At 47.3% G+C, this 139,714-nt stretch overlaps 3 protein-coding genes and 2 long non-coding RNA genes across 21 annotated transcripts; 2 read left to right on the top strand and 3 right to left on the bottom strand.

The window, feature by feature from the left end:
* Positions 1–9,651: 9,651 nt before the first annotated feature.
* Positions 9,652–28,771, top strand: RASSF6 (Ras association domain family member 6). 8 transcript variants are annotated; one of them, XM_039701916.1, is made up of 14 exons: positions 12,439–12,870; positions 13,656–13,848; positions 15,865–15,965; positions 16,095–16,165; positions 17,218–17,307; positions 21,397–21,475; positions 21,693–21,844; positions 23,727–23,818; positions 24,255–24,439; positions 24,543–24,644; positions 25,577–25,628; positions 26,137–26,255; positions 26,342–26,439; positions 27,152–28,771. In XM_039701916.1, exons 5-14 carry the CDS (start codon positions 17,237–17,239, stop codon positions 27,225–27,227), a joined length of 1,026 nt encoding a protein of 341 aa, XP_039557850.1. In that variant the 5' UTR covers positions 12,439–12,870; positions 13,656–13,848; positions 15,865–15,965; positions 16,095–16,165; positions 17,218–17,236; the 3' UTR covers positions 27,228–28,771. The 8 variants fall into 8 exon arrangements, with proteins under 8 accessions (XP_039557856.1, XP_039557853.1, XP_039557851.1 ...); XM_039701918.1 differs by lacking the exon at positions 15,865–15,965; XM_039701915.1 differs by lacking the exon at positions 15,865–15,965 and having other exon boundaries at positions 13,656–14,315.
* Positions 28,772–35,908: 7,137 nt separating this feature from the next.
* Positions 35,909–41,268, bottom strand: LOC120498794. 5 transcript variants are annotated; one of them, XR_005626746.1, is made up of 3 exons: positions 41,126–41,268; positions 39,484–39,661; positions 35,909–38,915 (listed from the first exon to the last, which is right to left on the bottom strand). It is a non-coding gene; the product is annotated as an uncharacterized LOC120498794 (long non-coding RNA). The 5 variants fall into 5 exon arrangements; XR_005626747.1 differs by lacking the exon at positions 41,126–41,268 and having other exon boundaries at positions 35,909–36,410; positions 36,663–38,915; positions 39,484–40,050; XR_005626748.1 differs by lacking the exon at positions 41,126–41,268 and having other exon boundaries at positions 35,909–36,792; positions 36,931–38,915; positions 39,484–40,048.
* A 6,013-nt stretch (positions 41,269–47,281) lies between these two features.
* LOC120498785 lies at positions 47,282–78,949 on the bottom strand. 2 transcript variants are annotated; one of them, XR_005626741.1, is made up of 3 exons: positions 78,708–78,949; positions 72,755–72,979; positions 47,282–49,255 (listed from the first exon to the last, which is right to left on the bottom strand). It is a non-coding gene; the product is annotated as an uncharacterized LOC120498785 (long non-coding RNA). The 2 variants fall into 2 exon arrangements; XR_005626740.1 differs by lacking the exon at positions 78,708–78,949 and adding an exon at positions 77,769–78,562.
* A 4-nt stretch (positions 78,950–78,953) lies between these two features.
* On the top strand, positions 78,954–128,048 carry BMP2K (BMP2 inducible kinase). Of its 3 annotated transcripts, XR_005626739.1 has the most exons (17): positions 78,954–79,342; positions 97,468–97,586; positions 97,902–98,007; positions 99,713–99,855; positions 100,143–100,264; positions 101,261–101,342; positions 101,964–102,096; positions 104,194–104,297; positions 105,697–105,776; positions 106,572–106,732; positions 108,020–108,180; positions 108,792–108,887; positions 109,559–109,740; positions 110,552–110,709; positions 113,537–113,650; positions 122,929–125,278; positions 126,410–128,048. XR_005626739.1 is itself a non-coding variant. In XM_039701903.1 (16 exons), exons 1-16 carry the CDS (start codon positions 79,195–79,197, stop codon positions 124,362–124,364), a joined length of 3,345 nt encoding a protein of 1,114 aa, XP_039557837.1. In that variant the 5' UTR covers positions 78,954–79,194; the 3' UTR covers positions 124,365–128,048. The 3 variants fall into 3 exon arrangements, 2 of the variants coding, with proteins under 2 accessions (XP_039557837.1, XP_039557838.1); XM_039701903.1 differs by having other exon boundaries at positions 122,929–128,048; XM_039701904.1 differs by lacking the exon at positions 113,537–113,650 and having other exon boundaries at positions 122,929–128,048.
* Positions 128,049–128,618: 570 nt separating this feature from the next.
* On the bottom strand, positions 128,619–135,013 carry PAQR3 (progestin and adipoQ receptor family member 3). 3 transcript variants are annotated; one of them, XM_039701968.1, is made up of 7 exons: positions 134,722–135,013; positions 134,453–134,615; positions 133,574–133,729; positions 132,694–132,891; positions 131,263–131,353; positions 130,812–130,960; positions 128,619–130,403 (listed from the first exon to the last, which is right to left on the bottom strand). In XM_039701968.1, exons 1-6 carry the CDS (start codon positions 134,904–134,906, stop codon positions 130,818–130,820), a joined length of 936 nt encoding a protein of 311 aa, XP_039557902.1. In that variant the 5' UTR covers positions 134,907–135,013; the 3' UTR covers positions 128,619–130,403; positions 130,812–130,817. The 3 variants fall into 3 exon arrangements, with proteins under 3 accessions (XP_039557902.1, XP_039557903.1, XP_039557904.1); XM_039701969.1 differs by lacking the exon at positions 130,812–130,960; XM_039701970.1 differs by lacking the exons at positions 134,453–134,615; positions 134,722–135,013 and adding an exon at positions 134,078–134,137.
* Between the last annotated feature and the right edge of the window lie 4,701 nt (positions 135,014–139,714).

The raw sequence follows: 139,714 nt of genomic DNA, 5'->3' as shown, positions 1-139,714 counted from the left end.
AAACCTATTTTCACTGTCAGATGTGATTTACAGCAAAAAAAAAGTGAAAACCAATCTGCTTACATATTAGTATTTTCAAACTTAATACCTCATAAATGTTATTTGTGGCAGATGTAAAATAAACTCTTAGCACAGTCTATAGGATTTTATAGTTGTCACATTGTTTTTTATACAAAAAAAAATCTGAAAGGACACAGCACATGTGAAGCTACAGGAATTATTTCACTTTTGATGTTAGGAATTTGCTCTTGGATGCTCTGAGCAGATGTTCTCCCATGTAGAAATTCCATGTTATTTTTGCTGTTTGGGACATGCTGGTGTCCATGCTGAGGCAGGCACTCACAGAGGGGCAGAGCTGGGCAGGTGCAGGGCACGTGGCCACACAGTAGAGAGCTGTGGGACAGAGGTACAGTGTGCTGCAGCTTCCCTGGAGCAGAAGCTGAGGAATAGCCTGGGCCCTGCAGCTCCTGGGGAAAAACAACACAAGTTCCCCACCTTGGTCATTCATCCTCCGAAGCACTTCTTGTACTGCTTATACAGAGTTGTATTTGGAATATGGCACTTTGTTCTTCTTTCAAAGCCAGCAGCTGGGGTGGGTCACTAAAATGAATGATAACTTCTTGTGACAAAACTGCTGCTCCCAAGGTACCACTCGTTTACAGCAGTATTCTCATGGCAGCCTGCAGAGTCCATGGTTAAAAATAAGGCCAAAGTAAAAAATATCCTCTATCCATCTAAGTAGTAAAGATAGGGATTGGACTCCATCTAATATTTTGTTGTCATTACTGTAAATAGCACTCCAAATACCTGGAATTATGGACATGAGGAATTCCACATAGAAAAAGGTTTCAGAGTACAGACTTTTGAGAGCTGTTTGCTCTGAAGAGGGTTAAACCTTGAGTCAGACCCCAAAGCAAAGGAACCTGAGGCAAGGCCCATGCTTCCCAGCAAGGCACTCACTGTGACACACATGCACTGGCACTCTGCGAACTGCAGGGATGCCTGCAACAGAGCACAGAAGGGGCACAAATGAGCTGTGCTAACTCTCTGTGGATTACTCTCTTTGCTGTCCTCTCTCTGACAAAGAAACAAGGTGCACACAGGGATGCTGTACTTTTCTCCTGCTATCAGCAGGGAAACACTGCAGGATGCCTTCGCTGACAGGCTCACAAAAGCAACTGCTTACAGAAGCCTGGCAGCCATAACGTGCACACGAGAACATCCCAGAAGGGGACAATATCCTTCCAGGGCCAGCCCCAGACCTACTGAACACTTCTGGGATTAGAAAATTGAGCTGTGCTAATGAGGCAAAACTACACTCAAGGTTTGAAAAGGGATGACTGAGGACTTAGCTGACCCACCTTTGTTCGAAGTTGCTGTCTACCTTTTCTTCCTTAAAAAATTTACTCAGAAAAAGGGCCAGAACAACCATACCCCACAAGAAAGGTAAGTTTCCAGTGACAAGCATTTAAAGTAAGAAATGCTGCGCTTTGGAGGAGGTCTCACAATTCTTTTGTCTTGTTTTTCAGAAGAGATTTGAGAATGACATAGCATAGCAATTTACATCCAAGAAAGTCAGAATCCTGAAAGAACTCTTCCTTCTGGAAGAGGAGCAGCCTACCTGCAGGGCACCTGGGATTTCTGTGCCAGTCAGACCAGACCTAACCTTCGGGGTCACATATGTCAGCAACAGAAATCCCACCTAAAAAACGTAAAGGGCAAATGAAACAACACCAGACTCTGTAAAAATTCCCTCATGTGGAACAGCAGAGAAAAGCAGCTGTGCCCAAAGTCAGTGGAAGGTTCTACAGTCTGCACGACACATTTCAATTTACTTTCAATTCCCTGTAGTTTAGACTTCCTGAGCTAATAAGGAGTACAACAAGAAAACTCTTAATGAAAAGAGAAGCCTTTTACTATTTAAAAAATCTTTAGGTGAGGGTCTAAAGAATGTACTAAATCCCACCCTTCTCTTCCCAGGTGACTGTAGAGGAAAACCCCCAGAAGTCTCCCTGAACTGAGAGTTTCCTGACATTACCTTCTCAAGGGCTGTCTCCATCTTTGATAGTTTTTCTTTCAGCTGTTTGTCTTGTGATCTCAGGATCTCCAGGTCCCCAGCAATCCTGATATTTTCTGCTCTAATACAGCTCAATTTCTGACTTAGTTTACTATTTTCTTCTCTGAGGTAATGCTTCTCCTGAATCTAAAATGAGGACATAGTATGAGTCAAAAATTGCTAAATTACAGACATTTATATTCTGTAGGTTTTATTGTCATCTTTGAAATATCTGAATTAACCCTTTGAGAAGCTTAGATATTGCATCTTGCACTGAGATGATGCCCTGTAACAAGAAGAAAGGCCTTACAAGGAAAAGTGCAAAGGGACTGCCCTCAAGGAAACAAAATCTCCAATTTTTGATCCATTTTGAAACTGGAATTTTAAGCTTCAGGATCCACGGGATGCCAAGCCAGTGAAGAAATAGGACAGTTTACAGTGAACAGATATAAATGATCATTCATTGAAATACAGCTCTTGGCAATGGAGCGGTTTCTCACAGAAAGTGGAAAAGGACTCACAATGACAGACCCTGACACACAAAGTTTATATCCAGAATGACCTCGGAATCCAGAGGGGAAGCACTGAGAACCAGGGTCAGAAGGATTCAGAATGCCAAAGTTGACATTTTTAGGAAGAACTGATATGGAAGTGCCTGATTCTCATTGCAACTACTTTCATTCTTCCAAGAACAAATATAAATTGACATCTGCCTCTGTGCAGAAGGCTGATTTCCATGGACACCAAGCAAAACTATTTTTGGTCCTTCACGGGCTGACTGAGCCCTTGCCCATGGATTTCTCCCAAGACAAATCTCTCTAAATGCAGTGAAATACATTTAAAAGGAGTTCTTGTGACCTTAGCTGCATTTGCCATTGCCTCTTCCAAGAATTTAATCTTGCTCTGAAGTGCATCTATCTGTCCTTTCTTGGCTGTGATCTGCTTCTGCATTCTTGCTGCAGCTTCCAGAGCTGGAAAACACAAGATTAATTCCTCAGTGAACAACAAGGATCTTGATGACAATGCTTACAAATATTCTCTGGCTGATAAGACAAATGTGTATGATTTTTGGGAAGTTCAATCCACAGTTACCATTGCCATCAGATCCCTCCATAGTCTTCAGAGCAGTCCTGGCCCGTTTCAGTTCAGCTTGGGCTGACTTCAACTGCATTTTCAGTCTGTTTGTAGTATTTTCCATTTCCTTGACTTCACCCTGATAGCTCCTCTTCAAATCTTCAAATGCCTCTGGTGAGGGCAAATAAAGATTGAAATTTGAATGACCAAAAAAAAAAATTAATTTTTCTAGACTAAGATCACTGATCTGCTGCCAGCTTGTGATAAAGGCAGCACTGCCAAGGGGTATTTCCTGAGGGCACAGGTGTGTGCAGAGAGCAAAGCATCCAGCCAGCTCCTGTGCAGATTAACCTAATAATATCCTTGAACTTTGGTGGTTACTTGGGATCCAGATCCTGCCTTTTCTAAATTTTAAATAATATATTTATAGCTACATATTTCAGAAATATTTTTATTTTTATAATTTTATACATCTGTATATAATTTAGTAATATATCTTGATGGGGTTTCCCACACATTAGTTGTGAAAATGTGGAAATGTTGAATAATAACATGGTAGCGAATTTGCAACAAAACAAAATTTCACTATAATTTGACCATAGATGGTTAATAGTATCCAGTACTGCTGTTACATACCTCTCTTGAAAAAAAGGGTCAGGTTGCTATCCTGTGATTTACTAGATCTGCTTTTTCCATCTCCTGACTCATGCAGTTTTAAATATTTTTGCTCATAGTGAGAGGGGCCATTAAGACTGTGTTGCCCCCCTTCAGTGCCAGAACCCCACATAGCTCCCTGGAACAATCTGACCATCCTGAGCTGGCAGGAACCTCACACTGTACCAGCAGCCATATTTGGATTCAGCCAGCAGGCTGCTCTTTTATTTTTAACATGAGCCCGAATTAGCAGCTGTGGGGGTTAAGCTGAGGCTCCCTACCTGCAAGGCCAGCTAGCTCCCTCTGGCCAGCCTGGAGTTCCTGCAGGAGCTCATCTTTTTCCAGATTTGCACCATTCAGTGCCTGGGGCCTCTCGGTGCACGTGCTAGCCAGCTGAATCTTTTCCAGCTCCAGCTCGCTCAGCCTGGCCTCCCTTTCACATATTCTGGCTTCTTTCTTATCCTTTGCACTCTGCTTACATAAAAAACAAGCATGTGTAATATACATAATGATGTAAAAAAGCCACAAAGATGTGTGGACACCACTACTTAAAATCCCAGTCTGGGGCAAGAAAGAAAACCAGAGTGAAACAGACCAACTGTTTGTGTGAAAATTGCTAACCTAGGCAAAGAGGGTGCAGCAGAATTGGACATGATGGCTTTAAAGAATAATTAACCTTACCGGGTGTAGCTTATGAACATGATTGCCATTCTCTTGCAGCAGCCCCACCATGTACACTCAAATGCCTTCTCACCAAAAAGAATTAAATTCTGTCTGGAGTGATTTTTCTTCTGAAGATGCTGACCTGCATGGAATTACCACATCCTGTATTTCTTGTCTGAGAAATAACTGGTGTCCTCAGCTTGGAATTCTGGGTGCTGCCTGTCTGCTGCTTCTCAGTAACACTTTGTACTTTTGGTTCTGTTCTGGCATGAACCCTCATCTCATCGAGGTCATTCCAGCCTTTTGGCAGCTGCTTTTCACCAGAGATTTAGTCAATGGTAGTGGTAATGTTAGAATATTATCCTCCTCTGCCCACTAACTGTTAGAATTCCAGGTGCATTGCCTGACCTTCTTCAAAACCACAGTATTAGCACATTAAGGCACAGATTTGAACCATAAAACATTTACTGTCATAAAGAGGCATAAACACAGCATTGTTTGCACACCTTATGCTCTTCTGGGCTCTCTCCTTCTCCTGCAGACAGGCCACCAGATCTGAGCCTGTTTGCTCAGCAGCCTCTGAGCAAATCCCTCTGCTTGGCTGCCAGACGCTCCGTGACTTTATGCAGTGCTTCCTTGGTCATCTCCAGCTGCACAGTCAAGGAGGAGATTCTTCCGATGCTTTCATTTTTTTCCTCAATTGCAGCCATCTGAAGAATACCATCATCAGCAACCAAGAGATTCGTTTATTTTTACCTTTTGAATGTCCTGGAACGTTTGTGATTTTCTGTAGTACACTTGAGTTGTACAGAAAAATTAGGTCAGGATGCTCTGGCTCCTCTCTCTCCGTTTTAATAACTGAATAGAAAATTGGTTTTTTAAAGACAGGAAAAGAAAAATGTTAAACTGATGAAAAAAAATTAATCAACTGGCAATGTTAATACAAAATTCAGAGCACTTAAGGCTAAAGAACCTGAAGTGATACAACTTGACTGGTTGCTTTGTGAGGTTGGGGAAAAAACAATTACATGAATAATTTATTATTTATTTAATTTCTGCAACCAGCAATATGCACCATTTGAACCACAAGCAACTGTGATTCAGAAACTGGTAACAGTGCAAAGTACGAACAGAAGACAAAAGTGAATTTCCTGTGAGAGAATTTTCAACAAAAAATAATGGATTGAGAAAATGTATGATGTGTGAGTTAGCTCAAGCCTATGGTTTGGTAGAAAACAAAGGAATCAACTGGATCTTTATTCACAATGCAAAGAAGTTTATCTAATCACAGCTCATTTTTGAGGGGTTGAAGTTTGGAAAAAAAGAGGAATGTAAAGGCAGTGCCTACTTTTTCAGAAGGAATTCTGACACAGCGCTCACTGTGTAATCAAACACAAATTTGATTACATTTACATTTAATACTGCATGAAGCAAAGCATTACAAAGGCCCTGAACACTGTTACAGACATGCTCACAGCTGAAAGTACCACATTCAACAATTTGTTTGATACATCTGGCAGCATTAAACTTGCTGGAAATCTACAAAAACTCATTTTGGAGGATTGGAGTCAAAACCACCAACCTGGCACTCCATTTGACTGCGACACTCCATCCTCATTTCCTTCAGTGCCTTTTCCATGCTCTGCAGCTGCATGTTTCTGTTGTCCAGCTGCCTCCTGACTGCTCCATGGTAATGCTGTTCTCTGTGTTCTGATCCCAAAATCGCTTGTTCTGCTCTTTTTCTAGGCTTAGCTCTGTCTCTTTTTTTGAGGAGTTCAGTCTATGAGAAATTAAAGCAATCTCTCTCCTAAATAAATTCGGAATTTTTTTGTTCTCTTAATGATAATTTTAAATGTAAATCATGTTAAAAACACTAACACACACATTTCAGAGCTACTAATTTCAACAATATGAATTTAAAGTGTGGCCCAAAGAGAATTACCAATGGGCATTTCTGCTAATCATAACTTCTGCTGTTGTTTACTACTTGAATATTGGATAAGCCTTGCAAAACATGTGTTAAGGGACCAAGGTTCCTTAGCAGAGAGATCCAAACTGTGAAGCTAAAGTGGAGGTAGCTCAGCATCTTGATATGATTTGCATAGGTTTCTGTGGCTTTGAATTTATGACAAAGTCTTAATTCAGAATATCCACCACCACTATTGGCAAAGGCCTTGGGCCTTTCACAGCTAATTCAAATTTTTAGTTATAAATAATCCCCAAAGTTAATTAAAAGGGAAAAAAAGCAAGGTGCAAGTTTGAATACCAGAAGCAAGGAGAGGCTTTTAGAAAGCAAGTATTTTCAACACTATCATTTGTTTTTACCAACAGTTGATGAGTCTGGTCATTTGGATTTCCAGGTTCTTGGCCATGTTGTGCCTGGTCTGTGTGAGCTTCTGCTGTCTCAGAATGAGCTAGGTGCAACAGCTTCTCAAGGTCTTGGACTTAGAACATTCTGTTCAAATAGAATGCTTTAAGAGAATTCTTCATGAATATTTGCTCTTTTCTATCTCTTCTGGTTTTCTTCTAGGTCCTACTTGAAACAAGTACAAATTTAATCTTTTGGCCTAGCAGAGTTATTCCCTGGGTGTACTCATAATTGTGCTGTCTTTTGGTGATTAAGCTCAGTTTTGTTTCAGAGTTAACAGAGGTTCAGGAGAGCAATTTGGCTTCCACCCTGATCCAGAGCTCTTAAGAAGTCCCTTATCTACAACATAAATGCTGATTGGAATGGTAAAATAACACTCTGGGGGGGAAAAAAAGTAATTTTTTTTTTCACACAGGACTATTCCTTCACCATGGCTACACTGAGAAATCTTCAGGAACACACATTTTGTACCAAGTAGTGTTCCCTTTCTCTGAAATGAGGCAACTTCTGCCAGTGTATGAGATGATGGACCAGACTACAAGGCTATTAAATATAGATACTCTTGTGTGCCAAATTTAAGATAATGTAATTTATTCTATTATCCAGACAGTTTTTTCTGAAGCAATCCCTCATGAAGAGACTCCCTTCCTGTCTCTGGAACATTTCAGATGTCGACACACCCAGTTTCACTGGCACCACTGCTAACAGGCAAATCCATACATGCCTTATTTCCACAGATCCTCTTCACTTCTCCCCCCTGGGAACAGAGCTGGCAAACTGTGGATTCCAGGTGACAGACTTGATGTGGATGCATCAAATTCAGGGTTCTTGTTTGTTCTCTATGGGAAGTTTGAGGTGGAGACATTAGAAACTGTAAGAACCATCAAAGGAGAAGCAGCCTCAACCTCCTTATTCCCAGCCTGCCTAACACATGGATGTTTTCTCTCCCCTCTATATTGCCTGGTTTTGGGGGGTTTCTGCTTTTATCCCTTTTGTCTTGATTTTGCAGTCCGGGCACCCAGTGTTCCACTTAAACAAAATCCCTGAGAAGCCAAAAGAATAGGGCAGAGAGTAGGGCGTAGGAGCAGATTAAGATTTCTCTCAAATTACTCCTAACATTTCCTACATTATAATCAGACCCCAGACTTAAGGACCTGTCTCCACTAGGGTTTGGATGTTAATTGCGAGCTGCAGGCACTGCCCGCTTTATGAGGCACTGCTGCCACCTCGTGCTCGTTTCTGAGCTGCTCAATCCTCCTCCCAAAATAAAACACTGGTTACAATTTCATCTTGGCAAACACTAACTTCTTTCACTTGTCAGAAACGTAACCATTTCACTGCTCTGTTATTAAGTATCGAGATTGGATAGTTTAACTTTGAAGGGGTTACTGTGTAACTCAAGTGGATGGCGGGGCAAAAATTAGGACATAACAAGCAAAAAAGGACAAAACTCTTAGTGAAACCAGCAGAAAAAGCTGATTTAACCACCAAAATTACTGTCAATCTTTTCTTTTAATGGCGGAACTGGTGTCATCCATTCGGAATTTCAGCAGGCAGCCGGCCACTCCGGGCCACCGGGCCCTGGACACGAACCATGGCCGTTCCCCTGAGAAACAAAACTCACCAGGCCGGGTTCCTGATGTCAGTTTGTAGGAGGCACTTGGCACTGTCAAACCAGCCACAGTTGGTTGTAGTGGAACCTTGCTTCAGGGAGGAATCCTGATCTGTTGGGAATTTCAGCAGGGTGTGAAGAATGCCTGCATCACGCAGGGGCTGTGAGCGCAGGAGCGTGGGCTGCCCAGGCACACTGCCACTGCTGCCATTCCCCAGTGCCCACCAGCCCCTGATCCCCTGCTGCTCAGGCAGAGCTGAAACAAGAGACAGCTGTTTATCACCCTTTTATTGCACTAATTCTTACAAAGGTAAGCATCACTGGCACTTATCTCGGTGTGTTTTGCTGCAGGGACAAACTGTCCTCTTGTCTGTACAGGAGAAGCTTTGATGTGTAAACACCTTTCAAATTGAAAATGCATCTTTATACCTCATCTAAATAGAAGTATCAGAAAAAATGACAGGCTATTTTGTAAGGATGTCCCTGCTGTAGCAGGTGAGTCTGCCCTTCCAGGAACGATGGCAACAATTTCAGTTCAGGATTAAGATCTGAGTCTTCCCCAGAACTCTAGGAAGTGACTGTTCAATTGAGGGGAGCTCTGGACAGACATTTTTTAAAGAAATAGAAAATAGGAGACAGCACACATCATGACTCACCTGCCTTAAGGAAAAACTGAAGAAAAGTCATTGAAAATGGGAAAAGGGAGTCAGGGAATACAGTCACATGGCCTCAACTGGTCATTTCAGAGCAGTGACTGAGCATAAAAGGATCCTCTAATGCATTGGTGGGTGGTTGTTGTGTGGGGATTGGGAGGGTCTTGATAGCAGCTGTGAGAAGTATGGGAGACCAAGGGTTTTGTATCTTGAAGGCAGAATAATCCAGATATGTAGCATGACCTACAGGGGGAAAAAAATTGGACAAATTATGTTTGATGGACTGAAAACCTTGAGTGCGGCCAAGTCACAGTTTTTAAGTGCTGTCCTGGCTGGGTGTGATGAGGCAGTGATTTTACTCCTGGCTCAGCACCAGTGGGAGTGACCAGCTGTATTACTGCAGCTCTTTGGGACAGGACAGTCCCCTCTGGCTCTGCCCTCTCTGATATTTTGTAGCTCCAGGCAGTAAAAATCCCCGTGTACCTCTGTGAAGTCCTGTAATATTAAATGGATGATGCCATGGGTGTGGATAGGCAATGACAGCCACGAGGCATGACTAAAGGTGTTTCAGATGCTTAGGTCAGACCTGCCCATCCAGCAGTGGCTCATGAGGATAATAACAGTGACACCTGCAAGCTGCTTTCCATGCAGGCAAAGGTCAGTGTTTGGTAAGTTCCAGTTCTTGATGTGATATTCAAAACCATAGCCTTTAATACGTGTGCTGCTGCCAACTTCAGCTCTGCTTCTTTTCTATTCCTTAAAAACTCGTGGCTCTCAAATCCACCAAATGGTGTGTGTGAGGGATTATGGCCCATGGCAGTGCATAAGCCTTTGTGTGCTTTTCATTTTTAAGATATACTTAATTATCTGAGCTAGTATCTGTTACCCAGTCTCTGGATTCTGTGCTTATCAGTCGTGGCTCCAGAGCATGTCCTGGCACACGAGTACTGCTGTTGGCACTTGATTGTGATGACACAAAATAATGTTGCCAAGGAGCGGGAGGCCCACTGGAGCCTAAATTCAGGTTTTGATTTCTTGGTTTGTTCCTATGATCATGCCACCCCTCTGGTAGCATTTGTAATGAGAATGGAAGGATTGATCACTTGTTTTTTGAGTTAAATTCAGGTCTTTTCAGATGAGGCTCTCTTTTTGCCTTAGAGTACCTAGCTCAGAAAATCTTGGAAGAATTTTCTGTGCTCGAAGTTAATGAGTCGTCTAGAAATAGGTGTTTGCAAACAGGATTAGGGATTTTCCTTCTCACTGTGAAACAAAGGAACACTTTGTGTTTATCAAAGTCCTTCCACTGAAGTGCAGCGCGCGTGTGTGATGCTGCCATGGCAGCCTGCTTATTGTGATTGTCTGCTACAAAAATAGAACAGGAATCTCTATTTTTCCCGTTACAGGTTCTCTCCTATCTTCAGCACTGTGTTTGTTAATGGTTTGAGGCCAAGTTATGAAGTAGCTCAACTCCAACTTCCAATTACTTATTAACCTAAAATTACTTAGTTATTAATCGTGCAAGGAGCAGAATGTAACAAAGTCTGTAAAGACTCCAGGATCATCACACTCCCTGCCTGTTCTAAAGAAATTATTGTTACCCTTTCACTCAAGAGGTGAAGCAGTTTTACCAAGTTGTGACTTGTTCATGGATTTCCAGGGCACGCAAACTATGCTGATTATGAAAGATGAAAAAAATAATTCTCTCTGTGCATTGATGATTGAATTTCTATGAAAGGGATCAAAGCCTTCTGTTTCTTGGGGTTGACAGTAAAGCAGTTCCTGCTCTGTGGCCCTGAGGACCTTTTTCCCCTCCCCATACCTGCACCCAGCCTGCACTGACCAGTCCTTCCCAACCACTCACCAGGTAATTTTGTGTGACTCAGATGAGGTCAAAACTTGCCCAGTGGCAGGAAGAGTTCAAGGGTTCAAGGGTGAGAGAGAGAACTAGAAATAAACCAGAGCCACGTTGCCCAGGCCAAGGTAAGGACCAACACACCTGGTTTTACTGGGAATGGGAGCTGCAGTTTTTATTACAATTAGAGGTTTCTTTGCTTTATTGTATTAATTTCTTACTGAGATATCTTTGCATGAATCTAAGTACTTAAAGTGCTTGGTTTGCAAGACTTGGTTACAAACTTTGAAAAAAATTAAAAAGATAAAAAGGGAAAAAGCTATCTGCAGAAATCCGAGGTTTTGCTTGCTTTTTAAGTTGCAAAGTTTGGGGTCAGGATGAAGCCTGATTTATCCTTCGGGGGGAGGTTAACATCACATTTTGCTGTTGTAAGCCAATAGTGCGGTCTTCAGTCATAAAAATACTCGGGTACCTCCTGCTGCCCACAGCTTCATGGTGTGAGTGTCCAGCAGGGTGGCAGACCTGTCCAAAACAGGTATTTGACATGATCTTGGCTTAGAGACTGAAAGGAGTCAGGCTGCTGTTGCTCTCTGCTCCAGCTCTCTGATCCCAGAGCACCAGGCAGCGTGCTCAAGTATCTGAAGCTGGGAGAGGAAAAACCAAACCTCTGGTTTTACAGAGCTGGAAAGCTGTGTGGGCTTGTGCCAAACTGTCCCACTTGAGATGGAGCAGCTCCAAGCCCCAGCACGGAGCTTCCATGCTCTTGTGAACTGAGTTAAAAAACCTTGCGTGCTGCTTCCCTGCTGTTTTGAGTGACACTCAGTGTTGTAAATACCAGTTAAGTCCTTGTGTCAATATTTTCAAGGTGCAAAGCCAGAAACTGCAGCACAAAGTTTAATCCCAAACCCCAGGCTTGCTGTGGTGTGTGTCTGGCAGTGTGTCCAACTCTGTTCAGAAGTATACCACAGGAGAGGATGTGATCAGGAATCAAACATTTGAGTATTCGAGTCTGTTCTGCCTCTCCCCAGCATCAAATTATACAAAGCAGAAGGAACTTGATATGAAAAAGTGCAATGAGATGGGCGTGAAGGCAAATTCAGGTTTGGTGTTTTTCATGCTCCTCTCTGTGGCCCAATAACTTCTTGTTTTGGGGTTGATCTGGTGAATGAATTGTTTGCTGGAAACAGCTGGGCAAACAGTGGAAATCGTGAAGGTGTGTCTTGTTCAACTCTTTTTTCTAGCTTAAGCATCTCCTTATGCAGTTTACTGCTGAGCAATTAAAGAGGCCATGCTTTCCTTCTGACAGATGCAGCTCTTGCCCAGTAATATTCATAAGGGTATCACACAGTTCAGTAAAAAAAAAAAAACAACAAAAAACAAACTGTGTGGGGTTAAGGTGACAAGCTGTTCTGTCACAACTTGCCATAACGTTCTAAATCTGTGTATCTACACCGATGGGTTGTACCAGTTGTTCCCCCAAACACTGAGGATGGGCAGGTATCTGAGGGAAAGCATGCTTTATCCGATGGATTAGGAAACAGAAGAGGTTGAAGCCCAACAAGAGCTTTGGGCACGGGATGTTTCACCAGACGATTCCAGGGAGTTGGCAGGTTGCCTCCCTTGGCCAAGGTAGTGATTAAAGCGTTAACCGGAGCCTCCTGGAGGTGGAACCGTGACTAAGGGCGGGCTCCTGTCAGCGCCCGGAGAAAGGAAAGTGGTAGGTAAATATTCCCGACGTGCACCGAGGTGCGGGGAGTGTCCTGGGCTTCCAGCATTCCCAGTTTGTTAAACAAAACAGTAATTAACAGCAGGGACCCGGGCAGCAGCAGCAGCAGAGGCGGCTGTCCGCCCTGGCCATGCTGCCATGCCTCCTTCGGGGCTCAGGGAAAGGCTCGTGAAACTCCTGCTGCGCTTCTTCTGCTCGGAGCGCCCGGCCAGGTGAGTGCCGAGGGCGGCTGGGCTGCTCCTCTCGCCGGGGAAGCGAGCTGGGAGGCTCCCGCACCGCCGGGCACTCCTCGGGGGCATTGGGGTGCCGGGGGAAGGAGGAATGCTCCACAGGAGCTCCTAAAGGCTGTGTGAGAGCCGGCTGAGGTTGGTTCGGGCGGTGCCGCCCCTCGGTGTGCCCGTGCCCTTCCTGGGGTGCCGGAGGATGCGGGAGCGACATCAGCGACCTTGTGCGGGTGGACACGACCCGTGCGGGCAGAAAGGAGCTGCTCCCGCAGCGGGGTGACCCTGCCTGAAAGGGATGTGTGCGAGCCCCGCCGGAGCAGTGCCCCGGGGCAGGGAGCGTGTGCGCGTCTCCTGCGATGTGCCTGGGAAGGTGAAGGGGCCGTACTCGCATGATCCAATTCACCGCTGTTTTTGTCAAATCCCATTCCCAGCCTGCCTGAGCAGAGGGCTTATGCTGTGATTTGTACTCAAGGGGTGCTCTTAATGCTCTGTACTGAACAGCTAAGTATTAAAATAAGGTGTGAAGAAATCTGAAAGCCCGAGGGAAAAAAAAAAAACCACCTTTTTTTTTAATTAGTGGGGAAAACACAGTTGTTCAGAAAGTACTTTGTTTTAATTACCACCTTTTTCTTTGGTGGTAGGGACATTTAACGTAAACAAAAATAACAAACAAGGGGAACGTGAAGTCCCATAACTAGAGTATGTGACTAGTAAAATTATTCTCCTGATACTGAGTTTATCTATCTGAACAAATCTTAAATTCATCTTCATAGCAACCAATCAGGATTGAAGAGTTTGCCAAATACCAGACACCTGTGCGTTTAGAAGATGACTCAGCTGGACATGGTGTTGTGCCTATGTACAGAATATTCTGTGTGCCTGCAGTGGATAGCTGAGCTAACAGACAGCTGAGCCTTATGGTTTCTGTACAAGACATGGAAGAGGTTCACCCTATGCTGACTTCCCGTGCGTTTGGAAGAACTTTGGGGAGCTCTGGGTTAAAATACCTAGGGGTCTTTGCTGAGCTTTGGGGTTTTAGTTTCTCCAGCACGGGCAGAGGCTCTGCGTAGTGCACTGCGCTCTGCGGGCCCTGTCTTCATGTATGGATGCACCAGAAAGCACATCCAGGCTGTTTCACAAACTGAGGTGCTGCCTTGCTGCTCCTCCTTGGCTCACTTCTGGATCCTGGGTGTCCTCTCCTTCCAGTTCTCCTCTGCAGCTGCCTTTTTTAATCCTTGTCTAAAAATCTGTGTAGCCATTTGCTCTTAACTTCTGCTGTCTCATTCCTGCACTCTACCGTCCCTGGTCTGTCCCCTTAAGTAAATGACTTAAATATCACTGTATTGAATAGAAGGGAGCAAGTCCTCTTATCTGCCTCTGCATGGACACTTGGACTTCTTCTTTGGGGGGGAAAAAAACCAAAACCATTTCAGGTAAGTATGAAACTTACAGACAAGTACAGCTCATTACCTTTGTGAGATTTATCTTGTGCCCTGACATGTTGCACAAGACAATGCTCTTGCAGCTTTGAAATGTGCACTGGTCTGCTTTCCCTTTGCTTTTCCTAGATTCCTCCAATAGTTGCAATCCTCCTCGAGAGATGCTCAGTTTGCAGCTCCCCCAGTTTTCATGTCATCCTGACTTTCCCATTGCTTTCCTGTCTTTCCTTCACTACGTATTTCATGTTTCAGTCAGTCTTCCTCCAAGCATTAGGTTTCTACTTAGCTAAGTCTCAGGCCAGCTGTTTAGTCCAGCCAAGGTCCCACTTTCCAGGTGTAACCTATCTGAGGAAATTCTGCCCTTCTAGTCCAGTTTAACATAATGGTAGAGACACCTGTGTGATACCAAGTAAGTCAGGAGATGGCTTTGAATAAGTGGCACAGGCAGATATGGTTGGAGTGGCTGGAAAACTAGCATGGCTAGTTCAAATCAAAGGGAGCAGTGGAAAAGGCATTTCACTTCTGTTTGCTTCTCAAAAGGACTACAGGGAAGTGGCATGGAAAGCAGCAAGGTAGCAGGAGGTGATGGGAAATCTAAGAGCTTTGTGGATTTAGGGAGTGCCAGTGCAAACATCCTGGCATCTGCTGTGTCAGGTCCTGGTGCTGGGGAAGTCACTGCGCAGTGGCAGCCCACAGGTTTAGGTCTTGGCTAAAAATAAGCCACAATGTGCCCATGGGAAGGGTCCAGGGAGCAGAGGTTCACCTCTGGAGTGAGCTGGTGGTATGGAAGTGTTTGGTGCAAGGCTGACAAGCACAGCAGGTCACATAGCTGAGGAGAACATAGTGAGAGTTGTGCTTCTCCCCAGCCACAGGAGAGAAGGCTCTGTCCTGGGTATTGCGGCCGTGAGGGAAAGAAAGAGAAAGGCATCGGTGAAGAATTATCCCCATCACCACCCACTCTTCCAGTTAGCTTTATTTCCAGCATTTTAATGGCACCTGGCTGATTTAAAATCTGTCCAAGGTGTTTAAGGCAAATTTACTGGGAGCCATTTGCTGCGTAGCAAAACACAGTGTTCATCTCTTTTGTGTGTGTGTGAAAAGGTCACTTCTCTCCATGTGCAGAGATCAGCTTTTTCTTTCAGATGAATCATTTTAAGGCCAAATAGTGTAGAAAAGCAATGGAGCTGCTGGAGCTTGCCAGTGTGGCTGCTCTACAGTTAATAGAGGTGACTTGGCTATCCACTGCTCTTAGCATGTTGTTTCCTGACAGGTGCGAGGAAGCTGAGGTCTGTGTTCAGCTACTCAGGTGCCAGAGTGCATAAGCTCCTCTGCATCTTGAAAAAAGGGCTTGAAATAACACTGACACAGACAGCTGCTTCACTCAGAGCTCTTAAGCAAATCACATAAAATCAGATTTCAAGGTGTGGCCAGTGGTTACTGAAGTCATTTCAGAGGGAAAAGCCAAGCAGTGGTATACAGCAGTGTATTCCTCACACACAAACTCATGTCTGTACAGAAGTCCCTGGGCTTGTTTGGCTTGCAGGTATGTTTTTGTCTTGATGGAAGTCACCCAAAGGACAGAGGAAGTGCTGCTCCTTTCAGTGAGCTCCTGATAGAGCACTGCTAGAAACACCAGCTGCTCAGGTAAAGCTCATTTTGGTAGGGCACTCTGGTTTTAGGGGTTAGGAAATACCTTCCTATATATTTTATAGGGTGAAGATCGTGGTTTTTATATGCAAAACTTCTCATTTGTCCTTATATGTTGTTTTTTAGAAGCTATTGATCTATGATTATGGAAAATTGGTGACATCTAAAAAAGCAGCTCAGTGGTGCAGTACACAGAGGTGAGGTGTTTCCTCTTTGCCCAGCCATGACCCGTTCAAGGTTGAATGCTCCCTAAATCAGTTTTTGGAAGGCTGCTTGTCACGGGGACTATAGACAATCAGCTGCTTTGCAGGTATCTTCGACCAGGCCCTGTCCAATGCAGTCTGAAATAAGATTCAGGTCAATCCCCTGGCATTAAGGGACAATGGGCGTCTAGTGCTGTGAGCCAAATTCCTCTGTCATCACGTCCAAGTAAGAGAAATGGCAGTGGAATGATCAACTCCCAGTGCAGTCTTTGGAGATGTTACTGCTTTTCACAGGATTCTCTGAGGTTTTTTTTCCCAGCCATGTGTCATGCTACTTGTTCAGTTAACTCCTCAGTCCTCCTTTTATTCTAGTACCTGGGGGTGAAGGAAAGAGCCTAGACTCCATAATTAAGTTTATTGAGGAATGCATTGTTGAAGTCTTGTGGCTCTGGCTCGTTGCCTGCATAATATGCTTGAATCCCAGTGTGGAAATCTGTAAATTGTATTGCTGCCTCCCTGAAATTACTGTCTTGCTCTCCCTTTGCTATTCCACTTGCTTGGTGTGCAGCAGGACACTGCTTAGCATCACCACTCCTTCCCTTGCCTGGTTTTAGGAATCCGGATGAGGGTGGCTGGCAGAGTCGCAGTGTGTTCTGCTGACCCTGGGTCATGCTCTGTCCATAGTGGACACATGGATCCTGCCCAGTACCTGCGCTGCTGTCTCAGAATGCTGACAATTTGAGCATAATCCTGGACTTGAAGAAGTCCTAAAACTGCTTGAGGAAGTCCTGGTAGATGTAGTGCTTGGGATTTAAGGGACTCTTCTACACTTGATGGGAATAGCTTATGGCTTTTTTTATTAGGACTGGGAAATAGTTAGGTATTAAGGCAAAGTATGAAGTAGTCAAAATATGATGTAGTGAGCCCTCAGCTTGAGTGTCCCAGCCTGTGTCACTTAGCCAGCTAAAGCTTTGTGCTTGATTACTATTCCATCTTCTGTAGTAACAGTAGTGGATGCATTTAGTTTTTTTTCACCTTTTCCTTAGATTCATCTCTTCTGAGTAAATGAAGAAAGTGACTATGAAGGCACAGCATCTGCCTTCTGTTTTCATCAATGAAGAGAAGTTCGTAACCAGGTAAATTATTAAAACACTGGATATTTAATGACTTTGCTGCTTTCTTTCAAGTTATTCCACATGAATTCCTTGACAGGGGATCCCGTAGAGAGCTGAGCCTGTAGCAACAGCAATAGTTAGTTTAACTACTAGTTAGTTAATTGTTAGTTAGTTAACCATTAGTTAGTTTAATACTTAGTTAGTTTAACCTGCCTACAGAACAGAGTTGACCTTTACATGGAATTAAAAGAACAGAGCATTAAATTTTTGGGTCTGTGGTTTTTTGTTCCTCAAGGAGAACAGCCCCTCTAGAGGATTCTGAAATAAAATTACAAGTTAGGGAAGAAGACCTTCCTGTCTTGGAAATCTGTTGGAATTGACCATAAGTTCCAGAGTTGAGCTTAGCTTGTCTGCAGCTTGGGGTTTGGCAGCCCTGGATTGCAGGGTATCTGTGCAGAAAGACTTCTGGACTGCTAGCTCTCTGCTGTGGTCAGAGGAAGAGTCTCTTTCACCTACTTGTGAAAAAAAGCTTGGAATTGCAGTCTAACTGTCATTTGTGGGATGCTTTTCCACAGTTCAGTCTCCCTGGGAGGAATTTTTCCTACTGCTGCCCCAAACTCTGAGCCACCTGGCATTTAGCAACATCCCCTTTCTTATGGGATTGTTTTTCCCCTGTTGACAAGAGTGCAGGAGCTGGAAGGAGAGCCTCTCTTCTCTCTCCATTTCCATTGCTCTTGGTCTTCCCATGGGAAAGAAACCACGTGTGGACTCAGCCAGGGATGGGTCTGCAGTGGAATTCATCGTGCTGCAGGAGAGGTTTGTTCCTGACTCCTGATACTTTCCTGTGTGGCCTGGGCAATGCTGTTCTCTCCCTTTTCAAGGAAGGGTGTCAGGGCTTTGCCCAGAGCACGCAGGCAGCAGATGCATCACTCCCTTTCTCTTCAGGAGTCGTTCCCTTTATACTGCTGCTAATTTGGGCTGCAGTGCTTTTGTGTCAGAGGTAACTCATGTGTGTGAACTTGGCATGGAAAAGCGTTTGGAGGTGTACCAGGTGAACCAGTGTCTCTGGGGCTTTATTGCTCTAAGCACTTGCCTGTTCATGTGGTGAAATGTGCATCCCAATTGAGACCTTTCTGCATGACAGCCATGGTTTAAACTTTCTTCACCTTGCATCAAGGAAATAAGCATTTCAAGAACCACTGACATTCCATATGCACTCAGGCTTGCTTCCAATGCAATTTCCAGACTGTCATCCCTCATCTCTGCCTTGAATCTGCTGTTACACTGCTTCTCTTCCAGTTCTATCCTGCAATCTTGCTGATGGGGCAAGCTTGCTGTTTGGGAATTGCACAACGGCTGGATCAAAAGGCTGACCAAAGGCTGTGGGATGATTTAGCTGGCTGAACTGCTGCGTCTCCAGCAAAACTGCCGTAAATATTCAGGGATTGTGTGCAGGGCTTGGGCAGGAGAGAGCACAGGTGAGCTGTCCTGGGTTAGTGTTTCCAGAGAGCAGCCTGGGCTCTGTTGTGGTTCACCACCTGATCTTGCAGCTCCTTTGTATCCCGCTTTTGCTGCTGAAGAAAGTGGTGAATCTGCAGTGCATGTTACATTTTTGGGCTGAGTTTCTCTGCCAGTTACTTGGCTTTGGTTTCTGTTAATGGCTGTGTTTGGCTGTTGTCCCAACAGCTGCTGATTTTCCAGACACCAAACTAGCAGAGATGGCATCTGCCTCTAGATTAGGGCAGCAGGACGATGTGTTACAGTAAGACTACTCCTGGAACTAGGCTGGTGCACATACTCCCTTCTGGGACAAAAAGAAGGAAAATGTTTTTTTTTCTCTTATGTTTCTACTGCACAAGGACAAACAAGTCAGAGTGAGCTGCTGTTAATCTCTCCCTCAGGGCTTTTCTAATTGCTTGTGTGGTTTGTCACAGTTGGTTGCACTAATGCAAGGCTGAAACCTGAAAGATTTACTTATGCAAACTTCTCAGGAAGGTAATGGCAAGTTTTTCTAGACAAGGCAAGAAACTGTGTGGAAATCTTGAGGGCTTGCTCTGAGAAACAGAATCTGCTTCAGAGATGACCCTTAGCAGACCACTTCCTGCTGTTAGTCTATGATTTTATTTGCCTTTGCAGTCAACATGGACTAAGAGTAATAGATGACCCTCAGAGCGTGCCCCAAGTCCTTAAGTATTTCTAATCCATCTTCAGGGAGCTCACCTTCCCAATGTCCTGCTTGGAACAAACTTGTGAGATAACAGCTGTCAATGAAATGATTGCTAAATGCTGTGAAGTACAGAGACTTGAGTGTGGAGCACCTTTTGAGCAGGATCAGCAGGTCTGTCACAACATCCCATGGACAGAACTGCCTATCTCCTTCTTGCCTGGTAATCACGAGTTGCATCTGGAGCTTGCCTGTGTACGGGGCCAAGGCATGCTTCATCTTGCTTGCCTGTAGCCAGTTCTGTGATCAGAACTGGGCTTGCATCTGATTCATATCCAAACCTATTTGCATTCCCTTTTGGTGGGATGACCTGAATGTGGTCCCCCACAGAGACATAAGGGACTTCCAATGAACTATTTCAATCCAGGGCAAAGAAGGACTTTTGCCACCAGCATTCTGAGGGTTTAAGACCAAAGTTGAAGTAAATATTGAAAGTACTTCTTTAGAATCCAGTTGATAAAACTAGTTAAAAATATTTTTGTGTGTGGGATTGCAGTAATGTAAAGTAAATAATTTACATCCACAGAATTAGCAGGGAATGCAATGAACCTTGAGTTTTGTGCTGCAGCCCTGTCCTCATGTTACCTGCTAGGTAAAAGCCCAGTTGATTTTCTCCCTTCTCACAGTGGGAAAAGGCTCTCTGAAGCAATGGGACACTGTCGTGTTTATTAAGTGGAGAGGGAGGGATAGGTATGACAGGGAAAGCTTTCCATATTCATACTCTGCACGCCCTCTGCCCCAAGCACAGGCTGGACATGTTACCTGCCCTCCTGGCTGTCCCTGGTTCCTCTCTGGTGTATGGACACCTGGGCCCAGGGGAAAGCCACCTTCCTGGGGCCTGTCCCCATGCTGAGCTGTCAGTTCCTCTGGGGCACTTCCTTTATTTAAAATTGCTGGAGGAGCTGTCATAGTGTTTCTGATGGTTCATGGGTTCTGAACAGCTCCAGCAGCTCTCTGAGGAATGTGTGCTGCAGAGTTTGCAGGTGCTGTGTGTTCCATCTGTGGGCCTTGCTGCTCCAGCAGCTCCCACAAACGTGGAAATAAAATAACAAGCAGTCTTTGGAAAAAAACTCAGTGTCCTCACACATCTCTGTGAGGCAGGACATGAAACCATTGTAATCGTTAGTCCACAAGGAAGAATTTGTACACTTCCATGCAGTTGTTCCCCATGGTTAACCACCTCTGCTGGTGGGAATTGCTTGCTTGAATTACAGTCTGAGTTGTCTTTAAATGGTGGGGGGAAGAGCGCTTCATTCTCGATGGCCTTGAAAGGCATTTCAATTAATTCTGTCGTTGTTCAGCCCTCCACAGCCTGACCTGCAGCTGGCTTTGTCTCCGTGGCTCCTTGCTTGTCGGCAGAGGTTCTCTTCATCTCCTTCCTTTCTCCTCTCAGCAAAGACGTGGTGCAAAGCTGTTTTGTTTCAAGCAGAGGGAAATAGAAATGTTAGCCATCCTGTAGGTGTTTGGAGACAGGAAAAGTATCTGAAGCAGTATGAGACCCGAGTGGAAGCCAGCATGCAGGGAAAACCAAGTGTAGCCTAGTTAAAGTAACCTGCAGCATTGGTGCATGGGGAGGTTGTTCTGTTTGCTTCCTGCTCATGACTGCTGCAGAGGTGCAAAGTACGAGCTGTGCTGGGGCAGCGTTATTAAGGTCATGTGAGACTGACTAATTAATTTCCTCTGGGCCTTTAAAGAAGCAACTTATGAACAGCCCAATAACTTGACAAAACTCTTCTCTCAGAAAATGATGTATGGATCATTAATAAACCTGTACAAGGATCCAGTGGGTAGCACAATTACAATTATGGGGTGTTACCCTGCCACATACCACCAGCATTTTACAGAGATGTTAAATTTTTTTTTCCCCATTGTGATCTTTATTCTAGAGAGCAGCTCAGTTCTCTTCTGAAGAATTATAACTCTTACTATTCAGATCAAGAGAATCTACAACTGACATATAATCAGGTAAGGATTTAGGAGTGAGAAACTCCACTAATCTGGACATCACTAATTAGTGCTCTCTTCTCCTCACAGCACTGGACTCCACTTGCTGTGGTGTTGCTATTGCACGACATGTCCCATCTAATGTAATAAATAAATAATGTAAAAATGTAATTGATTATTATTAGTTGATTATTTTTACGCCATTATTATGCAGCACTATTTCCCTGTTTTTCTCCAGCGAGAAGGCAGCACCCCATTCATTGAAGGAATCCTCTCAATATTCTGGGGCGTGCGACATCCTATCCGATTAAAGATCCAGGATGAGAAGCAGATACCCTCTTTTGTAACCCTGAAGTCAGCAGAGAATGTGGGGGTTTTCCCTAGTAAAAGGTAATGTATGCACTTCCCTGGGGAGGCTAGCATTGCAAGATAGCTCGTGTTGTGCCCTCAGTGGCTGTGGCTGGCTGCACTGCATATCCCAGATTCCCCAAAGGCCGTGGTGGTCGCTGGACAGCAGAGCCTTTCAACAGCTCCTGCTGGGCTGGAAGGTGTGTGTTTGTAGCATCTGTGTTTGGCCCTCAGGCTGAGGAGCTGGAGGAGGCTGCTCTTTTTCATGGGAACTGACAATTCCTACACAAGGACTGGGAAATTGATGTGTATAAAATATAGGAAAGGACCCAAACAAACCCCTTGTGTTTCCATGTGCACTGATACTGGTAGCCCCTGAGAGGCCTCGTGTTGGTGTACACACTAGAGCACGAAGCCAGAATCTGGTAGGTAAGTGCTGAGGGATTGTCTGTCCCAGCTTACATTCCCAGGTATGTGAGGTCTGGAACCATTGCTGCTCAGGTGAAGTTCAAGTCAAGGAATGGATAGTGGCTTTGTCTGTGCAAAATTTGGTGTAAAAACCCCTTAAAATGCCCACAGACCAGCTGTTCCAGCTGCTGCCCATGGCATTTTATACCCCAGTGTGTTGTGCTCAGTGATACAGGTACTCAGTGTACTTTTCCTTTGTTTTGAACACTGTTTTCCCAACCTTGGTTGGTGAATTTGATGAGCTGAATCTTGTAGTACAGAGGCAGAGCCAATGTTTGCCCTGAATGACTCCCTGATGAATTGAGTATTGCAGAGTTTATTTTTCTAATGACTTATTGTCTTAGGTTGCATGTGGGACATGTTGGAACTGAACTGGGGATTTAATTCTGCCACCTTTGCAGCTGTGGAGTTCCAGTAAAGTCCCCTTCCCAATCTCTGGCTGCTGAAATTCAGGGATGAATTTGGACAGGAGTGACTAGGAAAGAACCTGAGCTTTAGGCAGATCTGGCTCTCAGTTTACCTTGACCAGGTCTGCTGGTGTGGGGTGCAGGGCAGTTCTTAAAAAACTTGTGGCTGGTGGAAATCTGTATGCTAAAGTAAACATTCACTCATGATCCCAGAAACGTGGGGCTGCCCTGACATGCTTGAAGGTATGCAGAGCAGCTTGGCTGTCTGATCTTAAATTAACTTGGTAAATGTGTGGAATACAACCAAGATCTTGTTTGGCGTGTAAATTGGTGGTAGCTGAATATTGTTGGGAATACACAATATACATATACATATGAAATTCATTTTTAATATTGCACTACAAATTGGTTTATTCTCGGTCAGAGCAGTAACTGGATGAAGATCTTAGGCTGAAGAGTTTAGGCAATGATTTATGGAAATATTGACATGAATGCAGGTTTTCTGAAAGGCTGGATGGAACTTTCTGCTCTCATACACAGCTGGTTTGGACAACCCACGGGGCTGTGTGTAACTTAACCTGTGTAACAGACCTGTGCTCTGTAACTATTAAACAACAGTTTGTGTGTTTTGTGTGCCTGCCTGGTAGTCTGAGTGTGATTAATCCAGGTTGTTGCTGTGAAACAGATCAGGAATTACTGCAAGTTGTTTAAGTTATGTCCTGGTTGATGTTCAACAGGTTTTAAATTGGATGTGTTACATTTGGGATCGCTGGTCATACTGTATTTTAATATTATTTTGTTATGACTTAAACTAAAATTACCATGCTGAAGTCTGTAAGTTGAGCAGGGATAGGGATGACATGATCCCTGGCCACAGGATAAACTGAAATCACCGAGTTAATGAGGAGCATTATCAGTGAATGATAACTACGTGTTTGGTCTTTCAGGGGAATGACTCGCTGGGGAGAGTTTGATGACCTCCACGTTTGGTCTTTCAGGGGAATGACTCGCTGGGGAGAGTTTGATGACCTCCATGTTTGGTCTTTCAGGGGAATGACTCGCTGGGGAGAGTTTGATGACCTCCATCACATCAGCGGGGATACACTGAAATCTCCTGAGGAACAGCCAGACCTCGAGCAAAGTTAGTGTCAGTGCTCTCAGGTTAACCAAAATTTCTGTGTTCTGTGACCGTGCCAAAGGCCTCTCACACGTCAGGCCCCCCCTACCAGCAAAGGGAATAAATCTCTTTGCTCTGCAGCATGTACTGCAAGCTGGGGAAACACCGGCCTAGGGCTGGTTATTGCTGTGCAGGTGACTTGGTGAACAGACAGTGGGAATGAGCTGTGCCTTTATCCAAGAAATCATTCCCAAGGGAGCAAAGCAGCAAACTGCAAACACTGCAATCAGCCTATTCCTCATTTTATTCCTATGCCTTGTTCCTTTCCTGCTCCACCCCCTCAAAAAATAATAAATAGTAAATAGTAAATGAAGCCCTTCACTGAGAGCCTCCTTCCCCTGGGGGTGCTGGCAGGGAGTGGCCAGCAGCTGCACACGATGTGTGGTTCTATTCTGTCCAGGTTATCCATGCTATGAAAGTCACACGCTCAAGTGCAGGAGGGAGCAGGAGCTTGAGTGTGCCACCCTGCCCCGGACCAGCAGCGACGCCACGGCCGTGCGCAGGAGGACCAAGCTCCCCACCATAACCAGGACAGAAGTAGAAACTCACAGGTTCTCTATCAATGGCCACTTCTACAACCACGAGGTAGGAGGTTTTAGGCTTGGCTTTGTCACCTGGGAGACAGGGAGCCCTGTCCAGTGAGTTGTGCCTCACGCTGACGCCGTGGTGTGGCTGTTCCTGTTGCCAGACATCAGTGTTCACTCCGGCTTTTGGGTCCGAAACCAAAATAAGAATCAACAGCCAGATGAGGACCAGACAAGTGATAGAACAGTTGCTTCGGAAGTTTAAGGTAAGTCTGCTGGCAGGAGGAGGCGTGGCTGTGTGCTGGAAACGTTCATTCCGATGTCCAGCAGTGCAGGAAAGATGGGGAATAGCTGGGTGAGGATAGTGCATGGAGCAGAGTGTAAAAAAAACCCAGATGGGCAGTTTTAAATGTCTGTCACGGGCTTTCTCTGAGAGCCAGGTGTATGGGAAGATGGCAAGGTTCGAGCTAAAAGCACTGCTCAAGGGCAGTGCCATGCTGTCTGAAACGATTCATTTTCTTTATTTCCTTGGAACCATCTCCCACCAGCTACGTCGTATGCGGTCAGAAGTCGCTTTGCCCTTACTGCTGCATATTTCTCAAGTATCTTGATTTTGCATGGCTGCTTAGTGTTTAATTTATACTTTAATGGCCTTAAACTTCCCATTTAACTTGTCTAGAGACTTCGCTGTTGCAGAATTACTCTGTGTGGTTAGTAAGACTTGTGAGTGTCTTGGAAGGAAAACTTAGCTTCTATAGGGAAGGGAATTACAGAGCAGGGAGTAGAAGTGCAGGGAATAAATTGCAAAGTAAGTGTTCAAAAGGCTGTCAGGCACGAGGGTAAGTTACAGAGGTTTACCTTGATGGCAGCACAAATAGCAGATCTGCATGCAATCTGAGAGAAGTTAGCTATAGGAAGCAGTGAAGGATGCTGCAAGGGAAGCAGGCAGCAAAGATCTGGGCTTCCAGTGTGTTACTGATTTGGGCAGCATGGGAACACAAGGGTTAGGGCTGGTGAATATGGCAGCACAGCTTTCTGCCTTATCCAAATCCAGTATCTTTAACTCTCTTACAGACACGATCCCTGTCTCAGACTTTGATCTAAATCTCTGAGCTGAGACACACAGGGGAAATGTGCTGAGAGGGAAGTGCTGGGAAGGTCTGTGAGTCTGAGTGCATTTTCTTTTTTTTTTTCACAGATAGAAAACAGCCCCCATGAATTTGCACTTTACGTTATCCATGCATCTGGAGGTAAGCCAGCCACTGCTGCCTGATCACTTCAGCTCCAATCATTCTCTGTGTGTGTGGAATGTGTCCCTTGGGTTAACAGGACTTGTCCCAGGCCTCTGACCTTGTTTGTGCAGTGTGTCTGTGGTGTGGCATTTTGCCTTCTCATGGACCCTCCAGAGGTGTGTCCTCCGGAGAGGAAAAGCTGAATAATTGTATTGTGGGCCCTTTCAGCTGACAGCTTTGGATTGCTGAGTTCAAAGTACTCATTGTTCAGTGGAAAGAGGTTACTTCCATAGCAGCTTACTCTTACTTTTCCAGGAAAAGGGAGATTTGATCTTTAGTAAAGGAAACACCTGGGAGAATGGGAAGGAGCTGGGAGAGAAGGTATTTTAAATGGCACAATATTAGGGACCTGTTAGGTATCTGTCAGTATGGGATCCATGTCAGGAAAAAAGGCTCGTGACTGCAGGTGGTAGATGGAGCCCCTGTGGTACGTTCCACGTTTTATGACACTGCTTATAAATTCCAGAAAAGAAGCAGCTGAGGAGTAGAGATGTTCCCTTGCTGCACAGGCTGCTGCAGGGGCCCTCTGAGAAGGTTGCCAAGTTCTTTCTCATGGATGGGGACGTGGAAGAGATCAGCAGTGATGTATGTATATCCTCACTTCTCACAGTTCATGGAGTTGTTCTCAATGACCACAGTTAGCAGTGCCTTTCTTGTCTTCTCCTTATTAGGTTGCTCAGTACATTTCATTTCATCTTCCCTTTTTGGAATCCATTCTGCACAGAATAAATGAAGAGGAGGAGCAGGAGATTCAACAGACAACTGCAAGGTACACAGACACAAAATGAGGTGTCACAGAGTCCAGGGCAATCTGTACCATTGGGTCATGAGCAGGACATACAGATGTGGCAGAGTGCAGGCAGAACACTGTGATGGGAAGGCTGAAGGGATTGGGAGGGTTCGTAATCCTTTCCCTATCCTGCTGCTCTTAAAGATTCCATCATTAATACTGACTACACACAGAGTGGGGTCTTCAGAAAATTTGGACCCTGAGGGTAACTTCTCTTTATTTTGTTTGCTGTTTGCTTTCTGGGCCTTTGACTGGCTCAGTTTTTACTTGCTGCTGCTCCCTTGGGAAGGGTAAATGCAGTACCACACACGGTACCATTTTGGTTCTGTAGCATTTAGGCCACATCAGTGCCAGCTGTCCCCTCACAACCTGAGCTGAGTGGAATCCCCCTGGCAGTAGCTCAAAATGCCCCACAGGTACAAGCCAGAGGAGCTCCCATATTTGTGAGCCTCTGAGTCCTGAGTCCAAGAACACTTAAGAGGCTGCAGCAGCACAGATCTGTTACTGCGTGGTGGGCTGCTCATCATGTTGAACCAAAGTGTTCAGGAAACGTTTAGAAAATAGTAGACTTGCCTGCGTTGGGAAAGTTGGACACGGACACAAAAGCTGGGAATAGACACACACGTGACCAGCTCGCTGGAATTAGGGCTGGAAGTTTGCAGAGGTTATTTAAATGCCTTCTCCCTGTCAGGTACATAAGAGAGAAGAGGCTGATACTGCAGCACCTTCGCAGTCAAAGTGTGAAGAAAACAGAGACCACGGTGTGATGGGCCAGCCCCGGGAACACTGGGAATGCTGGGGCTGCTGGGGCTGCTGGAGGGCAGTCCTTGCTGCCTTCTGGGGCTGGTGGAGTGCCCAGTGGGAGAAGTCTCTCCTCACCTTTAACTCCTGCAGCGCTGGGGTGCAGGCTGGAAGCAGCCACGGAGATGCACTACATCAGATGCTGGATCTGACTTGGAACATGGGCAAAAAAAACTCCCCTGAAGAGCCCAAGGCTTTAAATCCTGCTGATGTGTGACCTGGCACCAAGAGGCTGGCGTAGAAAAATACTGCAATAACCAATGTGCTGGTAGAAAATATGCAAACTAGGAATGTGGTTATCCCTCTGTTAAAGAAATATTGTATTATATTAGCAGAAAGCTTTTCAGTAGAGCCAAGTGGCAGAAGATATTTATGTATTTAAGACTGCAGGTAGAATTTCCATTTAAGTTATGAAATAATCGATGCAAGATGCCTGAAATCCACTGGCTTCAGGCTGGTGGGTGCTGAAACTGCTTGAGCTTTGAGCTGCTGTTAGGAAAACATAACTGGAAACTCTCCCCCTTAGGAGCTACTCAGCTCTTAGCAATGACAGGGAATTTATTGCTGAAATACCTCGTGAACTGCAAAGTAAGAACTGACTGAACACTGTTGGCTCCTGAAAGGCATCTCGGTGGTTTCTGTAGTTGGAACCAGTGATTGTGTTCCTGCCTGTGTGCTCTGTTTGGCAGGGCATTGAGGGTGCTCAGTGAGAGGCTGTGTTACAGCCACGCAGGGCTGCAGTTTGCCCCCAGCCCCACACAGGGCACGGCTCCCAGGTCCTTCCTGGCCGAGCTGTGCTCAGTGTTAGAGCTCCAGCTGCAGAGATGTAAGTAAAATAAACCTGTGCACAGCTCCTTGTCCTCCTCGGCAGCTGGTTGTTTTGGCCTGGTGTCTGCGCCTTACCTCAGCTGCCTTTGTCTCATGCAGGTGACAGATACCTGCGAGGGAGGAAAGGCATGTGCAGAACGTGGTGCCCAGAGATTGTGTGGAGTAAATCAAATTGGAAAACTTCACACTGCTGGCATGTGAATTCAGAAAGTGAAGGTCAAGGTGCTGATATTGAAGCTGCTCAGGTTGCAGCAAGTGCCTTATTTCAAAGTACAGTTTATTATCCTGCCCAGGAAAATGGTTAGGGACAAGGGAGCACAGAGGGCAGAAATAAAAACAATTCACAGCCAAGAGGTAGGAATTAAACAGGCCGTTTCTGTCACCATCTGATGTTCAAGACTTGAATCCCTTTCAGTTCTCTTGTCTTGGGTTGGGACTGTCACTTCTGTCAGACAGCTGTGGGACAGCACACAGAGCTGGTGCTGCTGGCCAGGATTACAGGGAGTGAAATGAAGCTGTGACTCCTGTGGGCTTGGTTCTTTCTGAGGGCTGTGCTGTCTAAATGAACTGTTCCTGACAAATACAGGCAAGAGCAGGGGAAGAATTTCTTCCAAGGTATTCTGGCTTGGACACAAAGCCATTACCCACAGAAACAGTGATTAAAGTCTGTATCTTACCTGAATTTGTACATTGAGCTCATTTCCACTTACACTTCATAAGCTTAGGATTTAAAATGCCTTTCTTTGTTTTGTTCTGTGACTGTTTGGGACAATACAGTAACATTTCACACCAGAAGATGGTGGCCACAGCCAAACCCTGAATTTCCATCACTTGGCTTATTGTTTCAGTGGAATTCCTCGCAGGGATTCAGCCTCCCTCTGAACCAAATGTGGCTTTTTGTCACTTGGTTTGCTTTAAATGCTCCCCGTGCTGTTTGTGTCACTTGTCCAGCGCGGACCTTCCCATGAACCGTGCAGCTCCTTCTGCCCACAGCATTTTCTCACTCCTTTTGATGAGTTCCAGACCCTGGAAAAAGGAAAACCCCTGGGATCAGTAGTGCCAGGAGGGTGATTGATGTGTTTGTGACCTGTTCAGTGAGCTGGCAGCAGCGGGGCCTGTCCTCTGACCTTGGCACAGCACAACACCGTGTGCAGGGCACAGACACATCTGTCACTGCAAATGAACATTTGGTTTTGCTGTTCAGCTGAGCTGGCCTTAGACTTGGTCAGAAAAATACTGAAATGCAGTTCTGGTAGGAAGAACCAGAATAATCCTTTGGGAATGTGCTGTTCAAACACATCCGGGGTGAAAAAAAATATTAATAAAAGAGAATTCCTTCTGTTGTCACATTTCAAGCCAAGACTTGGGGGGAAAACATAATAAAAGCTTACGGGTCAGGGGTGGTTTGTTAAGGAATAAAGAGAGAAGTAGGGAAGATGGGATTTACTGGAGGGTGGAGGGGAGCCAAGGCCGTTCTGGGGTATGAAGTTCAGCGGGCTGAGACAGCACAGGGAAGGCAAGAGGGAAACAGAGGCAGGGAAATCAACAGGGAAATACTTTGGCCTAAAAGTCCATCACACGCGCTAATTAATGGGCACGAGAGCAGGAGGCTGCGTTCGGCCGAGCTCGGCTCGGTTCGGCTGAACTCGGAGCCGCGGGTGCGTTCGGCCGGGTTCGGCTCTGTTCGGAGCAACTCGGAGCCGCTCGCTGGGTACGGCCGAGCTCGTTCGGTTCGGCTGAACCCGGAACCGCAGGTGCGTTCGGCAGAGTTCGGCTCCGTTCGGGGAACCTCGCAGCCTCTCACTGCGTTCGGCCGGACTCGACTCGGTTCGGCCGGGATCGTAGCTGCTCACTGCGTTCGGCTAAGCTCGGCTCAGTTCGGCCCAAATCGGAGCCGCTCGCCGGAGTCGGACGAGCTCGCGTCGGCTCGGCTGAGCTCGGAGCCGCTGGCTCCGTTCGGCGCGGCTCGGCTCGGCTCGGCTCGGCTCGGCTCGGCTCGGCTCGGCTCGGCTCCCTGAGGCGGCGCGGGCCGGGCCGAGGCGCTGCCGGGCAAGCGGCGCCGCCTCACGCTGAACACGCCCAGCTCTGGGTTCTGCTGCTGCCGCGGCCCGGCCCTCGCACGGACACGGACGGGAGCGCGGGGTCAGGCCGGAGATCATTAGGCTGTGACTGCAGTCGCGCTAATCAATGGGCACGAGAGCATCAGCCAGGGTTCGGCCGAGCTCGGCTCGGTTCGGCCGGACTCGGAGCCGCTCGCTGTATTCGAAGCTCAGCTCGGTTCAGTTCGACCGACCTCGTAAAGTTCACTTTGATTCGGCCGATCTCGCGTTGGTTCGGCTTGTTTAGTTCGGTTCGGCTTGTTTAGTTCGGTTCGGCTGAACGCGGTTCCGTTCGGTTCCGTTCCGTTAACCTCGATTCGGCAAATCTCGGCCAGATTCGGCCCTTCGGGAACGCTCGTGCATTATCGTCTGCACTCGGCTATTGTCGGCCGCACTCGGCCGGACTCGGCTCTTCGGCCGGAGAGGAGCACTGCGGTGCAATGGCGGCCTGTGGCCGGAGCTCGCTGCGTAGCCTGAGCCCCGTGAGGGCGCAGAGGGCCGGAGCAGCCGCCCCGTCCGCCTCACCCGGTCCCTTGCGCACCGCAGCTCGCCCTGCAGCGCCCTGCGGCCGTTGCCCTGCCGTGCCGTGCCGTGCCGCGCCGTGCCGTGCCGGCGGCAGCTGTGCCCTGGCGCGGTGCCTGAGGTGAGGGCCGGAGCGCGGGACGCGTTCGTGCCGGACCTGCGGCTCTGGGATCTGCTCCGTGGGATGAAACCCCTGCCCGCCCCGGCTGCGGTGCCAGCGCTTTGTAGCGTGAGAAACAAAGTTCGCTCTTCGGAATTTTTAAAGGTTTGTTAAGGGATGAAGTGCGGCGCTGGCGTGCTTGGCTGTAAACCATGTTCTCTATAATCTGTTACGTTACAGGGGGTTCGTGCATATTCATGAGAGTTTATACGTATTCAGACAGTCGAGTTTAGATGTTCTTTTGCTTGGTTTTAACCTTTCACTTGTCTTCGTGCCACCTTGTGGATTATGCCAATATATTTTATTTCTTGCTGTGGTGCCATCCCGTTTTGTTTTCACTCCCTCGTTATTTGATAACGAGGGTCAGTAAATTCTTCTTTTTTTCGGTGCTCTGGTTTCTGTTTCAGTTGCCTTGTGTTTTAGATAAGACAGTCCCCGAATGTGGGAAATCGCCTAATTATTTCACACCATTTTCTGAGTTACTTACGTGTGAAAGCATTTTAACATTTTACAGTCTCCATTATGCTACAGTCTAAATAGTATCTATTACACTGCTGTGTATGAAAGGTGCATACATAAACTGGCAGATTATACTTTATCAAGAACAGTAATTACAGACTGTACTCTATCAGGATTTCTGTGGTCAGTAATAACTTGCCAGAGCTGATGCACAAATGCCAAAGGCAATAACTCTGTTTGTTGTTTATAATTCTGGGCTGGGCTGAGCTCTGTTTTCCGGGAGGCAGCGGGATGGGTGTCCCTGTGCCACCCCCATGGTCCCAGGGAGAAGCTGCTCCTGTGGCTGCAGCTGAGGGTCAGTGGGAAAACTGGAACAGTCCTGATGGAAACCAGTAGAAAAACTGGTTTTGCTGGGTTGTGGACTTGATGTTTTCCCCCTGATTCTGTGTGTTTTGCCTCAGGAAACAGGAACTGGGGACCAAGACGTTTTGTTACCTTAGAAGAGATGAGTTTATTTGATGTATTTCCTGACCCACCTGGAACGATTTGGGTCTCAGGAGGCACTTGAGAGCCAAAGTCAGCTTCTCTCAGGAGGAACTGAGAGGTCCTGAGGGATGAGGATACTGCAGCAGCTCCTCTCAGGAGGAGCTGAGAGGCCCTGAGGGATGAGGATACTGCAGCTGGAGTGCTGAGACTGCCGTGGCTGTTGTCTGCTCAGTCTCCTGGGGTCCCATGGCTCCCAGCTCTGGATACCCTCAAGGCAGGGGTGGTTTTTAAATGTTTTTCTGCAGCAGCTCCCTCCCTGCGTGAGAGCTGCCTCAGCCTGGCTGAGTGTGGGGATATCCAGCTCTTCCTTAGGGCTTGGAGCACGGCAGGGTGCAGAGCTCGTGGTCAATCCTGTTTAAACACTTTTAATATCAAAACACTTTAAAACAGAGACTTGGAGGAAACAACATGTGAAAGTCTGTTGCAAGCATGGGTACAAGCTGTCTTTATGAAAGATCCACATTGATGGGTGTCTTGTCAAAGCAGTCTGGGGCCAGAGTGTGTCCAAAAAGCTTCATTAACCCCTTGTGTTCTGCTGGCAGGGCAGTGTCTGACCCCAGCTCTGGGGGCTGTGTGGGGATTCCTCCCTGGAGCAGGGTCACCCCGTGAGGATGAGCCACGGAATCGCTGGAGCAGGTGAGCATCTCTTTCTGCTTGGGGATTGTTGTTGATGGTTTTAATGTCACTGCTTTCATGTCAGTGTTCATTCTGAGCACTGATCCTGCAGCTGGATACCTCGGCTAACAGGGATTAGAGTCAGCTCTTGGGCCCAGAACAGGTGCTGTCCCACAAAGAGCCCCTGAACTTGCTGAGATGGCACACAGGGGATGCACTGGACTTGGGGCTGATAGTTAGTGTTGCCAGGTGGTTACTGTGAGGTGGAACTGGAGCTTTGTTAGAAAAGCCATCGGGTGTAATGGAAATCCATGGAAAACAGGTGGTTGGTACACTAGCTGATGGTAGGCCTTGGGCTTTTCTTCTTCTTTTCTTTAACCTGTTCTTAAGAGATCCCCAAAACTGCAAAATTTAAAGTTGGGGCATGGGGGGAACGTGGGGGTGAAAGTTGCTTTTTGTTTTTTTAAGAATTGCTGTGCATTTTGGTATGTCAAGTGACACTACCAAAACAGAATTGGAATACCTGAACTTCAGGACTCTGCACTTAATTCTTTTAATGTGTTTGTGTGGGTGCAGGAGATGCCAAATCCCAAAGCAATTCTACGTCTGTGACTTCAAGTGCAACATCTTTAAATCTCAGTGTGGGCTTTTCACATGGATGCAAATGGTCTAAAGGCCTTTCTTGTGTCCCAAAAGCAAAAATCCTTTCTCTGTGGGGTTTTGGAGGGGTTTCTCTTTGGGATTTCTTGTGATGCAGCATCCCGGGTGTCCCTTCCTTTGTGCAGAGTCCAGTGGTAAGGGATTGAATGACTGACAGCTGGGGTCTGGGATGAAAATGGTTCTGTTAAAATTAGGCAAAGACTGCAGTAAGAAAAATGAGCATCCTTTTAATGTCTGAAATAGTTAGGAATAAAAATGCTGGGGAGGGGCACTTTTATGTTTGTTTGGTGTCACCTCTCATGGATAAAACCCCGTAGCGAGCAATCAGAGCAGAAATATGAAAGCTGGGATCCTTTGACTTCTGCAGTGGACTTAATTGTCTTTTCCTCCTCTCTTTCAGGACAGGAAAATTCATCAAACTCCTCCCATCTTTGCCAAAAGCTTTGGTGTCTAAGCAGCCAAAGCCAAGAAGCTTCAGCACCAGGGGTCTGCGCTGGAGGGCTCCTGGTCCTGCCCACGCTGTGGGGTAAGTCAGGGGGACACAGCCTTCCTCTTTTCCTCTCTGTGGGAATAACTGCCTAGGGAATGCCCTTTCTGACAGCCCAGCCCTAGCCGTGCCTGCTGGAAGAGGGCAGAGGTGAAGAGGCAAATGCCAGAGCTCCCTGGGATGATGGAGCTGTGGTGTTTGGCTGTGTCCAGAGGGGCAGGCTGGGCATTGTTTGTGCACCTCAGGACTGCTCTGGGCATTCAGGAGCTCTCGGTGTATTCCCAGCTCTGCCAGGGGAGCAGCTCCTGCAGGGCTGGGTTGGGCACAGAGACAGGGGGAGGGCTGGGAGGATTTGGGAGCAGTGGGAGGAAATGAGGGATGGTGCTGGGCAGTGATCAGCCTGTGCTCGTGTCATCACAGCCACGCAGGGCACTGGGATCTGGGAGCAGCTCCGGCTCTCCTGGTGCTCAGGGATGCAGGGTCTGAGGGACTGCGTTTATCTGAGGCTGCCCAGGTCAGCAGGAACAAGGGGGAATGTGGGGCCAGAGCTGTGTCCCATCAGGCTGTGCTGCCCTCTGAGCACAGAGAGTCTCTGGGCTGAGGAGATGAGTTTCCTGCAAGTGCTTAGATGAGCAACCCAGGGAAAACGGAGTTCAGGAATTGCATCCACTGCTGGAAACATTGCCTTAGGTCTGCTTAGTTTGTGTCTGTGAGAAGTGGGATTTGGGCTGGAGAGGTGCTGTTGGGAACAAAAGATGGAGTAAATCCTCTCCAGGGATGTGCAGTGAAGGACTGAGTGGGAGGGAAGGGGAGTATTTATAAATGATATCAATATTTCTCCAAAGATTGGGGTGGAGCAGTGATGGGGTGGTTGGGTTTGGCCTGGGCCTTCTTACTCCTTAAGCAGTAAATTCTTTTAAATTCTGTTGTATGATTTACTGTCAAGTATCTTTCTAACAAAAACTGACAGAAATTTAGGTCAAGGATTAGAACTTAGGTCCATTCAGTGCAAGATCTTGCCAAGGCCTGGGGTGGTTACTGCTCTCACACAGGTTACTTGTTAATCCTGTGTCAGATGTCCCTCAGTGCTGGGCAGGAAGGATGAGGGTTTGGATCAGGAGTTGTGCAAACAAGGCCTGTGTGATGGTCACTTATTGTGCTTTTCAGGGAGCCAGGGCTGGCACAAGGGCTTGTGCAGGTCCTGGTCTGGCACTGGAGCTGCTGCCCTTTGGAGCCTTTGTAAAGGTAGCAGTAAAGAGCATTTTGGGGACTGTTTTCAGAATTTTGAGTTTTAGAATTCCTGTCCCCAGCCTGTTGCTAACCCTGTTGATCTGCTCTGGTTCCAGGCTGTCTGTGCTGGAGCACCCTGGTCCCTGCCGTGTCCAACGCCTGAGACACAGAGAGCCCTGTCCAAAGTGGCCTTTGTCACCTTGTCAGGAATTTGGCAGCAGCCCCAGGAGCAGGCTGGAGGTGAGAACAGGGTGCTGGGAACTGAGGAGTGTTTATCTGGGGTGGGGGGAGGAGTTGGCCCCAGGTGCTGAGTTGAAGCAGGATCAGGGTGACAGAGGCTGTGTTTTGTGCACCCTGAGAGTTTCCATCCCCTCTGGGGATTCCCTGCTGATGGAATGAGGCAGCACAGGGAGCAGAATGAAGTGTGCACCTCCTGTGGGCATTGCTGGCCTTTGTGTCTCTGTTGTGCCATCAGAGTGTGGCAGTTTGCTGCTGTCACTGCCACCCCACCTGGGGGCTGTGTCCTCCTGGCAGCCCTTGCCAGCCCCAACACGAGCTCCAGGGGTGCCTGTGTGCCACGCTGGCAGCGTTTGCTGGGAATGTGCCTCATCCCTGGGAGGGTCCTTTTGTCCCTGGGCTGCTGGCAGAGCTTTGGGCGCGCCAGCCTCCGAGTTTGGTGGCAGCAGTCCCTGAAGGGAAAGGGGCAGGAGGATGTGAGAGTGGGGCTGTCAGAGCCCTGTCTGCACTGTGTGCTGGGGGTGGATTTGCACTGTAGGGAGTCAGGGTCCCCTTCCCAAATCAGCCCAACAGCTCCCGAGGGCTCTCAGAGAAATAATTTATTCTTTACTTCCCTTTGTGGTAATTTAATCTCCACCCTGCTCTTGAGGCAATCCTCCCATATGAGAACACAAGGCTTGACTCCATTTTTCTCAGAAGGCTGATTTATTATGTTATAGAATATATTAAAATACTACATGAAAAATATACTAAAAGACAAGAGAGAGAGGAAGGATCAGAAGGCTACAAAGAACAAGAATAGAATAGAATAGAATGCATAACAAAAACCTGTGACTGCTCACAGCCTTGGCCCAGGTGGCTGTGATTGGTCACTAACTGAAAACAATCCACATGGACCAATGGAAGATGCACCTGTTGCATTCCACACCAGCAGAGAGTTATTGTTCACATTGCTTTCCTGAGGCTCTCAGCTCCTCAGGACAGGAAGAATCCTAGCAGAGGATTTTTCATAAAATATCATGGCTACACCCTGCCATGAGCAATTCCTTGATTCCTCTAGGAGAAAACCTCACAGCAGAGGCAGTTTGCAATGGAGGCCAGAGTTGTGTTTGGAGCAGAGAATGCTGAGAGCTGCATCTGCCTGTGCTGCCACAGCCTGACAACAGCCACATGGAACAGCCTGGGAAAAGGGGACAGGGGGAATTTCTGATTCCCCAGGGAGAAGAACACGAACTCACAGCCATTGGGGCCTGACAGTCCCCTCCAGCAAGAGCTCAGCACACATCCACAGAAGTAAGTCCAGCATCTGAAACAGAAGAAAAGAGAAGAAAAAGGTGATTTATTTTGCTTCAAAGTCATTTCAAGTCCTTAAAGCCCAACCAACATTTGCTCTTGATTTTGGTTGGGTGAATCATGAGCAGTAGATTATGGCATTCATTTAGCTGAAAACCTGGTGTACTTTAGAGGGGACACAAGAACTGTTTGTGTAGGAAAGTGTGAGGGGATGCTAGGGGGGTGAGGTGGCATTTTTGAGGGAATTGCTGAGGTCATTGCTCACTGTGTCCTCCTTCCTTGGCAGCAGGGAAGGGAGAAGAGGATCCCTGTGGGATGAGACTGGAGAGAGCGAGCAGAGGAGCGGCCTCGAGCTGGAGAAAGGCAAAGGGACCACGGTGCTGTCACCAGGGCACCTGTGAGGGACAGAACAGACACTTGGAGGTCACACAGAGGTGAGGAGTGGATGGTTTGGGGCAAAATCTGAGTTTATCTGCAGTGAAACAAGCAGGGGATATTTAGGAGGGAAACGCTGAGGCGATGAGTTCACTCACCCTGGCACAAGTTGTGTTGGCACAGACTGGGGCCAGAGGTGAAGGTCAAGCCAAAGCCAACCCTGCTCAACCTCTAAATCCCATGATCAGTTTTACAGACTGCACACTGAGGGATTGAAAATACATCACAAATATTAGCCAAGAGCATTAATGATTCCTGGGAATCCCATTACTGTGTTGCCATGGAACTCTTAACACAGTTTTGAGCTTTTGATGACATAATGCATTTTTTAATTTGGATTATTCACGGAGTGGGACATGGGGCTTATTTGGATTTCAAAGCTCTCATGGTGGCCCTGACACTGCTTAGGAGCTGGTAGGCAAAGCAGAGTCAGAACTCCTGGCAGGCACAGGGTGTTTTCCCCCATAGTGGATTGCAGAGGAATTGTCTGGGACCTGGATTGTCCCTCTGGGTGACACCGCTTGCTGTGATTTGTATAATTCCATAGCTTTAATTCCCAAAACTTCCCAGCCCAGGGGTTTGAGCTGACAGGGCAGGACAAAGATGGTTCTCTGTGTGGTGCCCAGATTTGGGGTTCTCTTTCAGCTTTGCTAGTTCTGATGAATTACATCCATAGCCCCAAATTCCCTGCTCCATTCCTACTGTAGTAACCGCACAGTGCCTCATGGAGTGTGGATATTCCCATGCAGAGCTGCTGCCTCGAGCACCAGCTGTGTCAGGAAGCAGCAGAGCTTCCCAGGAAGCTGAGCAGCACTGGGACAAGGACAGGTTTACGTTCCATAGAGCTGGCTGTTTATAACCCTGACCCCAGTGATGTCCCTAGGATCACTTGACAGAGCTGATGGAACTGAGCTGATGTTCACTCCCCTGGGCTCAGGCTCCAGCTGATGTTCCAAAGCAGGAGGAGGCAGTGGCTGGATGAGCTGGGGCAGCCCCTGTGCCCAGCCGGGGACAGCTCTCCCTGCAGGAGCTCAGCTCCTTTCACAGCCTCAGCAGTGGCCTCCACAAGTTCTTTTCCCTCAGGAAAGAGATCCACGTCCCTGTCTTCAGTGCACCTCCAGTGGGACCCATCTGTGAAAGCTTTCCACCACTTCTGCACCTGCACTTCAGCTGAAAAACTCCAAACGTCATCCCACTCCATCCTCTGATTTTCAGGTATCTCTGAGGGCTATTGCTTGGAATTTAATATCTGTGGGGGAAGATTGCCTTGGCTTTAATGCTGCTGATAGAGAATGGCCCCAGGCTGGAAAGGAGGAAAGGGATTTGGGGTGGCTGGGACATACCTGGCAGCTGTGTGGGAGCTCTAAACCAGGAACTGCTGTCTGAGCCTCTCTGCACACGGCCTGTGCCTCCATTCCCAGGTAATGCCAGCTGCTCCTTGGGGTCCTTCTGGGCTGCAGCATCTCCGTGTGCCTGGCAGAGCAGCCACGGTGCAGGCAGTGCCCTGCAGATCCCAAGGACAAGAGGTGCTGCTGCCTTTGGGGGCTTCTGGCCTCCCCCTGCCCTGAGGGAACACCAAGGAACACTGCTGGCAGTGAGCAGGAGACGCCCAGGCCTCTGGGCTAGAAAATCAGCCCTGGCCTCAGCAGCCTCCATCGTTTTGGCCTGGCAGCACTCACCTGCAGGAAATGCTCTCTGCCATTCTCCAGAAGAACTTCAGCCATGGAACAGGGTAACCCTCAGGACTTGATTGTTTCTCCCTGCAAAGGGACGTGGCATGAGCACATTTACAGCTGGGTGAATCCTGGAAAGGACAGAAGGATCAGGGTTATGGGGAAGAGTGTGGTGCTGTCATGTCAGGTGCCAGCAGTTCTGCCTGCAGCCATTGCAGGGGCTGGCGTGTAAAGCAGTGTTAGCAGAAGGGAAGGAGCTGCATTTCTTTAGGAGTTCTCTTACTGGCAGCAGTCATTCATCATGATCCTGGGATTGGCTCAGGTGCTTGCAGCAGGCTGCTGAGAAGGCCAAAATTCTGTGTTCCACGTGCAGCTGGGCCAGTCATTTCTCAGTGATGATCCTTATGGCTCTGGAAATAAAGAATAAATAGTTTTCACTGGCTTTTCCACACGAGGGGTTTTTCCATTGGAGACTGCAAGGCACAGGGAAAGAGGGGAGAGGAAGGAGAGCATCAGGTCTGAGCTGGCAAGTGTTGGACGGGCGGGCAGAGCAGGGGCGAGCCCTGGCAGGGCTCCAGTCCCACACCGGGCACAGCTGGAGAGGGAGCAGCCCCAGCAGCCATCCCGAGCGGCTGCTCCAGCGGCGGCCCCGCTCGTTCGGCGGGGACCCCCGGGCCGCGGTGGCCGCAGTGTCGGTGCCGGTGGGGTCCGGGCCCGGCACGGGCGCTCTCCGTGTCCTGCTCGCTTCCAGCCGCGATCCAGCAGATTCCAGTCTGCTCCAGGGAGTCGCTGTGCTGCTGGTGGGCCCGGCACCGGCACAGCCCCAGCCGGAGCACGCAGGAGCCCCAGCGGGACCCCAGCCCCGATCCCAACACCCGCACCCTGCCCGCCGAGGAGGAAGCGGCTCCGCCCGGCCCCCCCCCAGCCGGCACCGGCAGGAGCAGGACCCGAACCCCCGGACCCTGATCCCAGCCCCACCTGAGCGCCTTGGACGCCGCGCAGTGCCGGGAGCAGCCCCGATCCGGATCTCCGAGCGGCGGTCCCTCGGTATCCCGTGCTGAGCATCCCCCGCAGGAACCGGGACGGGCCCGCTCCGCCGGGATTTATGGCCGGGGGGGCGGGGCCGGGGCCGCAGCGCGCCTGCGCGGGGCGGGGCCTTGGGGTATTTAAGGCGCAGTGAGGGCCCGGCGGAGCCATTTGCTCCTCGGCGCTCGGTGGTGGAGGCTGCACCGCCCGGACTCTATATCTCTTTTTCTCTACATTTCTTTTCCTCTACGTTTATTTTCTGTTGTATTTCTTCTTTTCTATACCTCTCATTTCCACCCTCCCTTCCTCCCCTCCCCTACACCCTACCCCCCCCTCCCCCCCTGGGCGGTTCCCCCTACCCGTCCCCCCCATCCCGCTTTTCTATTCCCCTGCTCACCTCAACCCTACCCTATTCCTCGATCATTCTCTCCCCAACCGGGCTTCCTCCCCCCCCCTCCCCAGACTCTCCCCACCTGCCCTCAATCCTGATCATTCATCCACTCTTCCTTCCCCTCTCCACCCCGGCTCCACCTGCCCCCTTTCCATGATACCTTCCCCCCCACACCTCCCACCTCCTTCCCCTCAGCCTGCCGTCAATCCATCCTTTCCTTCCTCCACCCTGCCTTCACCCGGCCCCCTCCCCTGCTGCCCTGCACACCCCGACCTCTTCCCCACCTGCCCTGTACGTGTTGCCCTTCCCTCCGCTACCCCATTCCCATTCTCCATCCTCTGCTCTCGGGGGCGCGGCGGAGAGGGGGTCCCTCCCCCTCCAGGCCTCGCCCTCTCTCCGGATGGGGCCCGCCCGGATCCCGGCCCGGGATCCCCACCTCCGGACGGGGCCCGGGGGAGGGAGGGGGGCGGGTGGGATGGCAGATGGGGTCACGTCACTCTGTCGCGCGAATAAACACTAAAAAAGAATCGATACTAAAAAAAACGCCAAATACACGAACGGCTCCCCATGCCCTGCCCTCCCCACCCCGTCCGGAGGAGGGGTCCGGGGAGAGGGCGAGGCCTGGAGGGGGAGGGACCCCCTCTCCCCCCGGACCCCCTCCTCAGGAGGGGGCCCGCCCTGACCCACCCACACCCCCTGCCCCCCGACCCCCATAGTGTGATGTTGGGGAAGCCGAACCCCGGCAGTGTCGGGCGGTGTGTTGGACCGGAATGGGGGGACCCGCAGAGCGGGTCCGGCCCCGTGTGGGGACCCCAGCGGGGGGCGCCGGGCTCCGGCCCTCTGGGCTTTATTATTGCCCGGCGCCCCGAGCCCCGCGGCTGCGGGGAAAGGAGAGAGGAGAACGGGGAGACAGGAGAGATGTGGGGGGGAAGGACGGGAAAGGAGAGGGGTCGGAGTGAGGAGGGAAGCGGGAGAGTAAGGGAAAGGCTGGGGGGTGAAGAGGGACGGTGGAGAGGGGGGGAATAGAAGGGAGTAGCGGGGAAGGGACAGGACAGGAAGGACCGTGGGGGGGTCGGCTTTGGGGGGAGAGGAACGGAGAGTTTGAGGGTGAGAGGGAAAGGGCGGAAAGAAAGGGAATACGCGGGGAATGAAGGAGGGGTAGAGAGAGCGACAGGAGGGGAGGCAGAAGCCTCCGCGCCTCACCTACGGAGCCCGCACACAGAGCTCCTGCCCGCACCGCGCTCCGAGGGAGCAAATGGCCGACGCGGCGATTACCGGGGCCTAAATCACCTCGGCCCCGCCCCGCGCAGGCGCCCTGGGGCCCCGCGCACCTGAGCCGGGCCCGCCCTGCGCACCTGAGCAGGCCCCGAGCCCCGCCCCCGCACCGCCCGGACACGCCCCTGGTACATGTCGGCCCCGCCCCCTGTGTCACCCCGCCCACCTACAGGCCCCCGCCTCGCGGCCCCGCCCCTCGCAGCGGCGCCGGGGGCTCTGAGGGCTCCGGGGCGGCTCCGGGAACGGCACCGGGGCTCCGGCTCAGGTCCGGCGGTATCTGCTGCGGGCCCCCACCGGGGCCATGGCCCGAGCCTCCCCGGGCCGTGGGGATAGAAGCTGCCGCGGGCCGGGCAGGGAGCTCCGGGGACGGGGGGAAGCGGGGCAGCCCCGTCCCGGTGCTCGGCCGGCGCGGGCCGGGCAGTGCCGGCCTCGGGAGCTCCCGCGGCTCCGGGCGAGTCCCGGAGGCCGCACGGGCTGGGGAGGGCAGCGGCCGCTGCCGCCCGAGGCTTTCCCCGGGGAGAGCTGGGAGCAGGGGCGGATGCCTCTGGCACAGGCTCGGGAACGGGCGGGAGGCTCCTCGTGGAGGAGGTTCTGGGGGTCGGGCATGGCGGCCCTAGAGCAGGGCGGGCTGTGAGGGAGGGATGTTCCCCTGGAAGCGGTGTACCCGGCTGGGCTGTGTTCCCGGCGCGGGGGTGAGGTGTTGCAGCTGAAATAAACGTCAGTGATTCCCCACATCCCCCAGTGCTGCCCCACAGAGACAGCGCACGGGACCCCCGCACACGGAGAGTGCCTCCATCCCAGGTCCCAAGCACTTCCCATAAACTGGATACGGGGTAGGGAGTGGGCAACACCTTCCAGCTGCCCACTGCTACTTCACACACTGGGTCACAAACAGAGGTGCAGTGCTGGCTCTGAACTGCCAAATGGCATGGTTTGGGTGCTTGGAACAGGCTGAGGGGCTTGGAGCTCAGAAAGGGACCAAGTCCTGCATTTTCCACAGTTGAAACCAGAGACTAAATCCAGTGGGTTTAGGTCTAAAGGCAAAAACTAAATCTTACGTTTTCACCTTTTGAGAACAGAGACTAAATGTTGCATTTTTGGGCCTTGAAACCAAACTCTGGGGGTTGAGCTTGGGTCCCAAAAGCACAGCCCAATGTTTGTGAAGCTCAGAAAAAGTGAAGCAAGTCCTGCATTGTCTTTTCTTGAAAATGCAGGTTTAGTCCAGTGTTTCTGGGACTCAGAAAAATGACCAAGTGCCACTTCCCAGAGACCTGGGCACAGCAGCTCAGCGGGCTGTTCCCAGCCCCCAGACAGAGGCTGGGGAGGGCTTCTGGGGGGAGGGCTGGGGATGAGGACCCTCTCTGGAGGAGGGGCTCCGGCCACCTTGGTCCCCAAAGGCAGGGACGCCAGCACGCCCCAGGCTGGTTCAAGGGTCTGAGATAGGAAAGAAAATCACTTTTCAACCCGTTTTCCACGTCCAACCGTTTATTGTGTACAACCACTACATCAGTTATGACTTCTATTTAGACAATAACAGTTAATAGTTACGTGCAATTGATGACAGTGAGTCATTTACAACTTGGCCAAAATCCCAGGTAACTGCAATTAGCTGGAATTTTAAACTGGCTAGTAACAAAAACCAGCAGTTATTAAAACAGAGCTGGAAGGAACTGGAGCAGCCATCAAGTGGAGCATCTCAGTTCCAGAGCTGGACGGAAGAACACAGCACAGCCAGAGCTGGAGGTTCAGCAAGCTGGACTGGGTAACAGCTGCAATGGAACAAGCAGAGGGAACAGACATCACCTGGGTCCTCAAATATCCTGAGCAGTGTCAGCAGGGGTCCTCCAGCAGGAGCTGTTGGCACCAGGAACAGCTCTTGTCCAGCATCCATCAGCTGGAGCTGTAACAGGCACGGGTGTTCCTGAGGGAGAGCTGAGCTCACCTGCAGCTGCAGCACCAACGTCTTGTGGCTGGATCCCAAATTAGGGCAGCCGGGATTCCCGGGCAGGCGCAGGCGTGGATGTCCCTGACCAGGAGCTGTGAGCAGCGGGAAGCCCAGGCTGTTCCCTCGGGAGTGCAGCCAGGCCAGGTGCTGCTCTCTGCAGGGAGGTGGCTCCCAGTTCCATCCCAGAGCAGGAGCGAGCCAGGAGCTCTCCTGGGGACGAGGTGCAGCAGCGTCTCCTCTGTCTCTGCAGGGAGGGGCTCAGTCAGCATCCCCAGGGTGCACAGCACAGCCCCACACAACCCACAGGAGATGCCTGTCCCCCTCCCAGGCAGGGGCAGCCCTTCCCTCCCTGCTGCTCCCTGCTTTGGGCACAGACTGCGCACTGAGGACACGGAGGGAGAAATCTCAATGGGAGAGCTCAGGGCACAGCTCGAATAATGCACATTTCTGCCCAGAAAGCACAGGAAGAGGCACAGGTTGCTGCAAGCCCTCTGCTCAGTGAGGGGCACTGTGGGAACCTCAGCCACCAAACAACAGGGGGCTGAGGGGGGGCTGTGCCCACACAGGGCCTGGCCCATGGCCTTGCCCTGCTCCCCTCAGCCTGCCCTGCTCCCCTCAGCCTGCCCCCTCAGGCTGTGCTGCACATCCTGATAAACACCTCTGAGCCAGGCACAACCCTGCCCCAGCCTGAACACACCACAGGGCACGCTCATCCAGCAATGCTGAGCCAGGCCCAGCACTAAGAAGAAAATGACAGAGGCTACAAAGGGCCCAGAACAACCAGAAGGCCCCGGGAGGGGGAGCAGGGCAGGATTGTCCCCGCTGTCTGTGACCAGAAGCCAAACCAGCAGCAGCACAGGGTGGCTGCTGATGCTGTGGGGAGAAGCCACCCTCGGGCAGCTGTGCTGCAGCCCCTGCTCTCAGCTCCCCTCACAGCCACAGCTCCCACACACGTCAGGCACAGCTGAATCCCACCCCCAGGTCCTGTCCTGGCTCCCTGCAGCCAATGCAGCCCCAAACCACACCACAACAGGACAGAAACCACAAGCACAACCACTTTCTTCCCAAGGAACAGCCAAGCGCCATGCAGAGGCAGGGCACAGCCACAACCCTGGCCCTGCTGCAGCCTGCTGCCAGCCCAAAGTGGCCCAAGCAGGGCCAGCACAACCAGCACAGCACGTTCTCCTCAGCCACAGCCCGGCACAACTTCCTCAGGTCGTGTGCACTGGGGCATTCCATCCTTCCTGCCAGATCCTGCAACCTTCCCCACAGCTGCCCGGGTCAGAGCACTCACCTGGCCTCACCCTCCCGTGCCAGCCTCTCCTGGTGCCACGCTGGGGCCGTGCTCCTCACCGGGGCTCATCCTCCCGTGCCAGCGTGCCCAGGGCAGCTGCTGTTGGGGCCGTGTGCCAGGCTGAGCCCCTCGGCCGGTCCCCTGCGCTGTTCCCTGCACGGAGACAGTCCCTGGTGAGGAAGAGGCTGCAGCTTTGCCTCTGGGAAGACAAAGCTCTTGCCCCAGCAGGAGCTCCCAGTGCACACCACAGGTCCCTGCAGGCAGCAAAACGCAGTGCTGAAAACAAAAGCTGCCTTGAAGGACTGCAGCCCACCCTGTGGCCCTGACCTGTACCTTTTCTCACAGTGCTGCAGGGGCCAGGGCACCCCCCTGAGCCCCCGGCAGCTGCAGCTTTCCAGGCACACAGGAGCCCGCGGTGTCCCTCAGAAGCTTCTCCTGGGCAGGCCGGGCCCAGGGCTGGTGCAGAGGCTTTGCCTCCTCTCCCTCCTGTGCCGTGGCCTCAGGCCCCACCTGCCCCTTCCAGCCTGGGAGCGGGGAGCGAGCCGTGCCGAGCCGGGCTGCCCAGGCAGGGCCTCTGCACAGGGCACAGCTGCCCTGGAGACAGGGACGGTCAGGAAGCCCTTCCCCAGGCGTACCGAATTTCACGGGAATCACGCGGCGGCTGCGACTGCCCCATCCTCTGCGAGACCCCAGCCGGGGGAGGCCCATTCAGGGCAGCAGCGCCGGGCTGCACAGCTTCTCTGCAGCCGGATTCCTGCCGATGTGTTTGGAGAACTCTTGCGTAGGTTGGCAGTTCCACGGCACCTCCTGGCTCCCTTCTCTCCCACGTCACGCTTTCCCGCGGCTGGGAAGCGCAGCCCGGTTCAGCCCCGAGCTGGGAGAGCCCGCACTGCCCCGGGCCGAGCTCCGCAGCGCCCCGTCCTCGCCGCACGCACCCAAAGCTCTCCGCAAGCGCACGCTGCAGCCGGGAACGGCCGGGGGGCCCCGGCAGCTCTGCCGGCAACCAGCACCGAGCACACGGCCGGGCAGCGTCCGGCTCCCCGCTGAGCCCAGTGACCGTGCCCGTCTCTCCCGAGACCCCGCCAGGGCCACGCCGCCCCCCCGGAAAAGGCCGCGGGGCGCTCACGGCGCATGCGCCGGGCGGGGCCCCTCCCCGCGGCGCCCCCTGCAGGACGCACGGCGGTACTGCGGGAGCGCCCCCTGCCGGAGCGCAGCGCCGCTCGCTGCCCCCGGCCCTGTGTCCCTGTAGGGCCCTGCCCGCTCCCGAACCGGACCCGTGTCACCCGGGCTTGGTCCCTGATCATTCCCGCTGAGAAGCGATCCCAGCTCTTCCCCGGTCCCGAACGGCCGCTGCTGCCAGAGGCCCGGCGTGGAGAGGGGGCAGCCGGGTCGCGTTTCACACGAGACCAGTTCGTGGTTCGATGGCTAACAAACCATCCCTGACCCGTAACCTTTGTTTTCAGTCAGATTCGGCTCGGTTCGCCTCAATTCGTCTGGGTTCGGCCCAGCTCGGCTCGGGTCGGCTGAACTCGGAGCCGCTGTCTCCGTTCGGCCCAGCTCGGTTCCATTCGGCTGACCTCGGCTCGGTTCGGCTGAACTCGGAGCCGCTGTCTCCGTTCGGCCCAGCTCGGCTCGATTTGGCGCAGCTCGGCTGAACTCGGAGCCGCTGTCTCCGTTCAGCCCAGCTCGGCTCGGTTCGGCTGAACTCGGAGCCGCTGTCTCCGTTCGGCCCAGCTCGGCTCGATTTGGCGCAGCTCGGCTCCCTGGGGTCGGGCAGGAGCTCATTAGGCTGTGACTGCAGTCACACCAATCAATGGGCACGAGAGCAGCAGCCTCACCGCCACGCCCCGGGTGAGGGAGCTTGACCACAGCACGTCTGGGAACACAAGGATGGACTCCTCCCCTAAACTCCCAGAATGGGGATCACCCAGGGACCTGCACTGCAGAAACTGCAACAGGAATGAAAGCAATCCTCAAGCGAACACTAACAAACCTAGAAATACAAGCAAACAGACAAACCCAACCCAAAATTACAAAACGCTGGAGGGAAACCCAAACGTCCCGGCAGGCACAGACCAAAGTGACAGTCAGAGTTTCCCTCACCACAGCCTGGGCTGTGATAGCTTCCCCAGACTCACAGGGAGGGCGGTGTGCCAGGGCTGCCTGCAAGGAACCTTCTGCAGCGGGCACCAGGAGAGAGGGGCAGGCAGGGCACCTGGCATCGTGCAGATGTGGGAAGCCAGGCCACAGCAGGGAACTGTGCAAACCTTCTTCCTGGAGGATCAAAGGCACTCTGGAAAAAATGGAGGTAATCCAGAGCAATCCATTCCTCCAGGAGATAAGGAGGAGTGGGCACCCACCCGGGAAATGGGGAGCCAGTGGGAAGTCTGTGTGTCAGCTCCTGCCTCGGTCACGGGAGGGAGCGGGGTTTGTCCCGGACGTGGCCATGTCACAGACAGAGGTACAAACTTGGCTGCCAAAGCCCTGCTGTCCACGGCGTACTGCAGCAACTGAGAGTGGAAGCTCAGAGCCAAAGGGAACACGTCTCCTTGAGCTGTGTGGAGGACTGTGTGCCCTGCATATCTCCAGGAAGGGCACAGCCACCCACCAGCTGCCCGAGCACTCGCGGCTCTCTCGGACAGCTTCCCAGCCAGCGCAGCAGAAAGGAACTCGCATGGCTGTGCCAGGGGCTGTATGTGCATCTCCACAGCCTGGAAAGAAATCAGGAACAGGAGAGAACACATCACAATTCCAGCCTCTCAAAAACACAGGAGGACACTCAGTCACGTGATTGAGGGACGGCCACTTAGTCCTGGAGGGTGCAAGTGCTTTAATTCCAGCTGTGCAGATTTAGTATTACATGTAGCAGACACCTGGGTGTTTCTCCCTGGCTCAGCCTCCAAGTCCAGCTGGAAGCAGGGTCCCATCCCTGCCTCGGGTAAGGAGGCCTGTGCCCGGGCATCAGCTGGAACATCAGCCTCCTCACTGCTCACCACAAAGCAAAAATCCACCCCTCTAATGACAGCTGCAGTGGACCAGTTGGGGTTGATGGATGTGGTGCTGAGGGATATTATAAACTTGTTGGCAAGAAACTAGCATTGATGTTAAAAAAACCTCAGTATGAAATTGGACACGATTACCTGAAACTGGGGTGGTTCTACCATCTTGCCACGGTGGTGTGTTGCACCCAGTCACAAGAAATCTGTTTCTCCGACCGTTCTCTGAGGCAGGCAGCCCCTAAAATCTCTGGCAGTCAGAAAGCACAGGCTGGGAAGGAGCTGCCAGGGCCCGGTGGCCCTGTGCAGTGTCTGTTTCCCCCTCTCCCAGAGTGCCGGAGAGATGAGAAGCATCTCCTGGCCGGGCGTGCCGTAAGCCGTCAGCCAGGTCTGCATCAGCTCCCAAGCTCTGAAAACACAAAGGTGCTGTGACCGAGAGCTCCCTGGCTGACTCGGGTCCGAGCTTTCTGTCAGCGCCCGGAGCGCGGCAGGACCGTCCCGCTGCCCACGCGAGCCCTGCGCACGCCGGGCCGGGCAGCCGCCGTGCCGAGCGCTCCCTGTGCCGTGCAGCCCGCTTCGCGTGTCCGCTCCCGACTCCTTTCCTTCCATGCTGGCTCCCTTCCTGCGCTGCCGGCTCCTTTCTTTCGCTGCCTACTCCCGTCCTTCGCTCCCGTTTTTCGTTGCCGGCTCCAGTCCTTCGCTCCCTGCTCCCGTTCTTCGCTGCCGGTTCTCGTCCTTTGCTACCGGCTCCCTTTCCTTCCTCGCCGGCTCCCTTCCTTCGCTGCCGGCTCCCGTTCTGTCCTGCCGGCTCCCTTCCTTGGCTCCCCTCTCCCTCCCTTCCCCGCCGGCTCGCTGTCGCGCCCTGTGCCCGCTGGGAGGGGCCCGCGGCTGCGGCGCGCCCTCCCGCCCCAAGTGCCACCGCTCCGAGACGCCCCGGCTGGGGCGGGCTCTGCTGCTGTTAAACCCGGGGCTCTGCCGCTTCACCTCGGTGATGCCAAGTTTCGGTGATGAGGTCGGGTTGCCACGTACGAGGCGGCAAAAACTTTCCCTGCTCCAAACTCTCTCTGCAAGCTCTGCAGCGTCAGGAGTGTCGGCTTTGTCACCCGTTCAACACCCGGCAAAGCCACAGACCTCGCTCCCCTCTGCAGCGTCCGCCGAGGGACACCCCGAAGGAAACAGCCCTGAGGATGAAATGCCCGTGCCTGCACACGAAGAATCGGTCTCTGCACAGGACACCAGTGCAGCCAAGGGAGGGAAGGCAGTACTGCTGGCTGAGCAGATTTGAGACAGCCAGAGCTGTCAAGCAGCAACGCAAGTCTCACTGTGTGTGCTAGAAATCTTTCAGTGCTACATGCACACTGAACCAGCCTACTTGTCATGTTTCTTCTAGTGAAGCATTAGCATTAGTGTCAAAGCTTGTTAATGCGATACAGACATTATCCAGTGAATACATATATTCCCAGCTCAGTTTGGGTGTGCTGCTATACTGAATAACGTGGGAGGGAACCCTGGCTGTCACTTCTCCTTATGCTGCTGTTAAACATGATCACTGCAGGGCCTGGGCTGGCCTACCTTGCTAGGAGAACTCTGGGGGGAATGACAGAATGTTTAAAGTAATGAAATATTGCCACTGCAATATTATTTCCAAGTATCTATTTCTGACACGTTTGTTGGGGTAATTACTCTGGGTAGTATTTTTTACTTCAGGCAGTAAGTTAGGTGTATCAGCTTCATCCTGAGCAGGTGTCAGCAAGTTCCCAGAAGGAATGTTCGCTTCCATCCAACCCACTATAGAGGCCAGCAGCAGCAGTGCTGGTGCACATCTGAAAGGAAGCACACTTTTACTCAGACTGCTTTGTGAAATTTTTGTTGAGAGGTTTCTGCACACCTTCTTGTGACATGTTGAATTTAGAGATGAGCTGATAACAACAGGAACACTGTTCTGTCATCACTGTCTGAGTTTTTGAAGATTTCAAACACCTGCATATTAAGTCCTAAAATTCTGACCATTACTTATGACCTGGGTAACACCACATCAATTTCTTTAAGGAAGCCCATGGTGCACAGATGCTGCAGACCCCCTTCAGGCACTGATGAAATATCCAGGTCCCCTTCTTCCCTCAACACTTTGGCAGCACTGCATTTATTCCAAGTGCTGTACCCTCACATCAGGATTTATTTGGATATTCTACAAATATATGTACATAAACAGCTTTTATGTTAGCTACATATCCTCCAATGAAACTCTCCATCAGGAATCACATTCTCTTAAGTTGGCTCTGCTAAGATAATGAAGCTAAATTCAGATGGCCTGGGGCAAACCCTTTGGCAGATACGTATTTTCATTCCTGTGGTCCAAATGAGAATCTTTTCAGGGTAATCTAAAATATCCCTGGACCCGACTTCCTTAGAAAATAAATTGCACTTGGTACCATAATGACCTCAGGAAACAAAGCTTCATTTAAACTTAAAAGCATCAGCCACAATTAAAGCACTGCTTAATTTTGCTAGGATCTGTTTAAACCACTGCCAGCCAAACCTTAACAGGGGCCACTGACCTTAAGTTTCTAACAAGCAATTAACTCTAGCATGCTTCCTAAAAATTTAGTCCTTTTGTAAATTAGCAAATAAACCACCAAAACAAAACAAAACTAAACCAACAAAAAATCCCAAACCCTAAACAAACAAAAAATCAAACAAAAAACTAACAGTCAAACAAACAAAACAAAAAACCCCCCACTCTCCAATAGATGAGTCTGAGCAGGTTCATTCTACAGCACCATCTTTCATTATTATGAATTCCACTGAACTAATTACAGTCATCTACCCAGCTTCCCCCAAACCCAAGAACTTTGTCTTTTTTTTAAAGCAAGTATCTCTACCTCCACACATCAATTTTTTGGTCAAAAAAACCCCCAAAAAACGAGGGGTTCCAGGTAAACAGCAGCAAAAACTGATGTTTAGGACCACAGCTGTTGTTGCAGTACCTGACAGAAATGCCCCCCAAGCTTTACTGTCTTATGGTTCCACTTGTTCTCACACTTGTGAGCTCCACATGGCCGCAGTGCAGACAAGCTCTAAGGAGGTACCAGAAGGCAAGCTCTAAATAAACACAAGACTTGCATTACCCCAGTTTACTGTCATTTGCCTTGAAGAGCACTTCAAATGTTTCAGTAAGTGTAAAATTGCAACACTCTTAACTGCTGTCTCATTAAGCATCAGAATAAACAGCTGCTTATTTTAATGGGTTTCTTCAGGCAGTTGCTAACAGGTCTTCTGCCACATGCTGTGGTCTGTGCTTAAATCTTATCAGAGGCTGGTTCTGCCAAATACAGTCTGTGGCTGCCTGCAAGGTAAAAGCATCCTTGAAAGCACTACCAGCCCGACAGCAGCTGCATGGCATTAAAGAAATGTAACACAACTTTGGAGCCACTGATATGGTAAAGCTGCCTCCAATCCCAATTTTCTAGCTGAGTTTTGCCAGCAAACTCTCTAGACCTTGGATTCTTCTCCAATAAATCCACTGATGTCACTGAGTATGACATTTTGCTTCTGCTTCCTTATGAGTTTGCTTCATGCTAGAAAGTGCCAGTTACATTTCACCAGTCCTGGAGACCCAGCTGGACATCTAAAGACAAGTTTCCATATTGCCTGATATCAGAGCAAAAAGAGGCGCCAGAGAGAGATTGTGAAACTGCAGGTAGAAGTCATAACAAACTGGCAAGCAAATGGCAATGCATTGCTCTATCCAACATAAATCAAAGACTGTGGAGATGAAGTAAAACTGCCCACAACACACAGAGCAGGTCCCCAGGACCCAGCTGACGATGAGGGCAGGTTTTTGTTTCTCTCACATGGACCTGTCCTCTCACTGCTGAAGATTCTGCATGGTCACTTCCACTTCAGCTTGGGTGTTTATGCTCACAAAAATTCTCTAGAAATAGCAATAGTTTTTCAGAACTTCTTCGTTGCCTGTTTTTATAGCAAGCTTGAGTGTCTGTTTCTGATTTTATGCCTCACTGTTATTTAAGCTGCTGCTACACTGATTGTCTTCTCTTGTAGTTAAGGATGTAGGCTGTAAAGAAGTCCTTTCCAATAATGTGCTCCAGAAAACCCCTAAATCTACCAGGCTACCACAAAAGGGAAATACCTGCTACTGTGGTGGGAGGACATGAGAGTCATGGGGTTTTTGTTGTTGTAGTTGTTTTGTTTTGTTATGGGGTTTTTGTTTGGGTTTTTGTTGTTTTGTTTGTTTTGAGTTTTTTTGGTTAGTGGGCTTTTCTGTTTGGTTGTTTGGGTTTTTGTTCTGTTTGTTTTTATTTTTTTTTAAATCTATTACAGCTGCAATAAGAAGTCATGAAGTCTTCCACACCTTCCCACTTTCTCCCCATCCCTTGGCATGATTTTGTATCTCTGGGATTAGGAAACAGTTGTCTCCCATTTGGTGGCAACCTCATGACCTTTCCCAAAATACCAGACCAGGTGCAGAGCAGAGAAGTACTTGCTTTCTCATTTCCCAGTTGCCAGATCTGGTCAGGATTTCCTGAAGGCACTCAGCACACCTACATAAACCCATACCCTGCGTGCAGCCTTGCCACCCAGCCATGGGAACACTGCTGAGAGAAACTCCAGTCCTTGATGCCTGAATTTCCCTGTCCCAGCTTCAGTGCAGTACCAGCACAGGCTCTGAGCAGGTGGCTGTATCCAGGGAGAGAAAGAGGCAGCTCTGCAGGCTGGCACCAGGTGGTGTCACCTCCCTAGCAGAAACATGCTGGGAATGGAACAGGAGGCACTGCACTGAACTGGGACAAACAGCTGTCTGCCAAGCTCCACAATACTCCCAGATCCAGGCTTCAGTTTCTCTCCCAGGAGAGCTGCTGCCACCAACATGTGCCCATCCTTGGCCACAGGAAGCCAGTTACAGAGCTCATGCCTACCACACCAGATCAGGAAAGGGATCAGCACCGCTGTGATTCCTAAATCACCATCAAACCAAAGCACTTATCTGAAAACAAGGGCAGGAGAAGCTTGTCTAGCCATTTTCTCCATGAAAGACTGCCTAGGGAACTTCCATCACCTTCCCAGTTCCACCCAGGCAGCACAGTTTTCCTGGTTCTGGTGGTTTTCCAGCAGAGCTGGGGTACTCAGGGTTACCCTGATGTTGTTACTCGGGTTACTCTGATGTGTCCCCAGAGTGCTGCTGGCAGGTCCTGTAAGCTCTTCTTGAACATAAAGAGCAGCAAGGCACCAGCCGTGACATTTTGGACACGTGGAGCCCTTACAAGGGCAGGCCTGCCCGCAGACACCCAGCTCTCACAGCATTCCAGAAAATATTCCCAGCAGGAGCTGGGAAAGACTCGCTGGGACAGGTACCTGTTTGGGCCAGAAAACTGCTGTCACAGGATGACATGTTCGTGGCCACACTGGCAGTGCAGGGCTTCATCCACACCCTCCTGTTTCAGCATGTGCCTTGCCCCATGGGGCGGCCTTTCAATTAAATCATGGCATCCTTCCAGATGCTTTGTATTAAAAGCCATCTCCACTAAGTTCCCTACAGAGCAGGTCTGCAAAACTATTACCTTCCCTTGTACCAAGGGCTCCAACTCTGCACAAGATTTAATAAAACAAAATAAGCCTCTTGAAAAATCAGTGGCTGCTCTGGCTTCCACCTTGACAAAAATCCTTCCATACAGGGAATAGATTAAAAGTAACCACTGGGTAGAAATTGGCTGAAATCTATAGACAACAGGTGGGAAAACAGATTAACACACTGCCTGCATTTTCCTGGGACAACCTGTTGGTTGTAGAGCAACAGAGATACCCTCTCCACAGCCTGAATGTGATTTAGATTTCTCCCTACATGAATTCTCTGTTGGGGCAATAGCTTTGGCTACCAGTATTGTCAATTGACTTCAGCTTGCAGAACTCAAGATAACAGTGCTCATAAAAGAGCCATGAAAGGCAGTGTGCACTGAGCTGCACAGAAATCAAGAGGTCTACAGCAAGTCTCAGACTATTTTAAAAACCTTCCACTCCTGCTGCTTTACTGCCTATCCCCCTAAACGTTTGCCAACATCAGTTTTTAGCAGAGTTCTTCCAGCAACACAGGTCTATATATTCCATATTTTCCATACCAAGCTCCACTTACAACCAGTTGCAATGCAATATCAAAGAAGCAGTTACCTGGATTATCAGGGCACCAGGATGTAGCTCCCAGTTTCACTCCTGAGCATACTTGGTGTTACAGCATTTACAACTGTGTAAACATCAACAGAATGCACTCATGGAATGATCTGGAGCCAAAGCCAAGTGCTGTAGAAAGCTTACAGATGCAGAATCAAGCTAGCTAGCCCGCTTCGGGGTAAAAAGGAGTTTCCTTAACAATTACATATTCTCCAAGCAAATATATTCTCCAATATTCTCCAAGCAAATAAATCCCAAATCTTCCCCCCCTCCTTAAGCACTTGACTTCTGACAGACTGCACGCTCTCTCACAGCAAATCACCCCAATTTGTGTCCTGCTTAGTAAATACGCCAGATTTCAAGAAACTTTGGCCTGTAAGGTAAAATGAATCCAAACTCCCCCTTTCCCACACCATGAATACTTGTCAAAAACAAAGCTTGATGCCATTACTGGGTGCCTGTCAGCAACTTGTATAAGTGAGCCCTTTAATAAGATGCAGAGCTTCCTGCTACTGTTCAGTATAGCATGTTCCATTCTCACAAGGTGAGGGGAATCTAGTGAATTTATCAGACAAAAAAGGGGAATTATTCTGCTTAGTAAATACTTTTGCTCCCTGTAGTCCAACATCTGGATTGTATTATCACTGAAGCCAAACCACTTCACAGATTCGGCCTAGAAAAACATAAGGGAGCTACCAGATGGATGTGTTTTGCAATCCTCTGCTATGGTGTCAGCTTCAGAATTTGTGCAAATCGTGTTTTCTGAATGTCACAGACAACCTTTACATAGATAATATCCATCATTTTCCACAAATTTTCTTGCCATAAGTCATCTGTTGTTTATAGCTCATGCTGTGGGAAATACAGCCTATCAATAAACAGAACAACCCACCAGCTATTGCTCTGATTCTCACCATGTTTCTCAATCACATGACTCATCAAGCTCATGTGTACAGCTTTAAATGAAATAAATCAAGGGACTAAGTGAAAAAAAAATTATTGCACCAAACAGAACTGTGAGCTAAAAAGCTTTCAATATGTAAGCAGCAATAGGACAGCTAAGTCCTCTGGAGTGGTTACAGACTCACGTGGGACGTACCAGTCAACAAAGTGTGATGACAATATACAGAGCAATCGAAACCTCACTGGAGCTGCAGCTAAGCTTGCAGCACATTGTACATAGAGTGGTACCTGGCACTTGGTGCCTGGGACACCCTGGTTCTCAGGGTTTACTGCAGCCCTGTGCTGTGACCCCGTGCAGGGACGGGGGCAGGTCAGCGCTCAGCGTGCCTGCCCAAAGGAGCAGTGGCAGCAGGAGAGCCGGGATGTCCAGCTCCCCATCTCAGGCACAGCATTCCCCACGTCCTAACAGTGTGCTGCACACCTCTGATGTGCCATTCTCTGTTTCCTGGGGGAAGACATCCTCAAAGTACAGCACATATACTGCCCTAGCCCTATAATTTAGCCATGCTTCAGGAAAGAAACAACAGGGCTACTAACAGAGCTGCAGTCCAGAAGAATGGAGTAGTATTTGCCTCTGTGGAGTCTGTGATGTTCTTTAATGCCTGTCAAGTTTCCACTGTGTGGAAGTAGCCCTTGATTTTTCAGTAAAAAGAGATGAAAATGTCTTTATGTATCTTTAGATCATCATTAAGCTGCTACGTTTAGCAAGAGATTTTCCCAAAGCACCTCAGAGGATTGGGAAATTCAGTTTCTCTTGGTTTAATTGAGTAGTCAAATCCCCAGGCACTTTGAAAATTGTGTCTTTAAAGCCCTGATCATGCATAGGTGACTCACCTAAAGAAATGGCAACACTTTCTGAAGTTAGGAAAAGAAATTGCTCTATTCAAACCTCACTGGCAATCCCCTGGGATGAGAAAGGAAGCACAACCTTGCCTAAGTATGAAAAGAGAAAAGGTCTGTGTAAAGAATACCAAAAAGCTGCAAGTGGCAGAGCACAGCAATCATCGATTTCGCTTTAAAATGCACAAGTGTAATGCATTTCCATACAACTCAGACTTCATTCACGAACCTCCTCTTCAGATTCTGTCTCAATAAAAGAACAAAACCATTTCTGGAGCTTTTTTTTTATATTCCTGTCTTAGACATGCAGTGGATGCTCTCGCTTTTTCACCAGGGAAAGGAAGGTTTGCCTAATATCCCAAATAAGAAAGTGAAAATAACATCAACAATTAAACAAAACAGACACACACTGTTCTGTTCCAATAATTACAGAATGAAAAAGAATGAAAAGAATGTGTCCTTTCCTCTTCCGTGTTAGAAGCAAAATGAAAGTGCCCGGGGTGAGATTCCCCTGTGAATGAGACAAGGCACCAGAAAGTTTTCAGCTGAAAGACAAGTAAGGGGAGGCTGGAACCATCTGACTGTTCAGGCTGTGAGATCTCTCCCCTCAGAAGCAGCCAGCGTGGCATGGATGGGTGTCCTTTCAGCTCCTGCATTTACCTGACTAGAAGATGCCATGACCCATATTCTCAGCAGTAGGGAACACGAATATCTCTTTGAGCATGGCAACACCTTTCAGGTGGCTCCAGGAGCTGCCTACAGGACCACCCAAGGGCAAGTGGGGTTCTGTGCACCACACTGGCTGGGGACACCTCAGTTTTGGGCTCAGCAGCTTTGTGTGTTGACATGCAGCAGACATAACCAAGCTCTACCTTTTGCTGGGGAAAGTCATCTCTCTTACACACAAGCTGGGCACACTCAGGTAGCTCTGTTCCTTGGTGAAAGTTAGTGTGTACAGACTTCCTCTAGGCCTTGTTGGCATGCAGACCCTGGACAGAAGCTAAGAACTATCTGAAGTTTATGTGTCCAACATGCTAGTGCTGTGCTCTTGTGTCTCACTGGCTCCCCAGAATCTCCTTCAGATCTGTTCTTACACAGGGGAAGTTTTCTGTGACTCACATCATGTTTTTTCATTTCCTTTTTTCAAAAGGAAATCCCTACTATCAGTATTTAAGCAGTTTGATAGTGCCCCTGCTCCACTCAGGAGGGTTGACAACTTTACAACAAAGCAAAGACAATGTTTCCATTTGGGAACCTGCACTTTCTTTGATCACAAATGAGAGGGTATTAAAAAAGCAGAGCATGGGCAGGATATTTCAGTGCTGATGAAACATGGGGTTTTAGTAGTCTTCAAAGTGCTTTTTACCCCTGCCCTAAGCCAGCTGCTAAAATGCCAGCTGTGCACTGCCTGCTCTGCTCCCTTGGCTGTCTACCCTTGCACAGTGTGAATGTCCTTTCCTCACTATCCCCCAGCCTGCTTGGCTCTGTTTGGCCTGGGTGTCTTCTGGGTGCATTTAGTGCCATTCTGTAGCTGACTTCTGGCAGTGGTTCTCTTCTCCAATACCAAATCACTGCCCCACAGCTCTGGAAATAAATAACTGGATTTAGGGGATGTGAGTTTTCCAGCACTGTCAGATACCTCAGCCTTCCTAAAGGCTCAGAAGTCACCAGCAGTGTAGTACATGGGAAGAACTCTTTTGCAGTGGATCCTGTTCTGCCAGTGCAGAGTCACTTGCCAAGGACAATAGCTCTTGGCTGAGCATTAATATGACAGAGTTGGGCGTGCAGCCAAGGAAAACACTCCTTTGTGGTCTATGCAATGTTTCGCTGGCCTGTCATTTTGAGATCACCACTGACAGAGAACTGAAAACTGCCTTTCACCATTATTAGAAAGAAAAAGAAGACTACTCAGCAAAATGGATAACAGGCTTTGCTGAAGCCCCAGAGCAACAAAAGCAGTTTGGGTAGATGATGTGCGTGTGTACGTGTGTGTCTGGGCATGTGTGAGCCTTGCAGCAGCTGCCCTCTGTGCTGGAGGAGCCCTGCACAGGAGGCAAGAAAGCTTTACCCTCCACAGAACAGAGGCTGGAGGGAGCCTCTTTACACTGGCTTCTGAGAAAACTCTGAGATGATGCTGGCTGCACAACACAAAGAGTCTTTCAGCTTCAGAGATGTTGACTACAGGGCTATCTTTGTACTCGGAAATTCTGCCTGTTTGTTGTGCCATGGATCATGGGATTATCTAAATTGGCTTTAAGAGGCTGACTTGCTTTTGCACAAGAGGCGTCCTGGCATTTAACAAACTAAGTGGGAAGTTACAGCTGAGGTCCATGGGGTTTCAATTACTTCTTGAGCCGTCAGAATTAGGAGGAACAGTGCTCACTGATTCTCATCCTATCATTCATTCATGAGGAGCACCCTTGAATGCTCAGAGAAAGGCTGTCTGAAGGCATAAAGAATGTAATTCACAGAAGGAAGGAGCTGTGGGGCTGCAACCATGCAGGGCATTAGTGGTATCTGTGACTTACCTGCCATCACAACCTGATACACAAGGATTGTTCTTGTCTCTAGACATTTGTCACTTCTGGCCTTTTATTACTGCTCACACTTTCCATCTCCTGCCCTTCAGAAAGGAGTCTGCTTCCTCTCTAGTTACACAGGTGCTAAAATGAGGTAAAGCAGATGAGCAGTACATTACTTCTAATTGGGACTGTTCAGAGAGGTTCATTGTGATCCCATTGATCCATTTTCTCTTAAAACCTATGCATCAGAAGATTTTCTGAGAGTTCTGGGGAAATTAATCTGCTGATGAAGCGAGGTGTCGCTGAGGCTTTTGAGGCTGCTGCTGAACCACATTCCCCTGTGTGGGATCCTGACAACCAAAATCAGACTGGGAATGATGCTGTGTGATGTAGCTGTCTGCTCCCTGGACAAGCTGCTTCTAAAGTAGAAGAGCGTGTGCTACTGAAGGATTATGAGCGTGCCTCACCTACTTCTAGAAAGCACCTGGAAGGACACAAGCAGGCTGCACAGACGAAATGGAAGTGTCTGTGTTCAGGCTGATTCCCAGGAGCCTGGTTCCTCTCTCCAGCTGCTCGCCCAAGGGCAGCACAAGCACAAGCTGCAGCCCCTCTTCAGGGACAGGGACAACAGCCTGTGTGTGGCAGCATGTGACCTTCAGACTGCTGAAACTGCAGAAAGCTGCTTTTCTTTTACCTCTCTACAGCTGCATGGAGTTTCACAGCAAAATATTTTTAAGATAGCATTGAAGCATTTCCTCTTCAGCCGGAACTTCCTGTTTTGCCTACATGGTCTGTCTCCATGCTTCTCACTGCCCCCTCCTTTCTCTTCCTTGTCTGGAATGGATCTTGCTTTTTGCACCTCTGGTGCCCATGTGCTCAGTGCATGAAGGGAAATGCAACTTCCTCTCCGTCACCCCCAAAAAAACCCTCTCTCAAACACTGAATTCTCTGCATGGTTAAATATCAGGGTGGTTTCAAAGGATGAAAATAAAAATTTTCTGTAACTTCTAGCAGATTTTGAGATTTTGTTGTCAAGCCATTTTTTTCAGATATTTGATTAAATATGGGAAATGTATCATTATGAAGAGGACTTACTGAGACAAGCAGGTGTTTGTGTCCTTTGGTGCACGTGTACAGGGAGACTTTGAGTTCAGAAAGCATGAAACATCCTTCACCCACGCTTACCTGGGAGATTTTGCTTTCAGAGAAAGTTAAAACACCTCTGGATGAGACCTAACATGCTAACCTGTGTGACCAGGAGACTGCTAGTGAGGTTGTTCTAGACACTTTGTTTAGCCATGTCCTGTCCAGAAAACATATCAAGACCTTAGAAGGGAAGATTGCATTACAGTCACAAATAAGCTTTGATGCTCTGATTGACTCTATGGCTCAAGAAAGGTGACTCCCTATGGGATGGAGCCCCAGTTGTGGGGAGGAATCACTTAACTTTGGCTATAGCTGCCTGTTCTTTAGCCCAAGCACTCTGCACCCATAACCTGTATACAACAGCACTAGGGACATCCAGCAAACTGTTATGAAGATATGAAAGATAATGATTTTGTACTGAGAGCCAAGAGCTCCAGGAATGAGAGCAGCTGGGACTACCAGTTATGCAGGTGTGTTGCACTAGGGGGGCTCAGTGATGTGATTAAGTTCAGGTCTGTTCTAAATCATTAAAAAGAATGCTATTCTTCAGAGAAGAACTCTGTTGGGGCAGTCCTGCACCACGAGACTAGTGAGGTGACACCCCAGCCATGGGCTGGGTGACTTGTACTTCCCAGCAGGGTGCTGTTCATGCCTAGCAGAGATTATGGCATACTGTTCCCTCCAGGCTCCAGGTAGGGCTTTGCTGTAACTTTTCTCTGGCAGAGGGACAGCCAGACTGCACCTAACACGAGGTAGAGATTTCCCTGAAGGACTTATGTAAGTGGGGAGCAAATGACTCGCACTTCAAAGTAACAACGCTTCAGGGACAAAGCTAAAGGAGCTCAGAGAGGCAATTGGAGAGTTAATCACACCTTTGATGTGTCCTTATCTTATCAGGATATGCAGATATAGGGCCTCTGAGAGGCTGGCCAAGTGGTAAATTTTTGGTTGTGTAAACACTGAATCGATGGGCCTTGGTTCCTTAAGGTGAGCAAGTCCTGGAGGACTTTAATCCTAGAGCAATAAAACATTAAAATGACGTTGCAAACTATGAACTGTAACTCCCTTATAAAGCAGCAGACACAAGCAGAGGGGACCAAGGCTTGGGATACACACGTTGCATACTTGGGGATATTTCAAGCCCTCCCAGCTTCTGAAGTTCAGTGTCACTATTTCCAAACTCAAATGGCCGCCCTTTGTAAACAAGATCCTGATCCACTTGCTTCATTTCCTATGAAGAGCCAGCTCTGGGGCTGCCTGCCTGCATTATACTATGCTGGAATTCAGCAAAGCACCTTTGCAGTACATGGAAGCTTGTCTTGGGAGGCATGAGCCCTTGCATCTATCTGCTTGTTTCAGCCCTCCCAGGAAGAAGTGTTTAATGGGGAGATAACCACTGGAAGACTTGAAGGCTTTACTCTTTTTTTTTTTCATTCCCTCTAAATGATCTGCTTAGCAGCTGAAATGAGGAGGTAGTGTCTACCTCTGTAGCTTGAAGATGCTGCCACTTAACCTGAGCCTGGAGATGGGTATTGTGAGGTTTACTGCCACAGAAGCCATCTGTCAAAAGTATAATTTTGACCAATATTGAGGGTTTGGCAGCCTGATGTGGAAAGTGCTATCACTTGCTCTCAGACTTCCTACTTGAGCAAAAGAAAGGATGACTGAGCAGAGCACATGCGAAAAGAGAATGTCCTGGTTGTCTGCATTCTTTCAGACCAGCTTAATCTTCCAAGTGCCCTGCAAAGATAGCCCGAGTGACTCTCAAAACTGTGTGATCAAGTCCTGAGCATAGAGGGTTTTCTCCAGCTGCCTTGACCCTTGGCAGCTGAACTGGACCAGCAGCTATCAGTTCTCCTGGGCCTTGTGTTCTTGGCAAATCACTAAGCCCGACCAATCATGGTTATAGGGGGAGCTGAGAGCAGAGGGAAAGGCTTGATTCTGGTTGCAGTGCAAGGTACAGAGTTCCTGCCTCACAGCCTCTTATTTCAAGATTTCTATTTCTGTCAGCTCAGGCTACCAATGAGCTTCACTAATTTAATTTCCCCCCTTTAAATGGTTAAGGGAAAAGGCCTTTCCTTCCAGTTTGCTGGAGCGGTACAGGCGAATGGGTGGCATGGCACACAGGTGGTTAACTGTCTTGTTTTCCCATCTGCATGGGAAAACATGTTCCTCTAAAGCTATTGCTGTGTGCAATAGGCTGCTGTCCTTCCTGACTCTGCATCCAGCAGCAACTTCCTCCCTTCAGATAAAGTGAAGTTTATCTACAGAATTCTTAGCAACTGGAGGAACAAGCGAGAGGGGCAATCATGAGATCTGCTGATACGAAGCTGAGCATGCCTTCCCTCACAGGGCCCACAAGAACAATCTCCCCTTCTGAACGGCAAGTGTTCTCACACACAAGGCTGGCATGCAAAGGAGCTTAAAGCAGCCCATTAAATGCAACACAGCAGAAATGTTAACAGTGCACTGAGCCTTGGTTTGTGTACTGATGGTGGGATAAACAAATAAAGAACTTTGGGGCTTATGTTCTGGTTATTACATTTGAATTTTGTGACACATTGTATAGTACTTGAACTGCATTACTTTAACTACATATACAAGCACAAACTATGTACACATGAACTCAGTATCCAGGCCTACTGTTTGGTCAGGAGTCAAAGATCAGGTTCTGGATGATGGGACAAACTTAGCTTTAAATTATGCTCTCACAGACTTTCCTCTGTGTGTGTGTCTATTTAGATGCATTTCAGCACTAGGTAAAGAACACTGGCCTTTTTCCCTTGCCTCAGAAAGGGCAAAACTGAAATGGAAACCAGTTTTGAAATGCTACATAAGTGGGATAAATTGGAAAATGGATTAGACAGTTTCTGAATCCACCTTTCTGACCAGTGAAGCTAGCAAGCACCTGTTCGTATGGAGTTGATATGACACAGACGTCTTTAGGAGTAAGACTTTAGGCCTCACTAAGCCAGGAATTTCAGCTTGGTTCTGTCTTTGCAGATCTTTAACCTATCTTATGTCATTTAGCACCAAACTGATTCTGCCACCCCTTCTCTGTGAAGACTTGAGATGACAGTCCTTGAAACAGCTGTTTCTTCTGCTGTGCTAGAGCCTCAATGTCCTTCTCAATGTCATTCTAAAGCAGTAAGTTGTCTTGAAAAAGGTAACATAATTTACTTGATGGAAAGAGGATGTAAATCCAGCAGTTAGTGGCATCCTGGCCTTACTCTGTCTAACAGAAAATGAGCGGCTTTGTTCTGACAATAGAGTGCTAGGATACTCATTTTCTGAGACTGGATCAAGAGTTGTACATGACATTTGGTGCTGTACAGTGGATGAGCAGTCTCTGCTGCATCAGGTGCTATACAAGGCGAAAAAGTAATTAGGTAGTAAATAGCTCTGAGATTCCTGTGGCTGTGCTCCAACACTACCAAGTGTCCGCTGTTCTCCAGTGCCTGACAAGCTGAGAGCACTTGGTGGGGACTTTGAAAGGGTCACTCTTCACTGCTCCTAAGTGCAACACAAGTGCAGGACCCTAAGGTCTTTGGGACACCTGCAGGTGTGAGTTCACCTTTTGAGCCACGCTTCATAAGGACCTTACCTCTTCTGGAGCAGGGACCCTGATGAGGTCGGTGTCAACTCAAAGTGGGAAGGAATCCAACAAATAGCCTAGCATTTGTTCTTTCTGTCCCTAGGTAAGATGGATTTAAGAGTTCTGGAAGAGGGAGGGGGAGGAGGTAAGATATGCAAGCAGCTGTAACCAGCTGGAACTAGATCTCTCCTCGCTGGACAGTTACAATTTGTCAAACAGAAACAATGCTCAACTGTTCGCCCTGTGAGTAAACAGGCACAGAACAAAGCCTCAGCTGTATGTGTGTGTGCTTGTGAACCTCCTTGCACTTACTTTGCTGGCTGTCCACGTGCTGGTCAGTGTGTGGCTTGTGTCTTTAATCAAAGACAAAAGGAGAGGGATGGGCAGGCAGTGACAGGCAAACATAACCCTTCCACACACCAGGGAACCTGCGGTTTGTCTGTGCCAGGCCTACGGTCTGTCTCTGGTGTATCTGAGATTTCAGATTGTAGTTCCACATGCTCATAAAAGCAGAGTTGGGAAGTAAGTTCACATGAACCAGGACAAGCTACAATTACCTCATGGAGTTCTACAAACAAAACAGCTGTAAGTGAGGCTTATAAGCACAGCTAATTTGGTTTACTAACAGGGTCATTAGGACTGCATGGTGAGAGGGTGAAATGAGCAGCTTGGTGCTCCCCACGCAGCTTTAAGTGCACTGCAACACTGGCCAGCTGCACTGCATCACCTGGCACCCTGGAGAGTCACCCTGCTGCCCGAGTAGTCTGAAATTCCCCTCCCGTTTTTTACAAGGGAACATCTCAACTATTTATCTTCACCTAGTAAGGCATGGAGCTGGGATTGCTGATAGGCAATCCACTCCTGTGCTTTTGGATCACAAGACAGCTCCTCTGTTCAGATTGTGAAAGCTGGAAACAGTGAGGCTGATGCTTTATTTTCCAATGTTCTTTTCAACTGTGGAGTCTCAGAAGAGTAACAAGATGTAACTCATTTGTCACTGCTCCTAGCGATGGGAAGGAAGAATGAGGAGAATGTGTCCCATGGTGCCAGAGTGAATTGGAAATGAACAGTGAAATTCTGGTGAAATGAAATACATTAGTCTAATTAGCCTGTCCACTTAATGAAAATTATTTTGTGTCAGTTTGTCTGTGTTAAATGATATGGAGGGAAAGAACTGATGTGTGTCTGTTTAAGAGCATCTGGAAATCTCTGACATTAGGGAGGGAAAAGAGGTGGGATGGTGAAGTATTGGACAGAGAAAAGGAATGCTGGAATTAGAAAAAGTATTGGAGTGATGGAGATTGGACACTCAGTTTAATTTACTTGCAGATAGTGAGGGATTTGTCATCCAGATATAGACAGGATGATGCTTCACTCTGGATGCAGCACTGAGAATAACAGGCAAAGGAATTGCCCTCCCCACAGGCACAGGGACAGGCTGTGTCATTAAGTCCCTGCTAAGAGCACATTAAAATCCCTGCTCATTTTTTGTCTGCTTTCCAAGGTCCTCGAGGAAGCTGAAGTACTGTGTTCTCCAGTTACACCCTGGCCACACTTTCAGCGCCGAGGTCTCTGTCACAACAGCAGTCTCCTCCTCATCTGCCACCTTTCAGTTTGTTCTGACCACGGAAGATGACGCCAAATGGCAGCAAAAACAGATTCCCGGCTCACAGTATTTGGCAAACCAACTCTGGAACTGATTAACCTTTAACTTATCTGCTTAGCAGCCCAGCTCTCTGAAGCAAGAGACTGCCACTGGCAGCAGCAGACTTGCGAAGGCGATGCTGTATGGGCCTGTATTGAGTCCATACTCAAAAGGTTTCCTTAGGGGTATAAGGGAAGTGCCTCAGGAAGGCTGAAGAATGAATGGCTTCTTTTCTGATACGTATGGGACTAAGCTTGCCAATATCCAAAGGCAAGAGACGTTTCTGAGGCCCTATATGACCAAAACCAGTCAGGGAACATTTAAATAGCCAAGGTCGTGCTTTAATGGACTATATAAAGTTCCCAGCACAAGTGAGACTAAATGTACTTGTGTACCCTAACCAGGCACCCAAACTTAATACCTTGGACTTCAGGAGACGCACCCAAGGTGCTCATGCAGCAAGTGAGTGGTCTTCACCATGTAAATCCCCCTTTAGATCAGCCCTACCCTCTAAGGCAGTTGTGTCACTTTTCCAGCCTGCGTGTCGCAAGCCTGGAGCTGTGCAGACTGGGTATTTTGCTCACTTAATCACTGCAGAGAAACCAAAAAGCTCTTGAAAACTTTCAAATTAAAACAAGTTATTGTGTCAGAACTGAGAAACAGAGCACTGCCAGGCTTCTGTTATTGGAGAGAGCAAGAGCAGGACAGGGGAGGAGGGGGACACAGAGAGACAGCACAATGGCAGCCAGTGGCGAGTCCTCCTGTGGAGCAACACCGTCTCCTGGCAACGTGTGGCAATTGGTGGACGGAGCACAAGGAGCCTGAATGAGGCGCCAGGGTCCATTTCAAGTGTTTTGGAGAAATTTGCTATTCACTTATTGCAGACCTGCCTAGCTTATTAATAACGCCTTCTTCTGCTGTAACCCTGGCTGCCACAGAAGCGCTGACAAGATGGGTATGCAGGGCACAGATCTGCCCGTGGAAGAGCTGGGCAGTGCTTTTTGCTTGGCCCTCTTCTGGACCCATTCCTTGGCCTTTTGTTGCCGAGCATTTGGTTGCCATGCCAACTTTTTAGCATTAAATCATAATCTAAGCACAGCAGGAGGCCAAAAGCCTTCTCAGGTCTAGCTCCTGTCCTCTCCCCTGTGACTGTACAACTGGTTGTGTGAGCAGGATTGGCCAAATGCTTTGATGGCTTGTCAGCAACAGCCCGGATGAAAACTTACTGACAGGGAAATGACAGCTCCCTTTGGAAACGGGTACAGAGGTTAATGGAGTTATGCCTGGAAGATTTCTGCCTTCCCAGCTCTGCCACCTGTCTGAAACCAAGCCCTGTGTGTCACTCAGCTTGCAGTGCTCCGCTGGCACAAGGTGCTGGTGAGCTGGAACAGGCTTTGTGTTTCAGGCTTGCTTTGCACTGCCTCATTCCCCTCACAGCAGGACTGTTTCTGGGCTATTAAAGACATACTTCAGACTGTCAGGATCGAGGTATTAAAACAAGAAATATGCTGTTGATAACAATGAGTATTAGCTCATTAAAATGGCAAAATATGTTGAGTGCACAGACCATGTGTATTATCCTTCCTCAACAGGTCAAAACCAAGGTATATACTGATGCTGAAATGGCTCAAAATAAAGAGTATGTGAAGTAAGGCTGTGTTTTGCAGAGAAGAGGCCTAAGCTCTCCCTCCCAACTGCTTAAACTGTTTTGCAGCAGAAAGCTTTTTGTTTGTCCCTTCAGTGAAGCTGAATATCCACAGCTTGCAAATTATCATTACATAAGAACACAGGTTAGAAAAACGCAAACAGAGTTTTGGACCAGTTTTGTCAGGAGAAGCAATTTGACTGATCCTGCCTAAGCCACAGGATTCCCATCTGGGGCGTCAAACATCACTGGGGAGCACTGCATACAAAGTCTATATTCTTTAAATACTTCAAATCTCACCCTTAATGTTGGTGAAGGTTATTCATAATTTCAAAAATAAATGGAAAACTTCTCTTTGCCTCTCTCTGGCACTGCAACACTGGTGTGAAGAGCATACAAACAATACAATTACATTAGGCTTTAAAATTTGCTGTAGAGGTTCCTGCTAGTCAAATATGGCTTGAGCTGGTTTTTTACCTGCAGCGTGGGGCGAAAGAGCAGCTCTGCTTGCTCTTTTCCTGTTTGCTGCAATGCAGCTCAGTAACAATCAACATGATCCCCCCCCCATGTCACTCTGCTATAGAGTTTACCTGATTTATCACTTCAATTACTTTGCTAAGACTATATTTGGATCCAAAGACACTACTAGGCACTGCCTGGGCAAGAAAGAGCAAGAGTTAGTTTTTCTGGCATTCAAGGAATTTTCTTGTTGGTCGCAAAGGAGATGAGCTCTTGTGTAGTGAAGGAGCCTGCTAATGCTGCTGAACCAAGCAGATCAACTTAAGGCTGTGTCCCCTTCTGTGAATGGCTGAGGGAAAACTGTCTCCTACAGCTCAGGTGTCCTGAGAAAGTTTCTGTGTGCTTACTGGGCTTTTGGCATTCAGAGGGCACACGTACGTGATGCAGCCCAGCTGATGGCATTTGTTTAGGTTATGGAACATGAGCCATACACCTGACCTCCCAACTCATCTCCTGCTGTCCTTGTAGCTGGCTCAAAGAGAGGACACCAAGCTCTCGGGCTGCTCTGTGCTCCTCTTGAGCCACAGTGAAGCCAACTGTCTTTCCCTGGCACGGTGGGAAGCAATAGAAAATCTGGCCCTTGTGCTGCAGAGAATAATGATCTTTTCTTCTGCTCTCTTGTCCGAAATGTCATCTTAGATGTAAATTGAGAACAAGAGAAGGAAAAGGACTGATGAATATGTAGGATAGAAGGGTTAAGTGAGTGCATGTTACCACTCTGATCCGGATAAATCTTCTTGCCTCTGTGCACTGGTATAAATGACTGTACAAAGAATAAGATACACCAGTAGGAGACAAACCTGTCAAACACACATACTTGTGGAAGCCAAATATTTAAAGTCACATGCAAACTGATAACTTTTCGACCTGGTCTGCTGCCCTTGGTCACTGAATTCATGCCATGTTTACAATTAACACTGGACTTGCTCCCACATTCCAATTCTGTTCAAGAATACTCCAGTAACTGCTTCATAAAATCATGGAGCTGTGTTGCAGGTCCCAAAGGAAAGGGAGCCCAGCAATGGGTCTTTTCTAAATGGCACCTTTTATCTAAAGGACTGGTAAATGCAAGGGTTCCATTTGCCCCTAAAAAGGACATAATCCAGAGTTGTGTAAAATGCAGGATCCTCTGAAGGATACAATTCCCACAGCAGTAGATGACAGTGCAGGAGCTGGTTTTCTTTAAAAGACAAACATCATGTCAGTTTACAGGAGCTCTGGTTGTCAACCAAGACCTGTTCTACTGGCTACTACACCAACACAGAATACAGGCAGTGCTTTGAGTGTCCAAATTCTGTTTGGTTTTTGATTCTAAAAATACCTAATCAAAGGTTCCAAAGATGCTCCCACTTTAAAACACATGTTCTTAAAGAAAGCACTAATTTTGTGGTGGATGTTAACTGTAAAGGCACATGTTGGGAAGCTCTGATTTCATGCTTTCTAGATAAGTTCAGTTCAGCAGCTTGGACACAGCTTGTTCCTTTCAGAAACAGAAGCAGTCTAGTGAAGCATAAACAGCAAAAGGATTTGGTAGTTTGATCATAATTGGAAGCAAAAGCTTGCATGCTAGTTGCACTATATTTTTATCTCCCTCAGCTTTAATGTGATGTACAGAGGGTCTCAAGTAAAACAGTAATTTCTGTTTGATTCTGTATTCCACCTGTACTTTTATACTGGTAATCTTGACATATTTCAGTGAATATGGAATGATTAATATAGTGGAGGTACTTTAATGAGGTACATAAAAGTTTTATTAGAAGAATTAAAGGAGACTTTTACTTCAAATGCTTTAAACCTCCCATGCTTATTTCTTTTCTCAAGACTAACTTTCTGTGTTAATTCACTGATAATAAAATCGTAGCTGGCATGTTAAAAAGAACATGGCAAAAAGGTTCAGAAGTGTGGCTGATGCTTACGTTCAGGGCTCAGAAATCAGAAGAGGTCCAGATGGGAAACACTCCTGAATTTTTATAAATGTTGTCTGATCAATGTCTTCAATGGCAATGCTCTGAAAGGTACATGAATGTACTGGCAGTACATGAATACCAGCCCATGGAAGAGATAGCCTGGAGTTTTGCCACAGCTTTTGGCATTGCCAAGTCAGCTCTTGGCAATGGGTGACTCCTCAGGACCAGGTTTCCTACCTGACTTCATTAATTACTTTTCAGTTGTCGTGCAGTATAATATAGCACTGGAAATGTAGTGAGAAATCAAGGAAATATCTGTAACACGGGTAATGGCTGCAATACAAAGGTAGAGACTGTAGAGAAAGAGGCGTGGGGCTTTTCTTACTGTACAAGAATAGAAGTCACCGAGCAAAAATTCCATCAGAGGAAAAAAGCAAGTGAGAGAGATCACCTTTACGCAACAGCTCTGTTGCTCTGTTTTGCAGAGATGTTGGCATGATTTCACAAGTGTAAGGAGGATCAAAGAGGCAGACTCGCAGATGACAGCAGCTCTTGCCAAATACTACTTCTTTATAGCCTCTGCTTCAGGGAATTCTGACAGCCATGCTAAAGCTCTGTACTTATCAGGTGGAAGGTTAAAGGAAAACTTGTCTTGCAGGCTTCACATGGTAAATGCAAGTACTTCCTTTGCATGGGGAGTATGCTGTCTGCCTTAAAGATTATACACTATTGTACACCTGATTACAGGGAAAACTTAAATAGATTTTCCTGGAGGATTAGAGCTCCTGGTACATGGGACCTTCAGGAGAAACAAATGACAAGTGAGAGACCAGAGGAAGCAGAACAACGCTGTGGGACTGGGCTATTCAAATGGTCAGTCACTGATAATCCACCACCAACGTTAGCTTCAAGAAAAACTTCCAAATCTGCTGGGGGCAGAGCCAGGCAGAACTGGCATAAGCTTTAGCTACAAATTAGCATAATCCTCCGTGTGGCCAGTAAGGAATCATGGCTAACCTGGCCCTCCTTATCTTGGTGAGTGGACATGACTGCAACTGGTTAGCTTCTCACCCATCCTGGAATGGCTCTGAAGGCCTTGGTCAAAGAGGCTCCAGGAGCTGAGCAGCAGTGCTACACCTTGCATTACTAATGGGGGTCTGTTACCAGTTGGAGGGATGGGGGCTTTGCTGCAACATCAGCTGTTATGAAACAGTTGGACTATGTGGAGAGGGGATGATTTTTGTTTTGTCAGGCAATGTGGCTGAAAAAAGACTGTCTCTAGCTGGGTACAAAGTGCTTGCTGTGCATTAAGCTCCAGAAGGCTCTTTGGATAGCAGCTGTTGGAACATGCACCCATGTTTTCTTTTGTGCTTCCCACTGCGTTTGGTAGCAGCTGTCCGTAAAGCTGAAGTCATCAGGCACTGGACACAGCCGGATCACAGAACACTAAAAAGGGGCAGCTTCCAGGGCAGGAAACAGACACAGTGAAAACCACCAACAGATTGTCAGCAATACTCACTTAGCAAAGAGGAAGCTGTCCTTGGGCAAGGCTGCGTACTCCGATACCGGCTGCCGAGCCAGGATCCCAGTCTGGTTTTCAGCCCCTGCAAAATGCTGTGTGTGCTGGTCCTGATCAATTCAGGCAGGAGCAGGAGGAGAGCACCTGTGTTAGTGCTCTAGGTTCTAGGTGAGCCTCGTGATGTGGAGCAGGCTGCACCTTTATTATGTGAACTATATCAGTGACAGGTAACATTTCAATGGTAAGGCACACAAGGTTTTGTTCCAGTCCTACACAGAAGCAGTAAATCCCAAACCCAAGCAAGTTGCCCAGAACTGCACAGGATATGTAACTTGTCAGGTCCTCTGAAGGTAGCTAGCATAGGTGGGGTGGCAACAAAGTAGTTAAATCCACAGAGAATCAGTGTGAGACCCCTGGGAAAAGAGACTGCCTGGAGAATAACTAAAAACTAATATGCTTGCTCTTGAGCACCTTTTGCCTAGGCTGCTCCTCATTGTGCTAGAAACACCACCATCTCCCCTGGCCACTCATTCAATGCTTAATTGTCCTTGCAGCTACACAACTTGTCCATGATGTTTAACCTAAATTCATTTGGTAAGATTCAGGTACCCCTATCTCTGCCCTGGTTAATGGGAATGTGACTGTGCAGACTGATCCCTCCCCATTTGCTATTTTTGTCAGCAAGAGGCTGAATCTTTTCTGGGCTAAACAACTCCTCCCACTTCATGTTTACTTACAGGCTGTGTGGTTTCCAGACATCCGATGGTTCTCACTGGTATCACCTCACTTTGAAGGGCAGTGTGCCCCTCAAACACAACAGTCCTTTGGATATGGAATGGCTACCTCACATCTCCTAGATCCTCTATTTGTGTTTTCAAGCCACACTTAAACCTAGGTCTGTTATTCTATGGTACAAGCAGGCCTTCTGGCCGGAGTCAGGTTGTTAGAAGCATGACCTCTAATTTTCTTTTTCCTCAGGAAGCTGTGACTTTAGCCACACAGTTGTTAAATCAAGTGCATTATAATGTGGCAGACATTTTCTGGTAGACAGAGGTGCCTTCTGTAGTAAGCCTACATTAAGATAATCTAGGCTCTGTGTTCTTCCATGTCTTAAAGCATTTTATGTGCAATGCAGAGAGTTCACAAGTGCAAGCAGAATCTTCTCAGCAGCAGTTAAGGCTGGCAGAAGCCCAGCTGGAGATTTTGGTACCTTATCTATGGAATTATGTAATCCTAGCAGAATATGCATTACAAAAAATATTTAAGCACAGATGCTACTGTCAGTAAGGACCTCTTGGTGATGGAAACAACCAGGAGGAAATGTAGGAAGGTTCTGCTTTCTTAGGTCACAGCCAGTGTGCTTCATTTCCAGATAACTCCAGAGTTATTAACTGCAAAGTGTCTGGCTTCATTATGACAGTGAGGCTTGAAAACACTTTTGGAAATGACACTTACTGAATCAACAAATTCAAACTAAATGAAGCACAACTGGGACATTTTTTCTCATTTCCCAAACTGTATCAAACATGAGAAAGCTAAGAAAAAAAACAAAATTATTTCCCTCAACAGAAAACAACAGGTTTTGCTTTTAAATAAATGGACTGGGGTTTTTTTGAAAAAATGTTTACATCTTAATACTGCTTAAAAATTCTAGCACACAAGATATGTGTTCTGCAGACAGATAAGCTCTTTAGGTAAACCACAGTATTTACATAACAATATCAGAGTATACTGCCATGTGAAGTATAATTTGGTAACTGACACTGACTCATCCAGGCTTTGAATGTGCATCACAGCAGATGCCAAAAAGGAAAAAGTATTCAGCAGATATCGAAATAATGAAGACACCTTTTCCATCACCTGGAACGGAGCACTAAAGTTAATACTGCACTTTAATGACTGAATAATTAATCAACCTGCTTGAGGTAATTGTGAGTCTTCTTGTTATCAAAGTAGGTGTCTCCTTTGCATCTACCTGAGCTGTTAAGCTCCATGACCTTAGCGGCCAAGGGTTCTACAGGTTAGTCCAGTATTATTACATACATAAATAAAATGTTCCTAACTATATTTATGTCTGTCTGCTGTTGTATAGTTATATCTTTTCCCCAGAGGCAGTTCAAATTGTCTGCTTTTGGGTTTAATTAGCCATCTTTTTTTGGAATATAAATACAGAGCAGCCTAAATAAATAATTTTATCTTATTCATGTTTTACATATCAATACCAGGGTCATGGCCTTAACAACACTGTCCAGTCCAATCTTTACCAGATTTCCTCCTCTAGCCTTTTACTGGGGTTTCATACAGTAATGCTTACAGACAGTAGCTTAACAGATAAGGCTGCCTGAGATCTGTAAGTGGGACTTGGCTGATTTATTTTATAAACAGTTGAGTCTGATACAGGGCAGGATAGCAACAAATAAACATGAATGCCCTGCTACGCTCCAGGGATACCCAGGGCACACAGGCAGCAGGGAGAAACGATCTCTTTGATCATGGATGAAGTACTTGAGCAACAGTTTGAATAAAGACTCTGCCCTGATTGATTTAATTACATCAGTTTAGAAGCTGCTTGAGCGGTGTGCACACTGCAGTGATTTAATTAAGCTACGTCTGAACCGGTCCTGCTACGCTGGAGTGAACGTGAGCCCCCAGAGTTTAATCACCACAGGCAGTGGCAAATGTTTGAGCACCAGCTGATGTGCACCGCGTTCTCATCTCTGCCGGATCTCACTGCCACACCTGGACCTTGCACAGGGCACAGCTGGGCTGTCCCTAAAGCCGTGCCCTTGCTCCCGCAGGGTAATCGGCTCTACCAACCTCTATTGACTTTCTCCTTACCTCCTGTCTGTGCTGATGTCCCTCTGGTGTGCACAGGGATTGGGAGGTCTGCAGGAATCGCCCATGAACGATGATTCCCTCGCGCTGGACAGCCAGGCCTGCTGGGTGCAGCATCAAGTGCTCCTGTCTCCTCAGCAGCATCCACATTTACAGGGGCAGTGCCCAGGTCTTGTTCAAGGCTTGCCGGATTGCTTTTCCTCATCTCTTCTCAAGGACACTGCAAGTCTGAATAGTAAAGGTTATAAGCATTACTGTTATTTGTGACAGCTCTGTCTAAACAGTAGTGACTAGGTGTAGGCATTTCGTAGAGACTGATCAAAGGCTAGGAGGAAGTGACAAGCCAGAATCCTTCAGAGAAATTGTTATTGCAATTGCAAACTGAGAAAAAATCATTAAAAAATGCAGAAAGGATTTTTTAAAAACTGATTACACAATTTTATAGGCAAAACCAATACAACTGGAAAGCCAATGCGTGCTCTGAAAAAAAATGTATGTCTTGAAGGCTTGTCAGATTGTAGCAATCATCTTTCAGCTTCCGAGCCAACTTCAAAAGTGAATTTGGAAAACATTTTACAATCTTGCTGGGTTTAGCTCACAATCCCTGTTCCCAAATATATCCTGTCACAAATCCAGATTTAATGGCATATGCTGGTCCTTCTGCCCCACAAGTAGTTTTTTCTTTTACTGTTAAATCTGGTTTTCACGTGCTTTGTAAGCTAACCTATACTACTTTATTGACTTTGCAACAAAACTTGAAATAATGTCTACAGTAAATTACACACCATAGCACCTTGAAGGCCCATTCCAGTCAAGCACACATGAACAGGAGAGTAAAAGAAAGCAGCGAGCACACTGTGGGCTGGAACCATTAAGTCTAAATCTCCTAAATTCTCTGTTACAGGTCACATCAGGTTCCACTGAGTTACAGCATTTCTTTGTCATGAATGCATATGTATAAATACTGAGTTTGGCTGAACCTACTCAGCTCCACTATGTGTACCTACAATTCAACTTCAACCTTCTCTGAACAAATACTTATCTATTAAGCCTTTAAAGAGAATCAATAGAACACTGAAAAATTTAAAGCTTTCACCACCTTTGTGCTGGGGATACTGCATTTAATGAGTTTTCTTCTATTGATTCCTTACACTGTAATTACAGGAAATTCTTTTCGCACTGTCTAGTTTAAATTTTCTCTCCTGTAGATTAAGACTAATTATTTCTGTCTTCCTAGTAGTAAACACTGACAAATACTGACCATTTTCTCCTATGTAACAGCCCTTACATCAAAAGAAATTAACAGACATCCAACATAGATCTTCCCCTAAGGACCATCTCTCCTATCCGGGACAGAAAGTTACTTCCATATTGTGCCTGAGACATTTAATATGCACTTGGGCCCAAGTATTTACAACTGTATTTTTGAGTGGGCTTTTAAAGGTAGGAGTCAGCCAGCAGTGACCTCTGTAGTCAGTGTGGTTTCATGTGCAGCAGCACACAGTGTTCACTTGTGACCCAAAAGCCAATATTTCTTCCCTGACTCTCTGTTCCAGGGAGCTTTTTCCTTCCTCTCTGGAAGCTTGCAAGACTGTATCAAGAACTAAGAATTTTTAGCCTAAAGACTTATGACCAGAGATAATATTACAGTTCTCTAAGACTCAAAAAATACATGGGAAAGAGGGAAAAAGGCCATTGCTCATTTTATAGAACAATTCTCAACAGTAAATCCTACCTCTGCAAACAGTAAAAGATTTGAAATAAAATTATTTCTTGAGCCTCAATGCCTGTGGCTCTTCCAAGACTTTTCACTGCTACAAGTAATTTTGGGATGTATCAATGCCTCTGGGGGTTTTCAGTGGCACTTGAATACTTTTTATGAAGTAATGCTTTTAGTTCTCAAAAGTACTTAAACAAAGGATGCCACATTCAAATTTGCATGCTGCTGGAAGTAGGATACCATTCAGGCTAATCACTTGTGCTTGACCTTCACCTTTTGTCCTTTTTATCTCAAAAGCAGCTGTAGAAGCAGCAAAGCAGTATTAGTGTTGGAATTTGGGCATTTTAGTTTTCTTGTAACAAAGTTTAGCTTTCAGGAAGGAAACACTCTGCCCCCCCCAGATCAATGAGTACTGTCAGCAGGCCTTTTATGAAACCTATACCGTGATTAGGAATTGCTGAGAAAGGCCACGTGTTTTAGTCACGTGAGTAACTTTTTCAAGGAAGGGAACAACTTTATAAGACTTACTCATTAAATAAGCTGGGATGGCAGCCTTCCTTAAAAAGGCTGCACAGGGCACACTGCATTTCTATAAAATAAACTCCTTAGACATTTTTAGGACTGCAAAAGTAAGCAGTTACAGCAAGGGGAAGATCCGGCCTTGCCTCTAAGGAAGAATGAAAGTAACTTGACTGATGGTGAGCTGGGAATGACCAGGAACCTGCACAATGGAAGGCGAAGAGCTCAACTGCAAGAGGCCAAATCCAGGGATCTCAGAAAGCCCTTACACAGCCAGCAGGAACATGTTACCCTACCAAATGAAGCCAGAGGCCTGGTCATCAGCACAAACAAAGAAGACTGCTCTGTTCCAGAAAGGAAACAGACTATTATTAATGTAAAGCAATTTACCAGGTCAGATGCAAACAATTCTGAGCCCCTCATAAGCTCTTTGCAATTCCTTCCCCTCGGGTTTCTACCAAGGACTCTTACCAGCACATTTGCCTTTGTTTTCCCTGCTTTGTCTCGCTGAATGGGCCAGGAGTTGTCCTCTCAACAAGGAATTTATATTTTGTTTGGTACCAACGCTGGCTGCAGCACAGATGACTGAATCTCTGTTGCAATAAAAGACTCTTGACCTCAGTGTCAATGAGAGCTGTGCTGGGTGTCACCAAAGCTGATGTCAGCTGTTTTCACCTTGAATATTTTCACCAGCTGGCTCCTCAGTTTGTTTCCATTTTAAAGCTGGAAATCAGCAGCTTAGTTTTTTCCACAGCTCCATGTGTTTCTCTCCTGATTAGAAGAGATGATAGAAACTGAAAGGAATGAAAATCTGTCTCTGCTCACAAGGTCACAGGAGAGCCTCCCGGGCTGCTCAGCCTTCAGAGGATGCGCTTGTTCCCGACTGACCTGTGCCACCCCTCTGCTCCAAGACATTCCACTCCTTGCCTTTGCTTTTCAATCCCCTCCCCGTGTCAACATTGTTTTCCATGCCAAGATATTTCACAACACACCAAACTCTTTCTGCCACTTTGTGTATACAATTTTACATTTATAATAAAGCAAAGCAAAAGAGCCTTTCATTACTACTCCTGCCTTTAAGATGTGGAGCTGGGATATGACTTCATCCTACAAAAAATGCAAACCCAAACCCAAACCAGTTGTCTCCTGGGGTTTGCTTAGCTTTTAGCTCATCACAAACATTTTGTGTGGTTTCAGTAACTGTGCCTAAACCAGACTGCATGAGGGTCAGCAGCACAAAACTAAGACACAGGATTTACTGAGACAGAAAGTTTGCACAGCTACTTAAATGTTTAAAATTATGTTTCTCACAGCTGTCAGGGGACCAGAAGCAAAACAGCAAAACAATGAAGCAGTAAGAGGGGAAAATGAATTAGCAGAGCTTATTGGGCAAACCCACTCTCTGACAGTATTTTGCTCCCACTGATTGAATTATTACAAAATAGAAAATAACCCTCACATACCCACATAAGACAAAAAAACAATTTGCTTCAGTAATTGCTGAACACTTGAGATCCTCTATTACCAATTTATTTCAAAGTTTTAATATATAAAGGACATATTTCTATAAAATTATAATTTTTTCCAATTAGAATGAAAAGAGTTCATCCAGAAGCAGCAAGAGGCATTTCCAAAACAACACCCACACAAAGGAAGTTTTCTACTTCTCTTTTGCCTTAATAAATACTTTCTGTAATGGATTTTCAGTATTTTTGCAGGAAGTTGTTCTATCCTCATGGGACTGAATTAAACCAAATTTATGTATTGTACAGAAGAAAGGGCCAGGGAGTGGGGCATTTCTGTGCCACACAGATCTGCCACTACACAGCTCTTCAAAGGGAGCAATGCATCTATGTTTTAGACCCTGAGCAGTAAAAGGAAGGAAGAAGCAAAATGTTCCAGCATTGTGGTGGAGACATAGACAGAAGGTGACCAGCACTTTGGTTTCATGCAGTGAAAATTCAGTGTTGGCTCCACTGTCATACTGTTCTGGTTTTTTTAAAATGAAATCTGAGTACCTCCTATGATTTCATGATTCATCAAGTTGACAGTTTAAGAAAAAATACATTACATAGGCCATCATCCCCCCTCGAATGATCTCTCCTAAATTCAGTATTTGCATTTCTGATTTTTGTTCTTTATCACGGGCTTTTTCTTCAGACCATCGACTGTTTTACATCAACCAGAAAATACCTGCTTGTGAGTACTCTCAAGGTATTAAAACTTGGTTGGTTTTTTTTTGTTTTTTTAAGTAGTGCAAACACCTTTCTGATCTGTTTGTCACACATGTTGCATTAAGCAGGTGGGGTTTGCTGCACACTTGGCAGAAGCAGGAGACCAAAGCATCCCTGCAGTGAGTGAACCAAAGGAGAGGTTTCACCTCAGTAAAGGGGGAGCCAAGTTTACTCTGGGTTTCATACCTTCAGTGTAAGACAACTCACAGCTCCTCCTTTCTGGACATTAATACAGCATCTAGAAATGTCAAAGCCAGTCATACTTCCAAAGCCACAGTGGTTATTTTTACTGAGCACCACCAAAATCCCAGCGGTCAGTGGCACCCAGCGTACATGCCCATAACCTAGCTGGATTTCTTCTCAAAGAGATCCAAGTGTGTATGAGGCACAGGCACACTCCACTGTAGCAATGCCCTCATTACCACAACACTCCTGCTTAGCTCATCCCACTTACAGAACTCTGCTCCTTTTATCCGCACTGAAAATTCCTTTCCCTCCCACGGAAAACTGCAATTTCATCTCTGTATGCTGTTGAAAAACTGACCTGCTGTTGCTGAGAGGGCAGCAGCGACCTCAGAAAGGGGACTGCCCATGCCAACAGCTTATCAGTGCTTTCCATGTGTGGCAGGTTGTCCCTTCAGTACAGACACATTGTCATTTTCTTGCTGAGGAAGAGCGTGGCAACATGGTTAAGTTAAAACTAATTTGGTTACCGAAATATCATTCCCGATGATTTGCACTCCAGACCTCTCTGAAATTTTTACTGAACCAGTGGTTCTGTGTAAAGCTGTGATATTAATCCAAAACTTAGACCTGTTTGGTGGGAAAGGTTGTTTTGTTAAATTACCACTGTGAAGGCCAAAAACCCAGATTCATCCATTCCTATGAGAGACTAACAAGAGTGTCCTTCACCAGTTTTGTTCTAACTTTTTGGTTTTCATTTGGTAAGGAGAAAAAAACCCCACAGAAGTGCCACATTTTTATTTGCACGCGGGGGACTCCCATGTGAAATCAACCTGGGCACTGTGAATCAGTAGTGGAAAATTCCCTGGTTTGTTTTGTCCATGTCTATCAGGGAAACTGTCAGTACACTTCAACGGAGGGGAAAAAGTACATTTTAAATTTCACTGCTGACTGTTACCTGCCCAGGCCCACCATTTCACCCCTTCTTTCCAGTCACCCTCAAACCTGTGCACAGAGTATATGTGGAGACGCACCACTGGAACTCATGCCAGTCATCCACACTTTTCACACCTATTTCCCAGATAAACAGATTTTTAGGTTAGGTTTGTGAGGGACCTCTGGAGATCATCCAAACTCCCACAGGAAGCAGCCAGGTGAGTTTGGAATGTCTGGAGACAGGGGGCCCCACCACCCCCCTGAGGTTTCCCTTCGAAGCACCCCACAGACCCAAGAGGCCCCACACCCCTGGGCGCGCAGCGCCATTTTCACCACCGCGCTCATCACCACACCGCCTCCACACCGTTCTCCTCCCCGCAGACTGCTTCCCGAGGGCACGTCCCGCTCCGGGCTGGGTCGGTGGGCGCCGCGAGGGCGGCGAGGGGCCAGCCCGAGGGTGGGTTTAGCGAGAGGGGCCCGCGGAGGCCGCGCTGCCCTCAGGCGCTACCGCCATGGCCCCGGGGCGGGGCGGGCTCGCGCCTCGCTCCCGCGGCACGTGCAGGGCCGCCCGCACTTCCGGCCGGGCGGGTACTTTCGCGGGGGGCGGGGNCGGGGCGGCCGCTCCCGGCACAGCGCGCGGCGTCCCCTCAGCCGCCCCGGCCGCCCGGGGCTGCGGCCGCTCCTTCCTCCTTCCCCCCGCTCCTCCTCCTTCCTCCTCCTCCTCTCCCCCCTCGGGAGCCGGCGGCGGGCGAGGAGAAGCGAGTGCCGCGGCCGGCATGTGAAGCGGGGCACCCCCTTGCCGCCGCTCTGCCTCCGGTTCCTCCCCGGTGCTTCCTGGGGCTCCGCTCGCCATGAAGAAGTTTTCTCGCATGCCCAAGTCCGAGGGCAGCGGCGGCGGCGGCGGGACGGCGTGCGGCGGCTCCGGGAGCGGCGTGGCCCTGGGCAGGGCGCTGGCGGTGGGGCGGTACCAGGTGACCCCCGAGGAGCCGCTCGCCGAAGGTAAGGACGGGCCAGAGCCGGGCCCGCCCGGCCCGCCGAGCCGCTCGCCCGCGGGGAGCCGCTGGCGGGGCTTGGGCTGGGCTGCTTCGGCCGCTCCCTGGGCCGGGGGCTCCTTGGGGCGCTCGGAGTTGCCCGGCTCGGCGCCTTGGGTGAGTGAGGCGGGGTGAGGTGCCACCCGCGCCTCCGTCAGCCTGCCTGTTTTGCCTTTGCCGCCTGCTGTGAAAGAGAGAACCCCAGACAAACGCGACAAGATGAAATTCCTGGTGTTCCTGGGTGTAAGGCGGCAGATCGGTGTCGCGGTCGCGAGTGGAAGTGCGGCGCTGGCAGGTTGTGCTGTGCAGCCTCTCCCCTCGCTGCAGGGTGCTCGGCTTGTGCTTCTCCTGGCGAGCTCGCACTTGGTGTCGTCGGGCTTCCACGGGGACCGAAGGAAGAGTTGTGTGGGTTTTTGTAGCCGTGGGATTGGCTGGACTTTGTTGGCTGCGCTGCTGCACTCGGCGCTGGCATGGGACACCATCAAAAGAGCCATTTTTGAGTTTTGCTCTGTGTGTGGGAAACAGTGCGGGGTTCGTCTCCCAGAGCTGGTAATTGGTGCGATGTGTAAAGTGTGATTCGCTTCCCAGGTCACCGAGCTTAGGGCTGCTTCTGCATATTTCATAGCTACTGAATGTTTGCAACTTCACTGCTCGGGGTGTTGTGCGTGGAATAAAACATCTCTGTCGATTTCTTCTGTGTGTTGCATAGACTGTGTAAGTATATTTATGTGTAACTATACTAGTTAACTTTCACTGGTCATGTGCGTTTCTTGGTGGAGATTTAAGATGTGGTTTTAACAAGTGCATGCAGATAATATTACTGATTGGAATGGGAGCACAGAAGTGGCACTTAGCTTTTCATTGCTGTCTAGGAATGATTTTTATAGAAAAGTGGATTTGGTGCGTGATGTTTAGAATGCAGTATTTTGTATTTGGGGTATGAAGATGGTGTCAGGAATTAGCCAACTGCATACCTGGTTGCCTAAAGTCTGGGTGATCCTTGTTGGGAACTGCTTCCAAGCCACTGGAAGGAGGTCTGACAGAAAGTCAAGTCTTGGCTGGGCTGATGGGAAGACAGAGATTTCCTTTAAAAAAATAAAGATGGTGGGGACTTGAACAAATCGAGGCGATATCACAGAAAATGTACGTAGTGGAGAGGAGGGAAATTTTATAGTGCTTTGTTTACTGTAGCACATCATTAAAAGTTTTCTCATAATGTTCTGTGTTTAGAGTCACTACAGATTATGGGGTTTTTCCTTTCTGTAGCTGGCAGAAACAAATTGACAGCCCTTGGGGGCAGGGGAAGTCCAAATTTTAGCATGTGACTGTTGTGTGAATTAACTTCCTACGTTTGAGTCTGAAAGATGTTTTTTACCGCTTTTTTTTTCTTCAGGTTTTATTCGGTCTCTCGAGTATGGATGTTTAGGATGAGGACTGATGGGGGTTGGGGCAGTGCAGATTTGCTGCATCCCGAGCAAAGTCTCCAAGCTCCCCCTGGAGCGGGTCAGTAGGGAGGACCCGAGGGGATGGAGGATAAGGAAACCACAGGTGGCACAGGAGGTTGGGGAGGCTCGGGAGGAGCGGCCGGGCTCTCGCAGCTCCTCTGACTGTCCGGGAGCAGCTGGGCTCCAGCAGGGTGTGGGTGTGTGTGCTGCAGGTGTGTGCCGGGGGCAGGGCTCTGTCACTGGGTGTCCGGGTGGCACTTGGCTGCTCCTAACTGACACCAGACTTTATGGCTCGGGAGGTGGCTTTTTATCCGGGAATAACTCGTTGACAATTAATCCCTTGCCTCAGTAGCAATTAGTAGTAAGAATTGTTTGTTACTGCTGTTACATTAGTCGTACTGCTAACTTTAACTAATGTGGAACACTTTACAAATCCCCTGGTTAATAATCTTTCTCTTGGAAGGGCAGAGGAGAAAAGTTTTGTTTTTCCTGTCCTCTTTGCACAAGGATTTATGTTTTTTTCAGTTTCTGTAACTGAGTTTAACCGAGGCTTGTAAACTTGTCAGGTAGTTCCTATTACTCAGTGCTGATGAAATAGCATTTAAGATGCTAATAGTTACAGCTTGTGTTATATGGCATTAATGATAGATCCAGTTAATGAATCTAAAGATCTTAACAAATCTATTTGAGAGGAGATACACAGCGTTCTCTTGGCAGAGGTGTGGTATGTTGTATTTTTATTAGCTATTAGAATTAATAGCATGATGATGTCTGTTTTCTGCAAGCTGTTTAACCCCCACCCTCTTTCCAGCTTTTGCTGTGAGTAACCTTAGGAAGGCAGCTCCTGGTGCCGTGGAGGATTGAGGCTCCGGGGAGCTGGAGGACTGGCAGTAGTGATACTGAAAAGCTGGGCTTGTAATGACCTTCCTGGGCTGCAGTGCTGGATCTTTGGGTAGATTTCCCATGTTCATGCAGGTGTTGCCATCCAGGTGCTGTTCTCTAGTGCTGGACAAAATGGATTTATTGCAGTGTTCTAAAGGCAGAAGTGTGGAGCTTATAATCCAGTTGTTCTGAATAAAGTGTAATACTATCTAAAGGAAATGCATCTTTTTGACTAAAGAAGGTGTGAAGTTGAAGAGCTGTAGTTGTTAGGCTGTTAGATGTTTTCTTTTGTTCTAAACACACCTATTCTGTGATGACTTCTTGGCCTCCATAACCTAGTGGTCAGTATGCTGTTGGATGAAGGTATGTGTTTTGACTTTTTATTTCTCAGACATGGGGGAAAAAGCAATTAATTTGGTTTAAGGTTTGATGTAGAAAATTAATTCCTGTCTATTTTAAGGGCAAGGCTGAAATATGTGGAATAAGTGGCTGATACGGAGTGAAGGCCTTGTCTTTCTGTCTTTTTGTTGAAGCAGAGTATTTGCAATGCTGCTCAAGTTTGGAAAGTGAAATCTAATAAAAATTCGGGGAGTTCTCTGTTGAAAGTTACAGGTGGTGAATGGGGAACTGCAGTTACGGAAACTCCAGTATTGAAAAAAACTTTACAGTTGAGAAATTGCAGCAAACTGGAAGTGGCCAGGTATGAAACATGCTTTAAAATTTATCTCAAATGTCAGTGAAGAACACTTTGTTGTGAAGAGTGAAAAGGAAAGTTCAAACTAGCAAATTCTCAAAATATTTTTGTCTTACATGGGGAGGAGATGGAAAGTTGTGGCGTGATATAGTGATACTACTTACTTGGTTGTTTGCCTTGACTTAGAATTCACAAAGTCTTTTTGCTTAATAACTGCGGTAAAAGTGATTTTTCTGCCTACTATAAAAGTAGGCATTGGAGGATGCTCATTTGTCTTAGTGTCTTGATTGCTTGGCCGGATTTGAGATGATGAAACTGAATAAATAAAGGCTTTGTCAGGTTCTACATTGTCTTTGTACCAGGAGCAGACCAAAGAGGTTATGGGAAGTTGTGATTGAGGATATGGGTATGTTTTTAACAAGTGCAGACAAAGCAAGAAAGAGGCAATTACAGCTGTTAAAGAAAAGGCCAGAGGACTCTCCGACTTCCTTCTCAAACTTGACTGGATTGGTTTGGAAGCTCTTTTCCATGGGATGGAGGAAGATGGTCATCATCTGCTTTTTGTTTTCATTCAGAATTGGTTAATGGAGTTGTGGGGCATGTGCTGTGTAGTGTTCTCCCCGCAGCAGTTCATGCTCTAGCCAGCCAGTGGATTGCTGAGGAGCGTGGAGGGGAGATGCCAGGCTCCTTGAAGGGATGAGGGGGTAGTTCTGCGTGCCCCTTGCTCTCAGAGGTGCCCAGAGGGGCTGCAGAGCAAAGAGTGAACATGACACCTGACTGGTCTTGTGCCTGTGTGTGTGTGGAAAGAAGTTGTGTGGTAGTGGGTACCACTACAAAAATAAAACCACTACCAGTGTTTTCTTTTTATCGTCCAGGCTGATAAAGCGGAGAGTCCGGGGCTGTGTGGTGTTGAACCTCTGCTGCTGTGGCTTAGGAGGCTATTGCTTTTCTAAGTGAACATAGATAGGGAGGGAAAAGGCCACTCAAGAGGTGTAAAGTTCATTTGTTAGGTACTTCATGAAGTACTTACAAGTTCATTAGTTCATGTTTGTATAACAGAATGTTTGCTTTTTTTAGTAAGTATAATGGTTAAAGCAGTTTTTGGTGAAAAGGGGCCTCTCAATAGGGAAGGTAGCTGGATTCCTTCTGGGTGGTGTGCAGGGAAACAGCCAAATTCCCAGGAGCTTCAGTAGCCAACTGGTCATCATCCCACAGAGGGTCAGAGGCTCTCTCCCATCTACCCACTCTGGTGGTCAGCTTGCCTTTCTCCTGGAGAAAACCTTTCAACAGCACTGGATTACTGCAGGCCGTGGGCCAGTCAGTGCCATTTTGGGCCAGGGAGGGAGTCAGTGCCATTACAGTGTGGGGCAGGGGAGGAGCAGTGGCTGTCTCACCTATGCAGAGCTCACCCTGTTAGCACAGTTTCCACCTGGTTATTTTGAGCCAGTCAACCATTCCTCCAGTCTCTTACACCAGTGAAGGAATGAGCTGCTTGTGAGTTCTACTGTCCTACTTTAATTGTGTATAGTCTTTGCAAGTACTTGGTAACTCTTATGATTTGGTTTGCCTCTTACATTCATACTGTTGTAGTTGAGGCCTAAGAAAAATGTAACCTTAATTGAGAGGAATCCAGATTCTGTTTTGTGAGCTCTTGTGCTGTGCCTTTGTAGGTTGTCATGCTGTTTATTTAAGTTCTTCCAAACTGCTTTTGAAATTGGAATAGTCTTGAATGTTCTGTTGTGTTTTTTGCTTTTTCTACCTTAGGTCTCAGCAATAGCAGTTCAGTTTGTAATCCAAATAAACTTTGTGTTGTGCATACCATTCTCTTGGCCTTTGTTTACCCCCCCCCCCCCCCCCCTCAATTAACCTTTTATACCATCATTTTTTTGATCCTCAGAGCAAGGGATTGTGAGGATTTGCAGCTCCAGCAGCTTCTGTAAATTTGAAGGCAGGCTGCTGTATAGCTAACACTGCTTCATCTCCTCTCGAGGTAGGGCTTGTTTGTTGTTCTTATTTCTGGAGAGGTAAATAGACATGCCATTGTAATGGATCTGTGAACTTTAGTACTTCCAAGTGTTTCCATGAGGTGTGGCCCCAGTTTTTAACTCTGGGAGAGCTTATTTCTCTGGCAGGTGTTATGAATATATCTGGTGCAGGGTTACTTCTGCTGGAGTGTGCTAGTGTTCTCCTGTAAGCCAAGGTGACCTGTACAGTACTGGTCTTGGTTAATTTGGTTATTACATGTGACTTGTTGCTCTGTGGAAGCTGCTGTTTTATTTTCAGCTGTAATCTTAATTCAGTTGTTTAGGTGGATTATGAGCTGGAAGGCTGTCTGGAAAGCTAACTTGTGGCATTTGAGTTGGTTTGGTCATGTCCATTTTTTTCCAGAGTGAAACATTTCTGAATCTGTTTGCACATGACTGTAAAGGTCAGGCCTGTTATTCTGTCTCAAACAGTTTTGCTTTGCTAATAATGGAGTGGCAGATACGGTTTGTTCCAGTTCAAGATACAAGGGAGGAAAAGCAGAGTGAGCACTTGAAACTGACTTTTGTTTTGGCTGAAAGCATAATACAATACACGTGAAGCGCTTCTACACGCCCCAAAATAGCCACAGCTGCCTTACATCAAGTGTATCTGCAGGCTGGCAGGTGCTGAGATCCTAGATCAGCTTTTGATTTCTGGGTGGTGAAAGATGGTGTTGTCCTATGTGGGGATTTTCTTGGGGCTTCCCGAGCCTCATGGAGGCAGCTCACAGGGTGAAAAAAGAGCCTTGTTTGGGTGGCACAGCATGGAGCTGTGCTCTGTGCAATGAGTGGGCAAACCAAAAGTTTGGCGATTTGAATGTTATCCTTGTCTTTCACCAATATTCAGGTAAATGTCTATTTTCATATAACATAGTGCACAGAATGAAGTTTATCAGTTGAGCAGTCACACATCTGGTGTGCTGACCACTGTGGTGGCACTTGGGCACAACAGTTGCTCTTGCTGTGCTCCTCAGAGCTGCTGTGTGCCTCTGGGACACGGGTGGAGAAAGTAACAGGTTGGGAAACATCTGTAGGCCGACAAAGGCATCTATTGTACAGCCAGGGCCAAGTTCAGCTCCCAGGACACGTGGTCTAATGCTCTTTGATTATGCAGTTATTAGTCCTTGCATGCCCTGCGGACACTCCTTCCTGCACCGTGTGTGTATGGACGGGTGGTGTTGCACCTCTGTTAACTGCACACAGTTATGGTCTTTTTTGAGGATGTTATCCCTTTAATTTTTGTGTAGCCAGCAGTGGTTAAGTGAAGAGGAAGTACTTGGGAATCTAGTAATTCCAAGCAAAGTTTTCAGGCTAGTGGCTGAGATTCAGATGGTTACAGGAGAAGGAACTTGATTTGTAGCAGTGTCGTGTTATTGTCACACAAATACTCAAGCCATCTTTCCTTTGCCAAATTTTGAGGAAAAACAGATGTGCCAATGTGTGTGCCATCTACTTGTCTTTTTCCTTGCAGATGCATTTTGATAAAGAATGCTAATGTTACAGTGTTCATAAGGGGAGGGGTGTGTGTGCAGATGTGCTGCAGGAGAAAGCTCTTGGACAGGTTTAGGCAGCAGGGGAGAATGGAGGTTTTGTTAGCTGTGTCTGAGAAGGACATGGGGAAGCTTTTAAAGAGGCTGTGCAGGATCTTAAAGTTTTTTTGGTGTGTTGTACTGGTTAAACTGAATTTTTTTCAAAATTAAATCTCAGTGTCTGGCATGTCATCATGGAAAAGAAAAACAGTTGGATAAAAGCAGTAAAATTCCTCTTCAGACACAGGTTAACTGGGAGCCAGTAATTGTGGGAAGAGGGTAGGTGTTTCTCTGGGCTGCTGTCAGTGTGGCAGCAGAGCTGTCAGTCAGTAACCCATATGTCACCCACGTGGAAGGGTTCCTGCAGTGGTGCTGTGCGTGGAGAGCACAAGTTAACACCAGGGATGGGCTCAGTGTCTAGGGAGCAGCACAGTCACTGGCACGCTTGGCTTTGGCAGCAGGGAAGAAGGAGCATGTCGTATTGCATAAGCGTGTTAACCGAGCGAGCTCAGCTGCCTTTCCAGCTGTAGAAGTTTGTGGGCTCTGTGAATGTGCACAGATGCTCTTTGATGGGTGTCTCACTTGCAGCTGAATAGATGTCACCTCTGGTTCAGAGGGGAGGTGTTGGAGGTGCTCCCTTAGGTTGTGCCGCTTTTCTCTGGCATTGCTTGGATTTACAGTGTTTTGTTTGTCTTCATTCTCCTAATTCCTTCACCTTGTGCTATATTTTACTTGCTGCAGCTATTTTTTGCCTCTGTAATGTTCCAGCTAAGCAGGCTGCCGCAGTTGAAGGAATTGGTTGGTGTTCGTAAGCTGAGCTGTGTTCAGTGACACTATGAATGCCCTGTGCCTGCCAAAGGGCAGCGTGAGGGCTGGGCGGCGGCTCGGGGACTGACCCAGAGCGCAGGCAGGGTCAATCACTCGCCTGATTGTAACTTGATTGCGTCAGATGCCTCCTTTTCCTAGGAAACTGTTAGATTTGCAAGCATGTGTTATGAAATGGAAGCTTTTCCTCATTTGTGTTTGTGGGCTTAGTTTAAAAACTGTTCATGTGCTGGGTGAGCAGCTGCTTCCCCATGTGTTTGGGATATGTGCCTGGGGTGGCAGTCTGAGGGTGGTTTGCAGGTCACCTCATCTCGGCTCGGTTGTTGTGCTGCGGCAGAGATGGCTTGTCCTGCCTTTGCTGCTCTGGAGGATGGGCATGCGGCAATCCTGAAACCCCTGCTCTCCTCCAGGGAGAGTCTGTGTTTCTCTGCATCACTGTCTGGCTGCTGACGAGAAAGGAGCATGAATTCCTCTGCTCCTGCTTGCCTGGTTGTCTTGAGAGTGGATTTCAGTCTCCTTCAGTGTTTGTCTCCTGGTTAAGGAGGTAGGAACCTTTCCCTTCCTCTCCACATTCACATGTTCCTTGCTCATGCTTGTCTAGGTTGGTTAGTTTTTTCTGGTTCCAGTGGGATGTCTTGGATATGGGTGGGTTCATCTGTGAAACTGGGTCTCTGAACAGAAGCAGGGTGGAGGAAAGTAGAAAAGTGAAGGTTGCCAACTGGAAATAAAAAAAAACTCTAGCTTTGATCCTAGGTGACTGTCATAATGAAGTAAGGAGTGCTTATTTTACTTTGATAGCAGAAAACATGCTGCCTTGGCCTTGAGCATCACGTGTTAAAGCACGCTTGTGTAGTGGAACTGAAAATTGGCAGACTTGGGAGTGTTCTCCCTGTAAAGGTAGAAGAGTCTTCCCTAAGTCTTGCTGATCATTAGGTCTGCTTTGCTTCTAGTGGTGAAAGTACTGAAGAACTGATTATGGAGTCTCAGGTGAGGGTGAACATCTCTGAGCAGTCTGTATCTTGCTCTTCAAGAGGTATCAAAACTGGTATTGCTGCAAAGAGCATCACATGGCTCTTGGAGAGCCATTACTCCACAGAGGGAGAAAGGAAGGTGAAGGGATTTGCCCTGAGTCATGTGAGTCTATACAAGAGATACAGGTAGAGTTTGGAATGTCCTGGCTCTGACGGCTTCTTCCTCATCCCTTCTGTAACATGCTGTGCCTTAATTGCCACATGCAAAACTAAGATGGGAATTCTGATGTTACAGGGCTTGAGGAGATTTTATTCAGAGTCATGTGTATGTTTGGCTTCCTTCCAAACTTGCATGTTATTTAAATAGGTGGATTTGTTCCTGTGGTGCCTATAAACTTCAATAGGCAATTCTTTACCAATCATGTGCCAAAACATAGGGATGGTCCAATTCCTGGTTTGTTTCAGTTCTTTTGAACTGACTCATTTTTCAAAATTTGTTACTCTGGCTGTGATTTTTATCTGTGCGTCTTGTCTTTCAGTAGCAGTTGTAATGAGTAATTGTTGCAGCGTTTTGCTTCTTATGGAACAAAAAATAGCTTTGGAAGTGTGTGATTAATATGACATTTTCTTATGTTCTTTTGCAATTCCTGCAGGTTGAAAAACTGAATGTGCTTTTATTTAGAAAAATTGTTCCTGAACAAGTTTTTTCTTGTTCTGGATGATGAACTTGCATAAGACTATGAGAGTGGTGCGGAGCAAATAGATCATTAAAGAATGTGAGGCACTAAATTCTACTCTGCTGACATGTATGTATAAGAACCTGACCTGAATACAATGTGTGTTCATGAGACTAGACTAGGAAGAGTGAATGAAATTTAGTGTGTCAGCATTAGACATGGGATCAGTTCTGGTTTGTGTGATGTGCAGGAAAATTAATTGTTTGGAGAAAAGCAAATGAAATAATGGTTTTCTTTGAGCCTTGCTCTTGTCTCCATAGAGCTCAGTAGCACAGTCTGCATCTGTAGAGTCGAGACCCTTCACTTGCCGTGAATTTAGGTGAATTATCAATTGGCTTTTACATCATGAGAACTTGTGTAAGCAACAGGAGGAATACTTGATCCCAGAAGGAGCTATCCAGAGTCATTTTAGGCAATCTGAAGATAGAAAAGCAAGTTTATGTTGTAGGAAGGAAGTAGTTTGCTGCATTTTATTTGGCCTAGTCTTGTAGTCTTAAAGTTCCATCCATCTTGGTGTGACTTTACAGTATTATCCTCCCAGCTTTGTGCTTTCTTCAAATATTTGATTTCTCCATTAAGCATTTTATGCTTTGCTTATGACTTGTTAAACTGACAGCAATTTGTATAGCTGCATTCTTAGGAGGGGGCTTTTGCTCAAGGCCATCTTTGAGTTTAGATGGTAGTTGGGTCCTAACACTCTTATTTTCTGAGACTTCCCCAAATCCACTAGTTTCCAGATCAGTCCATTTAATAAATATCTGCCTTGTTCTGAGTTACCACTGTTGACTGGCTTCTTGAAACATGGGAGTTATATGAGAAATGCTAAATGATTTTGATAATCTTGACTCTGCTATTTGTAGTCCTGTTGCCATTGCATTGTAGCTTGTTTATTTAAAATTATCAGGCTGTTTAGACTGTTATGAAATTTAAGTGTATTGTTTATTTAAAATTGTCAAATCTTACAGTGTGAAGTTTGAAATGCCAATCACAGAAGTGCTGCCAGGTCTTGAGAGATGCTTTATATGCTGTTTGGAGTGTTCAAATGTATTCAGCATATACCAGGTAGAGGTTCAAGAAGTGCCTGTCCCCATGCAGGTGCCAAGGAAGTATTTTTGCCTAAAATGGCTTGTAATTCTGTTCATTGGTGGGCGCAGGTCAGATCTCGGATATTGTGCTCTTAAAGTTTATTGGTCCTCTGTTGTTCTTATGCTGGCTAAGTCTGTATCTCAGCATACACCTTCGGTATGCTGGAGTTTAAACATGCACCAGTATTTGCCAATAGCTAAAGACTATGAGGTAAGGTAATGAAAATCCTTCTTAATTTTTCACGTTGGGCGTTTTAGCACTAATTCCAGGCAGTCAGTCTAATTCTAGTCATGCTCCTGGATGAAATGGTCAGTGAATTATGCTCAGATGGGAGGGTGAGTGAGACTGTAGGCTCTTCCTAGCCGGGAAGAGATGGGCTTCATCTTGCTCATTTGTATGTGTAAGATGCCTTAGAAAAGGAGGAAAGCAGAGACTCTTGCGGTGACATCTGCCTCAGTCTGGAGTGCCGCTGGCGTTACAGACGCTTGGTTTGTGTCTGCACGGCCTGGTGGCTCTTGTCTTTGTGTGGCAGCCAGAGGTGGCACTGCTCCAGGACGCCGCCAAGCAGCCGCTGGGCCGGGCTCTGTGTGCCCAGTTTTGTTCCCGTGCCACGGCGGCTCGGCTCGGGGGCATTCAGTGCACACTTGGTCATGGGGGAGGTTAGAGAGCCCTGCTTGGCCTTGCGCTCCGGGCCCTCCACGTGGAAATCACAATGCAAGCCGGGATGTCAAGGAAAGTGAAAGTCCAGCTAGAGAGCGAGTAAGAGTTTGGTGGAGATAAGGTGTTTGTTTTCTTAACTGGATGGTAACTGTATGGTATTCGGTTCCAAAAGAGTCATGGGATTTGTGTATTGTCTACCTGCTGATTTTACCAATTTGTAACTATATTTGATTTTTTATTATACTTGTCCTAAAAGAAAGCTTTATGAAAAAAGTAGCAAATGACATTTCAAATTCATCTAGAAAGTGAAATGGGTTCATGCTCTTAACCTCACTGTTGTAGAATGGTGGACTCGGTGTTTGTCAAGCCCGCATGCACAGATCATGTCCTTGTTGTGGTTTTTCAGCTCACTCTGTTTTCAGGTCAGACCAAACTACAGCTGCAGCCGAGTTCAGTGAACAAAGACACGAGATGGGGAAGACATGCAAAAGATAAAACTGCTGTTCAAAGTTTTCTGGTTTTGGGATTTATTTTGTAAACTGTGCTAGTGGATGCTCATTGTAGGTGTCTTATCAATGTCTTGGGTAAATTGAAAAGCTTTCCCGTGAAAAGCAGGGGTGGGTAAGTAGATGTTAACAATAATTTTCATAGTAAATAAATTGAACTGTTGGTGATCTGCTGGTAGCCTTCTGTGGTCCTTTCCTTATAGACAGGAAGGAAGTATTACTTAAATACAAGCTTCTGTTAAATATAGTTGCAGAGTTAAATGCCTTAGATTTTTTTTTTTTTCCAGTGAACAGAAGGAGGTGGTGATGGTGTAATACATGTAAGTAGTACAGTGGTTGTGACTAACTCTCAAGCAGCTTGATTGAAGATGGAAATACGGGGAGGTTTTTGGTCTTTTTCCAGCCAGGGTATGAGAAGGCATCAGCTTTACCTTAAGAAATAAAATACTTTGTCTTGGGTGCATAAGATGCATTTCTTGCAGGGTGTAGGAAATGCTTGGGTTTTTTGGTTTTGTCTGCTTTTTATTTTTTAAAAGCATGCATTAAGTGAGCTTTTCAGTCAATCTGCTTTCATTTTCCTTAAACTTAGGTTACTGCAGGAATTGCAAGTGTGTTGGGAAATTGATCTGCTTTAGGAAATGAGTGTTTTTTGTTTCTCTAGCAGCAGAGTAGCCAAGGCTGTCAGGCAGGAGGTGCCATGGGAGCAGCAGTCAAACATGGCTAGAAAGTCCCCTGGACGTGGAGAAGCAGGTGGGGTGATGGTGGGCTGTACTCCAGGACACAGAGCTCTTTCCTTTTGCTGTTCAATATCCCGAATTTTAAGCATCTCAGGGTTGCCCCTTGGGCATGGCTGGTATTAATGGGTATTAATAAATACAGAAACTTTTCACACAAGTCTATAGCAGACCTTAATTCACCTTTCTCATCTCACTCAGTAACTTAATTGTCTTGCATCCCCCAGGCAGTCGCTGGTGCTTCTGTCATAGTTTTTTTGTGAGGTTGGCCCACAGCTGATGCTGGGAGAAGTGGAATCCAGACGTGCAAGGCTGTGGCAGGGTAGCAGTGCCATTAGCAGAGGTGTGTGTGGCAGACCTGCTGTGGCTGCACGATGTTGTCCTGCTGGGATGTGATTCATAGCCGCTGTTTTCCCAGCGCTGCCGTAGGAGCGGATGCGGATTTGAGAAAAACAGTGCTACTTGTCTAAACTAGCCCAGATAGTCAGCTTGTTACACGGTGGGAATTTGTGTGGGCAGTGGGAAAGGGAGCAGTGGTATGGCCTTTGGAATGCATTGTCTGCGTGCTTAAAATAAAGCGGAGAAATACTGAACTCTGAAATGTGTGTGTAGAAATGGAGTATTTTAGAAGTAGGGAGCTATTTCTGTTCTTGGTTTGGCAAATGCTGAGCTCTTGAGCTTGGGAGCAATGTCTGTCAAATCTTCTTTGGAGTGGAGCTGTGTTCATGACTGAGGCTGGTGGGGTGAGCCTCACTAAGAATATCCATGCCCATGTGCACGCTCACCAAAGCACAGGTGTAGATGTAGGGAAAGGTGGATTGTGTGTATGATCGGTGTTAGTTAACGCTGCCTTTGTTCAGCTGCTTTCCACGGCATTCCAGGCAGTGTTCTGGCACGGGGAACACTGGCTGCTCCTCAGCCCACAGTCTGGAAGCTGGCGTGTGGCATGAGGTACCCGCCAGCTGCTGCAGGAGATTGTTGCACTGCTGAAAGACAGATGTTTAGTAACAGGACATCCCCTCATCTTCTCATGCACAGGTGCTTCAGGAATGGACAGACGGAACTGTGGCTTCCTTCTCTGGTGGAACTGTGACTAAAGCTAAAGGTTTCATCAGAAATTTTTCGTAAGGCTTGAAAAAGGCATTTTAAGTTTCTGTTAAAGGTTATTCCCTCAACAATCACATGGTGTTTAGAATCTGATGAGAAATTCAAATGTTGGAGTTCTGTGCATTTTTAAAGGTGTTGCTGTCAAAAACAGATGGAAAGCTGCACAGCTTCAAGAATTAAATTAATATTTTCTAGACAAAACTCAGATATTTCTTGTGTATGCATTTAGTCTGCCACTCCTAAAAGTGCCTGCAGTACAGCATCTGTGCTGACTGACTGAATGCAGTGCCTCTGAGGGGAAGGACTGCCATCCTTGTGGGGAGGAGGGCGGTTCTGGGAATTTGTACAAGTGAGCCTATCCCAATAGGAAGCCAATGGACATAGAGTTAGGGATGTTGTGGCAGCGCACCACCAGGGAAATGGAGCAGCAGCATGGAACAGGGGGCTCTGTGGCATGGTAGCAGCATATGAGGGTTGTGGAAGGACTCTGGAGAGCCAGAGTGCCAGTGTGTGTATGACACAGCATGAGGATGGGATCAAGACTGAGCTGCAGCAAGCAGCTCTTGGCATGGGATTGCCTGCAACTGTGGCAGAAATGAGCTGGCCCCAAATTCCTGGTGAAATAGCATATTGTTTGATGCAGGCTGAAAAAGGGCCTTTTCCAGTCCTCTGTACAAAACTGGATGAGATGTGAAGAGCTGTTTTTCTTGAGGTTATGGGTTTTTTTGTGGAGAAAGACTAGTTATTTTTGGACTTTATTCTTAATGTCCTTTGATTTCACTGGTTTCTTTTGTGTTGGAGTAGCACAGAAGCTATGGAGGTTAGAGTTGGGGGGGGAAAGGGGGGCATGTTTGGGGTTTTTGGTTTGGGGTTTTTTTTGTTTACTTTTTTGTTTGGGTTTTTGTTTTGTTTTTTGGTGGGGTTTTTGTGGGTATTTTTTTGTTTGCTTTGGTTTTGTGGGCTTTTTTCCTCTCGTGGAAGAAAGTTGCTTAAAACATTTAATAAGGTCTTATTGCTCTCCATCCTTATGGACTTGCAGTTCAGTTTTATTTATTCATATTGCTGGGAGCTCTTTCAAGGCATTTATGCTTGAACTGGTCCTATTCTGTCTTTTGAGTGGATTCCTAGCCAATAAAATTAGTCTCTCCAGTGCATTGGGCTTGCGGCTGCAGTGCTTGGAAGGCTGTGCAGTTCTGGGAGGTGGATCACTTCTGGAGTGGGTTTGCTCTGGCTGCAGGTCAGCCTGATCTTGGAGATCTGTCTCTGGAACTACCAGGGAGCAGACATGCACAAGTGGCCCAGGCATCAAGTAATCCTCCCAGTAAGTTAGCAGTGAAAGTGTTACTGAGTGAAGAAATTTATTCAGGACACAGATAAATATACTGAAATAATCATTGGATGGGGGAGTATCTGGCAAAAGATCTGCATCTGGGAGTATCTGCCAAAAAGGCAGACCTGGTATTTTGAAGGAAATTAGCATGTGGATGGGTAGCCGTCTTCTTGCAAAATTGGGAAAGAGAGGGTGTGTGTGGGCAGATGGGTCACAGGGAGATAACTGCATTAAACCTGTTCCTCTGGCTTTGTGGAGAGTGACACAAGGCCATCTCCCTGACCAAGGGCATGTGAGGCTGAGGGCCTGGCTTGGCAGCGGGTTTCAAATTAGAAATAACCTATCCTTTTCGTTGTTGTTGGGCTTTGTTAACATCAGCTTTATACTGAACTTTATTTGTGTCTTCTAAAACTGTCCTCCTGAACCCAAGATCATACTGAGTTGTTGAGGAAGTTCCTCAATACCTAACTGTCCTCATTGCTTAGGCCCATGAGAAGCACTAGCATCTGTTGGTGCACACATCTATTTCTTCATTAATTTCAGGTTTTGAAATGTACAGAAAAAACACATGGAAATACTGTATCTGAAATACACTGCTGTATAATCTTTAGCTTTCTCAAAACATACTTTTGAGGATTTACTTGTCTGAATGGAAATGAATGCTAAAAACTCAGTCACCTCTCCAAAACAGCCGAGTTTTAATGGATTTTAAGGAACCATTTACAGTGTAGAGCTGCTATTCCTACTTCAGGTTTTACATATGTCATTAGTGGTTGCTGTGTGCTACTGTAGAGGTAAAATCCTTCTGTGCCAGAAGTTCTGTATTGTTTGTCTGAGATGTGAATACATAGTCAAGGGATTCACTACTTGGAGAAACAACACTTAGTGCTTTTGTATGTTTTAAAAAAATCTGTATGATGTAAAAAAAGGTGTTGTCTATATATACATAACACATGTAACTGTATTCAGAGTATCTTTGTTAATATTCTTCTAGACTGTCTCCACAAAATGGCTCTCAGCAGTCTGAAAGATGGTAAAGTTGCTGGAAGATTTTTCAGCCTTATTTTGTTCTGAGTAAGCAAACAGGGTGCTTAGAATTCTGACAGCTCCACTGTTTCCTGGTTCGGGTTTCAGGAATGTAACATGATAAAGTGTAAATGGCATGTTGAGGCCTGTGAAATTACTCAAGGTTGACCTTAAATATACATAGGAAAAAACCCAACACATGTGGCTGATGTGGAATTTCATTAAAAACAAACAAACAAAATAACTAGTCTGGAAAAAAAGCCCGAATCATTGCTGGTTAGCTGATAAGATGATCCCAAAAGTGTACATAGTTAAGGTGGTAAAAACACAGTTCAAGAAAAGAAAGGTAAGAAAGATGTGTGAGCTTTTTAAGGAGTTTAATTGTGCTAAGTATCTATTGGTTTATCTAACTATGGATTCTATAGAAAGGTTTTTCCCTAAGCATTGCAGGGAAAAATGCAGTGGGGCTGTCCTTGGGAGGATTTAAACTTCGAGTGACTTTGGTGGGAATCAAAGACCGAAGGAGATGAGGCCCTTGTTGGATGCACACCAGAGAGCAGCTGAGCCCCACGGGGCCCGGTGGGAGGGGAGAGGCAGCAGAAGGGGGACAGTGAGGAAACCCGGGAGCTGGTGGAGGGACAGCTCACCTGGTCTTGCTCAGGGTTGTGCCCCTGGACTCTTGCAGGAAAGGATTTTTATAGCGGTGGTATTCACTGATGGCAAAGCAAACCATTCAGGGTTTGAATCAAAGGTCAGGGATCTGCTTCTTGCCAAAACAGGACCATCTCTGCTTTGTCAATCCCTAGGACTCAAGTGCTGGCTGATGTCGCCACCTGATGGCAAGAGCAGCCCTTGGCTCAGCATTTGGGGTGTTGCTGCTTTCCGCTGAGGGTTTCTACCTTGGCCTGTCTGCTCAGGCTACATCGGGACACTTGAAATCTGGAGTTCTTTTTTGTCCTCCTGCTAGTCAGAGAGAATTTCAAGGCTATAAAACTGGCTTAAAAAGTCAAGAAGTGATTATTACCTTCTAATCATGAGTCTTTTGTTTTATCTGGCTACTACTTTCTATTTTTGGTCAGATATTGGTGCTTAAAAAACAGGTAGTTTTATTTTGAGGATAGTAAAAAAACTCTTCTGCTAATAAAGGTCTTGCACATCACTCTGGCAGAGCTCCCCAGGCTGGAGCCCTCTAGGATCATTTCAGTGCCAGCTGGAGTCGAGTGTTAAGAACTTGAACTGTTAGGAGTGGGTGTCCTGTGAATTTTTTAGGAAGGCCCTGTGTGAACTAGGCTGAGGCTGTTGAATTAAACTTGGGGTAGTTCTGCTTTGACAGCCTAACATGCCATTTGGCTAAATGAGAATTAAGTTGAAAAATAATAAATACTTACTCTTCAAGATAAATTCTTTAATAAAACTTAGCTTTTTTAGAGGCAGTGCTTATTTGCTCAAGCACATGAGATTTGCATCAAATAAGGTGCACTATACTTAACACAGCTTGCAGATGCTGCTGGGTACCATGAAATGTGTGCATTTCAATTGGCTGACTGATGATTGGAGTAGTTACTTGATTTAATTTACTTATTTGTGTCCTGGTGGTGTACCCGAGCTCCTGCCCTGGTACAGAGTTCCTGTGGCTTTGGATCAGACAGCAGTTCAGGGAAGCAGAGATTGACATGGGCTTTGCTGTGAGGTGGATTTCCTCTAAGTGTGGGAAGGCTGTGCATGTGAGCCTTGAGGTGATGCCACTGTGGCCTCCTTGAGCAGCAGGCAGGACTAACAGGAGGCAGCTAAAACAGCCCTGCTGGGTTTCACTTTGGTGTCCTGAGCACTGGGAAGTACTTCCTGTGTAGATTGTTTCACTTGTGTGTGTATTTCCTGCCTCCTTGATTCTTCTCTACCAGTGAGGAGAGAAAAATAATCTCAAAAAAAACCTTCTGGGGAGTGGGCTCGACTCTGTGGTTTCCAGTTCAGGCCACTGTAGGATAAGAATGTTTCTGGTGGGAGTGCTTGTTAGAAAATGCTTAACTTTAGTGTGCACGTTGAGTGTGGTTTAAATAAAAGCACTTCTCTAGGGCTGGTTGCTTGCACTGTCTGGGGCTCCAGGGAGGCTGTTGAGGCTAGCCTGAAAAGTCACATCACTTCTTCAGTGTCTCTCAAGACTTTTGCTAAATATTTTATTTTTTATGTATTAGAACGTGGGTTTAGGGAATTAATGTACCTTGAATCAGGTTTTTGAATGACTCTAAGTACTTCAGGGTTGATGTCTCAGTGCATAGCTGTTCTGTGCTTTATGAATTCATTTGAATGTGGAAATGCTTTTCTAATGCTTTCATGTAATCTTGGAAGAAAATAGTAAGACTTGAATGGTTTTGTCGTGAATACTTGGGGTAACAAATATGAAACTTGTGAAGTGTTTGTTTCTAGTCACTCAGTGACCGACCAGGTCTTTGTTGCTCATCCTTGGGATGCAGTGCTGTTGACTAGAGGAGTAGCAAGAAGCTCAGGCAGCTGCTTCTTTTTGCACTTGTGTTCTCCAGGTGGCTTCTCCACTGTGTTTCTGGTGCGCACGCCCAGCGGGACGCGCTGCGCGCTCAAGAGGATGTGTGTGAATAACGTGCCAGACCTCAACATCTGCAAGAGGGAAATCACCATTATGGTAAGAAGGCCATTACAGTGTGCACACATCCATGCCTCTCCAGTGTTTCTAGACACCTCTTGCTTTTGATGCTGTGCTCCTGATTTTCCACCAGTATTTACAGAAACTAATGCTGGCTTTAGGGTTGGTGCATGATGGATTTCTGAAGGAATTATTCAAGTATGTGTTTGATACCTCAAATGAAATGTGTATATTCCATTTGGTCAGTATGTCTGGTTCCTAAGGAAAAGGACTTTCTTCCAGTGCTGCAGGTGCAACTGAAAATGGCTCTTTGTTTTCTCAGTACTGAAGTGTAATGTCCATTTTCATTTTCAGAAAGAGTTATCTGGGCACAAGAACATTGTGAGTTATTTGGACTGTGCTGTCAACTCACTAAGTGATAATGTGTGGGAGGTGCTCATCCTCATGGAGTACTGTCGAGGTAAGAGTCATCACCTAGGTTTTCAGAGGAAAATGTTTGTACTGTCACCTGTGATTTTGCTTAAAACTGTTCCCATAGTATAGGAGGTTAACATGTATGTGTCACAGCTGGAATACAGTTCATTTCACTTTTCTGCTGGCATTGCTACCTAGGCACTGGGCAAAATGTGAAAGTTTTGCAGAGCTTTGTAATTAAATATAGCTACAAACAGGGAAATTTAATTCTACATGTATGAAGTGAAGTTTTGCTGTTCTGCTGGTGGTGCTAAGCAACAGATACCTGGAATATAACTTGATGGCAAAGATTAGCAAATATTCACCACTCTGCTATTTTTGTTGTAGATGCCAACACTGAAGAAGCTTTACCTGGCAGGTGATTTCCTACAAATGGGCGTAGTAAAGTTCAGGTTGATAGTGCTGTCCAAAAAGATGTTAGCCATGTATTCCTGCTTGACAATGTAACTTTGTTTGAAACAGTACCTAAGGCAGGGACTGTCTGTTTTGGGGCTCTGATCCCCTCAGTTCACATATGCAGGTGTTCTGGGGTTCTGTTCCCCTCAGTTCACAGTTGTAGGGGATAAACTTGCCAATGAGTTTAACTTGTAAAGTTTGTCTAAAATCTAGGGAGACTGGGTGCTGGCCTCCTAGTATGAGACGGTGGTTAACCCTCGTGATTGGGGATTAATTGGTGGTACTGGGGACAAAGTGCTGCAAGCACAAAGTCAATACTTTGAGCCTAGAAAGAAGCCATCTCCTGGTCTGTACTGCCTGACCTCAGGTGGAGCTGAGGCAGGCATATGTGGGTTATATTTGCAGGAGAAGCAGTGAGCATTACAGTTTGTGCAATCTGAACCATAAGGAGCCAAAGAAAGTGTAGATTTTGGGGAATGGATTAAAGAGAACTTGAAAACTAATGGCCACATTTTTGGCCCTTTACCCTGCTTGTGTGGGTGAATTTCTGTACCTCTGTGGGAGCTCAGTTCTCTCTCGCTGTTGGTAGTACTGTTTCCCTAATGGCCCTGGTAAACAGTCCCGTGGATGTCAGCTGTCAGGTTAGTTGACAGTGGTAGGTTTCCTGTGTAGTAAGCATCCTTGTTTGACAGAATGCCCACCAAGGCCCTGCTGTGTCTCTGCAAGAATCCTTCTTCATCTCTGTGTGCAGTGAGTGTTGTGGTAGGAAGAGCTTAGTGGTGTCTGGTACAATTACTGCAAGGAGCAGGGAAGTATTGATTCCCAATCTTAAAAGAAACCTATGAAAAAGGAAAGGGAATTTTTCTTCCTTGGAGGGATTTTGTTTCCCTCCTTCCCTGCCTCTCCTTTCTTCCTTCTTTGTCTCTGTCCTTCTTTGACAGAGCGGGTATTCAGAGAATTAATTAATGAACTCAGTTGACAGAGTTTGGGTTGTGGATCCTAATGCAAGAGACAGTTTTGAGGTGACATTGGTGTGATGGATTCTTTTTTTGTGTCTGTAGCATTTGGTTTCAAAGACGTTTCATCCTCAGGGACTGGACTGTTTCCATTTGAGCCAATAATTTTTCTCTTTAGGGTGATACCAAGAGTGTGTGGTTGGAAAACCAGGTTTGTTTTGTTCAGACACAGTAACTGTGGAAAACGTTCCACATCATATTTGCGGACTTAACGCATACAACTCTTTGCTTTTGTACCTGATAGGAATTACTTGAAAGAGATTTCTCTTGTTTCTTTAGCTGGGCAAGTTGTGAACCAGATGAATCAGCGTCTGCAGACAGGCTTCACCGAGCCAGAAGTAATGAGAATATTTTGTGACACCTGTGAAGCTGTTGCCCGGTTGCATCAGTGCAAAACACCTATAGTTCACCGGGATCTCAAGGTATGACCTTCGCTGTAAGAAAATCCAGGCCAAAATCAGGGATCTGCTTGAAAAGGAATGAGGATATGGGAGAGGTTTCTGTAAGACAGTTTTCTAGTTGGGAGCTTGCTGTTGGTGGAGCTACAAACAGACATTGAGCATAGGCCATCATTTACTGCTAAAACAAAGTTTAGCAGTTGATTTTTGGGAAAACTTCCTGTTTGTGTGTGAGATCATGGAGTAATGCTTAACCTGGAAATTCATGCTTTTATGTTAACCTACTTTTTGTGTGTTGGTTTTCTTTGAAGGTGGAGAATCTATTGTTAAATGATAACGGAAACTACGTTCTCTGTGATTTTGGCAGTGCCACTAACAAATACCTGAACCCTCAAAAAGATGGTGTTAATATGGTTGAAGAAGAAATTAAAAAGTAAGTTCACTTTTAGGTGATCTGTCTTAAGCAGTGGCTGTGCTGCCAGGACACTCCATGTATTACAGTGTGGTATGCATGTATCACTAATGACTTGAAATTAATGGCTGATCTTGCATTTATTTTGGCATAAATATAGTAAAAAACTGCAAGTATTTGATAAGATCTCCTTCATTTATTCACAGATTATTTTTCAAAACTGTGATTCTTAAAAATAAAACTGTTGGCAAAAAGCATGTTGTTGTGACAGTGAATTGTTCAAAAATATATGTCTGGCTCCTGGCCATTTTAGGACTTGGATATTTTTCATTTGTGCTGTTTTTTAATACTGCTAAGCAAATACTTGCTGAAATACCAAGAACTAAGGTAAAGAAGCACTGCAATGGATTTATGTAGTTGCATTTGCAGAGTATGGTCCATGTTCATTTTCCTGAGATTGATGAGAAAAATATTTCAGCTTTTCTCAGACACACTCTTCAAAACATCTGTTATTGTTGTTTTGCCTTTCTGGGCTAACTACTGTAGAGGGGTAAACAGAGGCTGCTTGTTTTCAAGTCAGGAAGTGATAGTGGCTTTTTCCATCTCTGAAGTATTTGAACTACTAGCTGAGCAGTTGTTTTGGGGTGTTAGTGTTTTGAAGTCTGCATTTTGCATGCTTCAGTGTGAGACAGGGAGAGCCCTTGCAGGACTGAGCAGTCACCCCTCAGGTGACTGGCTGTGTGTGCACAGTCACTCTGGCAAAAGTCTGCTTTGGGGCAATAACACTGAAAGCCAATTTTACCTGACTTAATGCTTATTCTTGTGTATGATAGTTCATACTGCTGCTCCAGATACTATTTGTGATGCTGCAAATGCAATAATGATGTGGATCATGAAGGACAATTCCAGGCCCATGTCTGAAACTTGTGTGGTTGGTGTGTGCATGGTGGATCAGGAAAACACTCTCTCATGTCTGAGGCTAGATTTTTAGCTGTGTCCTCTCTGTTTTGTTGCTAGGTACACTACTCTGTCATACAGAGCTCCTGAGATGATCAATCTATATGGAGGAAAGCCCATTACTACCAAGGCAGATATCTGGGTAAGCAAAAAATTGAATAGTGTGATATATGGGACTGGTTAAGGAAGGGGGAATTAAAACCAGCATTGACTGACTGAAAAAATTAATTACTGGAAAACAAAATACATTGGGCAGCTATAGAACACAGAACAGTAGGGGTATCTTGGGTACTTACAGTTTTGTAAATAAAATTAATCCTGGGCTTGATTTTTTTTTTTTTTTTAATTTAAGGGAGGTGGGATACGCTTTACAAGATGTCTGCTTATGTTGGTTCTGGTTTCTCTTTGATAGCCCTCAGCAATTTCTTATGGTGCCAGTATGATCAAGAAAGGCATTTTTTTAGTCGATGTGAAGACAAGAAAAAAAATAGGAAATTTAGAGCTAAGAGTTGTGTTATCTGTGGATGATATGACACTGAGAATGCTCTTGGTGTGCTCTGGTTTGTGCTAGGTCTCCTAGAGGAATCAGTGGAAGAGCAAGTGTTGTTAGAGCAGCTTTGATCCATCAGGTCATCATATCAGCTGTGTTTCAGAGTGCAGCTCCTGCACAGCACGTGAACATCACTGTGGCCAGGGTGCAGCATTTTTAGTACTGCCAAGGGCTTGCTCTCCTCCCCTCACAGGGCTTGTTTTCCTTTTACAGGCAATGGGCTGCTTGCTGTATAAGCTCTGCTTCTTTTCACTTCCCTTTGGAGAAAGCCAGGTGGCCATTTGCGACGGGAGCTTCACCATCCCGGATGGCTCGCGGTACTCGCACGGCGTGCACTGCCTGATCAGTGAGTACACAGGCACGGGCAGCAGCCCTTCCAGCTCACAAAGCCAGCAGGGCCAGCAGCTGCTGCTGAGCACCTTAGCTGTCAACACCTGCCACGTTCAGCTGTGCCTCTCAAGTTCCCAAGGGACCCTTTTGGTTTCTCTGGGACTCGGGGATGATTTTTTTCTTTAGGTGTTGACACATCTCAAAGGACATGGGGGAATGCAAAGAGTGCTTCTATTTATTAATAATTTTTCCCTTAAGTGTATGTTTTCTGTGGAATGTCAGACTTTTCTGTCCAAGTTGGGCAGTTGTGCTTAGATAAATTTGAAGTGAGCTTTAGCGTAGCAACATCCGTGTGCTGAGATGAATTGCACTGGGTTCAGCTTTAATAGTAGTTGCATGGTTTATACTGGAATAAAAATCTGGAAAGTTTTGTGCAACCCCAAGTGTCAGACCTGAGCTCTGGCAAGTGTTTGGAAGCACTAAGTGTGTGAAGGAATATTTTGAACAGGAAGCAGTTCTGAGGCTTGTGATTCATATGTTACCCAGGCACAGAGATATGGGAGCTAATATTTACAGTCATTGTCAGTATTGTCTTTGTTTTCAGCTTAGAGTTGGCTCACTTGAAGGAGTATGAAAAATTCAAAAGGTTTGAATAGGAGCTCTTACAGCTCTAAGCTATGGATGTGTTGACCACATAGTTTATGCTTTTATATAATGAGTAATACCAAATCCAAACCACTTTTTTGCGTGCACTTTCATAATTGAGAAATGGCAGTTATGATAGTGAGCACTTGCCTTCTGCCAGTACTAACAAAATGAGATGAGTTTTCAAAGGACTTGAGTACTTTTCTCTTGTCACAGTGTTACTTTTTTAGAAAAGTATGGGTTTTAACCCTTTCTCCTGGGTATGAATTCAGATTTTTTTTAATTCAGTGGTGCCAAGATGAGCAATACTGACATGGAATATATGTGGGTGAGGCAGAATGTCCTTATGTAAACTTCCCTTCTTTCCATTTGGAGTGGAAGTCATAAAAAGTTGCACTTGGTCATAAAAGGTATTTCAGGGACTGTGGCTTCATCTCATCCCTTTTACAAGGCAGTGGCTGGGGAGGAAGAAGCTGAACATGCCCCACCCCATGGATTTAACATTTCAGAATCAAGTGGCAGGAGTCACTTCAGTGAGTGTTCTGCTTCCATGCCATGGTGCTGCAGCTGAGTGCTGGAATCTGTTAGTTTTTTAATACTGTTAAAAATTAAACTTGCAGTGAACTGTACAGGACATGAAATAATGACTTTGTGTAAAATTCTCGGACCTGTCTGATATTATTTTTCAACCTATGGAGGATTTGTATAAAATGATCTGTTAGGCTGGCTGTTCTACTGAGCATTTGTACAAGTAGTTAACATTGCTCATCAAAAGTGAGAAGTTAAATTTTCTTAGTGTTCATTTACTTGATAGCAGAACATATTTTTAAAGGCTTATGTTTTTTAGAAAGTGTATTTTATTGTTTATTTAGGTTCTCTGGTTATCTAGGCAAGATTGCTGGATTATGGATATTGTGTTATATTTGATTTCTGGGAAAAACAACAAACCTTTTAATTTGGGAAGCAAATCTTTGAGAGGGAATCTACAGAATTTTGTCTTGTCAGGGAAAGGTCCTTTTATTCATGGAACTTATTTTTTTATATGCAAAATCGTTCATAGTCAATGAAACCTGCAGAGAAAAGCCTTAGCGTGATGTAGTAAGGTGTGTCAATCTTGTTTTATCTACACTGAATTTTGTATTAATCCTGGAAAATGTTAGTGCACTGAGTTGATTTTGCCTTCTTTCTCTCTGCAGTTACTAATTCCGACGTCAGTTTAGCTCCCTTTTGCACAGCTGCATGTCAGTACATCAAGCAGCATACATGTTCTGCAATTGTTTTTGACCCTGTAAACTATTGTCTTGACAAAAAGTATTAAAAAAGTCCCCCAAACCTAAGATAACAGTGTAAATTACTCTTATGGTGGTAAGCTGATTTGGTGGAACTGCTGGATTTTTTTCCTTGCTGGTAGCATGCTGTCTCAACAGGCGTTTTGTGATCTAGCAGTGATAAGTCTTATTTTTTGCAGGATACATGCTTGAACCAGATCAAGAGAAGAGACCTGATATCTTTCAAGTATCTTACTTTGCCTTTAAAATTGCCAAAAAGGAGTGTCCAGTGTCTAATATTAATGTAAGTACTCTTGACTTCCTTGTGTGTTTTCAGTGTGTTATGTAGGTAGTATTGAGAAGTCAGTGAGAGGAGCTGAGAGGTCACATTAGTTCTGTCACATGCCTGGTTCCTGAATGTAACACAGAGCAGAGAACACGTCAAGCTGATGTTGTGTACACGCAGTATGAGCTCTCTGTAAACAAAATATGTTCTTAATTTTGAGGGCATAGCTCCCGATGTGGACTATATTGAAACCATACCAATACCTGGCTTAGGATTTTAGCCAGTAGTAATCTCTTAATACAATCAATATGAAATATACAGATGTTGACCTTGTTGGCAGTAGAAGGCTGAATGTTGTAAACGGAGTGTCAAGAGCATGTGTGTTTCCTCTTGGATAAACCCTTTGCTTAGGCATCCTTAGCAATTGTGGTTGTCCATTGGAAGGACTCCGGTGAGATGGAAAGCCAGCAGAGCAGTACTTGAGTCAGCCTGTGTTCTTTCCCCCACCCTTGCTTTCCGTGGGGGGTCTGAGCTTGGTCTGCAAGGTCACTGACTTCACAGATATAATTACCTCTGTAGTGCAATGGAATTTGGGGACTTTTAGCTCATGTTGAGTATTTAGAAGTGGTTCTCAAGACAAGCATCAGGAATAATCCATCTCAAAATTGAGTTTGCAACAGATATCGGTTGTAGTAATCTCTGTCTTCAGAGGCAGACCAGTGAATTTTCTGAGATCCCTTTGAATTAATTTTTTCCTTTATCACTATAGAAGGAAGTTCTCAGTAAATTTGACTGTTGGCTTTTGGAAACACAGATTAAAAGAAACCAGAAAGTCTTTAAATACTTGATAATTAACTGTCTCTATTCTTTGTGACCAGATTTAGATTTGCATTTGTTATGTGTATTTGTCATGAGAGATGATGGATTTCCTCCTTTGTCCCAAACTGCCGTGTTCCTTATAAGACAAAGTCTAGGTGATGTGGGATTCATTCAGGAATGTGGTGAAGGTGGGGGTAAGGTGAAAGCCCATCGAGGCTTTGGTGCTGCATGGTTTTCTGGAATTTGTGTTGTGGTGTAAGAGCGGAATGTGCTAAAAACAGTTTCCTCCAAGATGGGGCTTCACTTTAGGGCTTGAGGCTGAAGTGAGTCTCTGTGCAGTCACACAAAGACCATGTTGTACCTTATTCTTGATAGCTGGCAGTGTACCTGAGTCAGACCAGTCAGCTCCTGCTTTACTTCTGCCACACACTGAGAGGGTGTAGAGATACTGTTGAGGTAAACCCTTCCAGCTACAGCTGTGAGTTCTGCATGAAGCCTTGTGAGGAGGTCTTGAACCCAAGTATTCCTCTTCAATATGTAATTAATATTTTTTTCAGGATTTTGGTTTTTTAATTTATTCAAATTTGTTTTTCCCAAGAATTCTCCTGTCCCCTCAAGTCTTCCTGAACCCATGACAGCTAGTGAGGCAGCTGCTAGAAAAAGCCAAATAAAAGCAAGGTGAGCAGAGGATGTGACTTACTGCTTTCTTTATCTAATGCTGATAAGGCCACATGTTTGTTTAAAATCTGTTTTCATATACTTGTTAAGAAATGGGATATTACCTCAGCAGAAGTCTTTAGATAAACTGTGTTTCTAGGACCTTCAAATCTGTTTGGATTCCACTCCTTTGCTTTTTTCATTATATTGAGAATTCAGGGTGAGAAGTGGATATTTGCAAAGTATGTGTCTTATTAGTTTTTGACAAATTGAAATTTTTATGCAAAAATGTTCACCTTTTTTCTTCATTCAATTCAAAACCTTGGAAATTTCTCTCCATGCCTCTGATTTCTGCTATGATCTAGTGTGTATGAACTAAAGGCTGATGCTGGTTAAATCCTTTACCCTTTCATTCCTTGTTAATGGAAGTTTTTTGGGTTTGAATCTACCAGCATGTGTGACTCAGATATTTTTAAACTCAATTATAATTATCAGCTCCATTTGCAAAAAAAGAGAAACAAAAACCTAAGAAATTTGTAGAAGTAGAAATAATTTGAACTAACACATAAGGTTTTCCTTTCTCATATTTCTTGTACATATGAACAGCAGTACTGTTCCTAATTGTAGGGTTGTGGACTCAAGCACAGGACTGGAGTTTTAGGGAATGAATTTTAAGGTACTTGCATGCAGTGCTGAGGTAGAGTAGCACATGATTAAGACATAACTCAGCTGTTAAGAGATCTACTGCATCAAATTTGAAGCAGAAGTAGTTGTCTTTTCATCAAGTATCTTACATGGGAAAAATTGTCCTTGCAGAATAACAGATGCTGTAGGACCAACAGAAACCTCAATTGCACCACGACAAAGACCAAAGGCCAACTCGAGCACTGCCCCTTCCAGCGTGCTGGCAATCCAGAGCTCAGCAACTCCTGTCAAAGTACAAGTTCCCGGGGAATTTGCAAATCGTGGGCAAAAAGGTAACTTAAAGTGTAAGGATGGACCAAAATAAAGAAGCAACTGTGCCTCTCCTTCTTGCTCTACTAGAGATAACATTTACAACTCAGTTTTATCAGTCTTACTTTTTTACATACTGAAAACCAGATCTTCAGTTTTTGAGAGATTCTGAATGTGTGAGTTGTAAATTTGAGCTGCTACAGAAACTAAACTGAGATTGAGAAGTGCAAGTGTTTTTTCACTGTGCTTAACACTGGTTTTTGAATGAACTTGCCCGCTGCACACTGTAGTTCACGCTTGTTTTGACTTGTGAATAATTCACAAATAGTACAGAGGCCTTCTGTGTCAAACTGGGGTTTTTTTTTTGTAGTTGGAAAAATATTCTCCTGTGCCTCAAGATGTTATGAGATGGCACCAATAGGTTGGTGGTATTTGTAAGCTAGAAATATGTCACTTCTCTCATGACTGACAGATTCATTCCACACGGCACTGTGGATGCAGGAAGAATTAGGGGAGACTCATTCAAGTAAAATGGGTTTTTAAAAAATCCTAGTTATTTTTCTCATTCAGAAAGAGTTACAGCTCTGATAAATATTCACTTAAGTAGTTGACATTTTTACTTCGAGCACTTTGTATAATTGCATTTCATGCTGTTCTGTGGCTGCTGCACAAAAGGAAGAGTAGTTCAGGGATGGTGTTGGAAAAGTCTCAAAAGGCCACTGAGAATGTTTGTGTCCCAGGTATAAGTACTTTTTATTAGGTGGGATCCATGTAGCACCCAGCTTTTTCTGTTGTGACAAGGAACAGATCATTCATGGGCACTTCAGATGTAAAACACATTGTGGCAGAGAGAAATTTATGGTAGTACCTGTCTCTTAAAAGTGCAAAAGCAATGGAATGGCAAAATTAATCACGTGCTCTGTTTAAGGGAGATTGATGGATGAGCTGATAGTTTCCTTAGGGGGAAAAAACCCCAAAACCCTCTGTGTTGAATGCATACACAGCTGCATGCTTTGAGATAAGAACTTCAGGTCCTGCAGTGTGTAATTTAAGTGTTGGTAAAGCAGAAGTCTGGAACCCAGCTTGCTGTCATGAGACCAGGGGAAGTTCCAGCATCTTGCACGTGGAAATGGTTCATTTGCAGGCGTGGAATTACTTGTAAAGAAGTCAGCTTGGTGTCTACTGGGTGTCCTGGTTGTCAGACTGGGAAGAGATGTTGAAAGGCAATGTCAGCTTGAGGTGGAAAACGACCAGGGAGAGCTCTGGCTGAAGCTGGGGCGTCTGGATGTCAGTGGTGTTGTCTGTCACAGGAACCACTCGCCCAGGGAATGGACAAGACATCTCACAATCCCAAGGGACCACCCCACAGCAGCACAGGGTCCTTCAGCAGCTGCAGCAGGGAGACTGGAGACTGCAGCAGCTGCACCACTTGCAGCACCAGCCCACCATGCAGGATGCTTATATCCAGCAGGTACAGTCAGAACTGTTGGACACTTGTTGGAGACTCATTGTGTGTGTTCATAACCCTTGGAATCATTCAACACTTCTGCTGTTGCTGCCTGTACTTTTCCAGCTAGAAGAACTCCTCTCCCTTCTTGCTTTTGCTTTGTTCCTTCATTGGCCCTGTAATGTCTGTCCTAGAAAGTTGCTTGCTTTGTGCTGTGTTCTTGCAGCTTGACCCTGAATTCCATCTTGCTCTGCATCACCACTGTGTGAGTTCAAGGCTTTACCCATGTGTAAAGGAGCTTGGGATAAATGTTAGGAGTGATTATGGGCGATGATGATGTGCTTGCAGTAGATGGTTGTACATGCACCAGTGCTAAATGTGTAGCCAGATTTTTTTTTTCCTTTCTTTCTGTTTTTTTTTTTTTTTTTTAAATTACAAATTGGTTGAGGAGTGGAGGAAAGAAAGAGCTTCCATACAGAGTGGTTGAAGTGCAGTGACTGAATTGCAAGCTACTTCTTGATGATATATCGTAATTGCAAAATGCTATGGAGTCATAGATGTGATAGTCAGAAGAACTATCCTTCTTATTTCTGAGGGGCCATCACTGCTTCTAAAGCTGTTTTTTGCCTTTGCAGTATCACCAAGCAGTGCACCAGCAGATGGTCCAGCAGCAGCTGTTGCTGCAATCTGTGTACCAGCAGCAGCCTGCCCAGTCACACTATCCTGCCATGGTAAGTCACAGAGGTAGTACAGTCTTGATATATGGCCTGTGCTTGTGAGTCTACTCTTGTGTAGTTGTACTAAGACATGTGCCTGGCAAGTTGCACTGGAGCTGTGGATGTGGTAAATAGCATGCAGTTTGGCATTTAAAATAATATTTAGTTGGTGAGAAGTTAATCCAAACTATCTTGTCTGGAGTTGCACTTGTGTATTAATAATAGCATGGGAGCTATCCCAAGTTTCATAAGAAGGTCTGTTGTGCTCATGTGAAATGTACTTGGTTAATGTTTCCAGTACTAGCCACAGCAGGAAATACACATTACACAACAGAGTGACTGAAGATGGTGAAATCCAATTATTACTTGAAAAGCAGAAGGGCTAACTGTCATAGCCTCTTTTGTAAAGATCAGGAGAAATTGTCCTGAAATCTTGTATTAAAGTTTAAGAGTAGAGTATGATGAACATGCAGTTAGCAGTGCTGCAGTGGCATATATTTGGGTTGCAATAATTACAGAAATCCAAGTGGTAATAGCCTGGAATAGAGAAGCAGTCTCTGACCTGTTGGAGTGATCTCTTTGTGCCCGTGTGTTCTGGAGGGTGGTGGAGGTGGCTGCAAGAGCAGAAGTGGGCAGAAGAGTCTCGGCCAGCCCGTGCTCTGCTAACACAGGCCTGATGTCCCCAGGTGCAGCAGTACCAGCAGGCTCTCCTGCAGCAGCAGGTGCTGGCTCAGCAGCGGGCGCAGCAGGTGCAGTCCCCTGAGTACATCACTTCTCCACAAGACTTTGCACCAGCCTTAATCTCCTACCCCAGGTCGCTCCCAGTGCATGGCGGAACAGCAGCAGATCCTCCCTACCCTACCAGCAGGTGAGAATTGTGGCTGGGCTGAGCCTGGGCTTATTCGTGGCTTACATTGCTAGTTGTGGTGAGCACTGCCAAACCCTTTTCTTAGAAGTTACTTGCTTTGGTAGTAAGAGATTACTTAGAGCAGTTGGACAGTGGGTGTTCAGTGGTAAAGGATATTTTGGGAGTAAAGTGAGACAGTTTGTTAACAGATGAGCCTGGTACAATTTTTTTTAAAGTATTTCTTCCAGTATTTCTTGATCATGGACTTACTCCAGGAACTGACTGCTAACCACTTTGCTTGGGGTGGTCAGTAGTCTGTGTTGAGTGAGGTTATGTGCATGTGAAAGGGGTTTCAAAGACCCTGTTGAGAGCAGCTTTGTAGTTTGCCTTGATGTGCTGGGGCTGCCAACTCCTGTGCTCGGAGGTGTGACCTGAGTATGTAACATGAAATACACCTCAGAAGAGATACAGTCCCTGAGCAGTGACCCTCAGACCTGCCTGTGCATAATAAATGGTAATAAATGATGACTTTTGCATTAATTCTTGTGAACAACAGTGTATGTAGTAAAAAATCCCCTTACTTTCTGATTTAAAAATAAAAACCTACGGATCTGTCCAGTTTCACTGGTGTTAGAAACCAGGTTATATATTTGTGTAGGTTCCTGTTAGGCTTCTTTTAGATCAGCCTTCAGCTTCTTTGGGATGAGCTCTTAATTGCATGTGTGCTGCTTGTGTGTAGGACTTGGCACGATGAAGCATGTCTCAGATTTTGACCCTGATAACCAATCTTGTCATGTTTCTCTTTATTTGCTTCCTTGAACTGACTCTACAGGTCAGGCATTACTGATGCTGAAGCAATTGCCAGTTATCCCAAGCAGAACATCAGTAACCCACCTGATATGTCAGGTTGGAACCCATTTGGAGAGGACAATTTTTCCAAGTTGACAGAGGAGGAGCTGCTGGACAGAGAGTTTGACCTGCTAAGATCAAGTAAGGGACGCTTGAAGGCTTACTTTGCTTCCCAGTAAATGAGGGCTCTGTGGTTGCTCAGCAGTTCCAACACCTGCTTGTCCAAGGACCGTGCAGGCTGTGTACAGAACGTTCTTTCTGAGCATTTGAGGGCACGGTTGGGCCTGTCTTCCTTTCCTTTTCCTTTTTTGAAAACACGTGCAATAGGAACTCACCGTCTGAAACTGGTAGTTACTGGCTCGATTACTGCAAAACTGGTACTATCTTAGCTCTTCTACACTGCTTGTGTCACCTTCATTGCCAAGAGGCTCTCAACAGCAGAGGTATGTTGTCAGATGGGAAGAGAATTTTGGCTGCTTGCTTTGTTCCTTTCCAGCTTTTTTCTTGCACACCAGAGCAGAAGATTGTGTGGGTCTGATATGTCCTTTGAAAATGCCTGAAAGAAAATTGATCTATTACATTATGTTAATGTTTTGTACTGTCCTTTTTGAGTGGCTACATGTAAGGGCTGGTTTATTGTACTGATATGGCAATAGTTGAATAAACTTTTTCCTCGTGAAGTCAGTTATCTCCATGGTTTTTACTTGGAATTACCTTCTGTTCTTAATTGATGAACACATGCTTGTTAGTTGCTGTTCCTATAACTGGCTTTGTTGAGATCAGATTTATTAGTGGGACTTGGAAGACGTGACAGTGTTAAAAAACAGATTGTATATGCTTGGCTGTCTATCAGCAAGTTTCTTGCAATTAAAAGTACAGTAAAGTTGATTTTCAAGTAACTGAAAAAAATACCTTTGCCTTCAGTTGAGTATTTTTCCTATTGGATGTGCACATTACCTGTTAATCCTCTAGGAGAGTGACTGGGTGGGTTTGTTTGTGAAACTCTGGTTGTTAGTTTTGCCTTGGATCCCGTGTGGATCAAATCAGATTCCTGTTTTTGAGTTGGGAATGTAGCCTGCATACATTTTACAGTCAAATGTCTCTCTGGTAGCTGGGGAAAATGGCTTATGTACTAGCTGAAATTTAGCATTCCTTCCACGTCCAAGTTAAGGATTGGATTTGGTAGTAGAATTGAATATCTGTAAGCATGCTCCTTCCAAATGTAACCCTTAGTCCTCTGGAATAACACACTCCTGAGTCTGAAGCGGGCCAAAGAAGATGATAACCAAGGTACATTTTGGGCTCAGCTCTTCAAGGAGTGCAGAGCACAGGAGAGCTGGGTGTGATAGCACCCTTGATGTGCTGTATCTGCAATGTAAACCAAACCCAAGGGCACAGCTCTGCTCAGCATTAGGGATTTCAGTCACTCACATAGAGCAAGTGCAGAAATAACCGAGTCACTCCCTTGCCAGCAGCACACTAGATGGCAGCCTTGTCTGTACAGATGGGCTGCCTTGCAGCTGCTCTGAGCTCCTGGCGCTTGGTGTCCCTCAGGAGGGGCAGCTTGGTGGTTTGTGTATGTAGGTACACACGCCACAGCCTTCAGAGACCTTTTAACCTGGCTTCTCGATACCAAGGGTCTTGTGCCAAAGATCATATGAGCATACTTGGCAGTGTTAATGCCTTTACTGCAGTCAAAGCAGGAATAATTATACTTCATGTTGTCTACTGGTGCTTTCTCAGTCTTGGCTGGAATAAAGGGAGATCAGGAGATTTATTGTGAAATTAAGTCTTGTACCTATAAAATTGTCTTTAACTGTGTGAGTTAGTGGAGTTTCCTTAGATATGCACCAAGGTTGAAGTCTGAGTTCTCTTTAGGTATAGGTTATCTCCTGTGAGGGAGAAAGTACTCAACAGCCTAAGTAACTTTTTTGCCATCTAGAGAAGAGAGAATTGCACATGCAGATTTGATCAGTGATTGTTATTGAAGCCAAATGCTGTTCTGTACTTTATAACTCACATACAGTGGTGTGTAAGTTGGTGGTGCTGACTAGTGTTCAAAACACAAATCCTTTGTGTCTCTTCTCAGAAGCCCTAGTTTGTGTTCTTGATGCTTAATACATAAATTAAAGGTGTTTCTAAATCTGGCATATATTTTTAAAGCTTACATGTTTGACAGTAACACGTAAGTAAATGTACAAAGCCTTTGTTAGAGGATGAAGATGTTGCCACAATTTGTCAGGCTGGCATTTCTATTGGATTTCGTGTGTTGAGGGGCTTAACGTCAGTGTGTGCAGTGATGGGTACTGCTGGGGTGATTAATCACTTCTCTCATGAAAGGGGATCCAGTTCCCAGGCCAGAACATGGCTTGTACTTGGTGAGGGTTTTCCTAGTAGAGTGGTGCTGATTGCAGTGAAAGGTGATGTGCAATTGGATGGATTTCTGAGCCGAGCACCTTTGTGGAGAGCTGTGACACAGAGTGACAGATTGGAGCTCCTGGCTCTTGTTGTTCCTCTGTTGTTGGTGTTGCTGTGATCGTCGGTTAGTGATGGGCCAGAAGCAACATCTGATGCTGCATTTCTGACAGCATTGTGAAGAAGTAGATTTCTTAAACAGCTCCTGTAACCACTTAATCATCTGTGCAGAATTGGGAGCCAAGAAAACATGTCTGCTTCCTCGCTGGGAAAGATCCCCCAGCCCAGCTCTCACAGCCTTGCACAAAGGCATGGGATCACCCTGGTGCTCCAGCAGGGACAGGTGTGGGGGCAGAGCCTCCCAGGCACTCTGCCAGGCTCCTTCTTTGCAGTAGGAAGGAGCTGCCCAGATCAGCTGTGCAGGCAAGAGCTGTGCTTCTTACCAGCATACAAGATACTCCTCCCTCACCCTGTACAGTGCATAGGTTTAAGTCCTTCCATTTTTATTTTATTTTACTTTATTTTTTGTTCTGTTTCATTTTGTTTTTTGCAGACAGGCTGGTGGACAGGAGAGCATCTTCAGATAAGAATGTGGAGCCACATGCTGCTCCACAGACAAGTCCTCCTGAAGATCCCTTTGGTTCTGTTCCTTTCATTTCTCAGCAAGGCAAGTTCCATCTGTGACATGACTACCTCGTAGCTGTATGCATACATACCTGTGGGTGTGTGTATCTGCTGAAGTATGCACAGCAGTTCACTGACCAAAGAATGCCCAAGGGCTCGGCTGCCTCCTGACAGCACTTGGGTTGAAGGGATGTGTTGGTGTGTTCTTTACCTTCAATTAAATCCACTTGTGCATCCAGCTCCTGGTGCCTGTGGAGCCTTGGGACAGACTGTACAGTGTGGTTCTGCTGGGCCAGTGCAGTGGGCAGAACCACAAGTGCTTTTGCTGAAGGGAAATTGTTTGCTACGGCCAATTTTGCTACTTCCCTGTAGTCTGCTTCTGACTCACAGTTTCTCTAGTTCAGTTGTCCAGCTGAGTGAAGACAGTAAGGTTCTATGTATTTAATGCACAGTTTTGGTACAAGTTGAGTCAAACGCCAACATTTTACATTGGCCCCCCCCTCCCCATGTGCAGACATTCATTATTCCTTTTCAGTTCAGCTTTGTCTATGTTTACCTTGAATGGAAGTAAAAATAATGTATTGTGTGGGCATTGTGAGTGGGAAACTGCATCATCCTGCAATTTAAGGAACAGTTTTAACATTTGGTTGATCAGCACTTTAGTATTTATTTTGGTACCTTTGACAAAGTAAAGCCTGTGTGGTAGTTGAATGGTAAAAGGAGGATCAGTCACTTCTGGAGCCGCTTGGGTTTTGTTGCGAGTTCTTGTGTGATCAACGTGCCTTAGTATGACATGTACAGACTGTTTTTATGGAACTTCAAAAGCTCAGGTAACATGCCTTAAAATAAATCAGCTGGGGTCAACCTAAGGTAGTATCTGTGTTTTCTTTCACTTCGGTCCTGCATTCTTGGAGACAATCTGGTAGGGCTGCAAAGCTCCACGTGGTGAGGGGTGGGCAGGGGAGTGCTCCTTTGCTCTGCAGAGCCTTGGGTGAAAATCCCTGTGCCTGTGGCTGCTCCTGTCCCTGGACCTGAATTCATTCTGCTTGCTGTAGGACTGTGTTCTTAGCCGGCGCTTGTGTTTCGCTCTCTCAGAGAACAAGTTTGCTTTCTGTCCCCTCGTTCATGATCAGTAGTTCAGTGAAAGCCATTTCAGTGCAGAAGAGTTTGCTCTGCAGGTGCTATTGGGAAAGGTTTCCCTGGCATCTTCTTTCTAGAGGTTGCTTTGACTTAGAGGTAAGCCTGAATTCACATGCAATATGAACAGAAAATAGCTTACACTCCATTTAAGATGGGGACCATTGGGTATTTGTCTCCTGCCAAGTATTCATACCCTTGTGTCCAGAGGTTATTCTGTTGCTTTCCTCACCTGCAATCTTGGAAGTGCATTTGATTGTTGCTGGCTTTTTTAGATGGTTATAATATAGCTTTAGATTGTAACAAATGTCTTCACTGTGTTTTATCATGTGCTTTATTTTTCTTATTTGGAATCCAAGCTCTAATTCTTGACACACTAAAAAAAAAAACCCCAAAAACCACAAGTTGCTTCTTTTAAGGGGAGGAAAAATCCCCTGAAATTGTCATGACAGAAAAAACAGGCTGTTTGAGACATGTTGAGCTGGTTGTATAATCATAGCTGTGGCACTGGGAAAAAATTGTGCACTTTTCTATAGCCTTTTTTTCCTGTGGATTTTAACTGGCACTTAAACAAAAGTAAATATTGGCTTGGTTTCAATAAATGTATCGTTAATTATGTGTTAACTGTGAATTACACTTAGTAAACAAATCAGGTACAATAAATATTTAAGTATTAATATTGATCTTCTAAAATCTGGTTTGTGTTCCCCACTGAACTGTTCTTGGTAATGTCTTGAAAAGAGGAATTGCATGACAGCTAAGAAAAGGAGAAAGCTTTTGGACATTTTTAATTTCTAGCTGAGGACTTTCTGGGGCAAACTTGACAAATGTCCTTCCCTGATATTTTGATTTCCGCTTGCACTTAACAGTGTTGCGTGATGTGTTCTTTCTGGTTTGTTCCCTGTGATTGTGAAATGTGTAACTGAGCAGTAAACCACCTGTGTCCCTTACTCAGAGCACCCAAGGGCAGGTGATTGCTTGGCAAGTGGAACAGAGGTTTAATACCTTGAGTGCAGTTCCAGCGTTTGCAGGAGAGACTGGGATCTTGTTCAAGCACAAGTTTTGTTTCCTTATTGTAATGTGCCTCGGGCCAAATGGGGAGTGTGCTAGCACTGTTTGCCCAGGGCTCTGGCCACTAAGTTCTGACTTGTTCAATTGCAATGACGTGAAATGGTGACCTTATAAACATGGGATCTTTAAAGTAAATAAAACTAACTTTCTTGAAAAGTGGCAGTTCTTACTGAAGTTGTGTTCTGCTGTACTGACAACAGCTCCAACTCAAAGGCTGGGTTTTTTCTGCTTGGTTTTCCTTGCTCTGGCACAGGTCTGATGTATAAGTAGTGTGTGTGGGTTGTGGCTGAGTAGAGTCACCCAGAGGATTTCTCCTGTTTTGGAGGCTTAAGGGTTCTCTGCTGAAAGCAATTAACTGACTCGGGTCACCTCCTGAGAGAGAGCAGCACTATGGTGAAGATCCTGTGTCATCTTTGGACCCACCACCATCAACTGCTGGTCATCTGGCTAAGCAAGTGCCACCAGGTATGTTGACATGTCTGGAAGTTGAGGCGAGGGAGCAGCAGAGGCTGGAATTAGAAGCCTTTGATCATCGCCGGGAAAGTCTGTGGGCTGCTGTGACTTGGGATATTTCCTGTGGAGCTGAGAGTGCATTTCAGGCTGGCACTGATGGAAGGGTTACCAGGAGAAGAAACCTGCACCTGATGGACTGTAGCTGCTTGTCTGTTAGACCTTCTGTGCTTATTTTTGTCCAGTGGGAATGAAGGACCAGCAGCAACTCTTGTGTCCCTTGGCGTGCACAGAGGGAAAGGGGTGTGAAATGAGCTAACAGTGTTGGGTTCCTCTCAGTTTGGGGAATAGGGAACTTCTCTGGAAGCTCTTGGTGTCTCTCACCTGTGGTGTGTATCCTATTAAAAGTGTGCTCACAAGTAAACTTGCTACACACACTACTTAATGCCTGAATTTTTGTGGAAAATAGTAGTGCCCTAAGACCTGAGACGACTGGAAAAGAAGCTTGACCTGGGAAAGAATTCCAGTGCTTGATCTGATAGAAACAAACCCTACATTGCAAACTTATTAATGAAAGAGAGTTAAGCACTTGACATGTGGAAAACAGGTCCTGGTTCTGGAATGCCTGAACTTGATGTTGACGGTGGAAAAAACATCTCCTGTGGACAGGAAGTTTTGGAATGAAAATTTTTGATTCAAGTGTGTGTTAACCAGCTTATGTTGTAATCCCCTTTCTTATTATCAAGCGTTACAGAAGCTCGGGAGAAAGATGCTTTGTGGTGCTCTCAAATGTGAGAAGGAAATGTCATGAATATGGTACAGTTGGCTGGTAAGCTGTACTCAGTGCCTTTGGTCACCTTACGTTTATTCACACTAATGGTTTGTGGGATGAAGCCGGGCTAGGATGGCCTTTTGCTTCCCTCAGCTTTATATTGCATTTCCCAGAAGGAATACAAGGATTGAGGTAACACTCAAAGTTGCATGGATGGGCTGTGTGAGAAGTGGAGATGTTGGGCAGTGTTGCCTGAAGCTGTTTCAGGCATTCGGCTCCTGTGGAAGAATCTCGGTGAGCTGCCACTTGGGATCTCGGGATGGGGTTCTGATTCAGGTCATTTTGTTAACAGCAGTTCTGCTGAATGTTGTACAGCTCATGTGTGCTGTAGATGTGATCAAGTCATTTGTTTGTGTAGCCTCCGTGGTAACCCCTTCTGAGCCGCTACAGGCCTGTTCTCTATGCAGGGACTGAATAAAAGCAAGTCGAGTTCTGTAGCAGCTTCCTTCTGACTTCCAGACTTCCCACATTCAGCAACATGGTGGTGTCTTCAAATGTGGCTGCGGGTGTCTGCCTTGGGATCAGAGGGGCATTGTGGTGTGGTGTGTGTTGTCCCAGCTGTGTGGATCTTGCAGCAAACCAGCCAGCTGTGTGCCAGACCCAGTGCCACGGGAGTCACCTGGAGCCTTGGACACATCCCTGGGAATCCCCTGCTGCAGCAGGTGCTGCTGGATGTGCATGGCGTCACAACAGAGATGTCCCGGCAGGAGCAAATGTGGGGGATGATGATTCATTCGTTTTTTTGTGTACTGCTTCCAGCAGCGTTTCAAACCTCTGTGAGTTCTGTACCACGGCTGTGGAGTCCTGGGACCACTGTGCAGTCTGGGCCTTTCAGTGGGACACAGCTTGCCAGAACTTAAGAAGAAATTATTAATACCAGTCCAGAAGAAACAAAAAATACTTGAGCTGCTTTTAGAACTTGAAAAATGCTCCTGCCAACAGTTCGTGTTTCTTTGGCAGCTGATGTTGATTGCTTATAGGTGCCCAGACCTGTGTGCAGTAATCTGGGTGTTCTAAAGTGTTTCAGGTTTGGATAACTTGGCAGAATAAGTTCTTGTCAATATGTGTATTCATTGAAAGCTTCACTGATGTTACTCTGTACCTTCTTGGCTGTGGTTTCAGTTATTCATGGTGCTTGCTTAATTCAGGTTCAGGATATTTCCCTGAATCAAGATAATCTAAAACTTGAGCTATTCCAGATACTCCTTCCTAAGTAACCTGAAATTGTTCACCCATCCTAGGTATAAATGGTACGTCTGGGTTCTACCAAGGGTCTGCCTTTTCTCTCCAAAATGACGTACTGGGTTTTTTAAAAAGTTTTTTCAAGTCTTGCAGCAGTCATGGGCACATTGCACTATTTTTTATATTGCTCTTTCATCTCTGGAGTAATTATTTAAAAGAATGTCAGCAATAGTGCCAGGCACAAGTGTGGTATTCTTCCATTTTTGTTGCTCTTGAAAATAGAGGTGATAGCACATGTAAATCCATTACAGTGTTGAGCAGCTGCTGCCCTGGCTGTTGTCAGAGAACTGCTGCAGATTTAGTTGCAGCCCGCTGCTAATCCTTGGGCTGACATGTGGCAAATTGTTATGAAATGATGGTGGCAGTATGTTCCCAATTCCAAGGGAGCTTAAAGCTCTTATGCCCCACTCTTGGGCTACCCCCATGATACCCTAAAATGAGGAACCAGCAGAAGGCATGTAATTACTGCAGTTGTTAGAGGGAATTCATCCTTTTATAATCCTGTGTCTTGAAAAAGAACATCGGAACAGAAAATTTCCTTGAAGATTGGGATCTTCTTATATGATTAAAGATGTTCCACCTGGCTCGCATTTGAACCAAGAGCAATTGTTCCCTACAAGCTGCAAACCTGATTAGAAGTGTGGTAATCTGGGCAGCACATTGCAAACAGATGTTGCCCCCAGCGTGCAGCAGTGCCGTATAAATGTGTATCTGAATGTCTCTGCAGCAGTGTAGCCTGACAAGATTGCATGAAATCAACATGACACAACACTTCAGTCTGGAAATCTGTTTGGCCTGAGCATTCAGTTGTCATTAAGCAGGGGCTTTTCCCTTTTGGGCGATTGTTTCTGTGTCTAGTGCACTATTTCATTTGCTAACTTCATTAGCAGTGAAATGAGGGCAAGTGTAGAAGACCAAACTATTCCTATCTTCGTTTAAAATATGACAGTTCTAGGGAGGGTATTTTTGTTTCTTTGGATCGGTTTTGGTTCTTGTCTGATGCAGTTTTATCCCTGTTCCTGGGGCTAACATGAAGCTACTGCAGCTGCAAAGGTGGGTGCAGAAATGGTTTGTTCTCTCAGGGTTGGTCAGGTAGGGCTAGAAGTGTGCAAGATGAGTACCTTAGAGTAGTTTCTGCTTGGAGCGGGTGGCCCTGGTTGTTTCTAACCTCAACGCACACAGAAAGATACTTGTTCTCTCCTGACACAGTCCAGTGTGGGAGCAGTGATGTCACCATTCTGGAAATCCTCTTTGAGGTACAAGTGTTTTCTTCAAACCCACATATCAGGTGCTGTTCACAGTGTCATCTGCTGCGTGCCACCTGCTTTCCAGGTGACGTGGTCCATGTAGGATCATACATGCTGGCTCTGTAGCTGTGATAGTAGTGAGCTCCTGGTGGAGGTTTTGAGTTTGTAGTCACAGTTGGATAATTCCCAGTCCGTACATAATGCCTAGACACTGGGTTTGTGCTGCGATAACCAAGTCACGTTGCTAACTCTGCTTCCTGTCCAGTCTCCTTGCCAATCTCATCTGAAGACGTAGAAATTTGGAAACCTTCTTGAGAAACCACTGCTGAGCTGAAATGCAGTTATTGACTGAGCTGTAGTGCTGTTAGAACGGGAAAAAGTCTTCTTGCTGTGTCTTTGAGTGGCCTCAAAATTAAGATGTTTTGGACCATGTTTTCTCAAGTGCAGGGGCAGATGCTTACAAACCTGCCCCTTAATCTTCCCTTTCCTGTGGGCTGCCTCATTCCTGCCAGCACAAAGGCTGGTGTGTGCTATGTCCAGCGTTCCATGGCATTGCCCTCAGTGGAGCAAGAGCCCACAGAACTGACCAGGGCCAGGACAGACTGCTGTGGGCAAAGTAAAACTCAACATGTACATCAAACTTCGGTGTTCTCATTGCTGTTCAAGCACTTGCCCTGTGTCTGCCTCTGTCAGCCAGGAAGGTGCTCAGCATTTCCTTGAAGAGCTCCAAGTGCAGGGGAGGGCACCTGGCTTCTGTGTTCTGTGGATACATGTCTCCAGCAGGAGGGATTGCTCAGTCGGTTGTTCCTGGCTTCATCCGAATTCCTCTGGAGGTTGTACTGGTTAGACTGAAGAGAGGAAACCTTAGGGTGGAAAGGCTGGGTTGTCTTGATGCCCCATTGCCAAGATCATTTGCTGAGTGTTGCTAGCAAGGATCACATTGTGAGTAACAGGTGGGTGTGTTGGGGTGCTGGAGTAGCTGGGGTGCCCGTGCATGGAGTGTGCTGTGGGAAGTGTCCTCTCTGCTGTGCTGTCTATGTGGGGAGCCCTGGGGCTGGGAGCTGCACCTTGTGTGCCTCACACGGCCCCTTGGGCAGCTCAGCTGCTCCTGGGAGAGGTTGTGTTCTGTCTCGTCAGTGCCTGTTGCACTTTGTGTTCTAGGGACTCTGACTGTGGCAGCACTTAACCAATTATACCTCATACACCTGACTTCCCAGAAGGTTTACGTAACACTGTGATTCAGTTCTTCCTTGAAAAAAAACCCAATTCTATTAGTTGTTTATTGAGATGCATATTGAGACTGCATATTGAGATGAAGTGCAGAGGTTGAACCATTCTGTAGGACTGTAAACTCTTGTGGATATGGACACAGAGAAGAGGTTTGGGTCTTTTGTTGTGGAAGTGCTGTTAACATCTAGCCTAGAAGTAGTCCCTTTTTCTCCTTTAAAATCTATTTGCATTTATGCTAACATAAGTGTTCCAGTAAATATTGGAAACAGCAGGATTTGGAAGCTGGGGGGGGCGGTTATATAGTGCAATGTGAAAGCTGTACCTTTGGGAAATCTAAAGTAAGCAGCAGAATAATCCAGATTCTAATTTAGTGGGTAAAGCAAATATGTAGCATTTAAAATTACAGTAGATAAGAAGCAATCTGACACCAGAAGGCAAGAAGAAACAGCTCAAAGCCCTAATCACCTGATGGTTTTAGTCATTCTGGTCATCTTGTTTTTAAATCCTTACATAAATTGTATTGCTGCTGAATTTTGATTATTTTAAGTGTAGCTGCAAAGGAGTGAGGAAGCTGATGGTTGAGGAAATCGCTATTAATTCCCTTTAAAAATGGAAGAAATGGCTCTTGTAAAACTGAAGCATAGAAAGAAAGAATCTGACTTGACCTAGTAGCTGCACACTAGTTTCCTTGTGAAAGAAAGAATTAGCTGAGAAAATGTTTTGTATATTGCAAGAGCAGGAGTTATGAGCGGGATTTTGGCTGAAGATGATTTTTGGAGAAGTAGCAGATGCCTGTAGCCATCCCTAGCTTTTTCCATCCTTTGAACACATGGAGTAGGTTAAATGTCTCTGTTTGTATAACACAGCCCTAAGTGGAAGACATCAGTTTTGGCTGGGTGAGGTCAGGGGTGCAGTGCAGTGCTGTGGGTAGAGTTCTCTAATATTCTCTAATAGCTCTTCCACAGGAGCAGCCCTGGCCCCAGCTACTGTCAGATGCTGGAGATGTGAGAGGCTTGTCCCCAGTGCCAGGGTGCCTGACAGCTTCTCTGGGCACAGTGGCACCCAGGCTTTGGGCACACAGGTTGTGGGCAGTGGCTCTGGGCCTGCTGGGAGGTGAATTTTCCTGCTGCTGCTGGTGTTACATGTAACATTAGGCACCCTGTCTGTGGCCAAGAGGACATTTCTAGGGCAAGTGTGCTTTATCCAGTGGAGACTTGAGTATTTTGATTTTCCTCCTTCCCTTTTCCTTCCAGTAGAAATCAGAATCAGTTACACTCTTGAAAACATCACCCCACATGACAGAGCTCTGACACAGGGAGAAAATGAGTGTGCTCAGTGACAAGAGCAGTGCCAGTGCTACTGTGCAGCCTCCCCTGCTCTGCCTGCTCTTGCCATCTCTTTTTTGTACCACTGCAAAATTTTTATTGCTTCCAGTGTTTCCAAGGCAACCATGCCACAAAAGACTCATCAGTGATTTGTTCCTTCAGTTCCAGTTGTCAGTGAATAGTAGGGAGAAAGCTGGCAGAGGGAAAGAAGTAGATGAATTTCCTTGCCATTGAGAAGCTGAGCTGACAGGTTGCACTTAGGCACAAAGCAGAAAGCATTGCTCTCAAACTTGAGGAAAAGCAAGAGCCTTTGTGCCTCAGTTGCTGCACAAGTTAGAAGGAGCTGCTGTCATGACTACAGCATTGTTTGTCAGAGCAGACTATCAAAGCAGAAGCACATAGAAAAATAGCTTTTGTGCTTAAAAATATAATATAAAAAATTAGTGTTTAAATCTTGCTGCTTCCAGAGGAGAGTGGCTGTGTAATGACTGGGTTTGAAAAGCTGTTCCTGGAGATCAGCTGTGTCCATTAGCCCCTTGTGTATGCCCCCCAAATACTGGTACTGTATTTCCAGGCACCTTGTGCTTTAGAAGGAAAGCTGGCAGCTCTGTCTGTTCATTTTATGTGTGTTTGAAATGTCTGATCTGATTTTTAGCTGGTTTCCCTCCCTAAGTACAGGATATATGTTTTGCATCAGCTCCTGGAGTGTGTGGCTGTGGAGTGTGTGGGGCAAGTTTTGCCTTTCTGTGTTTTAAGTTTTCATTTGCTTTTTTCTTTGGACCCGCAGGTTCCCCTGGAAAACAAGTGGATAACTCAGCCAGCAATCAAGGAAATAACTTAGGGATCCCAACAAAGGCTGGAAAACTGAGCCATGCATTTAGAGATCCCCAGGCAGGGAGGAAAAGTGCAGAGGGACATGTGACAAAAGGTGGTGAGGAGTCAGAGAGTGATTTTGAATCGGATCCTCCTTCTCCCAAGAGCAGTGAGGAAGAAGAAGAGCAGGAGGATGAAGAAGTCTTGCACGGAGAGAATGGAGACTTCAATGATGACAATGATACAGAACCAGAGAATTTAGGCCACCGACCTCTCCTCATGGATTCTGAGGAAGAGGTGGAAGAAGAGGAGGAAGAAAAGCAGAGCTCCGATTCGGATTGTGACCAAACCAAGCAAAAATGTGTGGAAGGGCTCCTGGGCACTCGGTTCAGAGATGGTGCGGGCAGCAGTGAAATCACAGAGCCCAGTTCAGTGCCTATGTCCCTGCCTGAGGTGCCAAGCACTCTGATCAACTCTGGCCAAGAATTTGACGTGTTTGGAGCTGTGCCCTTTTTCACTCTGCAGCCTCAGGCAAGAGAGAAAGTGGTCAAAGATGTTTCCTCTCAGGTGGCTTTTCCCAGCCAAAGCCAAGAGCAGGATGACTTTGATGTTTTCATAAAAGCTCCTTTCAGCAAAAAGGTGCCGCAGCAAGATGGGCAGGGCTCAGGGATGGAGCCTCTGCTCTCCCCCACCTCTCTGCGGAGCGTGGATATCTTTGGTTGCACCCCATTTCAGCCGTCCCTTGTCCCCAAGTCTGCTGGGAGCAGACAGGACCTGTTTGGGCTGGTCCCGTTTGAGGAGATCGCAGGCAGCCAGCAGCAGCAGCAGCAGAAGGTGAAGCAGCAGCGGAACCTGCAGAAGCTGTCTTCCCGCCAGAGGCGCATGAAGCAGGAGGTGTCCAAGAACAACGGGAAGCGCCATCACGGCACCCCCACCAGCAGCAAGAAGGGGCTGAAACCCATCTACCGCACCCCGGAGCGTGCCCGCCGGCACAGGAAGGCCGGCCGCAGGGACTCGCAGAGCAGCAACGAGTTCCTGACCATCTCGGACTCCAAGGAGAACATCAGCGTGGCCTTGACTGACAGCAAGGATCGAGCCAACCCTCTGCAGACGGACGAGACGCTGCTGGATCCTTTCGGAGCCAAACCCTTCCACCCGCCGGAGCTGATGCGCCACGCCCAGCACCAGGGCTTTGGGGACAGCCGCGGGGACCACGGCGCAGTTGTGGTGGCTGGCAGGCCCAGGCAGAGCTCCTTGCACGGGGCTGTTCACGGAGGGGACGGGCTGAAAACTGATGACTTTGGTGCGGTGCCCTTCACAGAGCTGGTGGTGCAGAGCACACAGAGCCAGCCACAGCAGGCACTGGAGTTAGATCCCTTCGGAGCAGCTCCGTTCCCTTCTAAACAGTAGAGGCTTCCAGTGGGTTCCCCCCACTACACCTCTCCAAGTCCCTTAATAAAGGTTTAGTGGAGTAATTTATGTGATTGAAATGCCAGGGGCCTGGGTTGTACAGCTTCTTCAGGTTGAGGAGGCAGTGGCCTACATGCATGATGGAATTGCAAATAATGGCTAGTTCTGATTTGGATCTTTTGGAGAAAAAGAGAAAAAAAAATCAGAAGTGTTTTTTCCTTATGGCAGGTGGCTCCCAGAATGAAATGAGGAATTGAATACGAATCGCTGTCACTGACTTGGGGCCCTGGGACATACTGTCATTGTGCACTTTGGTCTTGCCTTTCCTTGCCTCTGCCATATGCCCTGGTGGAGCAGAAGAGGCAGGGAGCACATGGAAAATGCTTCCCATATGTACAGGAGGCTAATGAACTGCGGTGCTTCTTCGTATCTCATCAGACCTAAGAACCAAGACGTACTGATATCCAGATTATGTGCTGGAAATAGCCCAGTCTTTGCTTCCTAGGTGAAAACTACCTTTAATAATAATAAAAATAAAGCAGCCACATCCTCAGGGGGCTGTGGCCTAGAATTCCAGAGCACAGCTATGGCTTAGGACCTTGCAGACCATCTATGCAGCTGCAGAGACGAAAGGCAGACTTTTTTTTTTGTGTGTGTGTGCCTAAATGGTCAATTTTGAATTATTTTTTTAATAGTAAGTGCCATTAATGTAAAGTAGCAAACTGGAAATGTAGAGTCAAAACTAAAGAAGGAGGTGATTTACTGATCTGTGAGAAGCCTGAATGTGTGGGGGAGTGAGCCAGCAGAGACGTGGCCAGGATTGCAGCACTTTGGGAGACTCCTCAGCACACTGGAAGAGGGGCTGTCCTTGGGCACGTGGAGTGCTTCAGATGACTTGCAGAACTGACTGTGAGGTACAACCGTTGGGTTGGTTTAATTACAACTTGGGATTTGTGTCTGTTTTCCTCATGGATTTTGATTGCAAAGGAAATGTGTCCTCTCTCAGACCTGTTGGTTTTTCACCACAACAGTTTTATGACATGACTGTAACCTGATGCTCTTTTAAGGGTCGCTAAAGGCACTGAGCTTTGGAGAAGCTTCCTGCCTCGGCTGTGTTCCAGCAGGAGCTGGTGGCTGCTGCACCACGGAGCTGCATGTCACCCCATGGAGCCTTTTGGGAAGGACCCCTGTCCTGCTGCCATGCACCGGGAGGTGCCTCGTGTGATGGCAGGAGGTGTGAACACTGCCGAGCACAGGGTTTGCTTCCTGTGTTGCAGAGGCTGGCGGTGTGTGCAGGCAGGATGGACACTGTGTGCAGGGACAGTGCCCCTCGGGACAGCCCAGCCTGGCTTCCACGCCATCCTCACAGGGACACAAAGGAGGTGGCTCCTTGGCTTGTCTCACCTTTCTGTCCCGCTCCACCGGAGGCTGAGGAGAGGGTAGCTGGGTGTTTGCACAGGGGGGACATCCCTGGTTGTGGCCGGGTGTCCTCACGTGCCCCTCTTTCACAGGTGAAGTGAGATATTCAGGGTTGTGAGCTTTCTTCCCCCAACGCCTCCTGCTGGATATTCAGGAGATGATGGGGGAATTTGGTCCCTTTCACTATTCACTGAAAACACATTGAAAACAAATCACGTGACTCCTTTGGGATCAGTTTGATAAAATGCCCCCCAGGATATATGTGAGACAGCTTCCCTTACCTCTGGAATCTGAATGTAGCTCATAGTGATGGTGTACAGATAGCTACCTTCATCTTCCTCAGTTTCACTTCTCACAGGGTGTAGGTGGAATATTCCAGCTGTGCCTGCTTCAGTGTGCCTTTTCCAGGATTAGGAGTTAAGCCCTTAGGAGATTGAGTAGAAATGTTTCAACACAGGACATTCCAGGCTTTATTACTGCTCTTCTCACCTGTTTGGTGCCAAAGGTTGCAAGAAGCACATGCCAGCTTTTGTAGCATTTCTGACACTCAGGTTTACAGTCTCTTTCCCTTTATTTTTCTTTCTCTCTGTGCATGCTTATGAGCTGCCCTTCTCAACGTCTTTCAGAGCTGTTACCTGCCTGAAGAGCCCTTGGAATGCATCAAGATGACAAATGTGGCAGTGAGGTGGACACAAAATGAGCTGAAAACTGTGGTCCTAAATGTGGTTGGTCCTCACCAAAGCCAGGCTGTTGCTGTCTTCCCAGTGGGAAAGCAACAGGAAGGGTTAAGGATGCACATGGCCCCGGGGCTTGGCTCCAGGGCCCGGAGGAGAGGTGCAGGGAGGAGGCTGGGCATCGGCAGAGCCAGTGTGGGCAGAAGCCATCAGGTAAATGACAAATAGGAGATGTGTTCACGGGCTGTTGGCATAGCTGAAGGGGCTGCAGGGGGTTTTGGCACAGGGTCTCTGTGCACTTACACTGCAGCACAGCCAAGCTGAAGGGAGACACAAGGCCAAGGCAAGCTGCAGACCTCAGACTCTAGAGCTGGCACGATTTATGGCCTCTGATATTTGCCTCCTAATGGCCTTAAGAAACCTGGTTCTTCATACTTGAGACACCAGTCAGGTTTTTGCTTAAATTTAGCTTTTTTTCTTCAGTTATTTTATCCTTTCTCATGGTCGATGTGAGATTGGTTCACCCTGCTAAGCTGACTTTTCCTGGTGTATGTAGATTATACACAACTGAACCCAAGTTGGGGGTTGTTTTCAGCCACTATCCGCTATTCAAAGGAGGTGAAATGTGGGACTGTCAGGGAACGGGGTATCCTTTGCCTTTTTTCAGGGTGTGTGGAGTGCAATGTGACCTTAGTAGACAGCAGGAAAGCCCTTGCTGCAGTAGACATGTACGTGCTGCCTGTGGTAGCGAGAGGGCAAGGTTGGCACTTCCCTTCCAGACAGAAATCCCAGTGGGTTTTTACAGCTTCTCCTTCAGCATGCTGAGGGACTGAAGCACAGGCCTTCCAGGATCAGCTGCTGGAGAGAGAGTCTGTCCCCAAGTGCTAAGAAGCACAACCTCTTTTAAGTGGTTGTGGTGGTGGAAAGAAGAACCAGGTAGTTGTGTTTGCCTGCAGACTCAAAGGGCCCTTAGGTATGTAATTAATACAATTAATGCTGTGGTGGAGGGCTCTGTGAGCACCAGTGTTGGAGGCGGAAAAAGCTTATAATCATTCTGGGTGTCCCAGTTAGTAAAACCAAGTACTGTGAAAATAAGTTGATTATATTTGCTACTGTGAGAAAAAGAGTTTATCTGAAGTTTTTTATACTATATCGTGTATTTTTATATATCTAAGAAGTATATATAAAATATACACATGCTCGCACACATCACATACCCCTTGGAGCTGCTGTGGTGTTGGTAACCCAGCAGCCACAATCATGTTTGTGACCTGAGTGATTATGAGTTGAGCACCAAGGGTGTTACTGCTCCATAGAGCCTATTTTGAAAGGAAATCAAGGAGATGGTGTGTATGGTAAAGTTATGACTGAGGCATCACCTACTATTAAAGAGCATAAAAACTATTTTAAAATTGCTGGCATTCAGCTTTTAAGTGCACTTGCCTGAACTACACTTCCATTTCTTGTTAGACTTGGAGTTTCTAAAGCTTTTTTGTGTACTACTAAAGCGAGAACTTTTAACTTTTTTTGTGAGGCTGATGTATATCATAAAACCCTTGGAGTTGTTAAATAAAGGAACCTGGTAACAGTGCCTTTGCAGGTCTCTTCAACACTGTGTTGTGAGGTATTTGTGTGGAGGTTTCATTTACTCATTATAAGCAGTGCTGCTGAATGATTTTGTAGCTGTCATGTAAGCACCTGTGATTCTCTTAAAACCGTTTTAAGTAGTCGTATTTGCTGCCCAATTATCCTGCAGTATCCAACTGGTTGAAATCCTTCAGTTCAGTGTTACTCCTTAAAGCCTTCCTGCAGAAAGGTCGTGAATGGGTCCCAGTGCCACTGTACTGAGCTCTGCACTTCTGGACAGAACTGTAATGTTGTATGAGCCCCTTCCTGCAGTTGTTTACTGCAGCAGGTTCTTTGGATGCTCCTTGCATTGATTTTACTCTCAGGTGAGCTGAAGTAAGAATGGAAATGGTCAAGAACAGATAAAGCAGCAGGAGTCTGTTAATAGAGTACTTGGTAGTAGGCTGAAAAGCTGAGTTCATCAGCAAGTTCAGCTAGAGAGTCTCCCCCAAAAATCCCTGTCTGTGGCACAAGTTCCATGGCTGAGCCACTGACATCTATTGTTTTGCTGCATGAGATGCAGGAATGATGTTACTCCAAGGAAAAAACCAACAAACTGGAATTTATTTATAGGATCAATATGTACATCAAAGATCATCATGCAGCTTGATAAATTGTGTCAGGTAAAAATGCACATCTTGGCAATCAGTTTCCTTATCTGGTGGAAACTGCTGGAGAAGTTGAGAGTTTCCATTATAAAAATACATTAGCAAATGCTGAAGTCAGTAATATTTCAGAGTACAGACACATTATTGGGGTACTACTGTACACATAACACTGGAAACAGACTTTTACACTTGCAAGTTCCTTGTCAGGCTTCAGTAGTAGTAATTAGTGCACTTGAAACTTGCTTGGCTGTCAAGTTAAAAAAATCATTAAAAAATCAGTGTTCACACTGAAAGGCTGAAAGCTCTGGGAGCTGAATCAGTAATGAAGAGTCAGTTTTGCCAATACTTGTTTCTGGAGTTAAAAAAAAACAACAGAAAAACACCAAAACCGCAGACAGCATCCCTATCCAGCATATCAGGAGGAGTTTCCATCCTGCCTTCTCCATGCCTGAGGAGTGCAGGTGCCTGTCTGTAAGCTTCCACCTCCACTCCACATCTCCTTGGCATGCCCTGACCAGAAAACAAGTCCTGCTCCTCTGCCTCAGCCCAGAGGGAGGCAGCTTCGGGCAACCAACAGAGCCTGCCTGCCCTGGGGCAGTCACTGCACAGAGCCAGCCTCTCCCAGTGGATTGGAGGGAAGCCTCCACAAGTACACAGCCACTTAGGATTTGTCCCAGCAGCACCCTTGCCTCTAACCCACAAGTCCAAAGGATGCCGGTGCTGTTTGGAAAACTGGCACCCCTGGAGCTTAATGGTGCTGGGCTGCAGCTGTGCAATAACCAGCGTATTCCGTGGCTCCCTGGTGTTCATTTCATAAGGAATGGTTCCACATCACATCCTGAAACTCCAAGCAGCCTTGGCACTGTGGCAGGATTGTGAAAGCAAGTCCTTTTGGACAGCGGTGTCTGCGAGTGCAGTATCATCCTGCACACTGGAAAAGGCCAAAGTTCAGGAATCTGCATCCCCAGCAGGTTCCCTGATTGCAAAACAGCAACAAAACATGGACACGCAGGCTTAGTGCTACTCCTGGAATATTTTGAATACTGATTCCAGCTTGCTGAAGGGATCTAGAGAAATTTCTTAAAGCATTGGCACGACCCCGACCCCCCTTGGGGGAGGCTATTTTCAAGATCTGCAGTGAAGATCTAGGTGTGCTGGATGTCATGTGATCTTATCTCCCAGGGAATGGGAGAGAGCTCATCCAGGACAGAAATCCACTGAATTCCAGTTCATGTGTTTCTGTGCCAATGCCAAAGCATAAGCACATCTTCCACGTCAAGGCTGAGGGATGCACTGCCCACAGGGCTGTGCTTTGGATCCCACAGTTCCTACAATTTTACAGGACGGCTGCCAGGAGTGTTCTCCTAAATGTGCACTCCCCCTGCAAACCTGGCATCCAGGCCTGAGCCGTTGGTGTTTGCCAAGCAACAAAGCATCCTGCTGGGATCTGTGTGCCGAGTTAGCTCAGCCCCTGCTGTCCCGCTCCAGGCAGAGCCACTTGGTTCTTGACTGCAGGGCAGGAACTGGCTGGGAAGGAAACACCCCTCTGACCCAGGCAGTGCTGCTGTGTTTATCAAAGCTTGCAGTAACACTCTGTCCCAGCAAGGGGGTAACAGTCCAGCAGTCAGGAAAGGAACTGCCTCAGTCCTTGACAACACAGCTCTTCACATGAGGCCCAGATCCTCAGAGTCACAGATCCTCTTGTGCTGCCTCTGAAATAGAGCAGGGAAATGAGGTAAATCACTGTGCACGTGTAGTTGGCAACTCATCTGATTTCCACAACATCCAGAACAATGCTGAGCAGACTGAAAACCTGACAAAAGCCTGAGGAAAAGTACTTAAGTACTAATGATGGTTTGAGACTACTCAGATTGTGACACAGAGCTGGAAGGGATCTGCCAGGGCTAAGTCCAGCCTGCTCTAAAACTGCTCAAGGCCCCAGCAGCTCCACAGAGCCTCATCCAGTGCAGCAGCACAGGTGAGCAGAGTGCCTGGCATCACACGCCTGCTTTTTATTGGCACCAGTCAGGACCCATTGTGGGGCAGCGACCCGAGGTGCAGGCCGGCATTCCCGAAGCCTGTGCTCGGTGTCCTGCTCCCGAAGGTGGCAGCAGCCGTACCTTGGCTCACAAGTCCGCGCTGTACTCAGGGCAGGGCTTGCTGTGCCGGTACTGCATGATGTACACTGTGGACTGGTGCCACCAATACAGCATCACCACTGCCAGGATGTGCCACACTTGGTGGCTCGAGCCAAGGTAGTTCAGCTGGCCTGTGGGAGAGAACAGGGATATGGAGTTCAGCTGTTAAAAGTTGGCCATGCAGTGCAATCAGCAATCGGCGTCCTGCAGAGCTCTGCCACACCCTGCCCGTGAGGGCTGACAGGGAAAGTTCTTTAACGAACTTGATGGAAGCTGTCTGCCTCATCCCACTCCTTTACTCTGTGTGGGAACACTGCATGGGGAACACGGTCAGCCTGTTCTCTCCCAGGAAGTTCAGCACCCACAGCAAGGACTGTGGCACTGTAGAAAGCTTAACTGCAGAAAAGAAAACAGCCAGAAGAGAATTTCCTACCTGGGAAGTATCTTTCTGGAACTTTGGAAATATAGAAGAGAAAAGCTACAGCAGCGATGAAGTACATGACAAATACCCGCGGAGCAAACTCCTGCAAAAGAAAAGCAAGCTCTCCTATTCTGTTAGAAGGCAAAACCAGAAAAAAATGTCCCTAAGGATAAAAAAGGAAAAGGCATGACAGCACCGAATCTTCCTTCCCTGCCTGTGTTAGCTGTGCACAAACCCAATGGGGACACACATGCCAAACTCTGGGAAAGCCTGAGTGGGAAGAAACCTCTTTTATTCCAGCCTCTAGCTTCTACACACAAGCTACTCCGTTCAGCTGCCAGCAGACACAGCATGCGGCTGTGCAAGGTCACCTGCCACTGCCCTGAGCCTGCACAGCACATCCCACTGAGGCTGGGATGGCAGCAGCTGCACACAGCACTGCTCAAGCACCAGCAACATGGCCACCAGGTGGGTCTTGTTAGCAGAATTACCAAAAGTGGACCCTTCTTCTGAAGTACGGAAACAAAATGCGTACTGTAGACACCATCCTGCTACCCCAGGGGAAGCCAGATGGGGAAGTGTGGGGGCACAACTGCTACTGCTGATTTTTCGGGGGACACTGTGAAATGTCCTGCATAAAGGCCACATCTATTTCGAAGTGGTGCTCTGCCACATTCCACAGCAGCTCTGGACCTGGCTGAACCCTCACCCCAGGGGACAGCCACGCATCCAGGCCAGCCCAGGTGTGTGCAGTTTGTGCTCACTGTGAAAATGAAGTGTTTCTTTCAGCACCATCAGGTGTTGCTGAGCAACTGTAGCGATTTCAGGGTGGTTCATACTGGGGCATGCCTTTGGCTCTACTGGGCTGCTGCTTTCACAGCATAATTCCAAGGGGTGAAGCAAACAGGAAAATAGTAACATGAAAGAGCTGTTAGAGGAGGATTGTGTGGGAGACAGAGGGCTGAGCAGATAAATGCTGATTTCTGCTGCCATCCTAGGGAACAGACAAGGAGACAAGTAATCATCCCATCATCCCAGTGTCTCCTGGTTGCCCTCTGGAGCTGTGGAGGCGGCCAGCCCTGAGCACTCCTGCAGCCTGACAGGCTCCTTCCTGCTCCACAGGCACCTCAGCTCCTGGCCCCTGCCCTGGCCAGGGTGCGGTCTGCCCGCACAGGCTGCTCCATGCCCAGGCACAGGCACAGCTGGATCCTGCTTTCCTTCCCACCGCGCAGCTCTAGGGCAGCACAGCACAAGGAAGCCTCCCAAGCTGTCTATCCCCTCTCAACACACTTCTCAGTGTTCCCATTTGGATCGTATCAACCAAAAGAATTCTGTCCTTAGAAGGATTTGAATTCCTCCTGCTTCCCCAAGTGTAAGAGAACTCAAGAAGGATGGCAAGTGAAAAGCAAAAGGTTTTTTTTTGGGTTTTTTTTTTTTTTTTACCTGTACAATGGATGCCCCAATGCCGCCATTGAGCCAAACCCAGTGGATGGTGGGAATGATTCCATAGCCAGACACGGAGCAGAAGATGATGGAGCGCAGCCTGTGCCACTGCTGTGTGAGGTAACTGGGGTGGATCTGAGCAAAAAACACTGCCAGGATCATGGCCAGCACAGTGATCAAATACACCTGGCGCCAGTACTGGGGGCACAAAGAAACAAAGGCGAGTTTGTGGAGTGCAAAAGTCAGCTCTGGGCAGAAGGCTTCAGTGACCGAGCACAGCGGTGCCTCACCCTGTCCCTGCTGCCATGGGTATGAGTGCAGGGCCCTCTGCTTGTCACCTGGCACTGAGGGGAGGGGACTGTTCCTGGGGGCACCTGGCACCACACCCTTCATTCCAAGGAGGTCCTGCACCAAATGTTTTCAATGCACTGTGCCTCACCAGCCCAGTTCTGCTCCTGGACAGCCATGTCCAGGGCAGGCCTTGACAGGGAACTCATTTACTCATCCTCTCTTAGGAGGAGGGAAAACAAGGTTGTTTCTGCCTCGCAGCAGCTACCTCGTGGGCAATGCTGTTTGAATAAAGTACCTGTGATGGGACACATCCTACGACCAGCCTCAGGCACTGGATACAGGTAGGACCTGTAAAGTTTCCCTGCCTTGAGAGAAATTTAAATATTTTGCTGAGGCTTGTGCAATCAACAGCTGGAAAGGAGAACCTGCATTTGCCTGTCTCTTCAGCTGGCACAGTTCTGCTGAGGTCAGAGGGACATGTCCCAGTTCCCATCCCTGCCCCAACGCTCCTGTTCTCCTTGGACACCTGCACTGAACCCCTTCCTGCAGCACAGAAACCAAGCCCTGCAAGGACGTGCTCCTGACTCACGTTACTGCAGTAGAAGGCATAGAACACTCCTGACACGTAGCAGCCCAGGATCCCGATGGAAATGCCCGCGTAGTCCAGTGCCATCCAGCGCCGGCTGGTCTTCTCGGAGCGGTGGCAGCAGAACAGGTGGTATCCTACTGAGCAAAGCATACAGACCTACGCAGAGAGCCAGAGGAGGGGGTTAATTCCTTACCAAGGAGCAGGGAGCACAGCAAGCCTCAGCGCCCGGCCCAGGATGTGCTGTGCAGGCATTTGTGATCCCTGCCAGCCAGGCACAGAGCTGCTCTGGCAGGGGGAGGAGGAGCAGGACACCGCAAACCGCGGTAACCAGTTGTACAAGTAACAGCTCCAGAGGCCCAGAGAGCTGGCAGTGCTCCAGGGAGACACATCCGCACCAGCACAGGGCAGAGCCCAGAGCCCAAATCTGCCCTGAGTGCCTGCTGTGTGCCCTGACTGAGGGAGCACTCAGAAATTTTAACTCTGTTTGCTCCTAGGCTGGCTTACAATCTTTTCCCTGAGAAGCGTTTGGTTCTCTGTGGCCTTCTGCGGGAGCAGGGAGGAGCACTAGAGCCACTTGTGGCTGTACAAAGGCATCCTGTGCCCTGCAGAGAACACAACGCAGCTCTCGCAAGGACAGCATGCTGCACAGGAGCTGCAGGGGACATGTCTGCTGTGCAAACAGATCCCTCTGACAAGTAACAAGTGAGGCCACCAGCCCTCCCCGACCATCCCGGTGCTCCGGTGCTTGGCCCTTTCCAGCAGCATCTGGAGCCGCTCAAACTGCGGCAGCTCCAAGAGGCGGCCCGGAGGAGCGCGCTCGCTCAGCACGGGCTCTGTGCCGTGCCGGCCGTGCCGGCCCCGCGGGCAGCCGGCGCCCACCTGGAAGCAGAAGAGGCAGACGGAGCAGATGACGAAGTCCTCGCGGGAGGCGCCGGCCGCCGGCAGCACGGCCGTCAGGTCGTAGATGCCCAGCGTGAAGAAGAGCAGGAAGCCGAGCAGGTGGCTCCAGATGTTGACGGTCTCGTTGGAGAGGATGAAGAGGCTGCGGGAGCACACACACACACACACACACACACACACAAACACACACACGGCGTGAGCAGCGGCGGCGGGGCCCGGGCAGGCCCGCGGCCGCGGGGCGCGCTCACCTCTTGATGCAGAGGCGGGAGGGCAGGTAGGCGCGGTATCCATCGGTGATGTAGGGGTTGTCCTTCAGGAACACCGGGATCTGCTCGTACGTGTAGAGCCGGATGCCGCGCGGCACCAGCACCGGCCAGTATTGGTAGCTGCCCAGCTCGATGTAGTGCGCGCTGCGCAGCAGCTTCTGGTGCATCCTGGCCGCCGCCGCCGCATCGGACCGCCCCAAGCCGCCCTCGCGGGCCGGGGGCCGGGAGCGGGAGCGGGATCGGGATCGGGAGCGGCGCCGGGAAGGGCCGTGATGACGTCACCGCGCGGCGCCCGCCGATGGCGTCACGGCGCGGGTCGGCCCCGTCCTGCGCCGGGAATGACCGCTAGGGGGCGCCCGAGCGGCGCCCCAGCGCCCTCAGCGCTCCGGAGCCCCCGGGGCCGGCCGGGATCCTCCGGGATCCGCCGGGCTCCTGGGGTCCTTCCGAGCTCCCAGACCCTCGCAGGACCCCGCGCACCTCCGGGATCCTCCGAGGCGCCTTGGAGTCCGAAGTTCCCCGCGCTGCCTCAGAGCGCTCATCCCCCCGGGGCCCCTCAGAGCTCTCAGATCTCTGGGGCCCCTCAAACCGCCCGGAACCCCTCAGACCCCCGGGACCCCCCGGGGCACCTTGGGCTCCTCACACCCTTGAGGTGTCTTAAGAGCCCTCAGACCTGCCGGAACCCCCCAGGGCCCCTCAAACCCCTCAGGCCCGCTGGGACCCCCTGAGGTGCCTTGGACTCCTCAGCCCCCTCAGACCTGCCAGGACCCTCCAGGGCGTCCCAGACTGCCGGGGCTCCCCAGAGCCTCACGACCCTCTGAGACACCCTGGGGTGCCTCAGTCCCTCTGGGACCCCTCAGGTTTTCAGAATCCTCTGAGATATCTTGGACTCCTCAAAGCCCTGAGGTGCCTCAGACTCCTCAGACCTTCCAGGACCCTCCAGGACTCCTCAGAACCTCTGAACCCACTGGGACCCCCTGGGCATTTCGGCCCTCTGGAACAACAGAGATGTGCCTTTGGGCCGGTCAGGTCGGCCTGAGGCTGCAAACCTCAGTGAGAGAGGCCAGGAACAAACTTCTGAGGTCAAACAACCCCAAGGGCTGTCATTCCCCGTGGGAATTGCAATTGCAATGTGCAACGTCTGATTAATTGAGATCATGATTACTAGCATTTTGAGAGTTGCCTTGTGTACTCTGGGAAGTAACAAAAAGTCTTAGTAGTGAGAAACACTCTTCCAAAAGTTTGCATTGCCCCAGTAAGAAAAGTTGTATGGTGTTTGCCAGTTGCTTTTAATGGTTTTTTGCTAATTAAAAAAAAAAACAAACAAACCAAAAACACAAACAACAAACAAACAAAACAGTAGTGAGGGTAAAGCATTAATTCCCTAGGTATAATAACAAGACTTTTGGTTTCCAAGTTGCAGACAAGTGTGCCAGAGGGTGATGCTGGCAGTCCTGTGCCGGGAAGGCCCTTCAAAGGTCTCGGTCTCATTACACCAAACGCCGTGAGGAGCGTGCGGGGCTGTCCCCTGGCACAGGTGCATCACAGGAACTAAAAGATGGGGACGATGGGAGGTTTAAATCCACCCTGACACTCGAGGCCAGGTGTTGGGCAGAACCAGCTGTGCCGTGTCACCCCCAGGTTTGTGTTAGGCCATTTGGTTCCCCAAATTAAGCTGGATTCGGCCGGCAGCAGCTCTTGAGTATTTGTGCCGGTCGACCATTCACTGAGATTTCTCCCTGCTAGTGTCCTTAGAGCGCTGTTGCTCCTGCCCTGCCTCCTCCCTCCTGCTCAGCAGCTCCGCGTGCTGGGTACCTTTTCCCCCTCATGGAACTCCAGGAGTTCCTCAGAGGAATCCTGTCCACAATAATAATTGAGCGGGCTCAGCTTTAAGATACTTGCTTGCGTTTCAGCTTCCCGGGATGTATTTGGAGGCTGACTCGGAATGGTTCGTCCCTGATTTACTTAGTTTCTGTTTCCTGTTCCGTCCTGCTCCTCTGGTTCAGGATTTGCCATTCACCCAAGCTTTCCATGATGAGGTTAGTAAGCCTAATTTAGGAGAGAAGCGCAGAGAGAAGGCGTTCTCAGGGGGACTCAGCCGTAGCTGAGCCCCGATCGCAGTGAGCTGGGGAGAACGGTGTGCGCTCCCGCCAGCTCCCGCTGACACACCCAGGGATTTTTTCTTTGCTCCAGCGTCACCAAAGGGTGATCAGAAGGCTGATACCGAGTTAAAAACCTTAATTAATCCTAATTGTCCATTGTCTCATTAGCTGACTGAGACGATTATACCTGCAAAAAGTGCTTTGGTCCTAAGCCCAGTGCAATTTAAACGAACTCCCAAGTGCTTCAAGGGGCTCAGTCGGAAGAAATCCGTGCTGACAGCACTTTTTTTTTTCCTAAAGAAGCTTTAATTGGATGTTAAGTTAGAGCTTTGAAGCTTTGATAGGAGGAGTGTTATAGGTTAAATTAATAGAGGAAATTGAGAAACAATCAGGGCAGCTTTAAATGAATTACTTACACTATTTATTTTGAGTTTATTGAACAATTGTGTTGTATGTGTAAGGGATTGAAATTAGCCATCTGTGTGCGGTAGCTTTGACCTAAATTGACCTTCCTGGGTAAGTAAGTAGCTTGCCCTAATTCCTACACTCGATTCCTACGATGTCGAATTTTACTGGCAGATAAGATTAATTGGGAGGAAAGATGAAAGAGCTCGAGAGGTTCCCTACTTTCCTGTTGGGACTGGAGTCAACTGTGCAGATGGACGTGGGGAAGGCTTTCAGAGAGGCGGCTGAGGAGCTTACCCAGGAGCCGAACTGCCTGCTGACAGCACGCTGAGAGCAGGGGGCTCCGGGGCAGCTGCGGGTTGTGCCCAGGACAGAGCGATGGACGGAGGGATGGACAGAGGGATGGACAGCGCCCCCAGCACGGGGCCGTGAGCTGCCCCGGGGCCTGGCCAAGGGCTGCGGGCTCCGCACGGGTGAGCCGGCGCTCCGAGACAGCAGGAGCCGATGGCTCCGCAGGGATCCCAGACTCAGCCGGAGAGATGGCAAACGCCCGGGGAACCCTTTGTCCCTGGACCTTCCCGAGGCACCAGCCCGAGCCGCTACTGTGTGCCTGCACCACATTGAAATTATTTAGGGAACAAGCGGCGTAGGGCTCTGCCGCTGGAAACCTAGAGCGGAGCCGGTGAGGAAACCTGGTCGGACTGTGTGGAATCCCAGGATCTGTTTGTGCCCTGCTCCATGTATGCTCTGGTTTTCCAGGGAGCAGCTGGGGGAAGGACAATGATCCCAACCAAATATCTCAAATGTTGACGGCGGAATGTGAGCAAACCCCAAAGTGGTTCAGTTTTAAAACTGAAAGAGTGGAAATATTTTTCGGTGCTGATTTTTGAGGCATTGAAACTGGTTTCCGCGCCGCTCATGCCCAGCTCTCCCGGCAGGTGCCAGCCTTGCTCCACGCACCGCCCGTCCTGCCGCCGCACCTGGGCCTGCCTCCTGCCGGCTGCCTCGTCATCCTCACCCTCATTCCACAGAGTTTGGGGCTCCCCGCGGCGGGCCGGGCCCCGCAGAGCCCTAGCAGCGCGCATCGGGGTGGTGCTAATGTTCCGAAAGTTACCGTGGCTCCGTTTGCCCTCTTCTGAAGTGCCTGGCAAAATGCCTCCTCCCGACTTTTGTTCGGGGGCTTTCCACGTTACAAGTAAGGAAATGGGAGGTGCTCTGGGACTCAAACTTTTCCCACTGTTGGAATCCGATGCTCTGGGAGAATTCAGCTTGCTCTGAGTTTTCCAGAAAAGACATTCGTGCCCAGGAATTAAACCCTGTATCAGTCTGCCTTAGTTAGGAAATTGTCAGAAGGCACTGCGTGTCTTCCTGTGCATCGTGCCTACAGCAGCGTTGGTGGATAGCTCGGAGTTTCTTTGCCTGCGATGAACACGATGGTGTTTTCCCTGGGGACAGGAAGCAGGAGGGATACATTGGCATGCTGTGTGCAGCATTTTGGCAAAACCTGTGCATGAAGTACAGGCTCTGCTTTATGGCCACAGAGACCATGTAGGTGTTCGCGTGCATGGATTGTCCCTGAGCCCCGGGCCGTGCGTGACATCGGGAGGGGAGGTATTAAAGCCCCTTGTCATGTACAACACAGGAATCCTGTTCTGGGGATAGCCACAGCAGCTGTGCAGTGCATTCCTGGGTGTTGGTACACAGTAGAGTCACATATAAGAAACTAAGACTTGTAGCCTCATAGGAGCCAAAGGGGCTTTGACAGAGAAAGTGTGTGTGCAAGAAGAGAAATCCCAGGACAGCCCTGATCCACCAATTCCCTTCATGAAACAACACTAGGGATGCAAATATCTTGTGTTTGATAATGACTTTAATACCAAGAAAACTTGACTTCAAGGTCCTCTTCCCTGAAAGTCTTCTCTCCTCCCATTGTCCTCACTAGGAATTTTGTGGCCAAGTTCTCCGTGGTTTCCTGCAGCTCTTTGGTTTAGCAGCAAACAGCTTCCAGGAGGGCTGCAGACAGACCTGCAGACATCTGCGTGGGGGCTCAGCTCTCTCTTTCCTCTCCCCATGGAGAGATGCCATGTGATGTGTGCACTGAAGTGACCTGGTTTGGTAGGGCTCTTCCTATATATTTTTAAATTTTTTTTTTTCCAAGGTGTGTTTTTGTTTTTTGAATCAATCCCTTTGGCTTTCAGCTCCAGCTTCTGAATCTCAGCATCTGTCAGTGGTGCGGTAAATTCTCTTTGGTGATGAGGGAGCAGCTGCCAATAGCAGGAGCAGGGATGGCATTTGGGGTTTTTTCTGCTGCCTGAGCCCTTGCAGCCAGCAGAACTGCCCTGTGCACACAATGGAGAAGGCACCTCTCCTGCCCTGCCCACTGTTCTGCTGCCAATTTAGCAACATCTTTTCCCTCCACATTAAGCAGATGCACACGAACAATTGTGCAGCATAATAGAGTCCTGAACTGA

The sequence above is a fragment of the Passer montanus genome, unplaced genomic scaffold (assembly GCF_014805655.1).
Source record: "Passer montanus isolate IOZ18808 unplaced genomic scaffold, ASM1480565v1 scaffold150, whole genome shotgun sequence".
NCBI lineage: Eukaryota > Metazoa > Chordata > Aves > Passeriformes > Passeridae > Passer > Passer montanus.
The sequence above is the reverse complement of the archived record's forward strand: the minus strand, read 5'-3'. Positions and strand labels throughout refer to the sequence as shown.

Bases quoted from the DNA above. Each gene is read 5' to 3' on its own strand.
- RASSF6 (XM_039701922.1), top strand. From the start codon at position 17,237: ATGAAGAAAGTGACTATGAAGGCACAGCATCTGCCTTCTGTTTTCATC. The intron at 26,256-26,341 runs GTATGTATATCC...TCTCCTTATTAG, and splicing joins TGGAAGAGATCAGCAGTGAT to GTTGCTCAGTACATTTCATT. The intron at 26,440-27,151 runs GTACACAGACAC...TCTCCCTGTCAG, and splicing joins ATTCAACAGACAACTGCAAG to GTACATAAGAGAGAAGAGGC.
- BMP2K (XM_039701903.1), top strand. From the start codon at position 79,195: ATGAAGAAGTTTTCTCGCATGCCCAAGTCCGAGGGCAGCGGCGGCGGC. The intron at 102,097-104,193 runs GTGAGTACACAG...TATTTTTTGCAG, and splicing joins CGGCGTGCACTGCCTGATCA to GATACATGCTTGAACCAGAT. The intron at 108,181-108,791 runs GTACAGTCAGAA...TTGCCTTTGCAG, and splicing joins AGGATGCTTATATCCAGCAG to TATCACCAAGCAGTGCACCA.
- PAQR3 (XM_039701968.1), bottom strand. From the start codon at position 134,906: ATGCACCAGAAGCTGCTGCGCAGCGCGCACTACATCGAGCTGGGCAGC. The intron at 132,892-133,573 runs GTGAGTCAGGAG...TTGTGCCCCCAG, and splicing joins ATGCCTTCTACTGCAGTAAC to TACTGGCGCCAGGTGTATTT. The intron at 131,354-132,693 runs GTAAAAAAAAAA...TTTCTTTTGCAG, and splicing joins TTGGGGCATCCATTGTACAG to GAGTTTGCTCCGCGGGTATT.